Source organism: Pieris brassicae, chromosome 10, assembly GCF_905147105.1.
Source record: "Pieris brassicae chromosome 10, ilPieBrab1.1, whole genome shotgun sequence".
Classification (NCBI taxonomy): domain Eukaryota; kingdom Metazoa; phylum Arthropoda; class Insecta; order Lepidoptera; family Pieridae; genus Pieris; species Pieris brassicae.
In genome coordinates, this window is record NC_059674.1 from 15,696,141 (window position 1) to 15,810,326 (window position 114,186).

The 114,186-nt window shown below is 32.3% G+C and overlaps 6 protein-coding genes across 9 annotated transcripts; 3 read left to right on the plus strand and 3 right to left on the minus strand.

The window, feature by feature from the left end:
* Window positions 1-5,232: 5,232 nt before the first annotated feature.
* LOC123715684 lies at window positions 5,233-18,606 on the minus strand. The gene is made up of 17 exons (XM_045670909.1): window positions 18,332-18,606; window positions 17,647-17,823; window positions 16,775-16,952; window positions 15,613-15,792; window positions 15,105-15,281; window positions 14,203-14,321; window positions 12,554-12,695; window positions 11,750-11,820; window positions 11,021-11,240; window positions 9,143-9,331; window positions 8,540-8,637; window positions 8,225-8,344; window positions 7,049-7,207; window positions 6,494-6,571; window positions 6,309-6,380; window positions 5,891-6,067; window positions 5,233-5,377 (listed from the first exon to the last, which is right to left on the minus strand). The coding sequence occupies exons 1-17, from the start codon at window positions 18,551-18,553 to the stop codon at window positions 5,306-5,308; spliced, it is 2,451 nt and encodes an 816-aa protein (XP_045526865.1). The 5' UTR covers window positions 18,554-18,606; the 3' UTR covers window positions 5,233-5,305.
* Window positions 18,607-19,747: 1,141 nt separating this feature from the next.
* LOC123715259 lies at window positions 19,748-23,931 on the plus strand. The gene is made up of 5 exons (XM_045670209.1): window positions 19,748-20,038; window positions 20,707-20,944; window positions 21,280-21,442; window positions 22,338-22,499; window positions 23,126-23,931. Exons 1-5 carry the CDS (start codon window positions 20,005-20,007, stop codon window positions 23,249-23,251), a joined length of 723 nt encoding a protein of 240 aa, XP_045526165.1. The 5' UTR covers window positions 19,748-20,004; the 3' UTR covers window positions 23,252-23,931.
* A 431-nt stretch (window positions 23,932-24,362) lies between these two features.
* LOC123715246 (sodium/potassium/calcium exchanger Nckx30C) lies at window positions 24,363-77,178 on the minus strand. 4 transcript variants are annotated; one of them, XM_045670184.1, is made up of 8 exons: window positions 76,499-77,178; window positions 73,100-73,123; window positions 52,937-53,090; window positions 44,119-44,315; window positions 41,062-41,200; window positions 37,732-37,984; window positions 30,106-30,240; window positions 24,363-29,280 (listed from the first exon to the last, which is right to left on the minus strand). In XM_045670184.1, exons 1-8 carry the CDS (start codon window positions 77,171-77,173, stop codon window positions 29,172-29,174), a joined length of 1,686 nt encoding a protein of 561 aa, XP_045526140.1. In that variant the 5' UTR covers window positions 77,174-77,178; the 3' UTR covers window positions 24,363-29,171. The 4 variants fall into 4 exon arrangements, with proteins under 4 accessions (XP_045526140.1, XP_045526139.1, XP_045526142.1 ...); XM_045670183.1 differs by having other exon boundaries at window positions 52,928-53,090; XM_045670186.1 differs by lacking the exon at window positions 73,100-73,123 and having other exon boundaries at window positions 52,928-53,090; window positions 76,538-77,178.
* On the plus strand, window positions 68,264-69,785 carry LOC123715247. Its single transcript, XM_045670187.1, has 2 exons — window positions 68,264-68,420; window positions 68,534-69,785. Exons 1-2 carry the CDS (start codon window positions 68,405-68,407, stop codon window positions 69,694-69,696), a joined length of 1,179 nt encoding a protein of 392 aa, XP_045526143.1. The 5' UTR covers window positions 68,264-68,404; the 3' UTR covers window positions 69,697-69,785.
* Window positions 77,179-81,787: 4,609 nt separating the features above from the next.
* LOC123714910 (nicalin) lies at window positions 81,788-92,112 on the plus strand. Its single transcript, XM_045669568.1, has 10 exons — window positions 81,788-82,081; window positions 82,518-82,705; window positions 83,169-83,355; window positions 83,841-83,971; window positions 84,584-84,796; window positions 85,870-86,091; window positions 88,466-88,633; window positions 89,208-89,295; window positions 89,627-89,756; window positions 90,109-92,112. Exons 1-10 carry the CDS (start codon window positions 81,907-81,909, stop codon window positions 90,248-90,250), a joined length of 1,644 nt encoding a protein of 547 aa, XP_045525524.1. The 5' UTR covers window positions 81,788-81,906; the 3' UTR covers window positions 90,251-92,112.
* Window positions 92,108-106,928, minus strand: LOC123714909 (hemocyte protein-glutamine gamma-glutamyltransferase-like). The gene is made up of 15 exons (XM_045669567.1): window positions 106,828-106,928; window positions 105,369-105,453; window positions 104,640-104,770; window positions 103,301-103,419; window positions 100,982-101,114; window positions 100,444-100,627; window positions 100,080-100,297; window positions 98,622-98,828; window positions 97,956-98,175; window positions 96,698-96,856; window positions 96,065-96,188; window positions 95,075-95,183; window positions 94,279-94,439; window positions 93,358-93,549; window positions 92,108-92,722 (listed from the first exon to the last, which is right to left on the minus strand). The coding sequence occupies exons 2-15, from the start codon at window positions 105,437-105,439 to the stop codon at window positions 92,630-92,632; spliced, it is 2,121 nt and encodes a 706-aa protein (XP_045525523.1). The 5' UTR covers window positions 105,440-105,453; window positions 106,828-106,928; the 3' UTR covers window positions 92,108-92,629.
* Between the last annotated feature and the right edge of the window lie 7,258 nt (window positions 106,929-114,186).

Sequence of the window (114,186 nt, forward strand, 5' to 3'; positions counted from 1 at the left end):
TAAAACTTCAGAAATGCAGAGAACCAAAAGATCTAACGAAAGGATTTCTATAAAAAATCCTTAACAAATATAACATCCAACATTAAATAACAATATTTCTCACTTATATTAATTGTACTTATGAGAACTAAATGTATGTGTGTGTGAGTGCTCTTACTATTAGTACTATTAGTTATTTCTTGTAATTTATATTACAAACATTTATTTATTAAGAATAAAAATTAATGACGCATAATTACACCAAAATTTTAAAAAGTGTAGCCCCCGTGTCATTATACAATATCCTCGCCGTATTGCGATTTATCTATTTATAAAAAAGTTATAAACTGTTTAGGTTCATTTTTAGTCTATGCTTAATCATAATAGTCAAATATGACATCGAAATCGTCGGGCATTCTTTGTGTTTCCGATAACAAAGCTAGATTATTATGTAATAAGATAAACGACTTCTGATACACTTTTATTATTGGCACAAGGAATAGCTAAAAGATCTTCATAACTAGTATTTGTCTGTTTACAAAAGACTTTTATATGACCAATTCACTCCCACACTCCACGTGCTCTGTGACCCTGTCTTGACCTCTGACACGAGTAACATTCAAACTCTTTGCCCTGTGCCTTGTGGACCTTGGTCTTCGACATCTCGGTCATCTAGATCAGGACAACTGTAACTGTCAATAGCGATTAACCAGTTTTTGTACTTGCATACAAAAACGTCAGCATTCGTATCGCTGTCGTTATTGGAAGTTAAACAGTACCGATGCAGATCGACATACGGTTGAAGTAACTATGCTCATAAATAAGGCGAATTAAAAACCTTTTTTGAGAATTTTAGGTGGTTTAAAATCTTTTGTCAAGCCTGGTAACACTAAATTTTTTATATTTCTAAGAATATAACCCAAAATAGTTTTTTTTTTAATTTTAAATGAGCGACGTTAGGGATTTCTAATAGATAATCATAATATTTTGTTTTTAGTATGGAGCGATGTCATTTCTAGCTGTATCATAAATTTTTAAATCAATTAGGATTTTCTTTTGTCTCTCTGAAATAATTAATTCTTCGGTAGAATCGGTACCAAGACATACTTGCTGTACCCATTGAGCCACGTCGGGTTACCATTATATATATAATAACCATAAATTGCATTATTTTGTATTAAGTGTTCTGTTTTTTATGATTATATCGAATACTTTATCTGTTAGTGACTGTGTATGTTATTAGTATGCCTTATAAAAAGTTAATTAATTGTATTAATTGAGGCTTACTTTCAATAAATTCAATTTGCGGTATCGAAGTGGGAGATTGGGCGAAACTCCAAGTTTCGGTAGATTGTTTATTTAAATAAAGCCTTTAGCTGCCAACTGGGTTGGAACTAAAATATAATTAAGTAAGCACATATATACTATTTGTGTAATATATCTATATATATCTCTTTTAAAATATTTTTTTATATCGATTAACGAAGTTTTAGTTAACGACATGCATTAACCATAGACAATATTATGTGCTTTTACTAGTAGTCTGTGTAGAATATTTGTCATAAACGCGCCAAATAGTTTGCGCGTAACCAAACAAATACGTTCAGAAATACATATAATACATTATGTAGCATCAGATATGGACACGATTATATAATACCCACTAAACAGTGGGTATATACCTTGTAAGGAGGTCACTCCAAAGTAATCTTGGCCCACTGAAATGTGGGCTGGTGACGGCAACTTGTAGTTGGAAATGTGATGTGCATTTTTTTATCAATAATTTTTTTTCTTATTCAGATGTACCTAGAACGTCAATTTACTCTGAACTGTAAAAGCTTCTTAGGACAAAACCAAGATGCACTTACAAAATATAAATAATACTTAGATCAATTGAACGGTCGTCCTAAACCTTTCCTTTGATGGATTTCATTTATCGGTAAATTATAACATCATTATATACGTAGTTTGACAATAAATATTCGAATAAGTTCAAGTAGGTGATTGTCGTAAGTATATATATATACCTATCACTAAAAAGGCTTCTTCTCTGATAGGAAAATATAATATTTTATTATTACTTAGTTAACTTAAACTTAACTTAGGTATCAAGTTATTTGACGCCAATTAGTATATGGGGTCCTCGCAGAGAGATACGATCTCCAACTGTTCAATAGTAGAGCCTCCCTCCAAGGCCGGCAACGCACTAGAAATGGGTGTTCATTGTCTGCAATGATGCGGCGTCGCGTAGGCTCGTTTGCACCGTATAAAAAATATGCAATAATTTAGTATGCCATAGTAATTTAGACTTTAAACTCAGTTCATTGTTCCGGTTCCTTAAGCAATTAAGATTCAAATAAGTTCACGATAGACCCAAATGGTACTAGAAGGGACTAATTCCTTTTTTAAAACAGTCGATAATTCTACAGCTTGCCAGCCTTGCATTGTAATGGACTGTGAAATGTGTAGTTAAATTTATATGTATTACATGTCAGCAAATTCTGTATAGTATATGTAGCGGATGTAGGAGCAAGCTTCAACAGCAACTAAATATATGAGACAGTCAGATGTAAGAATATTACAGCCCTACGGCTCCCTGAGCCCTACATAAGTACCTGACCAGTATGTCTGCACCGAGAGACCTAAGATAATAGATTATCTCAAAGCTATCGGACAGGCTCCACGATAATTAAGGGCTTGAAGAAGTCTTCGCCACTTTGAGAGGAAGCGAGAAATCATATATTCAAATCAGATTTTTGGTTGTAAAACATCGATCTTAAATACTACATACACCTATTCATACACACATAATATTATATTTGCTGATGGTGCGCGATACATTACGGGAAACATTACGGGTGTTATTTTGTCCATATGCATCCAAGTATCGTAAATCAATACGTATTCATATAAAATCCGCGATAAAGCTTTCAGGGGAAATGACGAGGTCTGATTGCAGTATGATTCATTTGTGGGTGTCCCCCCAGCCCTGTAATTTTCAGTTTGAAACGGTCTAGACGCGGTTGTACTTCGAACTTAAAAAAATCTTTTTGTTTGTAATTACACCCTCACAAGTCGTAATAAAAAACAGTTTTGAGCGAACGTTGCACCATTTGTTGTGGCAGGTACTCTTCCTTCAGAAATATACTTCTAAAGGTAGCGAAGAGATGGCGCTGCAATAAAACTTTTATGGTATTAGCGGCCTCTACTTAATTATGATAGTTTCAAGGTTTGATTTGTTCTCGCGTATAACGTATTCGTGGAAGCTTTCCAAACTTACTTCTAGAACATGCCAACGTTATTCATCGATCCCGATTGGTATATTTAAAGTGATTAGAAGCAGAACTAGACTGAGTCTACAATCCAGATTTAGGTTATGTCGATTATTTATTTATATGACTAACTTAGGTCTCCTTAAGTGATTTAGAACTATTCCATTTCAGTGTTGATTTATTCAATGCCTTAAGTACAAAGACACTTATTGAAAATAAAGTTTTCTGTTAGTAACACAAGGCTATTCAGAAATAAAGCGGATCAAACTATGACTTGCGTATGTCTAAACTTATTGGATTCTGTCTTCAAGTCTCGTTTCTGAATTCACCCTTACACTTGCAACATAGATAAGTATTTAATCTGTGGAACAGATGCAAATACCCGTTTGCCTTATGCATTAGGGGGACTTATAACCAATGGCTATGTAAAGCGCTGTTGCCCGTGCGACCGTGCCTATCGTAAATCTTAATATCATATGCTGTGTGTCCATTATGCAATGTGGCTAGCAATTTATTCCGTTATTTCATAAATTTAAAATAATTAATAAAAGTTGAATTGAATAATCAGTTAAGTAGTTACTTTATATTGTGTACATAGAAAATAAAGAATCAAAATATATTTCAGCAACATGACAACAGCTAACAACCGCTGCGGAAACTATAAAAACTTAATTCAAACAAGCGCCATTTTGCGATAACTTCGACCGCGAATCGATAGCGTGTGCTGAATTTAAACTGTCCCTGGCATTTTTGTCAGATCTAATGAACTATTAAAGTGTAATTTTGCTGCGCGATGGCTCCGCGCATGTATTGATCGGGTTATAGGCAACTTCTGCCAAGTCACGGATTGGCAAGCCTTTTATGGGCCGTAGGCGCGGGATGTGCCAGAAGTGCGTATTGGCAAACTGTTGGTCACGGGTCGTTAAGGCAAATTCAATGTTTAAGTAGCGTTTGAAACACATAGGAATCACCTAATTACTAGTAACACTGATTACGTAATTGAATATAGTGTATGAACATATCATATAAAAATAAATCAATAGCACTACAGCCTTTTTAGGTCTGAGCCACAGATTCTGTATCTCTTTCATGATCATTTGTTAATCGAATAGGCAAGTAGGTGATCAGCCTCAGCTATCAGATCAGATCAGCGATCGTGCCTGACGCACGCCGTCGACTTTTTGGCTCTAAGGCAAGCCGGTTTCCTCACAATATTTTCCTTCACCGTTCGAGCTAATGTTAAATGCGCACATAGAAAGAAAATCCATTGGTGAACAGCCGGGGATCGAATCTAGGACCTCAGGGATGTGAGTCGCATGCTGAAGCCACTAGGCCAATACTGTCGAACATATCATATTATGACGGTAAATATGTAACACAAGACAAAATTCATCGGTATACTCAAGGTATTTTGGATAATTAATGCTAAGGGAATTATAGTAAAATAATCGATACGCTGAAAATCTTTTATAATTATTGGCGGATTACGTAAAATTTAAGGAGTTTTGCTGACAAGCGAAATTTATATATTTCTTCTAATTACACTGTTTAAACTAAATATTTAGTACTTTCTTAAGTTAAAACAGTACAATACAGTTTATATATGGATCCATATCGTCGTGACCGCCGCAATAAAAAAATCAGATATATTAGAGACTTTTATTGCCTCAAATGTGGTACTAATATACCATACATTAGAGGGAAATACACTTTAACTGGATCGTGACCGGTTGACACTCGACTACATGTGCCTGACCACCAATATAAAATTGTATATGTTAATGTAATATGCTAACCGCTGACCAGACGTGTCGGTTAAAACGCGATATCTCTGGGTGATTTATTAATTTTAAAGACTTAATACTGGGACGCATTTTGTTTCGATTTGATTTTATTTTAAATAGGGTGTCTATAAAGAGTTTAAATAAAACATAACCAGTCAAATATAGCTAAATAAAATACTGTTTAAACATTCATTTATTTTTGTGTGATCAATTGTATAAAATAATAAATTATTGATTCATCATATTAATCTTAAAATAATATATGTTTTATTACGGTCCAGGCAGCTCGTTATATCTCACAGGATAAGTTAATTGGTTTCCACGATCCCAAGAATAAAGCTCCTGGAATATAAAACATGACATTAAATAAGGTATAACAAGTTTTAAAATAGCGCCATCTCTGATATATTTTTGATAAACAATATTAAGAAAAGCGCCACCTAGCAAAGTATATAGAAATTAATTTAATATGGAAATGAATGAGTGACCTCTATTAATTCTTAATCTAACTTATAGTTTTCAATAGCGCTATCTAGTGAGCAACAAAAATATCAAATTGTAGTCTGAATAAAATTTTGGCGATTTGATGGTTTCGATAAATTTACCCAGATGACGCAAAACACGAATGTTTGGATTTGTGTACATTCTAATTACCAAAAACATCTCTTGCTTGGATAGTTTTGTTTAAAAAAATATAAATAGCAATTACAATTGAAAATACAATGTAAGTAATCATTTATAATAATTACATGACTTAATTAAGACATATATGTGTATTGGTCCATCATTACATCCAACTGTTGAGTACGCAACTTGCGAATATAAAAAATCATCTCTCTACTCATTTAATATTACCTTATGCGTATGATCATATCCCAGCTGTGTGGTCTTCCGAAACGGGTTAGTGAACTGCAGAGTGACTTCCAGAGGTTTATTCTGGTACAAGTCAATCGCAACTGTCACTTTGCTCTCTCTATCCGTCGCCGAATCTAATGCATACAACACTCCACATACAATGAACATTTCGCCAACCTGTAATAATATAAAAACTATATAAATAAAACTATATAATAAGAATATAAAGACACTTATATAATCAAGAATTATTTGGAGCATTTAATAAATTTAAATCACTAAATTGTCAATTTAAGTCACTAAATTAATGTTGCTTTAATTATCTATGGTTAAAGTTATTTGTGGTAATAGACTAGTAGAGGATAACGGATTGCCTTTAAAGTATTTATTATACAAGAATATTATAGCCTAGACTTACCTGTTTATGATTCAATGATATATTCCATAAGTAGTCGATATTTAGATCATCTTTATTCGGATCGAAGCTTAGCTTAAAAATAAATAAATAGTATGTATCTATTAATGGAATTTAATTTTTATATAATTCTATTAAGTTTATGAAAAGAAAGGTAAAAAAATATATATTTTAATATGAATAGATACCTTAGCTACAGCTGTATTGTTAGATTTTTCAATTGAGTAAATTGCCCATAGACCATTGTCATCTGCGCTAAAGTCAACCTAAAACGAAACATAAAAATACATATCGCCTCCATTAGGAAACTTCGATTATAATTTTTTTTTTAGATCTAAGCTGAACAGTAATCCACAATATAATTCGTAACTTGTCAGATTCTTGTCTTGAGCGCTGTCAAGTATATCAATGTTTGACAGATCTTATCTAATTATATTAACTAGATTTAATTTTGATTGGCGTTCGAGAAAACGGGCCTGTATTTGTATCCCAAGCCACATCAAACACTGTCAAATATGTCAAGTTAACAAATAAGTTTCGTATAAAAGGAATGGTCTGATATATCTTCAAATTGTATTGTCGTTATAGTATACAGGGCTTAAAGAGAAAGGACGCCCAAACTTTAGATATACTGAGTTCGATTATTGGCGAAATCAATATGCCTGTGTAGGCACAGTAAATTAATTAGTAAATTGCCTTCTTAGAATGGTCAATGATAAAGACAGTATATCTGGGGTTTTTACCTGATTGTGCTGCGATGAATAGAGTCTCCCTTCAGCATAAGGCAGGTGGACGGACTTGATCCTGCTCTGAGTGAGGTCATACCTGATGATGTCCCCTGGATGGCCAGATTCATTGGCCTGGTAGAAGAACGATCCACTGTATACTATGTGCCCGTTACCCTGGACAATTAAACTGAAAATGAGATTGTGGATGTGGGTGCAGACACATGGAACACGGGTATTTTGATATTGGAATTGGAAATCACTACACTAATGTAAAATTACTAGAGATGCGGTGGCCTAGTGGATTCAGCGTGCGACTGTCATCCCTGAGATCGTAGGTTCCATCCCCGGCTGTGCACCAATGGACTTTCTATATACGCGCATTAAACATACGCTCGAACGGTGAAGGAAAATATTGTGAGGAAATCGGCTTGCCTTAGACCCAAAACGTCGAAAGCGTGCGTCAGGCACTGAAGGCTGATCACCTACTTGCCTATTACATTGACAAATGATCACGTCTGAGGTTCATACCTAAAAAGGTTGTAACGCCATTGATTTATTTTTATCATCCAAAAGTATGTAATAAAAGTGTTTATGTTAAATATGTACATGTCACTGCCAACCAGCTTAATTAGCCGTTAAATTAACAGTCTAGCCGTTTAACTAACTTACAACATTTAATACACTGGATGGCTAATGCTTAGGCCATTCTTACGATACAGTCATTATTTGGCATAAATATAAAATATGAAACTTGACATTAAAAAATGTTTCTTTTTAAACTAAATCTCATTATTATTGTCACTACACTCTTCTATTGTACAAGTTATTTTTCATGAAACTTTGAAAAACACCATCAAAGTTGTGGCTTGACGACGCCATATTGACAGTTAGAAAAGTTTTGTTTCGAGTTTGAGAGTGGCAAAAAGTGGAATAATATTGAAATTAATAGTCAACAAGTAATGAAACGTCATCGATCCAAGTCATTTGCCTAGCTGTTTTATCAAATGGCTGAATATAATTCAGGCCGCTAGTTAAACGGCTAACCTGTTAATTTAACGGCTAATTAAGCTAGTTGGCTGCGACATACATACAAAAATATTATATAAAAGAAATATTAACGCATTATAACAATTGTATTTATGTAATTAAACTTAACAAACAAATATACAGTGTATAAATATTTTCACTTACAAAGAACGGTTTTTGTAATTTGTGAAATTCGTCAACATGATCCTTCTTGAAGCTCGCTTTGGTGCGATACTCTCGCAATCTTTCCACGTCATTCTCTTGAGTTGTCCAAAGTTTCTCTTTCTGAAATTATATGGCGATATTATAAAATTATATAAGCCAGATATAATTTAAATTTATGAATCTTCTTTTTAGCATTGATCTTGCTTCATAAGCTATTTTTATAAGATATAATGTGAATTAAATATACGCAATTAACTATCACCATTATTTAATTCAATTATAGCAGTTTTTTTTTGTAATTGTTCGATTTCATACCTGACTTTCGGTGGCATTAGAATCTCTTAACCATGCTCCAAACAATTCATCTTTATAACGGTGATACACGGGTTTACCAATCGCGTAAAGTTGGCAGTCTGTTAAAAAAGGTTTAGGTATTTTTCAATGTTTTTGTCTGTTGTAAAATAAAATTTTCCCATTTTCCTGTTATTCCCTCTAATCTTAGTAATAACAACATTGTGGCAAACATCACTGATTTATGGATATTCAAGACACTTTCTACTTAATAAAGCGAACCAAAATAAAAAACATTGTTAAAAGAAAACAAATTTTAACCGGGTTAAAGCTATTTGTATTATTATAAACTTATATAGTTATTTTACATAATTTTAAATTTTTCCGACGGTTCGCGTGCTTTACAGCGTACGTGGTCACGGTGACGCGACGATAAAATAATTATAAGTTTATAATAATACAAATACCTTTAATCTGGTGAAAAAATAGTTTTCTTTCAATGTGTAAAATCTATGTTAACAAAAGTCAATACTAAGAAACATTATTATTTTTACAATTTTGAGTAGGATTATTAATTCTACTAAAAAGATAAACAAAGATTTACGATTTATTTAAATAAATCCTTACTTGTATTGCGCCGTGGCTTATATCCAGCAGTTCCATTCATACTAGATATCATCAGCAGAGCACGATCACAATGAGGGCAAGAAGGACACTTTTGGACCTGGCACAGCTCCTCGTATGATGTTAGCGTTGGGGGACGAGAGCCGTATTCCATTGGCTGCTGGACTTGGCTTTGCTGGTTTGGTCCTGGGACTGGCAAAAGATAGCAGATTAAAAAAAAACTGTATTCTAAGTGAATTTCAAGAATAATGAATACAAACTTAAACCTCAAACATGCGCATTTTTTTCTCAGTCTGTAACATCGAATATTATTCTTAGATTTTAAACCTTATGTTCATTACCATACCTACAACTTTATAAAACTATATGATCACTATAAAATAATTTTTCACTTAGTTTTAATAAACACATGACATTTCTAGACGTTTATTTATACTTCAAAAATGAAAATAGTATTTTATCTGTCATAATTTTAAATCAGTTGTGAAAAATAACCGTCAAAATGAGCCGCACAGGTTTATCTATGGTAAGTTTTATTTAATTTTTATGTTTTTACCCCTAAATATGCTTGTTCTAACTTATTTTTATATATATATATATATGCTGATGTCGCTATGAGATTTACCATGTTTTTGTCGTGTTTTTTTACTAACGTATAATTACTATACAATGCCGCAGTTGCATTAATTTACCTTTCGTTGGTGGTGTATAGAATAATATACATTGGTAACTTCACGGGATCAATATTTTCCGATTATATATATATATATATATATATTAGACCACCGCAAGCAATAGGTTGTCTCTGAATTATTATAAGATTATTTTGTTGTACAAGAAAGAGTTATTTTATAAAAAAATATTACTTCCACCAAGTTATTTTTATTTAAAATCATGTTATTTACAATAATCTTTTGGTTAAAATCTACCAGGAACATTTTAACTCTCCCTAAACATAGCGATGTATAGCATAATATACATTCCTGAAAATGTGATTATCACTGTACGTGCAGTAATGTATAGAATATTATACATTTTGTTTTTCATGTTTTTTATACCCCAAAGATGCCTATATACATTTTTTTATTTAGTTCAAAAAGCAATCTTGCCACGATAAGGGTTAACTATAACTGTGAATTATGACGTTATCATTGTTATTTACAGACATTATCACTGTTATTTACAGACATCAAATTAAAAGATTAATAAGACAAGTTAAAAGTACCCATAACCGTCGAGAGATAACATTTGGTTATGCACTTTACTCATAATCTTTATTATTTTAGATTTTCTCTCGATCGATCGCCTTGTTAGCGATAAGGCCGCCTGTTGTATCCCTTTTAATTGTTTATGTATTGTGTTATTTGTGTATTATTTTTAATTCAACAAAGTGTGAATAAATAAATAAATTAATGACAATACTACTTTTGGATATTTTTTTAATTTTTTTTTTATATTTACATACACTTACTAAAATTTAAAAAAATATCGGAGTATAGGACAGATTGTCAACCTGTCCTATGCTGATACAGAAAATATTCTTTTTGTGCAAAAATAGTTTAATATAAATTTTTCTTATGTAGATATCATAAAGGAAAATACAGTTTGTATGTTAAAAGGAAGATACTGGCTGCCCATAACACAGGGAATCCTACTGTGGGGGCCACTGCTCTTTACTTTACCTAAATTTCCTGTATATTGTGTATAATAAAGTTTTTCTGTTCTCTTCTTTTCTTTCTTTTTCTTTTTTTATACTTAACGTCAAGTTGTGTGAATAAATCGCGTTAATTTATATGTTTCACGTAAACCAAAGGTAATATTATTACACTAACCTATATACAAATCTAAGTAGTACCTAGATTTATAATCTTTGGTACTTACATGCCAATCGTATGTGTCCCTTAACAGTTTGATTATTAAGTTCATTCTTGGCTACGCAGCTGTACTGTCGTAGATCATTTTCTCTGATATTAGGTATCTCGAGTCTCATTATCCATCTCCATGCGTCCCCAGTTGGGGATACCTCGGCGTTAAACCTCGTCCCTTCCATGGTTACTCCATCACATTCCCATGCGAATACTGGTTCAGGCCAGGCTTGGACCTGGAATTTTATTTTGCGCGACTATTTTTACTGATTAAAACGCATTTTACGTTAACGTTTCCCATAACTTACGTAGTTGTCTTTACGAATGAAATGATATAAGTATAGGTAACTAAAAATGTGTAAAATAAACACAGGTTTATCTATTAAATTATGTTTTTAAATACAGCATTCGTTTGTTGGTCGTACAATCTTTATACTTAATGTAGTGATAATGTTTGCTTCGAAGATTGGTGTGTTTCGTTCTTTAATCTATACCATGATTGTCTTTTAATCGAAAACTCGTATTTATACTTGTTTTTTTTAACCTAAGATTGGCATATCTCCGGTACCTTGTAAGTTTTAATAGCGAAAGCGAAAGATACGTTTTTGTATGCCATTACGATGTTGGTATTTGAATTTGCGCAGTCGCGGTTAAAAGCAGGATCGCTATTGAGAATTACAGTGTTCCAAAGATGAATTGCTTTTAATGAATGTGAAAAATAAATGAACATCGTTTGTATATCTACCTCGCATTCAATCTTCGCTGTTTTATTATACACATAGAGGATATTATTCGGGACACGAATGTACGGGCTAACTGTAAAATAAAACAAGTTATTGCACTTTTGATAAATAGTATGTAAAATTAGTTTATATATACTATTTACTGCGATAAAGTAGTTAAATCAGAGAGTTAATTGAATCTCTAGACAGTTAATAAAAAACGATATTCAATCAAGCCGCTAAAGTTCAGTCAGACAAGTATGTGAACGAAACCTTTAACAAGTTTCTTAAACGTTCCTAGGCAACAAGATTAATAGAATAGAGCAAAACACGGAATATCCAAGCTCTTAGTCCGAAAAAACAATTACAAATGAAATAATCATGGCGGAGTCTTGTTTTACATTGTTAATAATAATAATAATAATAATATAATCAACACGCTGGCTTTCGGTCAAACAGATAGTTAAACGTTTTCGACGCTGCTTTATTTAAATCAAAATGCTAGTGACTTGATTGAATATCGACATTTAATTAACTATCTAGAGAGTCAATCAACTCTCTGATTTAACTACTTTACTGCAACATATATGTTATTTGAAACACCGTCTTTTTGTATGCACCTATCCAAGAATTTTGTTAACCGCATTATATATGCAATTCGACTTAAGGTCCTTCAAGTGTACCAATTATTAAAATAAGCACTTGCGAGTCTCTGGTAATGTGAGTCCACATGGGCGGCAGTATTGCTTAACATTAGATGAGTCTGCGGCCCGTTTGCTCAATGCTCGATATGAAACGTCTTTGGTTATAATAAATAAATAACTTACAGTGTATTTCAACGTCCGTAGTTTGGTTGGCTGACGGCTGCATACCATTATTCGCCAGACACACATACTTGCCTGTATGCCATCGGGAGACATTAGGAATGTTCAGTACGTGACCACTCACTGACGCATCTCGCCACGAACCCTGGAGTAATCATTATATTTGGTAAATGGCCAATAATTCCAAGATTAGTGAGCAAAAATTAATCAGTTCAATATTAGTATAGTATTGTTTCCGTTTTTGGCTCAAACGTCAACAACATTTATATAGTATAATTATATAGTTTAGATGTTGATAATCACAAATAAATGCAGTTTATTTAATACAATAAAAGGATGAATTTCCGAAAGTTTTAATATTTTATTACACATATAATAATTCATAGCAAAAATAATTTAAAATATTACATATACCTAAAAATGTACGTGGATAGCATTTATTAAAAATTACATCACTCTGTAACTATTAACTATTAAAAGTTCGCAGGCAATAAATATATTATACTTTAGACTCGTTACACTGTCAAACTTTATAATGACTATAGAACTCTCGATAAAACTCCAATTAAATGAAATTGGCGGGAGGTTCACCTGCTGTTAAGTGATACCGCCACCCATGGACACTCGTGCGTTACCAGCCTTATAAGAATTGGTACGCTATCCTTCCTCTCCTCCTCCTCCTCCTCAAAGGATCCTTAAAGGATCCTAATTCGAATTGGTTCGGAAATATTTCAGTAGGCAGCTGGAACCACTAGGTTCCAAAACTGCTTCCGTTGGAGGATTGTCCACTCGTTGGAGGATTGTCCGCAGTGGTCTCAGCTGCGTCACAATCTTTGTTTTGTGGTGGGGAGTAACCTTTCTTTGCCTTGTGTTGTGGAAAAAATGGTCGGCAGTGACGAGGTTTGGAATGCAGTGGTATCCTTCTGTGAGCATGTTATGCTACAGAAGGAGACAGCAGAACGAGAGAGGGAGCCCTTTAGGACGAATCCTACGGGTATAAGACGGGGAGAAAATAGAAGAAGATATGCCCGTCTCCTACCTCCTATGTAGTGTGTACTGCATCGGAGGTTTGTAAGGGTATCATGCCGTTGAGGTCCCGGTAGAATGTGACAGCGACCCAGGAGCCTCTGTAACGCGGCTTTGTACGAACTACCCGAGGTGGTTTTAGTGGGTATTGTTCACCCAGTCTCTGAATAGCAGAGATTTTGGCGTGGGTCGAGTCCCACATACCCCTGCAACCTTTGAGGGCAGGGGATGCGCAAATGCATTTCCACCTCGGATATCAAAAAAAAAAAAGGTTCCAAAACTGCCTTACGAAACGGTCAGTTGTGGTACGACGGACGTCGAGGTAATACGGATGGTATTTTGTATTCTGCCTTGACGTCCGATAATGAAATTCAGCTGCAGATATTAGCTACCGAACAACTCCTCTGATATATTTTTATATTTCTAATGTAATAATAATAATATTATTCTACAGAATGTAATTATAAAAATACCGCTTTTTATTAGTACGTATATGTGTTATGTAAATCACTGAGATCTTTTAAACGGCTGTGTCAATTTTGATGATTTTTTATAACTTACAAGACTGGTTTATTAGCCAAACTATCCTAATAGATGACATTTGTATTTCATATATTTTTTATTACCTGGATAATAGGTGTACCATCAGCCCTGCGCCATTCAATTGTAGGTTCTGGAAATCCTTTGGGGTTGCAGTCCATCCTCATGGTGTCACCTTCCCGGACTATGAGGCGAGGATTTTCTACTGTAAAATGTTGTTTTAATAAGCCCACATTTCACATCAGGAGCTCTGTTGGTTAAACCACACGCATCTCTAAAGAGTAATCAAGTAGTTACGGACTGGATAGAACAAAATGTGACCTCTCATCGATATAATCACGGAATAGGTAGATATTGTTTATTATTTAATGCAGATTAAGAAAAAAACCAGTCGTGTCTTTTTAACTTAACAAGTTATGGTGCCGGTTTTCCAACGATTTGTTCCTTCACCGTGTGAGAAAAGAATGTAGCGATTCTTAAAATGCCGGTAACGCATTTCCGAGCCTTCTAGGGATGTGCTTGTCCTCCGGTCCGTTTGATAAAAGCGTACTAGATAGGAAAGTCTAGTCTGGTTGATAGCCAGGATTCGAACGACCTTACGCATGAATGTCGCAATCTCAATCAACTAGGCCAACTTCTGACTTTTAAAATCTTAAAATTATATAGAAATCCGCACACAGGTGATATGACAAGTTAGTTAGTTCCTCGCCACATAGAAACTATTCACTTTCCCGGAAAGAGCCTAAGTGCTAATTAAACCAAATAATATTTTTCTTTACAATTTTTATCTCTTTATTAAAACCTGCCTCAGAGTTTATGGTAAGTTTTATTATATATATATATATAACGTTTTTCTTTACAAATTTTCTCTCCATAAAAACCTGCCTCAGAGTTGATGTTAAGTTTTATTTATAACGTAAACGTAACGTAAATAAATATAACGATATCACAAAGTTCAATTTTTTAAACGTATCTTTAAAATACATACATGCAAAAGTTGGCGGTATAAATAGTTGATTTTCCCTAGTATAGTTATAAATAGAGAGTCCTGGTCTCCCAGGAGAGCCATCGCGTCCGTCGTTCCCACGCATGCCTTTGGGGCCTTGGGGTCCTCTTTCCCCCTTTATACCCCTTGGACCCTGGGGTCCTGTTGCTCCTGGTTTGCCTTAAATAGTAATTTTATTAATAAGTTACAAGATAAAACAATGCTACACAAGAGCTATTTTACTTTCGTATGTTTTATAATAGAAATAAAATTTAATCCTGTCCATCTTCATTGTCCCCGTCTAAAATAGAATTCCATATGTTAAGATGAGTTGGAGACGATTATAATATTACAATTTAATATATTTCTAAAACAGTTAAATACAAAAAATCTAAGTTCCTAGTTGTTATCTATATACCACCCCGTCTACATTTCCGAGGTAATCAAAATGTTTTTTGAAATTATTTGAGCTTATCGGTTTTTTATACAAATCCTTTAAAGTTACTCTCACCATCCTTGCCATCTTTTCCATTCTTCCCCGGACTACCATCTCTTCCAGGGATACCATCCCTCCCATCTTTTCCCGCTGCCCCATCGGCCCCATTTCTTCCTGAGAGACCATCTAAACCTGGCTCCCCGGGCACACCATCTCTTCCATCAAGGCCAGGGTTGCCAGGGAACCCACGCTCTCCTGGAAATCAGAATATTGTTTTAACAAAAAATCGTATGGAACGATAAAAAATATAAATATAATGAACCACTATATTACAACGCAACGTAACTTATATGAAGAAAGCCTTACCGAGCTAATAATAAGCAATTGAAAAACATCGATGTATGATAGGACCGAAAAGAATAGACAAAATAAAGAACAGCTAAGAACATGTTACAATAAATACTGACTCATAGAAGTGTGCGTTGAACGAGTTATCTTGCATTACCTAAAATACGTACGAACTATGGCAAAAAGATGTTTACCCACGACGGCGCACATCTGTAAAATAAACTACCCACAAATATAAAAAATATTACTTCTTTCAATTAATTCAAATCGAAGCTAAGTGAATATGTTAGACAAAATTACTGTTAAATTCATTTTTTGTTTTTAATTTTTATTCATGTCTTTGGTTACTTTTACGTTTATTGCATGTACAGCTATCGTTTAATTGTGATTATTTTGGGAACGACTATAATGTAATGTTAATCTAAAGAATTATTCTCATGTAAGTGACATCTTTGTCTTTTTTGAGAAATAAAGTCGTTAAACCTAAACCAATTCTATGCCTATACATATAAAATTTCTTACTACTTGCCACATTGCTGCTGTAGACTTAGATTTTTTTACAAAATTAGTTTAAATTTTTAGACAAGACCTTAGTTATTAATTATAAAAAATATTGCCATTAGTAATGTCATAAAGAAGATTTGTAATCTTCAAAGAGTAAACTCAACTGCTGATTTTAACATTATAATGCTTCATTAACCCTGATTAAAAAAAAAAACGATTTGCCATGTAAAGCCGGGACAATCCGCAGATATATAATATTTTAGTATCTTTGATCAAACGTTTTGACCCCAATTTCAACTGTGATAAATATGCTTCGAAAACTATTAAAACATTAGTTTAGCATTTCATTTATTTCGTTTATTATTCTTATATTTTTATCACATACCTTTCGGTCCAGGTGGTCCGACGGGACCTCGGCCACCTGCTCGACCAGGAGTTCCAGCTGATCCTGGGTCTCCACGGTCTCCTTTTGGTCCTGGTTCTCCATTTGGACCTTTGGGGCCTTGAACTCCTGGTGGACAGTAGTCTTGTGTTGCTTTACAAAACCCTTGGACGACGTTGTACTGAAAATCGAGTTAAAAGTGACTTTTACAATTAAATCTCTATTTTCCACATCATAATAATAAAAAAGACCGCTGGAGTCCACGAACATATGCTCCACCATTATGTGAATGTCAACTCCTTGACACCACGGGCTTAGCGAGAAGACTGAAAAGGACAAAACTTGAAATTTAATTTAAACTTAAATTACTTATTAGTCAAGACTAACTAATCATCTAAACATAACTCAAGAGTTAGGCTAGCTCGTTATGTTCCACGATGTTTTAGTAAAGACACATGTAAAAAAAATTCTTACATCTTCTAAGAATGTGTTATTTTTATTAATATACATGAAACAAATAAGCGTGGACAAAAATAAAATAAATTAATTTAAGTACTTAATTGTGTGCAGTTTTTTTCAACATATCGCATATGCATATTTAAATAAAACACTTCTTACTTAATTCATGTAAAAATAATATATAAGGCGAGTTCAGAAAAAAATTGTTTAGGAAAGTCTTTCATCTGTATTTTTATAAAGAAAAAACATATTACAAAACAACAACCGACAAACTGAACAACTAAAATTTTGATGGAAACAAAATGGATGGAAACGACAGTTATTCGTATAAAACAATACCAAATAACATATTATATGATACATAAATATAAATAAGTATCTGTCTTCAGCATAAAGTAAAAGCAAGCTTCACTTACAGGTACTCTAGAGTAGCTAGTCAACCAGACCCAGGTGTCTCCTCCCGGAGCTGGGCCTTTTGCACCCGTTTTCTTCATCTCAGCAGCGTCCTTTTCCTCTAGCTCCGGTCGCATTTTGGGGTTGAAGAATTCGACGTGCGGCGCTACGGTGTTGTCATCTTGGATTGGCGATGGTTTCTTGGAAAATTCGTAATTCATTAAACAAGTATATTTACGGTTTTAAGTATGTCCCTTTTTATTGCATCGTAAACACAATTTGTCAGAAAGAGACGAAAAATACTTTATAATTTTATAACGGGTCTTAAATCTTACGGCTATATTATTAGAAATTTCAATATGTTCACCATATGACAGAATTTTAAAAGGCTTTTAATTGCTCAAATCAGTCGATAACTAATATATTGTGTATTGGGAGCAGAGTGTAGTTGCACGATTTTTTATATTTATAATTATTTAACAATAGAGACAATTTAATGTCTGGATATTAGTTATTAATTTTCGTTGTAAACAATACATAACCAAAGATTCGTGTTCTGTGTAATGAACCAAAGCGTATTTTGTATAAAAAAGTGATTATAAGCTGTCTTATTGAACAATTACTTCATTCAAAAAGCTCCATACAAATAAGTTATTTCAATTTTACTAGACATATAAATGGAACTTTGTACTATCTAAAATTACTTACGAGCATCGCATCCCTCTTAAACCTATGCGTCTCATCCACATCACTCAGATATGTCCTGATTCTTTCATCTAACTCAAAATCAATTAGACTTTTAATATTAATGTTTATGCCATACCATACATAACTATATGTGTGAAGTAATAGTGAAATGATACCACAAGCACACGCAAATATCGACAGTGTACAACGTTCATCGCTTTTTCTTTTATCTTTAAACTTCATTCTACCGTTGTCATAACGATTGTTATTAACATTTAAACCGTCCGTTGGTTAGTTTGTAACTGAGTTATCAGTAATCTGGACAAATATAGCTCTTCCGGTTTGTACATTGCACAACAAGCTGATAACCAATTGTGCTCCGGGTATTAAATGGTTCTCTATCGGGGATTCGACAGACATGACAGAGTGTCTGATACACGAGTAGTGGGGGTAATTTACTGTGGTATAATGGTAGTTAGATAAAATTGTTGCTTCTGTTGTGAGACACTTTCCAATTTCAAAAGGTATAATGCTCGTTTGTGTCACTTTTTTAATACTATTCATTATTCGAGATTAATTTAATCAATGTAATCTCGAATAATATCGCTTATGATTTGTCTTTGCAAGTATCATATTAAGTGTAATCGAATAGACTTGATGTTATGATTGACAATTTTAAAATAATGATTCATCAGACTAATGTGCTCGAAATAAATAACAGTGGAGTTCTCTACTGGCTGGAGATAGGGAAAGATATAAGTTTTTTGTGCAATGCCTTGGAATAGGCTTTTCCCTATACAGATAGTAATCCCTACACAGGTCATATTAATATAAATACAACACAATATAAATAAAATAAGGTGATATAATATTTTAATTTTTATTCTTGTATTTAACTATACATAACGTATTGTATATTTGATATATATAATATTTTCCTTAACCGCATAGTATGTAATAATAAAAATAAAATTAAAACAAATTTAAAATATTTGGTCCCTTTGGCAGTGTACCTCTTACGCTGGAAGCATTTTCTCGCTGTATTGATCGCAACAATAATTAATCGAGATTATTATTATGTTCGGAAACTGGTTTGCTCATGAACCATTCATGATGCTGGTAGACTGTTACACAAGGGCCTAAGCCAAATGAACACTGTAATAATTATAATTACATCAGTACATTCTAACTTTTGTTACTATATACAATGGAATGTCGATAACTTGAATGTCAAGTGAACGGCAAAAAATGACGAGTTAACGAGTTTTCGACACCAAGAACTTTGAGATACATAAGATTTAACTACTGAATTATCGAGTTACTGATGATTTCGACTTAACGAGGTTCGAGTTATCGAGATTCCACTCGACTGTATGTTAGAAAACCCAACTCAAAATACTCATTTATCAGACAAAGGCGTGCAAAATAAATTACGTACAGAAGTACATACTCGCGCTTCATATCTGTCGATGTCAGTATAAATCATCCAGTCAAGATGTGTGTTCCTGTGAGCTAGGAAATGGGAAGAAACCATCGATAATTTCATACGCTAATCGAGTAGACAACTTCATGGATGTACGCATGCGTCAGAATCTGTGTCAGGGACACAACACGACACGACAGCCAAGGTCAGTCGTGTTTTGCGACTGACACAAGGTGTATGTTGTCAGTATAAGTGGAATTGTGAACAAAACATGAATTTTACTCCACCATACGCGAGATCACCAGGTACGTGTTTTAATATTCCAAAGCTTTCTGTACTGTCTCTAAGTAATGGATGCAATTTATAGGGCTAAGTAGTTGCTTGTAGTCAATATATTTTTACAAAAAGAGTTTAAATTTTAAGTTTACATATCATTAAATATTTCATTATTTTTATAATTTAATTTCAATTGATTGAATATGTCAACTTATTTTCTTTTGGGATAGTCTGTTAGAATTGTCTTTCTTGAATTTGTTAATATATATTTTGTTATTTTAGTTTAACAATTCAACAATATGAAGCTTTGAGGTCGTGATTTGCTTGTTTAGTGTTAGTTGCCAAGTTTTATTAAAAATATAAAAATAATTCTATTCTAGACTATCCTACGGTATTTCTTGGCTTCGGTTTTAAAAATGTTGTTTCATAACTAAACCAACACGATTCGCCGCAACAGCTTACAATATTCACACTATTTATATCACCTAATTGAATTAATTTCAAATGGCTTCTAATTCAGATTGAAGCTATATTTGAGCTAAAAATGTAGTTATTCAGTACTGTCTGGAATAAACACAATTGGGACCTAGATTAGCAAAAGTTAAATCCAAAATAATATAATTTAAAAAATAAAATGGAGTTAATTAAAATGTAATTATTTATAATAATAATGCAAGAAACCAACTGTGCTTTTCAGCATGTAGTATCGAGCCTCTAGACGATTACGAAGCACCCAGAGCACCACTACTTCGACAGGTGTCACTTGATGAGGAGAGACAAGATGACTGCCAGGGACACTGGCGAGGGCCTTATGTGGAGGGAGAGGAGGAAGAAAGAGGAGTAAGGCTGTTCAGAGCGATGCTTCTGCAGCATTTAAGACTGGAGGAACTTAGGCCGCCGCCCTGTTTGTTGGTGCCGGCTAATCCTGATCAAAGGTATATTTTTTACTTTCGTTTTAACTAAAATACTTGATTGATTCAAATACTTGCTAGTTCTTTAAATACAAAAGTAATAATAAGTATCATAAGAAGTAAGTTTGTTTCATTGAGGCGTGTATTCAGGCGTGGGACATTAACAGTATATGGACACTACTTACATGGTTTAGAAAATTGACAATTTTAAATATCTTCAGAAATAATTTTATTAATATTAGTAAACTAAACTGATTTTTTTTCCTTTATTCTTAAAACTTTTTATATAATGTATAATTATTTACAGTACATATGTATATATTAAAGTCAATATAATGAAGAATTTTATCACCATTCAGAGGCTGGTGGATGTATTGGAGAGATTGGCGAGCTCTCGAAAAAGCGGCGAGGAGGTTCAGAGAAACCAAAGCCCGTGCCAGACTTGCAGCTAGAGCAGAACACATATCTTTATTAAGTCTTGACGAAGTTGCCTTTGAAGATATTATGCAAGAGTTATGTCAAGTAAGTGCATCTGAAATTCGCATAAAATTAAGATATAAATCAACCTATGGAATATGGAATTACCTATATGTAATACAATACTAGTATTTTTTGAATCTAAAACTAAAAACCTTATAAAGTATAATATAATAACTAAAATATATTATTCAAAAAGAGTCCCTTTAGGTAAGGTTCCAAAGTTACTGGCAGCGTTCCCCTTTGAATAGCTAGACTAATTCTTTGTCCGAGGTAGGTGCCAGCTCTTCGGTCTCCTGTGATGTCGACTAACGTTTTAGCTATTTTCTTTTACCTATGATCGATATCAAAATTCTACCTGTACAGATAATTTGCGTTCAAATTAAAAAATAGAACAATATTCTACTGTCATTTCATAGTTGTATGTTAGAATTATTGTGTTATTTAAAATACAGGATTCACAGTTTGGATTGTCATAGTTGACTACTTATTATCACACCACAACCACAGCACAAAAAGTAAAATAATACCTCGTTGCGTGCCAAATGTAGGATCTTATATAGTATATACCAACATATACTCAAACAACTATAGTATTATATATATTTTAATTCGTTACTTTTAGTATATATGTTAATATTAGAATGTAAAGCAATACAAATAATTTGTTTCTCTTGAGTAAGGAAGTATCAAACTCAAAATAACTTTATTCATATAGGTAGCCAACTAAACTTATTGAACGTCAACAGAAAAGATGTTAAATTGACTTGAAATATACATTTACTACCAGTTCGCAAGTCAAGGTCGTAGAGCATGCAAGAAGAGTTTGCTAGATAGCAAGAAACTCTCTGCCGCTCTTATTAATCGCGGTCTCGAGTCGATAACCGCTCGAAACGTAGCCTATAAGGATATGATCTTGTCAATTAACTCCTAATTCCAGGCATGCGTTCACGCCGAGCAAAGGGCTCTTCTGGTACTTGCATTTCTATGCGAGGTCTGTGCGCGGGCGGTAAAGGTCGGTGGCTGGTGCAGAGCCGCAGATTGGGCTGCTAGACATGTAGCCCAATGCGCTACACCTTGGGCTATTAGACACGGAGGATGGGTAAGCTATTTTTTTATTATCGCTTAATCATTATAAATATAAAGTCAAAGTACAAAAACACCAAAAATCCACTAAGAGGTTTAACCTTGTAGTATGAAGGATTACGCCACAGTACAAATTCCTATAATTAGAAACTAAAGAGTTAAGGGGATATTTAAAAAGTACAGTCAACAAAAAATCATTTAAACAGAGAGAAAAAAATATTGTTTATACCATATACATTAAAGATCTTATACTTATGGAGCCATGGTTGTGAAGTTATCTAAAAAATACGACATGATTGAAATAATTGGAAGTATAATTCAAAACTTTAACAGCTACGATCAAACTCGAAAACTTATTGATTGAATATTTATAAAAACTGCCTTAACCATATGAATTATTTGAAAATAAATACACAAATAAATATAATAAAAAGCTTAAATTATTTTATACACAATAATATATTATTATTATATGATTCAACAGTTAATAAGCAATGATAAACATGAGAAAACCAAACATTACAGTCAATTTTTGTTTACGTATTTTGACGTTAAGCGAGAGACGCGTGAGAGAAGCGTCATTGTTCCCATAGCATTATTATAGCTAAACCATATTATGTTTCTTTATGAATGTTATTTTAGAGTAACGTGGTGGAACGGGCAAGTGGGACGAGGCGAGATGACACAATATTGGCAGGGGCAGCAATTGCAGCATTGCTGGCTTTTCTTTTATTTTGTAAAACACGTCTTCGTTTAACAATTCTATAATTCCTTGGTACTGCGAGGTTGGATTTGCAAAATCATGGTCAAGATTTTTAAATATCAGATTAAGAGATGAAACTGCCTCTTACTTAATAACTGGTGGTTTGTGGAGGTGACAAATACAACCAGGTACTGAAATTTGCCCTTAATAATTACTTGTTAAAATTGCAAAATATTCTCAAAAATTATCCTTGATATCGGTCCTGTTATATGAACTAAAAAATAGGTACTGTTGAGAGTTTTTATATTAAAGTTACTATAAGTTCTATATATAACATAAAATGTCTTCTAACTCGACGTTTTGTCAGCAGTTTATCTTTGAGAGACTGTTGCAAAGCACTCGAAATAGCGAGTGATGTAAATGTGATTCGCGCTTTCACGCGTAAAATAAATTTTAATTAAATGTTTAGTACTTATGTAAATGAAACACAATTTTGAATAGCATAAAATTGGCACTCAAATCGTAACGGAAAATGTTGGTATATTCTCAATCTTCAATTTGTTCCTAATGATATTTAGGGTCAGAAAATAAAGGTTCCACAATCAACAAAATAATACTAAACAATGTCATGACATGTGCCTATGTTAGTGTTGTAAAATCATAAGCAAAAGTGTCACCAAATAAATTGAATTTATTGAAAAGTTATGTCACTTATAATTTTAATTCAATGTATAACGATAAAATTCTATTCATATTTCAAAATTTTATATATGCAATTACTTTAATATATAATTTTTGTATACTTATAATTCAAGTATAAAAATAAATATTTTAACGATATAAGGAGTTTTATTAATATTATTAGTACCGTTTTTGATTATTTATTTATTTATCTGGTACCATTTGAATTAATTCTGAAGTGCACACTAGACATAAGGTAGATAAAATTAGCTTTCATTAGCAAAACTTAGCATAGTAATACAAATCACAAGCAAACCTAAATAAGAGCAACAGGATGTCTTATAGCCACTAATATTTTCCAGAAAACTCTAGGTTAAAATAAAAGCCTAAAGGAAAATCAAAAAAGTGCAAAACATAAAACCCTTGGGAAATATACAAAATATCATTTTAGAAGGTTGCTAGAATGAAACCAGTTTGACTATTTTATTATTTTTATTGTAATTTTTCATTATACCGCCACACGACGCTCACTGCAATGCTCTTGCGTACACAAACAATTTTATTAAAAATACTAAGTACAAACCAATTTTACTACGATTCAGGATGATTAAACATATTTTAATTACTATCAATCAATAACAATTAATAGAAGCTTTGATAAGGATAACGATTAAGAATTTTAATTCAATAATTGGTGAATAATATGAGCGTGTTAAGTCCCGAAGTACCAATTACAGCGCAATGAATTTCATAATATGTTTTTTGGCTGTATCAACGTTTGGCGCTTATACACCCTCATTTTATTACCAATGTGAAATAATTTGAATACTCATTTAATGATTATAGGTTAATTGAATGTAACTACATGTTATTAAAAAAATCTTGTAAATTGGTCTTGACTAACGTGTTAGTTTATATAAATTCAATGGTTCATTAGAAAATGGTACAGTTATTCTTCAATGTGTCAAATCTTCAGGTTTTTTAGCAGAACTGTAAAGTCGTTTTTGGCTTGCTCTAGCTAATAATGAAGTCGAAATACACCAATATTTTTATGTTTATTTTTGTATCATTTTCTAACCCATCACAATATACAACGTTACATTTAAAATATAATACTGTTAAAATATTCCAAATTCACTAACGTACCAAAACAAGTCCATCAAGAGCCCAGTAGACCACAACAGTCCTGTTGAAAACCTATTTCTTATCTACTTTTAAAATCAATAACATTTTTTTAGTTTTTACTTAAGTTATAATATCACTATTAACGATCTACGCTGTCATCCCGACTTCGAGGCAAAAGACAAGTCGAACGGAGCTACAAACTTATCAGAGAATGCAGCAAAACTATGCTGATCAGCTGTTTGATTATCATTGGTCAACAGTGTAGTCTCACTCATAGATACGTCATGGGACAAGCAGGTCCAATCATAATCAAACGCTATGTTATTTTTTTGTTTTACATCCTCATAACCATTTCTAGTATAGATCTTGATTGGTCTATCTGAAGCGAGATCAAGTCGAAGTACGATGAAAATACTTCACCCTTCTGACCCGGAGTTTAGCTCAGAGCTAATTAGGTAGTGAACACTGGCTCATAATCAGTGATTAATATTAAACATCGAAATTTTAAAGGGAGAGGTTTCAGTCTTGTATAGCGTTATCTCTGTCAGACATTGCTTACATGATAAATCAAATTACGCGTACCAGAGACAACTACTATGGACTAAGATGGATTCGATAAGTTTGTAGACTTTTAGCTGTTTCAAAAATTCTAGTTATTAAAAATATAATAATAGATCAGAATCTACAAATTGTACTACGTGTATTCAGTACAATAACTGATTACGTGAATTAACTCGAATCGAGATGCGGCAGCTCAGAAAAAAATCTAGCCGTATAATTTCTTTCGACACACATTTAAAGCTTATTTGAATGTACTATGTCAATTAGGCAAGTAATCAAGATACGAGACAGTGAACTGTGTCGAGAAAAATTAAACGGTAAATAACCGTTTCCATTTCGTATTTTTATATAAAAATCATCACTCTAGTAACAATTCTACTTGAATATCAATATTGTACCTCAATTTCTGTAAGGTAGATAACATGTTTAAATTTAATTTAGCTTTAAGCCTAGTCTTACACTACGTAAAAGGGTTAATTTGTTATTCGTAATAGGTATCAAATGGCTACATACTGTCAAATTGTAAAGATTCTAGTTGTAACAAATCTGAGACATAATGGGCACTAGCTTTGCCCGTGCTTGCGGAGTGAGCGTGTATTCTTCAAATTAATCGTTGTAATTTCAAACACCGCCATTTGCTTTAACAATTGGCCATATTTGAATTTTAAATCAGCTGTAAAATATAACACTCGCCCCACTATTCAAAATTGAACAAATGCAGTATGAACGTTGGCTAACAGTGATGCGTTTACTATGGCGATGTACCGTGATTAATGGCTTGAACCCTTTAGTTTCTGATCTTATGTTAACTAGAAATAAGGTTTTAATGGAAGGATATTATTTTACAGATTCTAATCAATATTTATATAAAGAGATAGATAAAATTCGCTAGAATATATTTAGAGTAGCTTACAATCGTGTCGCATTGGAATTAGGCTTTGTATTTAACGTACACGCGTAGGTGCCGACCAGTATACATAATAAGACAAGAATTAAATTTAGCACTCTACAACACTATGTTGTTTTTATAATATTATCAACGTCATATGAAATGTTTGGAGAGAAAAAGTTATTCAAATCTTAATATAATATATAGAAATGGCCACGACGAGGTCGTACAGTTGATTCGATAATAACATCTCTCAAGACTAAACGAATGGTAATTAATGTACAACTGTTTGACCGGAAGTGGCACCGCTAAGCGTACTACAGAAGGCTAATATTAAATCCAATATTCCTATGTATTTTGTGAAAAAGACGAGCCTCAAATTATTCACTTACTAATATGTCATTAAGCGCATATCCTTATCACAGAATATCATTGTATCTGATTGTCCCGGTACTTAGATATGTTAATACTTATTCGATTTGTTCGCTTCTTACCTGAAAAAACTTTCGTTTCTTAAATTATATAAACAAACTCTTTAAATTACTGAAAGCGAGTCATGGCGGCCAATCTCATTGTTCATATTAGGGATATCGGGCCAAAGTGGGGTTATTTCTACATCTTTAATCTTTTACTGTAACGCTTTCTGATCGGATAAATGATAACACAGATACTTAGTCATAATTTTACACAGTTAACGCGTATTTTGATAGTTGTTTTATTATTGTAAAGAGATCAGACGCAAGACCGTTTCGCTTTTATACTTTTAGAAATAAGTAATTTTTCGATATAAGTTTTTTTTAAATGCATTTTTGTGCGCTTTTACCAATTGGTTTATATAATCATGTAAAGGAAAGTTCATACGCAATGCGTGTTGAGCGATTTTGAATTGTTAAAGCTTAACAATACAAACATTACTAACTACGCTATACTATTTATTGCTATTTCAAGGCGGGTTGTCAATATAAAATTTGATGGGAAGTCAACAACTGATCGATAAAATGTACCGTTAAAATCTGTTATTTCATCAACAATTAAGACGTCGCCCTAAAGGCTGGCTTAGGGCTTTAATACTATTAGCCCTACTGAGCTACTGCCCATATTCCAAAACTATTTCAAGTTTTGACAACTGTCAAAATCATTAAAGACAACAAAACTAGTTATCATCGATTCAGGAATACAGGCCCTTGAGATTGAAATCTACGGACGGTTTACAAGATGTTTCTAGATTTTGAAGATCGCAAGCCAATAATAAACCGTATTTGCTAATAACACTAAGCGGAGCAAAGAATTTTTTAAGTTATATGGTTTGCAATATGCAGGCACGTTCTGATATTTTGTGATATTAATAATTTATTGAGTCGTTCAATTTGCCCCGCCCTTCTCTACAAAACAGTGTATTTACAAACTATTTCCGTGCATTCAAAACAATGTTTCACCTACTTTGTATAATATTAAATCCAAAACAGTGAAAATGTATGACATAAATGTATGTATACATTTCAACATTAAAACATCAAACAGTTGATTTACAAAGGTACAAAATCTTTACAAAAATAAATAAACATAATATCGTAAAGTGTAAACTTTATTTTGGAACTAATTTAAAGCTAACTTATTAAGCACGCAATACATCTTCTAGTCTACATATTACATCTAACTTTTTCTAATAAAAATAATTGCGTAAAGATCTATAATTCTTGGAATCATATGGAGTATACAGACACAGTCTTAGTACTGTAATTCAGATTTGATAAGACTTGACCTGATAGCAATGTAATGTGTCAGCTTTTTGACTGACTTAAAAAAAGGAAGTTATCAGTTTCTCCTCTAATATATATGGTGGGAGTTTAAAATTTCAGTTTAAGTTTCATCAATATCAGCTCATTAGTATAACGAGGATTTTTTAACCAGTTCGGATTCGGTTAAATTTAAACCTTTTTTTAGAGACTTGTTGTAGTCAAATTTATTTTTATTAGAAACAGAAGATTACCATATTCCGAGAGGCACCGTAAGGAAAGTCTGTTGAATAAATTAAATTAACTAAACTGTTGAGAATAAATCCGTTTACACCACTTATATCAGTTAAAATTTTAAATTTCAATAAAAAAAAAATAACTGGATATCTTTATTATTGATTTAATATTTTTTGGTTACCTTTCAGAATACGTCAAAACCCCAATGATATCGAACCAATTATTCTAACATGTTAGATTCTCGTTGAGCATTTTAATTTCAAATATTCAACTAAATACAAAAGTACATTTTTAAAAAGGCGATTTTGTACCGTTTAAGCAGAAAAAAAACTATAGATGCACACAACTCTAGAACTTAGAATCCTATACGTTTCGTAGGCGTAGTTCGTAGTTTCGTAGCAAAGATGGTATGTGCTACTGATCAGTTGACTATTGGTATGACATCATTATTAGCAAGCCTCGTAGACAAACACAAACGGAGCTACGTAGTGTCTACGTAGCTACGATTATCGTAACACTTCGAGTACGAAACGGTATAGACATCTATATTTGATCAAGAGGCAATTATTTAGTTGATATCGATCTTTCTATCTCATTGAAAGCCTCGTTGTTTGAAAAATCCTGCATAATACGATTTCAATGTCAACTAAATGTTTGCCAAACCCAAATATGTTAAAACCAAAACACTCTGAAAAACTGTTACACTACCTATCGTTCTAATTACATTTGTCATAAGTCCGCCATTTATACAACTATTTACTCGCTCGGACAATGAAGGTACCCGTACTCCAGACCCAGGCTCACTGCGACGAAGACAAAATACAGTAGGAACATTGTGAAGCCCAGCCCTCTATTCATTTTCCACCTGGAAGAGCGAAACATATATATTAACTTTTATAATCTCTTATTTAGTCAAAAAATACAAATATGAAAATATATCAATGCAAACGCTGTTGGCGTAAAGGTCTACTATACGTAATGATAATCTTATATATTTTTGAACTATCAGACTATTTAAATACAACTTATTTAAGGAATATGCACAGGTGTTCTTCCTCATTACGATTGTTAAAGAGTTTGTCGATTTATAATAAGCAATATTCGCGTAAAACAAAATCAACTTTAGATATATTCACCGTGGCAAAAGTGATTTTGTTGAATCACTACTATGCCACAATCGATGTTCGATCGATGTTAATATAGCAAACACTTTTGATAATTTCTAATCATATTTATATTGTTACAAAAACGGGCTGAAATTAAATTAATCCTTAAAGATTGTTTTGTTTAAAAGTTATAAAAGATATGTATGTCTATTGTATCCGAGCTCGTAAAAATATCATATTGTTAGGGGACTGACGCCATCTTGGAGCAGAAAACTATATAAGGCGAAGCAAAACCGGCGTTGACTCACTTTTTTTTGAGACTTCGTGCGGAACGGACGTGTTACTACCCTGTCCTCAGTAAATTTTAAAAGTGTAAGGTAGGTAGGGGTAACGAGTTCTTTTGATTGTTTTTTTTTTGTAAATTAAATTTAGTGTGTATCTATTTTTTTTAAATTGAATCCGCTTTTGATAATTACTAATATATTATCAAATAATTGTTATTTTTTAAGTTCATTAATGAAAAGTTGAAATGTATATATAGTAGGAATAATGTATTTTTCTTATTTAAAATGAATTGAATTTACCTGAAGCACGCGATGCTCAGGATCACGAATAGCAGCATAGCAAACAATAGCACAATGCTACACACCATGCCTTTGGAGTTAACCTGGACTGGCGCACCGTATATCAGTCCATACAACAGCCACGGGAGGGGTAACCTGGAATAAAGATAATAATTTTTAAATTTTTTTTTAAAAAAAAATTTAAATCAAGAGATTGTTGCATGGAGTCCACTTACAATCGGCCTCTGCGAAACCATAAATAAAACCGTGTTGATGATTTGACAAGGTTATGAGGTGTAATGTCACGTATCTCCGTTTGTTTTAGTAAACCTAACTAACAAAGATGTATCAATTACTGTCAAAGGGAACACTCAATCTATCAATGGATTTTACATTCCTTAACAAATTAATTAATAACTATAGTTATAAATAATAAGTATTATGCTATCGTACGTAAACAAAACTAGTGTTGTTTCAATTTACATAAGCTAAGATAATGCCCATTGTTATTCTGTACTACTTTTTACACTTAAGTAGTTTCACTAACGGAAATCTCTGATGAGATAGTTAAATCCAATTCCTTGAGATGAGAACAATAATCTTATTATCACCATGCTTGTTGTGATTTTTTCTGTGTTTAAGATACTCTTAGTATTGATTTTAGGCAGCTGTGTAAAGTTACATAAATTTAAAAAAAAGATGTATTAGATTATATATATAGGTAGATTTAGATAGATTTTTTTAAAGATATACAAATCTTGATATGAAGGCGTACGTAATTAATAAAAAATAACGATCGTGGAAAAGCGATATATTGTTTCGAAACGCTTGATTTGTAGTTTCTCATTTCACTTTTATGTATTCAATGAAAAATAAACCTATGTGTATAAATAATGTGTCTTAAAATATATATTCTGCGTTAGCGGTCTCTTATTATCGATATGATCTTTCTACATTGTACTATAAAGCAATAATAATACTTAGTTAAATAACTGCAATAGAAAAATGATTATTTGTTATATTTGTTTAAAATTAGGAAAAATGGCCAAGCGCACGCAAACTGTTTCCTCTGGCATTTTCTTGACCCCGCATTTGGGCCAAGGCTCCTAAATTGCGTAGATGAATATCAAAAGGCTGTGAGGGGATCATTTACGACTATCGCTAAGGTCACGCCATGTTACTTAACTTTGAACTTTCGTGTAACATTCGAAAACAGGCCAAAGAAAGGCTCAGCTTTGGCAATTATATCTTGTAAGTTACTTAAGGACTTGTACTTGTAAGAACAAAATATTATAGGGTTAAATTTAGGTACTTTTAATACATATATGTTACCAAACTTTTACTTAAAAAGTTCTTAAATAAATTCCATTTAAAATTGGATCGAGCAAAAACAACGGTGAGACAATACTTTTAGACCGAGAGATAGTGAAAATAGTGGGTCATTTGTACCAGTATGGCGGTTCTTCAGGGATCTTATTACACAATGAAAAAAGAAAAACGATGGTCGTAGCGCTGGTACCGGCGGCTCAATCGCGTGCGCGTTAGTCGAACTCTTCGGATTAATAAGGGTGTCACACGAATTGTTCCACAAAAATTCTAGTATTTTCCGATAGTCCATAAAAAAATAAGTGGCGGCAATGACATGCCATACTTCTCCGTTGTGACGCGAATGCGTTATATAAAAACAAAATTTAACTATTTGTACCAGGCAAATTTTTGCACAGTTAATCACCGAAAATCAGCAAAAATAATTGCCAAACGATTTGTATTATATTTGTATTTTTGGAAAGTTGTTGATAAAATGTGACGGTAATTATATTTGCCACACTTCTAGTAGGGGGAAAAAGTGCTGCTATTCTTGAAAAACATATTTGGATTTTCTGTATGCCCAACTAACAATTGCTTGTACCGTGAAGACATTGTGAGGCATGTCACATAAATTAATAACGTGAGTTACGCACAGAGGGCACCACCAACTTGGCAAGAAAAAAATCAATGAAACAGATTCAGATGCTAAGAGTTGACATAAAGACTCCTGTCAGTTCTGTCAGTTCTTAGGGTTGAGTTTCTACTCTTACCCATAAAGTGTTTTGACATTACAGAGTTACTATGATTAAATTATGTAAGTATTTGTTATATTATAAATCACTACATACTATTTATTGTACTTAAACGTAAAAGTAGGTGAAATATAAGTCACAATTGGCGGCCATTAGACATTTCTCTGCCCCACTTTCCCTGATTTATGTCCAACAAAAGGAGCTTTTAGGGACGTATTGATTCCTTTATATAGGTTATGTTAAAGTGTGTATTTATTAACTTCTGCTTTTAATTGTTTTACGACATACGTAAACGATTATTATTGTTAAGTTAATAACGTACTTTTAAAAATTACAATGATTGATCCACTTAAATGATAAGATATATAAGAGCGATCACAAAAAAGTTACGTTTTTGTTATCGCTAGTCTACGTTATTTTGTTTTATTAAAACGATTGGCCAATTACAATAGATATCAGTGTTGTAAGAATAATGGTATAATATAGCTTATAATAAATAAGTTAGCAGATGTGCGTCCAATACACATAGAACCGCAATTATAATTTAAGCTTAGTGCTTTTCACTGCCTTAGGTAATGTGGTCTGTGGGAACTGTGGGAACCATACATCTAAATTGCTTTCCAATAGAGATTAACTGCTTAGAAATAAAATAAGCAATTTCAATTGAGTATTGTATCTTCTATATTAAAAGTTTACATTAAAAAAAAAACATTTATGCAGAAAATAGTGGTGAGAAATATATTGAAAAATGTGATAATTTGGCTAGTATTTGAGAATATCTGAAAATATGTTCGTAGCAAACTAAAAGTAGTTTGTATCTATGGTACCTTGGGTGATATGTCGGTCATGGCTAAATCTATCTTTGCTTTTTAGAATGATCAGCTAAGAAACATCAAACATTAAGTTTCTGTGCATTACATCTTCTATAAATATATCAACGCAATAGAATAAGTACTTTTAAGTTAAGTTATTTAAACATAAAAAATATGATAAAACTGGCCTCGCTTGTATGGTGTTAGATATGGACTTAGTTAAGGAACGCATGGAAAAGTTATTAACAAACTTTATAAATAAAATCAAATGCAATGGCCATTTCCACGTTAAGTTAAGACATACTTTGACAAAACAACAAAGGCCTGAACACTGTAGGGTTGTCAATTTTTTTTATTAAACTATTACGAACGAATTAAACATTTTACTAGATAGGTTGGGGATTTAACAGGATATTTATGGAGAAGATATTTTTTGTAAAACTAAAACTCCTTTAAAATGCTTATTTTTTGACAAGATAATTCGATTAATTAATATCTATTTTGTTTTAACGTAGCCTAATTAAATAATGAACACTATTAAATTAGGTTGTGAACAAACCCAACAATAATTATTTAGGCCAGAACCATTTATATCAATGGCAACCCTAGTGGCAAGAACAGTAGGTTCTATAGAGGCTTTGGAAGCGAGCCAAAGGTTATATAAAAATAAGCGGAGAATATTATAATTGTCTTTTCCATTTTAAAATTTGCTCATATTTCTTTTTAATGTTTTTTATCTCTGTAAAAAGGATGCAGTGCTTATGCCAAAACGCTATATTAACCAAGCTTTACCGTTGATAACCTAAAATGTATTTCACTGTCTTATAGTCAAAATAGCTATTATTCGGTACTTGTAGTAAACCATGATAATACTACTTATTTCCCACTACATTTACATGATTAATTATTAATGATAATATTTATAAGTGAAGGTAGAAACCCATACCTCACTGAAGCGAATTCCATATTATATTTTATTAGGAGGCAAACGGCCAGGTTATCACCTGGTGTTAAGTGATATGCCGCCGCCCATGGATGATCAAACTGCCAGCAGGCTCGCAGGTGCGGTGCGGTTATATTTTGGTATATTTAATACATGGACTTTTCATATAATAATGGTATAACAATTCTTTTAGCCCATTATAAAAGCCTATAGTAAAATACAATGAATGAAAGTTATTCTATCCAAATTCTAAGTAGACCAAGTCAGCGGTATAAGTCGACACTTTAACTTATCTATCACTTAATAAGAGAAACGGAATCGTGTCAAAATTGAATTTTCTCATATAAGTAGACTTGAAATTGGCTAGAGAAGAGTTTTCTAATCTCCGTGAGCAGCCAAAGAGCGGTGGAAAGCGCTGAGTGTGCAAATGTCAAGGGGACATGATCAAGTGCGACGGTTCAAGGTTCTTTGTTCCATGTTAAGGTTTTTACGTCAAAGGGCAAGTGTCTGGTACATTAGGGAAACAAATGCCATTTTATGACGCGTGACTTAATGTAAGATTTTAAAGGAATTTACCCTATATTTACGAAAGCAGCATGAAAACTCATTATTTTTTTTATTATAATATAAAATACAAAATCTAACGAAGCTATAAACATGACTAAATAAGCAGAGTTGAGCTGAAATAGGCCTGCGTACTCCAGAACACAGTAGAAAATTACAGAAAAGTAAGCTTCATATTTCTTAATCAAGTTGTTAACATGTCAATATTTAATATATTATGAATTGTACTTTTTAATAGTACAATTGTTCTTGGTTACTTAGGCATCGAAAATCATCATCAATTTCCATTGTTAACTATGAAAAAAAACGCTTAAGAACGAGTTAAACCTGTTATTATGTATAATATTTTATGTAAAAATATGAATTTTGTAAATTCTATAAAAACGCAGATGTGCACCTCCCTCGTACCTACCCTACACTTGTTGTTTCGCGAGAAATCGAACCTAGGAGTGAGTTTGTAATTCCCGTTGACTAATAAGTTTTATTACAGATATACAACAAAAACAAGCAATTACGAATGCATAGTTTTTATAGTGAAGTCAAGGACGAACAGTGTTCATTACACTTTATTCACAACGAAATACATTTAACCACGGCAATACATTATGACCATTACCGCAGACCTGCTGTTCCTAGATAAACTGCCACATAAATCCTCACACGTGTTCCAAATATAATATACCCAAAATAGACCGTATACAGTTCAGATTAAAGTCAGAAATCCCAACCGCTGTGACAGGAATAAAACATACGATTCCGATGCAATTCTATCACTTTCCGCAACGCTATACAATTTAATTTACGTTTTTCATTAAATTGTGATTGACGAATTGGGTTTATATTTCCAGAAAGCGTATTTCTATAAATCTTATGTACCTAAACACGTGATATGAAAAATTCATAAGAGTAGCAATAAATTTATGTTACTTCGGCAATGGGGGCGTAATTAAAGCCTAACGGAAGGAATATACTTTGAATATTAATCGCGAATTAAACTAAACAAAATGTATGAAAAATCTATTTTAGTCGTACATTAAAATATTGTCGATACATATGTTAATTGTACTGCACAGTGAACTCCTCTTAAACGGCTGGACGTTTTTTTCAATGATTTTTTTTATATGCGTTTGGGTGTCGCCCTGAGTGTTTTAGATTCACAAATCAGCCCGGGAGATAGCGCAGCAGTCGGTTCTAGGTTTCTTGGTTTATCTATACAGCAAATAAACAGCTTAAATATATATAAGTCGTTTGTGCATGTGTTCGTAATTCAACTCCTAAACGGCTGGACAAATTTTTATATTTTTCTTTATGTATTCAAGTAGAGTCGATGATTTACATTATAAGATATTATTTTTTGTGTGTAAGTCGTGTGTACACATAAGGAAAATGTCTGTCGGATCCACTATATTAATAAAGATATAACTTTATAACCGTAGTAATTACGACAGGTATAAATGTCATAAAACATTTTCATTCATAGATTAAGATTTTACTGTGACCTCAATTGCAGTCCTAAAAGTAGCATTCTCTCAAGACTTTTGCATTCAAAATTCTTCTCAGTCTTTTCTGCCTCATAAATCTCTATGGATTAAAAAATACGTTAAAAGATATTTAACGTTTAAATAATCCAAACGGAATAAAAAATGCTCTCCAGACAATCCCTTGTGGATGCACTTTTATTTTTGTCTGTACATCGTCTGTAGACATCCGATCGATATTGCAAGCGCAACGTGGACCTTAATTTGTTGGCATAAGGCCTAAATTCCTACGTTTAAACTTTGACGGTGTCCAAAAGAATCTGAACGTTCGGTCGTTGGCTTAAAGTCGATTATTCATTGATAATTTGAAGAGGGGTTGTGTACAAAATTGCTTATCTGTAAACATTTAAGTATATTGTACAAGTTTTACAAAGTTGAAATTAATCCCCACTAAATCGGATATTGCTAAAATGATGTCCGAAGGCTGGTTGGTTGACAACTTCTATTAGCTTTTGAAGCTTTTCTATAGATTGTAATTTATAATTTATTTAACAAAAAGCTTTTGATTTCGTTTTAATTAGCTATTGAGGTAATTATTTATCTAAATATGATTTTTTTATTGCATATTATATTGAATCGCGTCTTTTTCTTAGACTTTCTTAACTTTCCAGATTCATTGTATGGGCAGCAATCTATGCAAAGACCGGAAGTCTGATCCGGCTTTACAAACAATAACATTCTTCAGCGTCTGTCAATCAAAATCCAAACCATTATCGCTGAATCTTTAACGTAAGTGTACAAGCACCGCCTTCATTGTTAAATAAAAAATATAATGAATTGATGAAGCGATACTCGCAGTTAGAGGGTCGGTAAAATTATTGCCTTTACAATAACGTGATTGTTACACTAGACACAATGAACGTAATTAGTTAGGTATTTAAGTTAAAGATGGGCAAAATTCAAGGCAAGGGGCTGGTTCAAGAAAGTAGACCGGCATCACACCCACTAAAGTACTTTTTAGACTAGCGCAAGATTCCCGGCAAATTAAGTTGTTAACAGCCAACCTTTAGCAATAAAGTGGCACCAGAAGAAGAAGTGTAAGAATATATATTTTAAAGTAAGTGTAAACGTGTACTGATGAGAATTCTGTATCAGTTGATAGATAAATTCACATTTGACACTGATGTTTTTCCGAGCTAATGCTCAAAATGCTTGCATTAATAAAGCTGTATAAAAACCAAATATTCACCTCGTATTCGTAAACGGATACACAATTCAATTGTAGAACAGCTAGAAGCTAGATGTATTAAAATAATTTTCACATATGTTCTCAGGCGTGTGCCTGACACATAACCAGGCACACCCGTCTAACACTAACTCTCCCACTATCACATATGCACACACCATCATACACCCATACAACTTTACTTTCCTTATTTAAAACGTTAAATTTGTTTGCCTACCCATATACGTATCTACTTTTTGTACATACGTATATGGTTACCACTCAATATGACTTTGCTGTGAATGGAAGACTAGTTATCCATATGAAAGGTCCTTACCTAGTTTGGAAACCAGTCTCCCAATACATTCTCAACTGTAATCTTATTTATTGTTGTAAATTTTATATGGGAGAAAATTTTTTTTATTATTATTTAGTTAAAGAATGTATCGTCTTTAATTCATATCAACGTGACGCTAAAGGATAATTTCCCGATTCTCCGTTTATTTAAGTATTATTATAGAATATTATACTTTAATATTTTATATGAAATAGCTTGTATACTCACCCCACAGTGACATCGAAGATATTGCTTCCAACTGAGCTCGACACAGCCATATCCCCGAAGCCCTTCCTGGCGACTATCACCGAAGTGATCAGGTCAGGCACAGAAGTCCCCGCAGCGAGGAGCGTGAGCCCCATCACCTCGGGAGGCACGTAGGCCGTCGCCCCCGCAATGTTCGCCCACCACACCATGAGGTAGGAGAAAAATGCTATCCATACTATCGACCCTATAAATGTTATAGGGAATAGCTTCTTCCCTGAAAAGAAAATTGTTTTATAAATTTAATTGAGGGTAAATAGTTAATACAAAATTAATCACGGTTCATTGGATAATAGCAAGATAGAAAGAACACGTGTTTGATTGATAATGCTCACACAAAAAAGAGAAATACAAAACCACCTTAACGAAATACGGGCTGTCACTAGCAACACAGATTTTCAGTGGGTCCCATAAGGTCTTAGTATCACCCGTTATAAAATACACGCTGAACAGCTATGTAAACAGTTGAAGTAAGTGTAAGTAAGACATTATAAACTAAAAAAGCCGGTAAGATCGTTTCTTGAAATGCTGAAAATTTACGGAATTACATGTTTGTGTAATGTTTAAAGGACCAATGGCTCGTCTAATCCTATGAGTTATTGGCGGTATCATAGACACAATAACGTTGTAAATTGTCATAGTAACCCAATAAAAGTAATGAAGGTACCCTGGTATTTTTTCAAGTAGCAAGTTCTCAGTCATCTTCATAATACGTGAAAAATAAACTTGTTTTTTTCAATAAATAAACAAAATTATCGTTCCAAAGCCTATTATGACAGTCGCGAAACTTTAATTTTTATTATTTAAAATAGTAAAGTGTCCATAACGTGTGTTTAAGGAAGTGTTGCCTTATTAATGGATAGTTAATATTATTACCCGACATTACGATTAATACTAGTAATAGTATTTATCGTGCAGGAACTTATTTGTAAAATAAATTTATCATTATCATTAGTATAATATTTAGTAAAAGATATCAAAAATCGTCATAGGTTGCAGGCTGTAAACACAGTAATTGGAGGCTAAATCCAATTCGTAGCGCGTAATGGAAGCTTGTCAGTGCCTAATCGCCTCTGAATGCTCCAATGCTAATTGCATTAGACTCCGATCGAATCTCAGCTATAACACCATTATGGAATACATTGCGACAGTTTGATATGGCTTATGTGTTTGCGAGATGTATCTTCGATCCAGGGATTGTGTTGTGCGTTTGTTGAGAATTGAGAATGAGCTAATTCAAAATCAAAATATGATTTATTCATATAGGTAACTTTATGTGCTTAATCAGTAAGAATGGAAAGGTCTAAATTTACATTTACTGACCGTGAAACAGGCAATAAACACTTCGTTACTGTTACTGTGGCAACATTATCATGATATAACAATTGACAATCTGTTTAGTTAGCTATAAAGGATTATGATCAATCTAGAGCAAATGGTTATTAATTGTATCGATATAATGTGTGGACAGAATAGTTTAGCACTTATTACTGCAATTACGTTCAACATAATGGTTTAAACGATTTTATATTTATTGGATTGATATGGCATAATTTACTTTAGTTACAGTTGGTATTAGGTAACTTTTTTTATATTTTTTTATACATGTGTCTTCTCTACGACATCATGGAACATTACGATCTCGTAATTTAAGTCTAACCTAATTTAATAAAAAGGACAATAACAGTCCAATAACAGTCTCTATTAAAGGAAAGACATTCTGTTCGTGTGTTCATTCTTTTCTTTCACGGTTTAGCACATTATATTAAAGTAAACTAACACTAATTCAGTAGTAAAAAATATGGTTGACATTTCTATTTTCATATTAGGTCCTTACATATGAAATTGGCGTTTGGTATGGGAGGAACAAAAAGTCGAATATTTTTAAATATAATATATTTAATTAATCAAAGTATGAACAATTGTTTTCTATGCACTTTTGCCATCTCATAGGTAGTTCATTGATCCCTTTACTAAAAAAAACAGTCGGACGGGAATCAATAAAATTGTGAAGGCGATTTGGACTGCCCCATCAGAGTTAATTTTTATCCCTTGTAAGAAGTTGTCCAAATTTCGAAAAAAATGGTAATATATTGGAACAAGGTCCGGGGAGTATGGAGGATGTCTTATTGGAATGTCAATTGAGGCTCTTCTAATTTGGTAGCCGTCTGTTGTGCCGTGCGTGGTCTAGCGTTGTCATGAAGTAGCAGTGGCGTGGAGCGATTGACCAGCCTAGGTTGTTTAGCCGCTAGCTTTTCCATCATGGTTTGCATTTGCTGACAATAGACATCAGCCGTAATAGTCTGGCCAGATTTGAGAAAACTGCAATGAACAATACCGGTACTAGTCCACCAAATGCTTACAAGTAACTTTTTTGGGGTTAATTTTCGCTTGGGGCAGGATTTTGCTGGCTGGCCAGGATCCAACCATTGTGCTGAGTGCTTCCGGTTATCGTAAAGAATCCATTTTTCATCACAGGTAATGATTTGGTTTAAAATACCTTCATTATTGTGCCGGTTCAGTAATGTAACGAAGCAGTCGACGCGCGTTTGCCGGTTTGCTTCAGTCAATTCGTGAGTTACCCACCTTTCAAGCTTTTTAACCTTCTCAATTTGCTTCAAGTGAATTAAAACAGTTTTATCTCTAACACCACAGCCTGCAGCTAACTCGGTTTGCGATCGATACGCTTTCACAATAGCCTTCAATACTTCATTATCAACTTGGGTCTCAGGCCGTCCACGGGGCTTGTTCTGCAGGTCGAAATTTCCGGAACGAAAGCGTTGGAACCAAAAACGTACACATCATTCACCCTTCGAGTCGTTTCCGCAGCACTAGTGCCACGGCGGAACTCGTACTCGTAAATAATGCGATACTTTAAGTTTTTCATCTTGTAAAATGAGTGACGCAAACAGAAAAAAAACAGAAGAAAAAAAACAAATGAATGACGGTCATCGAAGCACAAATATATGAGTAAATAGCTGCACAAATTTGAATTTGAAATTCCTAAGCAAAGAGGAGGTATTTGAAGTCAAAGTGGCTAGCACGACAAAACGACAATTTCATATGTAAGGACCTAATATTATCAAGCAAAATAAAGTTTTCTTCATAATTTAAAAACTTTTCTTCTGGCAATCTAACATGTGGTTTGGTGGTTGGGTTCTATTGGAAGTTTCTTAAAGTTAGCCGCTCACCATATAATCTAATAGACAATTAAGTTAACCTAAATGCGTTTGAATTCAGGGTTGAGCGTAATTATAAATTTAGCCCTGAATTATACGGTTAGGATATATTTACCTCTCGGCGTCCTTGTGTCCGGGAGGGTGATCCATAATGGGAAGACAATTGGCGCGACCAACAAATACGTCAGTCGTTTCCGGAAACCCGACGGCCACGACATGTCTAGCGGTGTCGTGTCATCTTCTAAGTCTCCTATCTGTAAAATAAAAACAATTAAAATAAAAAAAGACAAAAATACTGTTTTTAGCCTTGGAGCCGAAACTACCCTGATTCCGGATGAATTTATTGATTCTTCAAAGATAAAACATCCTTCCACTTTTTGAACGACGTCTTTGAACTTACAGTTTAAATATTAATTATAAAAACAGTATTTAAATCTTGTTTTCGTTAAAAACGAATCAGAGTAATTCGTGAAATCCATATCTAATCAATCACGGAGCCCATTGACATACAAGTTGGCAGATTCTTATGATCACTATGTTTATCAAAACGAGATTATTTATAACTAAGAAAGTTTAGTACAAAATTAGTAGAAATGAATTCAAAATAAAATAAAATCATAATAGATATAGAAGAAGTGAAGTGAAAGAAACCATTTTGGCCTTCCTAATGAATCGTTCAATTCAGGCAATCGAACTCTATTTCTTGACATAGGCCTTACTCCTTAGCACCACTGATCTCCCATGTTCTCCTTATTACAGGCAATTAGTCATTGCTAAGATATTTAAATAAACATAGAACACACGATTTATAAAAAAATATTTTATAATATAATACTTGAGAGGGGCGAACGCAACACACATTAAATAAAACGGGATATAAAGGCGGAGATCATATCTTTCAGGCAATTACGTGATTCCTCACAATCAATGTAAGTCTTCTGGGTTATTTCCTGTTTCCGTGCTCTCAGCTTTATTGTTGTACTAGTTGTGTTCAGTATTCCGCTCGCATTAATTCGGCCGTAGCACGACGTTCCATAGCCTAAACCTTTTCTCGGTATGTAGACTTTTAAATACAAAAAAATAATATGTTATTGTCAGATATTGATGTCTTCTATAAAACTGTAGTATTTCACTTTGCTCTATTATCAATACTTTCCGCACCGTATACGATATCGGATTCTTTTCGGTCTGTTTCACACCGTAGACTATCGTAATTTCATACAAAACCCGTATCTATTTTGATAATATCCTATGGCCTAAGTTCAGGGATAACGTAGGATTCTATTGGTGAAAGAATTTTTCAAATCCGTGCAGATGTTTCGTGAGCCTATTCAATCCAAAAAACAAACATTATAATATTCCTCTTTATAATACTATTGTAGATTAAGGTATACAAATATATTCCATCAGCCAAAAAGTTATATTCATAGACTATCTTTTTGAAATTTTGAATTAAGAATTACATCATAACCTGAATAAGCTTATGCTATTTCAGTAGCATTCGCAAAAGCGATATAATTTTATATTGCATAAACTTGAGCGGAAAATTAACGCAGTTTTATGCAAAATCTGTGATAAACTGTGTCATACATTCGGTGTGTGACCTTGCACTAGTCTTGCCGAGCGCTTTAACTGCAGATATAACTGAGCAACAACTTAAAATTTATTTGCTATTTACAAGTTCTATGTCTTGGAAACTTTATCTTAAGATCTTGTAAATGATGGCCGTGGTTGGATGGTTAGATAAGCCAAATATTATGTGGGAATAAAATGTTTAATAATTTAAATGGCACTTGTCTGCGAGAGAGAAAAACCGTAGCGAATGCCGACAGTAGTATGTACGATGTTAGGTTTATTTTAATTTAAATAAGCATCTGAAGAAATACATGAATTATTGATACAATCAAATATACAGTTAGTTTTACTTTATTTATTGAATTCGTTAATTCTTCTAGAAGTAATATACGTATACTACCTGAGGTCGCAGGTTCAAACCCCGGCGGTGCACTAATGGATTTCTAATCTTTGTGCGCATTCAACAGTCGCTTGAACATTGTAAGGAAACTGGCATGTTTTAGAACCAAAAAGCCGACGGCGTGTCAGGCACAAAAGATTGATCACCTACTAGCTTATAGAAAAAAAAATGCCCATGAAACAGATGCAGATAGAAATCTAAGGACCAGACCAAATAGCGAGTAGTGCCACTGGTTTTTTTTTAATCCTACCCTTTAATGGTGAACTACACGAATATTCTACTAAAACGTAAGGTAAAAATGTACGTAGAAAACTAAAACTCGTGAAAATATATGGATGAAGAATCTGGGCGTAAAGAAGAACATTTGAAGTAGACAACTGTCGCATACACAGATATTTCTTGTATGTATATCATAGAACCTCGAAAGACATTAGAAGCAAGTCAAATATGAATCCAGGCCAAGAGATCGTTTGTAGGATGCTTAGTTGTATACTGTGTATAGCGAAACATTTTAATTTTGTTCACTGCATTCTTAAAGCCGCTTTGTGGGTAATATTCTTTAATAACTCTTTACGAACTCTTTTAGAGCAGTTCCTTATAGAATTTTTTAAAATGAATTAAGTGTTTTATTTACATATTTATAAATATTTCCAACACGTTGTGTTTTTAACTAGAGAACCGAGTGACATCGCTTTCTTTATCAAATAATATTAGTTGCATATGATATTTTACCTTTGAATCAACGTTTGATTTGTATTTATTTTTTATTAAATTAGTTTGTAGTGTTATCAAATTGTCTGTTGATAATAAAAGTAATTGAAGCAAAGAATGGACCTTGCTTTCTTTATGTTGGCTTGTTGTTTCTTATTTCATTAAACAAATAAACTTTAGTACTTTGATTAAATTAAAATACCTTCTGTGATAAATTCGATATCAATTTAGAAATTTACGATTAAATCTGCTATGGCCAAGCGTAATATTATAAGTTTATAAATTGTATTAAAATTTATTATTATTAATAAAAAAGAGTGTTCTAGTATACTCGTAAATGTATTTCGGTTTTAATTTACAAATTTGAATTTACGGTGTATACTTACTACATAACCAAATCTTTCGTAGGAAGGCTTCAATCACTAAATATAAATACTCATACACACGGTTAAGCATAGAAACAGATACAAAAATAATAATCCATACCTCTTCTATAGCATCTAACTGTACATCCGCAAGGCCTCCATTGGGCAGGTCCAGCGGGGTTTCTTTCGCTTGAGCGGTTGCTGCTGCGTTCTTCGCCGCCGCCGCCCCAGCACCGCCCGCCGTGGGCCTCGTCGCTTCCAGAAGCACTTTCAGCGACGCTATTGCATGTAGCTGGGTGGCTTTCTCATCTACTTTACCTGTACGAATCAATTTTGTTAAAGACATTGATGATACTCTGTCCAACGACTTTGATGGACATGTAGAAGTATATATTATTATTATTATTGTTTTCTTTGCCTGTGTAGGTTTAGTAATTAATTTGGCTTTATAAAAATATTTTTTCATGACAATATACAAATGGGTTACATACATATTCAGTAAACATTAAGAACTCAATTTAGTCGATTTGTATTTAATGCGCGGTTCATATAAAAAGTCTCTATCTCATCTACACAAGTTCTACAAGTATTAAATACGTTAAAAATCTTTAAACATGTCATGTACACGATGTTTAAGTATACAAAATACCTGTAGAAATCAAATAAAAATATTAATAAAAATATATGTGGAACTGATTTGTATTAAATTTCATTGTGCTTAAAAGCTGTTTTGCTGAAAGCTAAACGTGTTAAAAATGATAATATTGTAAGAGATTTTGAAGCGAGTGCATGTTGTTGAGCTGAGATTTATATTTAAAAAATCGCTATTTATTTGTAAAACATGGTTTTAATTGAGTAATATATAGAGCGTACCTTTTTCCGAACCGACCCGAACAAGTATGTCGCGAAACTATAGTTTAGCCACATACTTGTTCAAAGCGTTACAACAACACCGATAAAAGCGTTTATTAACCGTCAAATGAAAAACATTTTTCTTTCCATAAAAATATGAAACATCAAAGAATTTGTTTGTCCAAAGAAGTAGGTCAAAGGAAACGATATCGGACGTTATGCCTTATCTTGGTGCGTAGGCGAAATACTTTACACAATTCAGCCGAACGACACAGTATTCCCAGAACCGTATTCGATAACATCAGGGTTTCGTATAAACTATTACGAATAATATAATAATAATAAACTATATTAAAATAATTTAACACTTAATAGTTCTGACGCTAGTCCCCAAACTGTGCACCTATTTTGAGGGTGACGAGAGTACAGCTCTGTCGTGGAACATAGTTCATAAAACAAAAGGAATATAAGAAAAAGTAATCTTAACTTAAAACTAATTTACGAACACATCAATATCTTGAATATGTAAATCCGTGTGTGTGCGTGAGAGCGTATGTGAAGAAGTAGATATTAATATTAAAAAACCGTGCTTAAATACGTATATCTATCAATAGAAAATATAATATATAATATCATCTAATATATTCTATCTCTTTCTTAATATATAAAATTCTCGTGTCACAATGTTCGTTTCCATACTCCTCCGAAATTTATTTTTAATGCTACATTATACAAAAATACATACAAAAATTTCCATTTACCCTCTTCGATCAGCCCCTATTTTTTATTTGTTAGTTAAGAACTTATAACTTTGAGGTTTAATTAGAGAAATATTCACAGAAAAACTAAAAAAAATATTATTCTGGAAAACCGAACAGTCGCTGGGGTAGCACATCAAAATGTTCCATGTCGGTATGTACTAAAAAGGAAGGCTAGGTGTTAAGGAGAAACGAAGGGCGGCAGCTAGTATAATATATTATGGTTATATTTGCATATATAAATGTAAAAGCATAAAATCGTGAAAAGTCATATACCGGAGTAAAAAAACATTTAAACCAAATATTACCAGAACAAACATGGCAATGGATAGCTGTAATTCAGCCATAAATACCGATAATATAGCTATGACATTACGTTATTAGATCAATAAATTTAGATAAGAAATCGCTTTAATTAAAAACATATCTCTGATAAAACCTTAGTTCTTTCTTAATACCCGCTCAAGATCACTTGATAGTTGATAAAGTAAAGAATAACTATTATAAGCTTCATCATTTCAACGCTTTGCTAAGGTTTTTGGCTAGCGGCCAGTACTTTGTACTTGTAGACCGTAACCTCTACGAAAGAGGAGTGCTACGAATATGTTATTAGCGCTCGTAGCACGTTGAGATATCGTAATGTAATTTGGCAGTTTGTAGAAAGGTCAATCTAGGAACTCTGTAACTAGTCTTTTAGTATTATGTTGACATTTAAGTAACGGCAACTACGTGCTTTACGACCATTACTCAAAACGAGGAGAATCGTGTTGCCAATTTTACAATGTATGTCATCATTACTCAAGAATGGTCATATATATTAAGTCTCAATTCGACATTCAACAATGTAAAATATATATAATTGAACACATTTTAATCTCAACTTAATTTTTTTAAAGCGATTCTCGGAAAGTTAGACGAAATTAATCAATAAATTCAATCAATAACTATATATATTTATGATAAATATTTTTTGAGCATTAATCCATTATTATTTAAAATGACATTCAGTGTACAGTTTCTGATCATCGACATTTATAAATTGATGTTAAGGCCTTTGTGAAACTTCGCCGCTGTCTGAGCGAGCGATAGCCACAGAGATCAGTTCAATAAGATCTTATCTTGTAACGTATACCCGGTTAAATTCGATTTACTACATCGATACTCGTTGATTGAATAAAATTCTAGAATATTCTCTTGGTATTATGGTATTTACTCTATTAGAATTATACTCAGGTGGCAAAAGCAACCCTGTGTTTATTTTATTTATTTATGTTTATAATAATAATGTTGATTTCAGGCTTTTGTATGTTTTAAGTTATAGTTTCGGTGGTAATCAAACTCAGGACTTATGATGATGACTTTATAGTCCAATTTATATTGGAACCATAAGTGTATATAGAGATAAAACAAAGACGAGTTCTGAATTGACCTCTGCGAATACATGACTTTGTCAGTTTGTTAAGACTAGCATTTCAAACTGACAAAGTCATAAAAGACCGTATAACATCAGTGTTCTGGTCTATTTATGAAGTTCTTATCAGTAACAGAAAGGCTTTTCAGACTATAACAATTATACGAATAAATATAATTACCAAAACTGCATAGATTTGTATGAACTTTAATCAGTCACTATCGTTCGCGTCGCTTTTAGAATTTACTTTCTTCACAAATAATAATTTGTAATAATAAATAAGTAAACATTTTCATCGAAAATAAATTCTAGAAGTTTTGCCAATTTCACTGTTGAATTTCGTAAATCTATGCTTAAAAATATTCTTTGGCAACACTACTTACGAACTTGCGACCTATATTTCCACGGTCAAGTGGCGTGATGAATAAACATTCAAGTTTAAAGACAGTAATTATTTTAATATAGTTCGTTGGGTCTATAGAGGCTAAGTTTCTGTGGCAGGCTTGACTTTAGCCCCACTATTATTTAAGTGTTTTCATCTTTATTTTTCTTAACAAAGAATATCTTAAGACATCATTTTAATTCATATTCCCATAGTTATTAGAATTTTAATTTCACATAAACATATACAATTACGGTGACTTTTTTAACAATATAGTGTTTAATTCATGATGAAATTGTGTACATCAGATATGTGTGCTGTTTATTAGTAGATATAACATTATGTACGTTGTGTTTATTATGTATTTTGTGTGTATACTAATAGCATCATTGTGATGTAATACTTCATTTAAATTACAGAAATAAAAATAAACATTACGGAAATGTCATAACTAGTGGATATAGAAACTGGGTGTTAAAAATAACAGAAATGATGACCTGAAATTTTGTTAAATTATTTAAGCCCATATTACCAGAGCATGTTACAGCACACACTTGTAATTCTGCGAAGCGCAGCTCATCTTTGTGAAGTGCTCTCGGACAAAGGTCATGAGTTCTGTTGGTGATTTTAACACATGTTAAAAAATAAAAGCTTAAAATTGCATAATTAGAATAACAGTCTTGCTAAGCCCTTTATTATAAACTAACAGTTATATAAGCGATTCAGTAAACATTAATTTGGGTTACCTCTGAAGCTTACAAAAGTTTATACGGCTACATTTCTTAGATTATTCGTTAAAATCAGTTAAAACGTTCATACGATAGTGTATCTAATCAGTTATAGTAGTACTAGAATATGGCCTATGGTATATCAATTGTAATGACGTTGACTCCTTTCTACTGATTAGTCAATAATATTTGTCGAGTTCATGCAATTACGCGCCGCAACGCTCCAGTAAGTTCATAAGAAAGGGACCGTTGTAATGCCTAAAGCAAACCTTTAGACATTTAAAGATTCCATTGTAATTTAAATGTCAAATAATATGTTATTATATATCTTTTGTAGAGATAATGAATAATTTCTTATTGACTTCTCGGAAACACCGTTTATACGGTTTATACTTCCCGGAAACAATCAGCAACTCCAACGCACTCATTTCAATACAAACGTACAATGAAATTATTGGACAATTCAGAAATCTGCTTTGGAAAGTTGTGCGTTAGGGAATTTGCAAGTGGACGTTGAATTTTAGATTCCATTAGATATCCTGATTGTATTGTCTTCATAGTACACAGAAAATTGACTCTAATAGTAAAATTATCTCTCACGTAAACAAACAATTTTTTGTGACATCTGTGTTACATACGCTATAAACAAAAGTTTGGGGATTGATTTCCCGATTAACTAAAACAATTCCTATGGGCAAACTAATAAAGTTGTTCAGTTCAGTGTTCAGAAGAGTTGTTCGGATTAATACTTGCAGCTTAGTTTCATCATCGGACGTCGGCTGTTCCACGACTGAGCGTTTTTCAAGGCAATTTTTGCCGTGCACCACCGCTATGTGGAACCATTCGGACTACTTCAGTGGCTGCCCACTGACGAAGTCCGAATCAGGTCGACTTAGAGTCCTCCAAGAAAAGAGCGTACCAATTCTTAAAAGACTGGCAGCGCAGTCGCGAGCCCTTTGGGGTTGAGTGTCCATGTATCACTTAACATCGGGTGAGCCCGTTTCTATAAAAAAAAGCTAATGAATTAATGTTATTTTTATGTACATTTATGTGTGCCTACCTTAAATAGACATTTATCTAGTAGCTAAGAATCATCTTTTCGACCACGGCTAACATCCAACTTTCCATAGCTGTTAATTTTCACGGAGAAATATTTATTTAAAAGTAATTTTTATTCTACTGCTTCTAAAATTTTCCTTTTTAATTGTGAGCGTTGTTTTATGAAACATTGTACCTAGATTGAAATGTCGGCTAAGAATTTTTCTCTAGAACTGGCTGGTTGCCATCCTTTCTCTATTAAAGTTCTATTCGCTGTAGAATTTCTGCATTATGTACTTTTTATTGTTAATGATATTATAAATATTTTATTAGAGCATAAATTTTAGTAATCTAAGTTACAAAGTTTACATGCTGTACGGAGCATTAAAAACTATATCACTTCGGTATATTTTTTTTCGAATACTCCAGTTTGATCGGATAATGGAGTTAATTTATTTTCAATTTCATGTCAAATAAAATCCATTCGTTCGAAATAATTTAGTACCTTGATGTTAGTGGCCTATTCATAACTTATATAATGACTACATTAAAATTATTTTAATGTATTCAATCAGAAAAAAACAACCAAGGAGTTCAGGCACCACGGAGCTGGATATTCGGTAGTGCATTGATTAATTTTAAAGAAATCATTGTTACGTGCCTATCCCATACCTAATCCGCTGTTTTGTTTGGTAATTGTTTTGTCTGCTCCTCAAAAATTTCTGTTATTTTGACTGTATTTTTATTTTATCTTGTGTATATTTTAATTGTATTTGCAACATTTATGTTTACCTTATTTGTCATACATTTTAAATAAAATAGTTTGTTATATATACCGTAGATATAGTATTATGTATGATGTGGTAAACTTGAATAAATAAATAAATAATTTAAGTTAAATACCTGCAAACATGTAACGTTCACAGGTCTATTTGTAAGATACATATATCAATGTCAACTTTATTTATAGTGCAAACTTATCACAATATAATTGTATATAACAACGGTATTAGTAATACCTCATCCACATAAATGTGTTGTGAATTTAAGATCTCACAAGTAGGTACCTTAATAAAAATACGTAAATGGGGAATTAGTTCCGTGTAATGCTGTGTATTAGTCAGATTTCTACATATCGAGAGATTTTGCGTTGTAAATCAATAAATGACTAAAAACAGGTTCATTGACCCAAGAGTTATTTCATTTCGTATTAAAATATTGTAACCATATCTGGACTATGTAAATAGTGAAAGTTAGGCTTATCCCAACACAATGGAGCCATTGTATTCTATCACAAAGTTGTCCGCTACTTCGTATCTGATATAATAAACATTAATTAATTTTGCTGATTTAGAATATTGTAGGATGTATTTTACTGCTCAGTTTAAAATAAATAACACGAGTGTGTGTTCAAACACTAAACGAGGGCATACATATAACTCTAACACAATTATTTATTTAAAGTAATCCAATTGTTTACATGCTTATCACTGGAGTTCTCTAGTATATATTGCAAAACTATTTCTGAAATAGGATAAAAAATTGTGATAAATTATGTGTGAAAAATTGTTTTGCTAGGATTACTTTAGACTGAACTCATTTTGTAAACATTTTATGTACAAACACGATTGATATGCTATTCGTTATGTACAATACAACATTTCCAGATCTTCCTTCCTTTGTTTATACTCACGAGGAATACAAGCAAGAAATTCTACAAAATATAGGCTTAAACAGACATAAAGCATATGTTTCCTGATCCTGGGACAAAGCGTGAACTCGCTTTACATATTTATATGGGTTAAAAGTATATATACATAATTACAGCTATCTGAACACTATACAAGTAAAATGAGTTCATTATAACTTCCTTAAACATAAACAAGAAATTACTAATTCAAGCTATCAATGTCAGTAACTACTTTATTACCAGTCAACATGTTAAAAATGTTGAACCAAACCAAAGCAGTTTAAGCAGCTATAACAGTTTACATAAAAAGGTCAAAATAAAAATAGTTTTAACTCGAGTCACTTAGAATAATTGGTATGATGTATAAAGATCGACTAAATTCAACGTGACAGAAATAATGAATGTTAAAGAACCACGGAAAGTACATTATATCTTTAGTATTATCATATTAGGTTTATCAAACTCCGCTTTAATTATTACTTAACATTTTTTTTCTTAAAAAGTGTAAATGTAAATGTTTGTATGATGTAGCTGGTAACAATCTTGAATCGTAGACATTTCTTCGCAACGTTTCATGTATTCACAGCTTTCTTCTATTGATGAGCTGGCAAACGCAGGAATCAGTAAAAAAAAGTACACAAGGATATTAAACTTTAGTACTTTAAATTACTAAATCCCGAATAAGCTTTAGGAAAATCAATTCAAATATTCAAAATCAATAATGGTATTCTATTTATACATTCCTTATACAAAACGGAAACCCACGCCATTGTGTTTGAAAGTTTTAATTAATTTGTCCTCATTTTCCTTTTTATCTAAGCAGAGTTTTGATTTTTAAAATGTTTTATAAAACTTTGTATGATAGTCGAATTAGTATTACAATTATTATGATAAACGCAGGTGTAGTCTTTTCTTCAGAAATTTGGTTCTCGTCAAAAAAAAAGGAAACGTTTTTGCTACCCTGATTGGTTTTGGAGGATAATTACATTGATTGATTGATATACAGTAAATTTTGACTCTATTTTAACGAGAACTAATTGTGAGTGCTCAATACTTTGCTATATAGTATATTATTATATGTATTGCCACAGAGCTGTAGTATGTATATACTTAGATAAAGATATTTTATGTGAGTGTATGTGAACAGTATAAAATAAGCGACGATCAAATCTGACAATTGAAGTCTAACAATAGAAACATTTTACTCGGGCGATATTTTTGAATGGCAATCAAAAGAAGCTCTTAAACCGTTTTCTTTGAATGCCAAAGTGTTACAGTCTTCGAGCTATTCAAACGTCCTTATTCTCCCCTGAATACTTTGGAATTGCTTTTTTATAGAAATACTTAATATAGTATAGTAATTTATTAACTTTCAGAATATTGTACTACTTTAATACCAGCATTATTGGAGTAGGTGGCTAATGACATTATTATAAAAGTAAAAATTGCATTTAAAATGTAAAAAAAGGTTACCTGCTCGTTTTAATTAGTAACTGAGTACGATTGTCTATTTATATAACTATTTTAAGAGCGTAAAGTAATGTTAGTCACATACAAAAAAGCACATACACTGCATTTGTTACAAAGCTAATCGAAAAAGCGAAATATTCTTAATTATTTCAATAGATATTCCGTTTTGTTACTTACAATTCTTGTGTTAAACCTTTCTTTAATTGGCCAGTAACATTTTATCTGAATATAGTTTGCTACAGTTTCTCCATTAAGTTAATAGCTTTCATAGAAAGACATATAAATACTGTGCGTTTTACACTTTTTTCAATTTTGATTACATTCCATTTATTTATAACATTTGATTGTATATATGGTTCTATCTTTTTTTGCAATTGAAGAATCGTAAGTAACATAGTAGCATAAAAATATAAAATATCTATTTTTGCATTGTATAACATCGGCAAAATTCCATTAAAAACTTCATGCAGAACGAAAGAATAATATGTAATCACAAAATAAATTTCGTAATAATTTTCTTTTTTTTTTGTCCTTGTTATAATTTGCATAAACAGACCCTTATAATTAGAAAAATAGTGAAAAAGCGAAGCGCGGTGCGTACCTAACTCACCATCGTGCATCGGATCGATGGTATGTATCATGAGCTGGAGGAGGCCATGCCGGAACTTGGCTGCTGGCGGTGGCGCTTTGCTTGTTCCAGGGGTGGCAGCAGTCGCTGTGTTTGTACCAACTGATGTCTCACTCGATGTCGTTGCATTCCCGTGCTGTGGAGCAATTTTTGTTTATCTGTACTGGGTTTGGTTTATCTTTTTTTTGCTGCTTGAAATGCGATTTGTTAAGCTTTCTATAAAAAAAAAAAAAATATTATGGAACATAAGATACAAATAGCACTTATTTCATGTCATTAAATTTGAATACGTAGACATCCCTACTCATCGGCAAAGAAGACAGAGGATGTAGGCCGAGAGAAAAGGCCGGCGTAAAAAACTTTCGGTACTCTTTTAAAATAGCAAATCATCATCATTAAGTTGGTTTTAGTAAAAGAAAGACATTTACAAGATAACTTTATTTCGCGTGCAAAGATGTAAACTAGGGTTATGTTTCAAGTAACCTGTGTAAGTTTTATTAAATATTCGATATACTAGTTCAACTACAGCATCCATCCGAGAAGTCTTGTATATACCACGTATATGCAGATTGCTGATATTTTAATTACATATTTTTAATAATTTTTATGCATAAAATTAGCGGCTGTACTTTTATTACTACCAAAAAGCAGGTTAAAGCTAGCACGATATATGAATTATTAAGAAGAAAGAAAGAAGAAAAAATGGCGCTACAACCTTAACAAACTTTAGGTCTGGGCCTCAGATTTCTGTATCTGTTACATGATCATTTGTTCAAGCAGGTGATCAGCCTTCTGTGCATGATGCACGCCGTCAACTTTTCGGGTCTAAGCCGGTTTCCTCACGATGTTTCACTGTTGAAGCTAATGTTAAATGCGCACATAGAAAGGAAATCCATTGGTGCACAGCCGGAGTCGAACCTACGACCTCACGGATGAGAGTCGCGCGCTGAAGTCACTAGGCCAACACTGCTCATATGAATTGTTAAGACTCCATTTGGTATTTCTTGGAGGAGCGAAGCGGTTCCTAAAATTGTAACAAACAACTAAATATAGTATTTAATTGTTTGTATAATCATTTAATCAACATAAACAATGATATTATTCATTTTAGTCGGAAGTTAAAGGCTTTTTTATTATAAAGTTTAATGACAACTCTCGTAAATGTATAGTTAAATTTTGATTACACCTTACAACTCAACATTCGTGTTGCTTTATTTAGCGCTGTGACCCTCATAAGTATCCATTACGAGAGAGGTAGGCCAGGACCATAGCAAGTGGAGATCTGTGGTCACTCTCTACACCGGAATAAGACGTATCCCGTATTTAAACGTAATAACTTTTGACTTTTGAATCGTTCGATATTTCTAATTAATTAATAGCGATAGCTGATTTTTGACTTTGACTTTGAGCTTTTAATTAATCTAAGATTTACTCAACTGAGAATAATTCAAACAAACTATAACAACGAGATATTCTGTGAGTGAGATTTTATTTTTCTTATTTATTTAGAATTCAGGACAGGAAGTAGTGCTTGAGCGAAATGTCAGAGCTAGAGAGTTGCCACTGCAGATACTAAAGTTTTCAAGTATATGGCAACATTGTCAGTGCAATTATTTTAAAATGTTACTTAAGTAAAAAACGATGTTTTAAAAAATAAAGGTCAGTGGTATCTTGCTGTAGTCATTTGAGAATATTCGTGAATTGAATAAGCCTTAAGATTAAGTATTAATTTTACTATATTAATCTTTTGTGCTATAAAAATCACAAAATAAAATTAAAAAATATTTTTTGAATTTGAAAATGAGGAATGCAATTATGAAATTTGGAATCGTAAATTCCTTTGTTCAGGTCTGATTTGTATTAAAAAGCCGCACATATTAATTGCCCGTTCCGTCGGAGAGCAATCTTCTCGATAGCCAATAACACTTGCTGAAATTAATCAATTTTCGGCCGATTTAAATCGAAATGTTTTATCATATCGTACGAGTAGCGATTTAACCAGACAATTAAAAGTCTTCTTTGTCATGTGGATTTTTAGTGGTCCTAGTTTATTTCACAATCATTTACAGTAATGTAATCATACATAGGCAAACTTGAATTAACATGTTTATAAATAGCATTTTTCAAACTATAATTTAATAATTTTTTTCCTCAAAGGCTGGCATGGCAAAGCAGTCGCGAGCCCTCTGGCATTGAGAGTGTCCATAGGCGGTGGTACCACTTAACATCAGATGAGCCTCCTGCCCGTTAGCCCCCTGTTTTATAAAAAAAATGCTTCCTTCTTCATTAAGGGAATGTAATTGAGATGTGATACGATTGTAAAGTTAAAAAGCAAAGCTGTATGGCTTAGTTCATAGGTTGTAGAGTAACGTCCATAAAGACTACTTCGTATCTATTACTACGGCACAAGTAATCTGTGGTTTACCACAACTGGTAATCCTATTTTAAAGAAAATGTAAAATAATAACTTTAAATGCGATTTACTCGTAAGAGTATTAGTGAATAGCCATTTACAACAAATAAAGTGTCTTTTGTCTTATGCTTACAAATATATGGTCAACACACGCAATAAACGAAGAACTACAAGGACGGAATAAACCTAAATAAGATGTATCGAGAGTCAGAAGATACGTCGAAAATATATTGGATTAATATACGGGACTAGCGCTGTCTCGTTTTTAATGTCAACCATAGCAGGGACTCAAGTGGAAATAGTATAGAAATAAACCTATCTCTCCTTCCTCTGTTGAAAATTTGTAGATCTTCATATGGCAAGCTCAATAAGGCCTTGCTCATGACATATGTTATGAAATTTTAAACTAGTATTATTAAAGAAACTATGATATTACATCTTATGAATTAGTAACGGAATTAATCTAACTCTATTAATTTTGCTACTCGATATCTAATCTTTACGAAATATTTAAAATATTTTTGTGTAGAAGACGGAAGGAATTAAAACCAATTTATTACCTGATTAAAATGATACAAGCGTAATCTTCCTACAGGGGATGCCAAGAAGTCGTTCGTTTCTTTTGTTATATATAGTATCGTCACAAATTCACGGATTAACATATATTTGGAATTTTGCCTGCGTAAGAATTTACACAATAAAAATCTTTTTAAAGGTTATTTTTGAATTTAACTCTATATTATTTAAAACTTATTAATCACGCTGTTTTAATATTTCTAATTTAATATTATATATTACATAAACAACAACGTCCGTCGTTTTAAGGCAATTTTTGCCGCGCACCACCGCTATGTGGAACCAGCCAAGCAGGCCACTGAAGTATTTCTGAACCAATTCGACCTGGTCCTTCAAGAAAAGAGCGACCCAGTTCATGATAGGCCGGCAACGCACTTGCGAGCCTTTTGGCAATGTGGGTATCCATGGGCGGCGGCATCATTTAACATCAGATGAGCCTCCTGTATCATTAATAAAAGACAATTCTCTTTTCGAAAGTTTCTATAAAATTATGACAGTAATTAGGCATCGATAAAAAAAATTAAAATATATATAACGCGTGTTCGCTGTATCCATATCCAACTAACGTTGCACAGTCATTTCAATTACGGACTCGTCAGTGTAAAAGCAATTACTGCGATACACGCGAGATGGAGCAACGTTGACATTTGTAGATGTATTTTTATTTAATATTATTTACCATTATTACAGTATTGGCATTTTAAAGTAATTTTACTATGCATTTTAACGATTTATGAAATCAAATATAAGTTATATCCTCAATAAAAAAAATTTAAATTTATTGCCAGTTCTCAAATCAAGAGCATCGAAAGGACTATTTTCCCCACCTTAAGATTTATTTATTAATTTTTAACAAAATAATCTACCATTACAGAGTACCCTAATGCGGTAACTGATTTTATATGGCACACCTGTACTATATTATAAATACTTTAGCAATATATGTGAAACTTTAGTAATATATGGTAACATCTACTTTAGTAAATAAGAATGAATCTGTGGTACAAATAAATTTTAGTCAAACTTACAATAACTTGGGCGGGAAATGTCTGCGCTATGTTTCAAACATAGATAATTAATCTTTATTTTATACGTGTCTGTAACAGACGCCTCTGGTACGCACCGTAGTTTTTCGTTCACAGTATTTTCGTATGTTTGAATATTTTTTTATATCATATAAAATATAAAAATGGGAAGCAATTCATACTTTAAAGATTTCGTTCCATATTAAATGTAAAATACGACGTTTAACCTTGTATAAATAAGTAATACTGTACATTTTTGTGTAAACATTTAGAATAGAATTTAATTTATCAGAATAGTCACTACTGCTTCTCCCGATACAGGCTGTTGTAGGTTTCTAATACAAATATTGAAGTAGTTGTTAAAAAAATATTTATCAATAAAATACTAAACGAGAAGTTGATGGTATGTTTATCATGGAAATTAGACGAATTAATATGTGATTGACTTTTATAAACATTTACAAATCCCGTGCAAAAGCCAGCTAATACTACAACCGGTTTGTAAATTTTTCACGCCTTATTGGTCTGAATTTAACGTAATTTTAAACTTTTGAATAATAATTCGATGGTCCAATACTTTTTGGCGAAGAAATCGGCCACTACTCGGTAAAAATACTTCGAAAAACCGTCAGGTAAACCATATTTGAATTCGATTGAAATTTCCGTTGTTTAGTGCTTGTCGACACAATCACAATACAACACACATATTTTGTACCAGAATCTGCCACATAACCATTCAATCAACATAAAACGTGATGATCATATTTATAACTTCATGTACATTTATCTAGTTACATAAACCGATTAAATAGTTAAGTAGCACAATTGCTTGTTATTTTTACAAGCGCCATGACGTAATCGTTGCATAAAATTGCTCACTTCATTCACGGCCGCTGCTTCCGTTCAAATATATTTCCCCGGGCGAAATTGTTTCCTATGTTTTGTTCTACGTTTATAGAACAATTTAAATGTAAATACGAATGGAATGTATTATTTTTTTCTCTATGATACCTTATGGCCAGTTTTAGGGTTTTATATAAGATTAAATTTTTACTGTCTATACTTTTATAGTCCTGTAGGTAAATCATGACTTAGAAGATATTTGTGAAGACGTTTTATATAACAGAAATATTTCAATGATAAGAGGCGAATATAGAAATATATAAAATGTTCCACAAAAGAGATCAATTTTCATTAACAAAGATGATTTTATTAAGATTTGGAACCCTATTGTACTTATCAAGGTTTCCGATTTTGCTGATCCAAGGCCCACTTTTAATCCGGCTTTACTGTTTATTAAAATTGTCCAAGAAGAAGGAATATTGTTATAATGAAATTTATCGTTTCCAGTTACAGTTATTGTTTTGAAACACTGAAGGATAATCCATCATGCTCATAAACAGAATTAACCTTATTTGCTGTTTGTTCTATCTCAAAACATAAAGTAATTGCGTCTAATAGCTAAGAATTTCTATAAAAAAATTAAGATGTCAGAGAACTGAATAAGCTTGCAAAGTCGCAGACTCAAAACATTTGACTATGCAGATTAGAGTTTTAAAATTTCGCTCGTTTCTGCTCGGAACTTCATAAGATTATGCTAAGCATTAGTATAGGTGAATAAATGAATTTTCTTTAAGGTCTTGTATAAAATTTTACCTGTCAAGAACATCGTATAAATGAAACTGTAGATTTTTTGTGGCAAAGAAACAGAAAAAATTTGATAGACTTTGGCCCCCAATTCTATCAAAGGCATATTATTTTCAAGTCTGAACACATCCTAGTACCCTCAGGGACCTATTACCTTCATCGTATAAGCTTGTGTTAATTTCGCAAGCAAATTAATTAGAACATAGCAGGGTTTTGAAGTCTCTACGCTCGAGAGATGCGCGCTTAGCCACTAGGCTAACACTGTTCTTGAGAAAACGGTCATGCTTTGCCACATAAACACAATAGCATGCGACAAGTAAGAAGAGCAGTTTCTTGTTTTTCATATTTTATATAGAACAGGAAGCAAACGGGCAGAAGGCACATCTGATATTAAGTAATCCGCCCCCTCTGAATACCAAAGAACTAGCCTTTTTAAGAATTGTTACGCTCTTTTATACCGGAGACGTCATCTACAGAAATGTGTGTGAATTCTTATTTTAATTTATGTATCTTTTTAGTAATAACATCTAATCTAATCTGGAATGATCCCTGGCCGCAATGGTAGAGGAGTAGATCGAGAAAAAATTGAGCTTGTAAAAGATAACAGATACTTATTACATAACTCTGCTACGTAATGTCCTAAAGATATCCTAATTTTTATATAGAGCATTCGTACCACGTAATTCGAAGTTAGATGGATCAGCGCAATAAGTAAGAACGATCGAATCAGGTTTCATCGTGAGATAGATTTAACAATTAAATTTCCGCATAAAAGAAATTCCGCACAGGATAATTCTATATAGGAGAATTCGGTGTCAGCGAATATATTTTATATTTCTCAGAGAGATTCAATTACATCACAACTACCACATTATATGTGTTTCATAATCGCAGAATACGAAATCCCAACCGTATCACCTCAACGTCCGTCGTTTCACAACTGACCGTTTTTAAGGCAGTTTTTTGGGGTCCTTCAAGAAACTACCATACCAATTCATAAAAGGCCGGCAACGCACTTGTGTGAAAATGTGAGAATATATTAGCCTCCCGCCCCTGTTGCATAAAAAACATTTTTAAAGTGGTTGAGTATGAATTTAATAACTAGTAATACAATAATTCATCAAAATACTTATGTTAAAATATCTTACCGACTCAGAACAATGCCTCTTCCAAACTGCATCATCAAAAATGTGGTTTTGATAAGAGTGCAACAATACAGATAGCAAAACCATTAAAAATAATACGACAATTATTATATTTAATATCTACTGAATGATTCATTATTAATTAAATCCCAAGCACTCTTGTACCCTTAATCAATACCTGTACAATGTTACTTAACGGAATCAAGCGCTTAATTAAAACTTTCAATGTTTTCAAGATAATTATCGATTTAACCTTCGGGAAATAGTAATACCTAACTTTTGCTTTGATAGTTTTGTGTATTTTTGTGGTAGAATTTTAGTTATAAACATTTTACAAGTTGCTTTCTTCTAATGATTTTAAAATGCTGAAACACATATTATATTTATACATAAGCATATTATTACATATTCATATCATATCATAACGAGTAGTGTTTTCAAAGGTCTCTATTTGATGCGTTAATCTGCAAGGATTTCAAGTTTTTGATTTACGTTAATAAGTTAATAAAAACTACCTGAAGATAAAATATATGTAAATATATAGTGGTTATATATAAATCCTTTATTACTTTCTTCTGACTGAAAGAAAATTTGGCCATATTATCATTTATAACCGATTTTTAATGTTAATCATGTTGTGTATGTTATCAAGTATAGTGTATAAGTCAAAGTCGTATTCCACTTGAAATTTTCATTGCCATGTGGGCCTATATAATTGAAATTGTATAAACGTATATATCCATTTGTTTATGTAGTATAATAGTCTTAAAGTTACTTAAACATTACTAAATTTAACTTATACTTAATTAGCGCTCGCCCGCACTCTAGGGATAGCTAATTTCTATAATTTCTTTCTATATCATGCTGCTAATCTATTGTCTATGTTTTAATGAGTAATAACTGTTAAAATGGCGTCAAGGCATGTATGAATGTAATGAATACTATATCAGAAAGATTTAGTTAGGCATGGCATACGAAAAGATATTGTCTAATTGTATGTGTACACTCGTCATTATATCTGTTTCTTAGACACATTTCTTCGCCTCTGTTGCGCGCTTTTTTATAATAATATAAATGTATATGTGACAAGTTTGTATTCTTAAATAAATTCGTCTAAAATCTATAATACATCCACATTGACCAATCAATTAGACTAACACTCTTCATGACAGTCATTCGTCTTTTTCTGGCAAATGGAGTTTATGTTGTGATTGAAGGAGACATAATATAGTTGAAACAGTTTGTACTGATCGTTTTTATAAATAAAGAGGTAATTGCACTACCGTCTGAAAAGGTTCTTTGTGGTTTTGCCATCGACAATCGATCTAAGACCCGTTTCCCCACCGTATTTTCTAAGGCAACGGTTAAAACGGCAAGATTTTTTAAAATTCGATTTTTATCAAAATTCAAAATCTTTGTATATCATAAAACTTAGTACGCTGAGTAAATAACTCTGAGGACCCATCTTAGGGGCGTGTGATGTGCTGAGGTGTTTTTAGTGGGTGGGGTTTTGCTGCACCTTTAAATAGCAGAGGGTTTTGAGTGTAGATCCAGCCCCACAGACCCCGCGTCAAGCTCTACATCCATAGCCCGGGCCTGCGTAAGCGCATTGTCACCTCATAAAAAAACGGCAAATGTAAATGAAGCTAGCACTTTTGTTTTCTTTCGAAATAAAGTATTTATTTTTTTCTAACATAATGCCTATGCTATGATGGTTAAAATGCAGAATTTTAGTACAAAGACAGAATCATAGCTGTGTAACGTTGTGTAGACGAGTATTGCGACTGCGAAAGAGTTGCTGCATCCGGCATAGGACAAGGCACGCTTCACGAGTCTAACGGCCTATCTCCAGCAACGGAGAGACTCCCAAAGGAGAATAATGTTCTAGTACGTAGCAATTCTAAAGCACGACAAGACTTGTGTTAAAACGAAAGTACTTTCACATTAGACTTTTTGCGTTTTCATATGAACTTTGTTCACTTACTTTAAAAATCATATTAGAATATTTTTGTTTAACTTTTAACTTAGCTGAAAGTTCTCTTTGTTTCGTATAAAAAATTATGTAATAAACAAAATTAAATCATTTTTGCTATCGCTACCGCCGATACAAACGCAATTCAATGTTAACGAAGGTCAGATATATTTACAAACATTATTAATTACAATATTTTTAATATAACAACTTATATATTTGTAACAGTACATCATATTGATAACTATTGTTAGGTGAAAAAGAACACATAGCAGATTACAAAAATGTAAAATTGAACTTTCTGAAATAGTAAATTAGGGTAATATCATTTATTCATTCCGGCAGAATGCAAGAGCGCCGGAGCTTGAACGCGCCATTGTAGGTACACCCGAGGTGGTTCTAGTGGGTACTGCTCACACAGTCTCAGAATAGCACAGATTCTTGTGTAAGTCGAGTCCCACATACCTCTGCTACTTTAAAGTACGTGCGCAAATGTATTTCGGATATCAACAAAAAAGGGTACAAGGTTGAACCATTGCCGTAAGGTTCATTACCTCGTTCTATGTTTATTCTCTATGCAAGTTAGTGTGAAATTTAGTATTTAATTGTGTGATATTCGAATAAATTATCAGTATTATGCGCAAGCATCATGAAGCCTTTGGTTGGTGGTTTGACTGCCACGGCACAATAATTGCAGTGAGTTTATTCGCTTACATTCTTCTAATCCTAGTCTATTGTTTATTATACACCGAATCGTAAATTTGCTGTATTTAAAGCATTTAAATGGGCTTTACAATAAATTTTGAGCCCAGAAGACAATATTAGAAAATTAAAACGAATGTGTAATTGGTAAAGTTCTCATGAAAATAAAGTTTTCATTGTTCATGAGAATAAAGTTCTTTCAACATTATTCCCTGATTGCAAATAAGCATTATAAGGTTAGAATAGAAGTCGATAAACCAAGTCAATATCATATGTTGTTTCTGCAAATAAATGAAATGAACTCCTATTAATAATTTATAAAAAGAATATAAAGTAATTCTTTTTTTTATTTAATTCTTATTTATTAGAAGTAAAAAAATATTGTAATAAAAATAATAGTGCGCTTTATTTTTGAATTTTAATTATGAAATGTTGCCATTTATACCACTGTATTCTTGGTCATTTATCAAGGGTTTTTCTTAATACTCTTAATATTTAAACTGGGTCTAAATTAATTAAACGTTAACCATCAAGAAAACGAAATCCATATTATTGATCATATACAACGTTTGCAATGATTCTAATTGTTTATTTCTTCTACCAGCCCTATAATAGGCTATTAAATAGCCATAGGTATTTATTTATTAAAGAAAAATGGTACAAATAGGCGGCATCAAGAGGTTTATTACAAATGATACGAAATGCCACGTCGTTTCAAAATGTCGCTTGTTTGTAATAAAAGCCAGAGCGAACGGGTGACGAAATTGAAAAATAAATCTTAAAGCGATAAGATAAATCTCTCTGAAATTCGGGATTGAATTTTTGCTAGTAACATAAAATCACGTAACATAAAGATTTTATGCAAAAATGCTGACAATAATTAATTGAAATATCTTTGAAAAATGCGCTAGAAAAAGTGGGTTATTGTGAATATATCTAACTTGTTATACTTGACCTGGCCTCAGTGGAGTGCTTCTAAAATAGCTTGAGGAAATGCGCCGCCCCAACAATCTGATAGTTTGCGTGATAACTTATAGTCTCTTGTATATAATGAAAGTTCATACTTCTAACTACGTACGACGTCTACTTTTAATGTAACAATTGCTCAGCCTTAAGGTCATAGTACATATTCTAATTCGTATCTCAAGTAATTAATTCCTCGTACATTTTCTCATAAACGTGAATGTAGTAAGGTAATTCGTTAATCGAAACCTTTAGTTTGTTTAGTAAAAGTGTACATACATTTTTAGTAATTCTAATAAACATTAATATATTTTGGTTACAACACTTCACCTACATAATAATAACTAAAAAACGATAAGTAGAAAAATAAATACATTTTAATAGTTTGGTCCCTGTGGCAAGGAGGACCTTTAATGCTTACAATAATGGATGATACATTGAAATTGGGGTAATATACCTAAAGAATTAGTAAGGAAAGCAATTTTAGGTCAGGTTTTAGATTTCACTGATCATTGGTCTTGGTCACTGAGAGCAGATCGTGCCACAGTTACATGAATTGATGTCTATTTTAAACGAAGTCTGCTTTCATTGGTAAAACTTGCAGATAAAAAGTACATAAATAATTATTTAATAAAATATTAATTATAAATTATTTTTTCCGGCGTGCGCAAAAATTCTGGATTTAATTGCGGGTTACTTCAGTAAAAAGTTACATATTAATCAAACCCCAAAGACATTCTTTGGATTTGAAGTCGTATGGTAACTTGCAAAGCAAACAGTACTACATTGAATCTTTGGTAGATGTGATAGTACTGAAAAAAATCTCTTGTGTATTAGATAATTGGCTTGCAAAAACGGAATTTTAATATTCAAGTTTCGGTTCTATGACCATAATAGCCAGCTTTGCCGACGTTTTATGATTTTGTTGGCATAAAAATTTCATACGTAGTCCGTTCTATTGATTTTTTTCTTGTTAATTAAGCTCCAGTAAATAGTAAGCAACATTATATCAAGGAAAAAAATTATAAATGAATAAAACAGTAATATTATGGAGTTTACTGTAATACAACAAAACGTTTAAAATATCGAATCTTTCATGGACAAACATTGAAAAAAAATTACAGGAAAAAATAGGCCGCATACTGAGTTCCGTACGACAAAGGTATTTATCCGAGGTTCGCAGCCATTTAAATTCCACCTCAACTAGTTTCTAAAAATATATAGAACAAGAGATATCACGGTGACCCATTTCGCAAACTTTTGGCCCGAAGCATCTCATTTCAATTGTAGGCCGTTGTATTTGCAAGGGGAATGTACTCTTATTGAAAGGAGATATAATACAATTTCGTTTAGCAAGCCACGGCCCGATCTCGAAGAGTACTTGTAGACATTTTCCATGTATTGCAAACCCTCACAACATTTCTAATTCAATTTCTGCAGCGACAATGCTGTCATCTGCTTCTTTTTATTGTACTTGAACCCTCACTGAATTATGGAAAGTATTTTTCGTAAATATTGGGGATTCTTAAGTGTGGCAATACTAAGTGAGTTTAAGCGTTTAAGAAGAGCGGATATTTTATGATTTCTATCATTGTCAATAGCATTGCTTTAACTATTTTTTTTAATTACTGTATAGATAGTAGGGCTGGGTAAATTCACTTTATATTGAAAATCTACGGCTCACAGCAATTGTGATTGGTATTTTTCATAAGAGAGAATATCTCATTGAGTTAAAATAAAGGTTCTAAAGGAAGTATGTCTAAGTCTTTTTAGTTGGTACTCCATTATTCCTGTTATTTTGTATTTTATTGAAACTTTCGTCCTATCGTGTGTTGTATAACGAAGTGCCATACATATATAAAATTATACATACCTTGTATGGTTTCTACTCGTAATAGAAATAACATTTAACTTATTTATTTATAACGTATCTAAATAAAACTACTATAAACAAATCAGTAGCAAATAGCTGTATTTATTACCATAATTCGAGGCCGAAATTCTGCAAACATTCGAATGATAAGTCACATTAATATCCGCCCAAAAATAACAGCTAACGAAAAGCAGACAGGTAGTGTTCTTTGTATAGCGTCGCGTCAGTTGTTTACATAAACCTGTCGGGCGTTTACATAATTCCAGCGAACTCGGCAAACGTACGATTTCATACATTTTTAATCCAACACGATTCTTGAACATAAACACTTCATTTGTTATCTTTGAAATATGTTCAACATAAACGATTTAACTATATATCCTTAGGTAAGTAGTTCGTAGTTATTTTTTATTATTTAACACGATTTTGTGCACAAATATTTTCGTCAAATGTATGACATTTTTTCAGAATTTCATCCTAATATTAAACTCAGATTGATTTTATCGTGGCGTATGAAACTTATCGTAGAGATGCTGATTCATGAATGTTCAATCGTTTAACCTACATTTAATTTTGATTTATAGTTTTAAACTTTAAATTACGATTTTAAGATTGCTTCAATATATCATGGTTAAATATGACATATTGGTCTGTGGCCTGGTTGGTGCAAACACATATATATATAAGTTTTGGATTCAAAGTACTCGTAGAAACAATATTTGAGTCTAGCTGTAAGTCATTCTTCAATAAATAGAACGCAAATAGACGCAGAAAGGTTTGCCCCGTCTTTTAAAAAAAATGGCGCAATGTTTTTCGCCAGTTCTCACACTTTACTGAAACAGGTACTAATATTTATTTTGAAGATCATTTTTTTAATACTAACGTTCATAAGTGTTCATAGTAGAACCGGTAATTAATTAATAAATTTTGATTTTATTAACACTGAATATTAAGAAAAACCCTTTTTGGACGGATAGAAGCTATGTATTATTATTAAAAACTTATAATTATTTACATAATTCTAAATTTTAATAACGTTCCGACTGTTTGCGTGCTTTTCAGCGTGTGTGGTCACGGTGACTGAAGACAAAAGGTGTTAAATGTCAAAAGTATCACAGCTGCAGAGAAAGTTGTTTTATCTGTATTTATTGCCCCGAAGTTGATATCGACTAAAAGATAATGGGTTTTTGCAAAAATTTAAAATTTAGAAATATGTAAATAATTTTATAATAAAAATACATAGCTTCAATCCGTTCAAAAGGTGTTTTTCTTAATGTGTAACAGCTATGTTAACAACATACAATACTAAACACTGCATATGTTTTTACACTCAATTGTAACAACTTATCGATATTACCAAATAACTTTTATATATTATATAACTAATATATATATAATACTTTATTCAGAAAGTCATGTTTGCATTTAACATATTTTTAATATTTCATTTAAAAGATTAATTATTTTTTGACATTTTAAAATCTTGTTTAAATAAACGTATGTTCAACCATTTATCTCTTTGAGAAATTATCACTCGGATTGCGTGATGAATCTCTCATGTTTTTGTGCTGAGTCGTATGAGTGTTGATTAATTGCCAATTCATGTTAAAAATATTTTCTTTCGAATCATATTTACTTTGATGAGTTGAGTAGGTATGTATGTAGTGTGGTCTCAGTTTCCGCAGTTATACGCCTATTTGGTCCGTTGTGCGTTTAGTCCTGGCTTATTAAACACGTTTAGTTCCTTCCAGAAACTTAGAAGTTTCCTGGACATTTCACAGGCCTCACGAAGCGACCTCACTGCTCCGAGGATTTCTGTTTGTTGGGAAGCCACTTCCCGTTCCAGACTGTGTGAATGATGATTGCTCTGCGCTGAAACAGCCCCTCGTCACGGGACTGTCTGCCGCGGCAGGGCAAAGAGATGTATATGAAGACAGTGGCCCGCCCTATCGTTGAGTAGGTCACAAATAACGAATAGATCCATTATTTTATTTGTATTATTAGAAAATTTCATAGTAGGCTTCAATCCAGAACAATTGTCTGGCAATCGAACCAGAATGGTTATGTCTTACTAAGCAACTTAGAGTCGTTAGTCGGTAGTTCGTCGTTCTTGTTTAGTAAATAAGTTAAAGAATTATTTTTATATGCATTTGCCTCCTGACAAGACTGACTTACATTTATACAAACACAGTGGTTTTCAAACGTAATAAATATACTTTTATTTAGATTGTATTATTCTATTAAATAAATAAAATGAAGAATAAAAATTAAAATATTCAAGTTTCTAAACGCATTAATAAGTCTAAAATTAGGCTCAGAAAAGTAACCAACCAGCCCAACTTTAAAAACACATCTATGAAACATACGCACCCTGCGTATTTCTGTCCAATTGGTAATTTACGGGACTCGAAAATTGCATTTTTACTCTGTTAATTTAGTGTAGCATTCAGTTGGATTTTCGAAACCTTTTTGCCTTCGGGTAAACATGAGCATCACATTTCATTGACCCAAAAAAGAACATGGAAAAAGTGAATTAACAAAATTTCTCTCGTAAAAAGCGTAAAGCGATTGAGTCGAGCCGACATTTCCTGGCGTTTCTCACAAAGAAAATGCTATCTACCCAAAGGCACATCTTCAAGCTAATACGTACTTTATTTTAAGGCATTAGGCTTGTTTATTGTATAAAACGTTAAATTTGCATATTGTATCTCCTTTTGGAACATCAAAGACGTGCATAGTCTTTGCAGTATATGTGAAAAGGTTTTGGTAATTAATTAGGCAATGCATGTAACGAAAAATAATTAGCATTTTTGCTTAGTGAAATCGTTGGTGATAGCTGAACTGCTAATTCAATAGGATTGTAGGATGTTTTACATGTGTATAAAAACTATTTCTTTTTTTACTTACACGTAAAATGTTAATGGCAACGTTGATTATGAAAAAAAGTTTAATTTAATGTGATAGAAATGACACCACTACTCAATCAATATAAACATCTCATTTGTATACTTGTATAATCCAATTAGAAATTTTAATCATTCTTATAAAACGTATTTTAATGACATTTGTGATAAATAATATTATATTGTTAAACTTTACCATCTGTGTTGGACAATAATTTGAAGTAAAACTGAATGGATTTCGATTTAAGTAAGTTTTAGATATATTATTAATTTGACTAAAAATACCAAGCAGTACTTTTTATGATTTGATGATTACTAAGATTTATTTGTCATTTTATTACAAGATTCTATTATTCACAGCCAAGGAAACAATACCGGACATCCCTGGAATTAATCTTTCAAATTATGTACGTGATCCATATTCATACAACCCTGTCGTATACATACATAAAAAGTTAGTACCTTATGCAAATACTATTGAAAACCCAACATTGACCACTACATCAGACAAATGCTTACAATTTAACCATGAAGAACATGAATCTATATTTAGAACAAAGCTGGTAAATCCCAATAAAGATCCACTCGTCGAACAAACCATTAAATTCGCCAAGGACCTGATTCCTTTAACGATACCTCCAAGCACTGATGCCTTCCCCGATCCTCTTTATTTAATTAAAACAAAAAAATGTCAAAAAAGAAAGAAAACTGAATGCAATTGCGAGAAAGAAACTAATGCAACATACCAAAAAACAAAAGACGTAACAGATCTTTCCAAATCTCGTAATTTATGTAGCGGCCGAGAATCACTCAGCCGTTCATCAAATAACAACACTTTAGATGACATACAAGAAAACAGATCTTTAAATTGCTCATCATCTGACTTATCAGAAAAAAGAAATGTAAAAAGGGAAAAATTCTTACATAAATGTAAACAAAACGATGTCCAAATGATTGCTTCAGAATCATTTGAAGCCTTAGCAGAAAATTTAAATTCCACCGGCGATGCTAAGATAAAAATACATCTTATGAATGAGAAAGACAAAAGCTTGCTTTGTGAAAGTATAAAAACGCCAGTGATTAAAGCCATACGAGAATGCATACAAGAGATACATAATACAGATGCAACGAACTTTGGTTGGCAAAATATGATCGAGAATACATCGCAAAAAGTTGAAATAATTTTAGAGAAATTAGAAAAGATAGAGAAAAAGTTGGAATCATTTTATGACAGAACTAAGATCCCTAAAATGTCGAAATTGGAGGAGTTGGAACAAGATGTTATAACACGGGATAGCACATCTGAAGAGGAATTGGTACAAATACATCTAGCAAGAAAGACGAAAAGCAAGCTGGTTAGAACTTTAAGCCCAAATCAAGAAGAAACAGAAGACGGTAGTAGTAGAAAGATGGATCGTGGAGAGTTACCTAGTTGTTTTCAGTCTTCGTCTCAATTAAATATTAGACCTGAAAATCCTAGCCGCCTTCCAGCACGATTTTGTTGGACTGACATTGGTAAATAGTTTTTAACTATATTAAATTTGAAGTATTTTGATGATATTTAGATTAACATGACAATGTAACTATTATATGAAATACGTATATTATTCAAATTTGTTTCATTTTATTAAAAAAGGCCTAATATTTTATCTATTTTATTGATAAAGATGTTCAGTGAGTCACGAACAACGACAAACTAATTCTTATATTTTTATTCAAACAAAAAAGTTAAACAATGTATCTTTTACTATAAACAGTATTTATGAAACTGAAACGGTTCTATCATATCTATATACTTGTTTTCACAAAACCTTTGTGAATGTTTGGCATCGCACGGCCATCCATCAATAGATATTATTTCAAAGCATTCCAGATATTCTATAAATTCTATTCACAGATCTATCAATTTTAAGAAGACTATAATGAATGTTATAAATAACGAATATTTTCAGATATATTAAAGGCTGATAATCTCCTTGAAAACATTAGATTGAAGCAGATTTTAAATGTTTTTCACTACTTTTGTAAGTAAACATAGATGTGTACTACATATATACTTTTGTAAGAAAATATAGATGTGTATACTGTGTATGGTACATCATTCCATACCAAAACCAATGGAGACAAACTTTTAATTTACTAAGATGTCATTGAAAAAGTCACGCCTAGTTTCATGTTTCACCCTGGTCCTGAGAAATAAACCTTTCTATGAGAACCTCTTTGAAAGAAGATAACTTTTGTCTCAAGCCAAGCCGAGCGACTCTTGTACTAATTATATTATTTTCACAACTTTGAAACATATTTTTAAACAATACATATCTTTCCTGCACATTAAGCACTTACATTAACAAGCTCTTTGTTTTATCCCTTTCATTTCAGCAGTGGTGGAAAGAGACCGTTTGGTATGCTACCCAAATGGACTACACAATGTGAAAACTTACCAGTCATCCCTTTCATACGATGTGATTAATTTTCCCTCGCTAAATCCACTAAGTAATTTGGAGCGCTCCCGGTTTGGGACTATGATTGATTCCCTAATCAAATTCGTAGATAGGGTAAAATTGATTTTAAATAAAATAAAAGTCCCGATTAAAATAAACAACGTCGTAGAGAGAGAACCAACATCTTATTTAATTAAATACATGTATTCGAACTTATTTGAAGCATCTTTAAAGCTCTATTCTCATTCCTTTATTAAGAAATACGTTATTAGATAAAATATGTGCTATTTTGTGGCTATTGAGAGCTCAATAGTAACGTAAAATATTTTATTTAAGAAAATTAATTATGGTTTACCCAGTTTTTGATGGGTTTGCACTCTGTACTGTCTCTGTATGACTTAGTACTGTATGGTGATAAAATAGAAATATATAATTAGTGCCATTCCTAGTTTATTATATTTTATGTACAACTTTATATTATATGCATTATTTTCACAAAATACAACTAAAAAATCTGATATCGAATACTTTTACAACTAGCGTGTTTTTGAGGACCTTCTTTATGAGGGGAGTTGGCTGCGTCCCTTAACATACAGCACGAAATCTCATTACGAACAACACGCCTAAGTTCCTTTTTAGACCAATTATATGAAATATTAAATAACCTGTTTATTGGTTGCGGCATTCATTTTAATCAAATCGAAACCGCGATAACAAAAATTGGGTATGCCGAGCCCATAACGCTCACTGAACTATGACTTATTATTAAAGAAATAACTGATGGAAACTATACTGTATATAACTTAAGTTATGTAAAACCGTAGAGCAGGTTATTATGTATAAAAATATAATCAATACAACCTTTTTAGTTCTGGGTGTTTTTTTATCTGTTTCATGATCATTTTTTAATTTAATAGGCAAGTAGTTGATCACCCTTCTGTGACTGATACACGCTGTTTTGGGTCTAAAGCAAGCCGATTTCCTCACGATGTTTTCCTTCACCGTTCGAGATAGTCCATTGGTACACAGCTGGGGATCGAACCTATCGACCTCAGGGAGGAGAGTCGCACGCTGAAGCTACTAGGCTAACACTGTGTATTATGTAAACTCGTACTATACTATGTGATTGTGTGATTTTATAAATAACTTTCCTAGTATTTTTTGGTATTAAAAGTACTCTTCTTTGAAACAAAGATTTATAATGATTTCTCGATAAAGAGAGAATTTGAGGGTTGCTTTAGTGTTCTCTATATGTATATTATACATTTTAACATTGCTAAACAACCTCACTCCTTGAGATTCAATAATAATAATTTTCTTATCAAGAATAGATTTTTACTGTAAAAATACTTTTTCCAGTTTTTTTTTATATTTGTGCAAGTCAAGTTCATTATCATACCTTAAGTGTATAGCTCTTAATATCTTATAAAGCGAATGAAAAAAACCAAGTGAACTATGTTCGAATTTAAAAATTATATTTAAATCCGTACTCTAACGTGTTAAGCTAACTGGGTTGGAAAATGTTTCAGCGAAAATCGCTTAACGAAGTCCAAACTTACTGTGTTTGTTCTAGAATTCCCTAGTTATTGGTAACTTTAATAGGTAGCAGAGGAATCAAACTTATTATAGAAGTGTTCAAAAACAACTTGATTTAGATGTTTTATCTCGCTACAAACATGTCAGAGCGCAAAATTGCCGTGCCTTTGATATATTACCTCATATGAATCTTAAAATGGCAATACGCCAAATCGTATAACTTCAAACTGCTAAATATGGGGAAATATTAAGGTACATAAATACAGTACATATATTTAGCATTTGTATATTATGAAACAGTACCGGTTTTTACTCAAACAATTGTGTTACCACAATTTCGAAAAAAAAGCGGTAAAAAATCAATATAATTTATTTCATTTTCAAGTTACTTTCTAAAGTCACAGAGGAAGTTAAAATTTACTTAAATTAATTGGGTCTTTCGTTTGTATAGATACTAATCGTGCTGAATATGTAAATCATAACATTTCTAAAAAATAATCAGTAATACTTAACAATAGATAATCCTACCTCATGATAGCTTCCGTTTTTGAAGCATTCCGTAAGCCTAGTACGTGCTACATTATAATAGTTTTGATATGGGATATAAATTTATGCTATTTTGTGCCGTGCGTTTTATACTTTGGGTGTTACTACTGTGATTGCTTTGCCCTCCCCTATTGACGCGTAAACACCGCGCAGGTGTTCTTAATTGCAAAAATTAATGGACAAGCATATCATGCAGTTTTGGTAGTCGAATATGTAACATATACAAAGCAAATTTGTTTCTACCAGTTGTACTATATAGTTTCAATTCTCGATAATAATGTAGATTGAAAAAATCATACAATATGCACTTACCATTTTACAAATGTAAGCAAGCCGAAGCTTTTGTAGAAGCTGAAGAAGAAAAATAGAAAAGAAAAGATGCTTAGAAGAGGCAACAACTCACCAAAGTTTGAGCGGCGGACTGGTGCTGGAAAAATAGGCTTCAGTCAGTTAAGCCATTATAGTGTCAAGGAAAAACAAAATCTTTGAACCACAGAGAAAAGATAGAGCGAAGGCCTGGGTTGAATGACGATAATACAAGTTTAAGCGCGAACTAACCCTCCCATCTGTCAAATGATCATCGAGTTTTGAGACATGAAGGCTTAATTCGGACATAATCTTGCCTTTGAATGTCAGCTGTGAAACACAAAGCCTATATCTAAAAGTGTCATTGTCGTATTAAATAAATGAGGATGTCATTAATCTTGAATGATTTCATCGATATTTTACAAGGCCTTAGCGATCATCATTATACCATATAGTCTTGGTCGCTGTGAAAGATAAGAAGAAATTATTGACAGGTTTATAAAACTAAACCAAGAGAAAAGAAATAATACAAAGTATTAGATGGAAAGTAATTTTGCGAAACCATCCACGTTGTTTTAAAGTTAAATTATTTTGGAGGTGGCCTTTGTAAAAAAATAAAGTTAAATTCAACTTAAATAATGTATTAGTATATCTTGAAATAATTCTGTTTAATACTTTTGAACTAAAATACTATTTTGTCTCTTTTGTAAAATAAAAACGGTGTTTACGTTGCAATGAAAAGACTTTATAAGGCAAAAGGCTGTTTGAGTTATTTTAATACGGCAAGTTCGTATTTAATGTATAATCGAATTGTAAGCTAACCTATTTTTCAGTATAAAAAGCCACTAAATTTTATTCGCATTATTCACTGCAATAAAGTGGGAATTTAAGTTAAGAATCAGAGCATAGTTCAAGAACAAAGGGACCAAAATTCGAGAACACTCGAAATCTTTATAAATTACTGCGGACGTCCAATAGATTTTACTTCGCGATATCGCAGTCGTTGTACAAGCTTATTTTTTTTACGATACAATCAATTCTATGATCCTTTTATATTAATATTTATGTACCTAACATGGATGAAACTTTCGTGTTATAAATATTACATTAAAAAAGTCGAAATACGTCTGCATTTGTACAGAAAAATATTTAAAAATTAATTCTGGTTAATTTTAATGTATATTTTACGTATTCACAACATAAAACAATACATCATTAATTTATGTCTGAAGCCTATTTGTATATGTATATGTGTATATATAAACAATAAATGTAACACATTGTAGCTTCATTAAAAACTTCCGTATTGGCAACACGTCTTCTGTGAACTAAAAAATATAGACAAAAATTATCCTGTCATGTAAAATCTGGCTATCTTCCAAACGGTCCTTCGTACTTTCAATAACATTGGCCAAATGTTGAATTTATGCCCATTTGCAAGCTCGGCCACACTTAATAGCTGGTTGAGGCCAGAATCGATAACGAATTTATGTTTCAACTTTGACAAGGCGATGAGATTTGTTCTATACCGAAGTCACTTCTGTTTTCTTGATAGTTTTTGAATTGGCTGTGCACCATAGTGCCTAGGAAGTTATTTAAAGACAGAACAATGTTTTAAAGTATTCTCACACATACGATACTGGCTATTTTTTTTAATTTTGGAAATAAATATAGCGTAACTCGGGGATATTATGTTATATTCCAATAACAACTGATTGTTAGTTATTGACACCAAGTAAAGATATAGATATCTACGTTTTTATAATAAAAAAACCATTTAGATCTTGTAGATAGAAACTCCCTATATGACAAAGATATTCCAAATAAATAAGTCTGAGCACAATTAATTACGAATTACTTCGACTAGCGATTCTCTAGTTCTGTATGACCTGTATCTCTTATTGTTTCTATTCAGAACAGCGGATTTTATTCTATATTAATATATCTGCCTCTTTACAGATAAAGTTGTCTTCGTGACATTTCAAATGTGTTTTTTATTCTCGCAAATGCAACGCAGCTTTTCATTAATTGCGCGATGATGAACCTACAAGCGCGATTCAAATGTTATTTACATTTTAAGTTTTCATTATGTTTAATGATGTTCTTTCTAGTAGTGCATATTTTTATTGTTTTCGATTTTATATTTACTTGAGATTGAATTTATCAATGTGACTAGTATGAATTAAGGGTTACAAGTAAACTACGTATATTATTCAAATTGAGACGATCTTTCATATCAATATATGATTTATATGGATGTGGTAGAATATAGCTTTTTGGGAAACTGTCTAAGTTTTATCGACATACTACTTAATAAATAATGAATTGAGATAATCAACTGGACGATAGGTTTTAAGATAGGTTAGCTATTTAATTACTTTTATTTATATAAGCTTTTGAAATAGGTTTTTTAAAGTGTCTACTTAAATGAAAATAGTTATGTAAACATTATTGAATCAATCGGCACCTTTTTGATTTAAAAATAACGTACCTTATTAAGCAAAATATTTTTGAAAATCTCGTCACCAAGTTAATCCGTGTTAAGCCATTCTATACATCATTTTAATAGCTTGGCTATTACGCCCAGGCTTAAGCCATTACCCTATTACGCTACGTAACCAACGCTACGGCGTAGGCTCGTAGAACCACGTAGACCTGATGATTCTTAGTGACCTTAATGTGCAAAATTTATATATTTAAAGCTTTTTAAACGTTTATGTGTGTGTGAGTTTAAAACCCTAGCTAGAATAATTTCGTTCAATATGACTAAATATATGGATGGATAGTTTAAAAAAATGTAATTTTATATAATTCATAGCCTAATTCAAGTTATAGTGTGTACAATATTGCACATATGCCGTACAATAATAAATGGGAGTATTTGTCTAGTTCTAAACCACTAGCACTTTGTGTATTAATATCGATGATTGTAATTTTTATACACTTATATGGGCGTCCCCCAACCATAAAAGGTACTATTTGAACCTGTTCAAAAAAAGGTAATGTCTCGTCCTTATATTTCCCGTCCTTATAGTCCCGATAACTTTAATTAAAAAAAACCCACGTGATCACGTTAACGTTATGTAAGAGGCAAGACAGGGCGTAGTAGTAGCCATAACAACGCATAACAAACACCCCTTATAATATAAACACCTTTATGGTAATTTGTTACTCTATTATTTATGATTATATTTCGAAGATCAGATATGTTAGAAGTTTTATATCGTCAATAGATTAATATTGTAGGGCTGCGTGAGATTAAAGACAATCGTTGAATTATATATGTTAATAGCTATAATACTAAATAACAATGATTACACGACATCGATCTAAATAGCCACTAAACATGAAAGGCTTCTTCAGGCTCTAATCTATCCCTAATTTGGATTACGACAGTACAGTAAAAGCGCATGAACATATAATTGTATAAAACGTTCATGACAACTATTATTGGACCAATTGGGAGGTGCATGCGGGGTTGTGCGGGCGAGCTCACCGTGGGCATCAGCTGATCTGTACTCCTGACTCTCGTCACCTTGTTCTTATATATCAGCTTCTTCAGCGCCTTCTCCACCGGCTGGTTCCATCGCATGAATAACACGTACGCTCCATACAACGAGAAAAGCACCAACGCTTCTTGCCAGTAGATTTCATTATCACGGAAACAGTATATCAACACGAGGAGGCTGATCGAATAGAAGGTGCAGTCGCGGAACAACGGCCACCAAGTTAGGGTAAGTGTAGTGCGCGAAAAGAGCGCACAAGCACCGATTACAAAGAGAATATTAAAGACCGCGGATCCAACAATCGTCCCGATTCCGACATCGTCAAAAGAAACGAACACTCCAATGATAGAGGTGAAAAGTTCAGGCGCGGAGCCTCCGGCTGCCATGAACGTAGCACCGGCAACATCGTCGCGGATCGCGAGCCTCTCAATTATCACGTCTAACGCTGGCACGAAAAACTCGTCGCATACTATAGCCAGAGCAACGAACATATAGCCCATGCCAATCATGTGGAAGATGACAGCTCCTGAACGTCGCTGCTCTTCGGTGAAGAGGTCAGTGGGAAAAAGAGGAGCTTTCTCCTCATCAGGAAATGAGGTGGTGGTGAGGTTAGTCTCATTTGCCCGCGCCGCCGCTAGCAGCGCCAGCAGCAGCGCGCCTCCCATGCCGCGCGGACGGCCGCTCCGACCACACTAAAGCAACTTCGTACGCGATTTCAGTCAATAGGGAGGAGATTCGATACAGGAATCGAGTTTAGTATCGATGTTTAAAGAGTAGCTAGCGTGGATGATAAGAATAGAATATTAATTTGATGAAATCTTAGCCTCAGACCAATTCAAATTAGATTTAACCTTATAAATTAAAATATATCGACTTAGTAGTATATTAATGCCCGTTAAATTGAAATGAAATTAAATGTATATGAAACTTTATTATTCTAGATAAAATAAATGCTTACAAAAAGTAGATCTTTATTTGTGTTAGTTGGACACTAACTGTGCAATAAACATACTAATTTCCCCACTATTCGTATTCAATGCTAAACATCCTACTATCGAAGCGAAAATTTGTCTATGGTTCCAAAGACAACAATCGATTATAAAAACATCGACACATCGATTGGTCCCCTCTCTAGTCCGCACCCAGGCACCGCTCGATAGACCTGCACTGCGCCGCGCCGTCGCTGCCCGTTCGCTTCAGAACTGCATGCCTATTATATCAGCTTTCTTCTATTTATACCTGTACTTCTTAGACTGTGCATCTATATATATTCATAGAATATTTTTTTTGTAGCCTCTTTAATTTATGCCAGCTTTTATGTCTAAATAAACCCAGGGGATTTAAACCTTTTTTCATTAGCAGTTCATTCAAATGCTTAAATATTTTCCGTTATTATTAAGAACTTAAATAATTTCATTTGTATGAGTTGTATAGTTATATTTTTGTAATTGTTTAGTCGTTTTTTTTTCTTTAACAAATTTATCTTATCGTTAGAACGTTAATTTTAGATATTTTATTAATTATGCTACATAGCACATTTGAGAAATTTTAAGTATATTGCCGGCCATTTTGTATTAGAATTGAGTATAATGTAAATGATTGGGAAGTGAAAAGCTCGAATTTATTATTATTTACATAACTTTGATTTTCATTCGTCAGCTAGTGACCAAATAGTACATAAATTGTATAGCTTTTTAGATTGCAGATATTTATTTAAATTCGAAGTTAGTAATAATAAATATTTTATGTATTATCTTTATTGACAGAGTTGAACTTGCGGAAACCACAAGCAGTATTAGCTAAGAAGCTATTCCATGCAAGTAAAATATAGTACTTAACAAAACGCTATTATACTGTTGTGCTTAAAATACGATTACTTAGATAATTTATAAAAATTTTAACGGATATTTTATATATTTGTATGCAATGCACAGACTAACATAACACTATTTATTTTGCTCAAGATCTAAAACGGTTTGATGGATTATAACCTCAGGGTTGTCGTTTGCCTTTCGTTTATGATAGAAATTATTACGGTTATAAAATTTATTGCTCACATAAGAGCTTTATTGGGTATTATGTCATATTTGAATAATCAATATGTTTTTATTCCACAATCGTGTCCTGTTGTGTGTGTTTTAACTTAGTTCTTAGTTAAAGCCCGGGTTTTCCTTCCGCACGAGATTATTATTTATCGGGTTCGAAAGCAATTACCATTGCATTAATACATAAATGTATTTCCTCTATGTACTGTGATAAAGCAATCCTTCCTGATCCTAATATTTTTTACACGATGCTCTCTTAATTACGTTAATGAAAACCACACTTTTCTCGAACAAGTTTCTTCCTGCAGATACATAACACCGTGCTGAAGGACGGTATAGCTAAAAGTACTCCATGATTTATTTAGTACTTTCTACTAAACATTTTTAGTATAACGACAATTCGTATTAGTAATTCGGAAAAGGATGCTGATATATAGATCAATGTTGGCGTAGTAACGTATAACTCTCATCTCCGAGGTCGCGGGGTGCTTCAACCCCAGTTGTGCAGCAATGGTCTTTCATTCTATGTGCGCATTTAAGACTTGATCGTACGCTGGCGGAAAACATCGTAAAGAATGATCCAAAATATCGGCGGCGTGTGTCAGACACAGAAGATTGATCACTTACAACTTACAAGCCTATTGGAAAAAGAAATGATTACAGATACAGAAATCTGAGGCCTAAAAGGTTGTAGCGCCATTTTCATACTGATATAGTTAGTATAAGCATCTCGTTTTTCTATACAATTAACGGGTAGTGCTGTTTGCATTGTTTTGAGCGGTTTTAATGAGATACGCGCGGTTTGCCTCACAGCTGCTCTATAGGTGAATACGTAATTAAAATTTTATAAATTCAGGTGAATAGTATATTTATATATAATAAAAGTCGAAAAATATTTACAGAATTTATATTCTAGTTAAAAAGGGTCCAGCGAGAATGTTAAAAGACGAAACGAGAGGTAATTTCGTTCGATTCTAGGTAATTGATCAAATGAAGACGAATTGTATCGCATGTGTGTGATACAAGTGAGTGATTTCTGTTTTTATATATGTAATTAGCACTTACAGAGCATCCAGCGAGGAAAATATGACTTTTTTGCTCTTACTAGATATGAATGAAAATAAAATGATTTTAACTTACGCAGACTTTAAACTGTCTGTCGTATAAATAAGAGCATATAGAACCTGTTATTTCTAAATATAACACAAGTTGTTTTGTATTATATCTTATATGTTGGTATAAAGGACTTGGTATATATATATATATTGCTTAATAATTTAATTTGACATTTTGCTTTTGAAAAAATGGATAATCTTGTTTAAGACCGAATCTAATAATTTGGCGTTAACCAATGTACAATAAAGTATAAGATTAAGAACTAGGAATCTGCAACCTTTTGCCGTAGTTTTAATATGGATTACGATTGTAATATTGAGATTAAGTGTTACACACAGCGTTACATATATTGAAAAAATTATATTGAAATTGAATTTCGCCAGTAGGAATTATTACACTACTTGACAATCAAGTACCTATCTAATCATAATTGGATATTGGTATAGATAAGTTTTAAATTTATTACTGTTATGAGTTATCATAAGGTTTTTTGTTTTTGTATTTATATCTATAAATAAAGTGCTACGATGCCTCTAATTTGAATAAGTCTGTTCCATTTCATTTGACTACGAGTAGATACGTTAGGTACTTAAGCGCGCATTGTCATTTGGTAATAATTTTCTATAGCTAAACTGCAATTAGGTGCCGTACCACGGAGCATAGTTAGAGCACTATTTCCAAGGCCATTTGATCTTCAAGTATAACTTCCCAAAAGAGAGTTTATAGTCTATAGATAATGCACCTTTACACCGAAGTTCGCGCCAACAATCAAAATGCAAATGTCAAAATGAACATTTTACAATTTTCCACAGATCAAGTAGAGACAAACGATCTTTGCATACATAGACTATGATTACAGATATAATGCTTTAGTGTTAACTGTTATGCAACATTTACCGCAGAGTATAAATGCAGATTTGAAATCCAAATTCCGTGAAATAGCAATGTTATATTTAAGGTGAACTTGATGGAAAGTTTATTATTGTGACCTGTACTAGAATAATTTATTAAAAACTGTAATTCCGTATTCGACGGATACTTTCCCGTGTATTATTGGAGACTCACTTAAATTATATTGACTGAAATCTTGTTAACAAAAATAATGCATATAAACCGTCGTCATATACAGCGCTTAATCGCTTTGACACACTTTCTATATTATACACGTTTTATCGATATACCTGAAAAACTTAATGACATTCTAGACTTGATTCTGACGGAGAGGCATGTCATGATTTTCAAGCCATTACGCCTAAAACGAGCTGGGTGTTCCATGTAAAATGAGCTGTATCTGGATATCCATAGTTGCTCCCCTTAGACTTTTAAAGCGATTTAAGTTTAGTTTTTATAATAAAATAATAAATCATATCGGAAGGGATTGTCCTTGAAAAGTCAAAACCACAGTTTGCGTTGGAGTCCATGTAATTTGACCATTATATTTCAACTTGCGATTAAGGCATCTGGCCTTGAGGACTATACCAAAACCTTCAGGTATTTCTAACGTTTCAACAAATTCCTGCATCGGCCAATCAGCTGGGACACCTCTGACGACGTGTTTCGACGTTTGACATCAATTATTTGTCAAATATATTTTGTAATGGCGTGTTATTTACCAATTTGTATGAAAAGTTTAAAAAATGTATCTCATGAACCGTAAGTTTGCGCAACCTAAAACTTTGCAAAACTCTTTCATTTAGTGAGTACTATCTACAAAAAAATATGGGCATTTAAATCGACGATACATATTGGAAAGTTTAGCCTAAGTCAGCTTAGATTTATTAAACTACGCGAAAATTGGAAAATACTAAATAATGAAATCCAAAACACATGTATACCCGCAACCGACGGACCCTACCTAATATGTTAACGACAAGTGAATCTGTACGGGATTGACATTAAGTCATACTTGGTCGTGCGACTATTTTTATTTACTAATTATTTAACAAATTTATTAATGGGCTATAGCCTTCACCTTACAAACCATTTCTTTCACAGACCCCTGAAAAAACAAACCTTTTATGTAGCTCTAAAATTACTTTATCTATGCGAAAAGACATAGAATAATAATTTTATATATACTCTAGGCAGGTAGAGACTAAAGAGTAGAGACAAAAGTGCCATTGACCGAGTTAAAATATCACGACTTACGAGTAAGGTTTCGTGTAATTGGATTGTTGTATTAAAAATTGGTTTTATGAATTAATTTCATTACAAAGACACCAGCTCTAGTCTTCAAAATGTGGCTCGATCAAGCAGATGGATTTGATGAGATATTTAAGGGATATTTGCCTTATTATTTACTAGTAATGTTTCCGATTTTAATAATAATGTCTCCGGTAAATCCTGTTGCGGCTTCTCATGAATTTTCCGTGTATAGAATGCAACAATACGATCTTCACACAGTGCCCCATGGTAAGAAAATTTATTTAAACGTAATTGTAACATTTTTAATATACCCTTATATTGAAGGTTATGTCATATAATGAATACTAATTGAGCGGTGCTTTTTCTGCCCAATAATTTAATTTAGAACTTTTAGAAAAATATATAGACATGTTTTTGCAAACCTTATCTTTACAATTTACTCAGATAATTTAGGACAAGTTTGCACTAGATAACATTATCAAATGCTTTATTAAGATGAAGAAATGTATATTTTATAGTTGAAGGCTTAGTCTACTCAGTAAACTAAACTATTATTTTATAAATTCTGTAGAAATTTCATTACAGTTTATTTAAGGAGATGTTCAAATATAAATTATACAATTTATCTAAATCTAATTAATATTATTTAGTATCTAAGATAAATTTACTTGCTTTAATTAAATTAGAAGCACTATTTTTCAAGGATGTCGTAGTGCAAGTTTCAACCTGGAAGGCCGATCCCTTACTTCATGGAGCACTTCTCGTCATTGTGTGGTTGCAAGAATCGAAGACATCACAATTGAACAGTTTATTGACATCAGAAGTAAAGCTGGTGCTCTCTTGCTTGTGCTTCCTAAAAATGATACTGTTTTGACTGATGATGAGAGAGAGGTTAGTATTTGTTATAGATTTATGATACTGAAAATATAAGGTCCAAACTTATTAAAAATATTCCTCTAACATTGGTCTACAATGTTATTTTGCTCTTTTTATATTCATAACTTATATAAGATTCAGAATTTTAGAGCTAAATATGGTTCTAATAAATTAATGTTGTATTTTCTACTTAGTCTCAACTCTAACCAAAGGTATATGAAATTATATTCAACTGTTGTCTCTAGAGAATGTAAGATTCAAAGTTGTCTTTGACTTTGCTCTAACTATAGCTGTCCTATCTCAAAACATAATTTTAATTTAACAGATAGGTGTCATACTCAGTGCTAATTCCTAACTTAAATTTTATTTTTATTAACAAGACAACTTTTGAATATGTTTTTACTAATAAAAATGTATTAATATTTAACTCATACCTAAAGTTAATCTGCTAATTTCATTATATTATTTAACTTTTCAGCACATTTATCTACTAGAAGCAGTTATGGCTCAACAAGAGATTAACTTGCCAGTCTACTTTGCCAAGTGGACTTCGGACTTTGAGTATATAATCAAAGACCTACAACATAGCTTTATAACTGATGAAAAATCTGGAACTGCACTCGAAGCTATGTTTAATACTGTATCGTCTAATGGATATCAGATAGGTAAATGACATAAACTTTTTAACTAATTCTGAAACATAAATCTGAAATATTACATTAAAAAAAATATGATTTTGACAAAATACTAATAAATACTAAATACTTCCACAGTCATAATTTTACATCTGTTTTAACATAGTTTTAAACCATTTTTGATTTAATGTTTATAACCATAAAGGCATATAAGACAGCTCCATAAATCAATTAATATCAGTTATTATATGTAATTTATTTAGCCTTTTATAATATTAAAGTTTGGGAAAGGATTATCTTTGTTCGCTGCAGCAGTAATCTTACACTCATAATATGTACTTAATTTCCAAATATAATACTTTTGGAATATCAATGTATGTTGCTACCACTGAGTCTCTCATGAAACTGCTTGCTACTTCATTTTTTATTTATTTTGGACTTAATATGTATAGTGTGACTTTTCAAACACGAGATTCGTTTTATATTTTTAGAAAAAAATTATAATATCATTTTAGTTGTGTCAACATCAGCTGTACAGAAATTAGACTCAAAGCCAACAACACTGCATGGAAAGTTAGTTGGTCGAGCTCTCTCTTCACAAACTATAGTGATTGCCGCCCATTATGATGCCTCAAGTGTTGTTCCAGTGAGTAATTACTATAGAATATACAACTTTTTGGTGTTGGTGAAACTATGTAATTAAGACATATAATTGTGGTCTTCCGTTGCAAAAGTTCCTAAACTACAGATTAAACAATATTTTAAGGAACAATTCTATTGTTATCAGTTTTTTTGCATTATTGGGAAAAGGCCGCAAGAAATGTTATTAAAGTTTTTCCTATAAACTAAAAATAAACTATGGTACTAGTAACTTATTTGGTACTCAGCAACACTATAATTTTAGCTTGATAAAATATAGGATAAATATTTGCTGTAGAAAAAGAAAATAAATATTGATTGATACAACAGTTACTTTAATGACTTCAAATTCAATACAGTAAGCTAGATCAAAAACTATATGTACATCTCATTTCCAAATAAAATTGTTTTATCTTGCAAATAACAATATTTTATTCATAAGAAAACTTACTTTTAATATGTATATATGGTGAAAAATATTACTTAGTTACATACAATTGAAGGCAATATTTTTCTATAGATTATAATGTTGCAACTGTCAAATTGAGAAATGACGTTTGACGGAACGCATAGCACGTCAAATATTTTTTTTATGTGCTTATATTAAAACATATTTCAGGAGTTATCCTTTGGCGCTGATTCCAACGCATCGGGTGTCGTCGCACTACTGGAATTAGCTCGGGTTTTTTCACGTCTATACGGTAGTCCTGCAGTGCGCGGTGGTCCCTCTATTCTCTTTGTGTTGGTGTCAACTGGACATTCTCTCAATTATTTTACGACTAAGAAATGGCTTGAAGAGCACTTGGACTCAGCTGATCCGTCATTGCTGCAGGTAATTCCTCATATAAAATAAAAAAAATTATGTGTACGCAGTCTGCATTTTTGTATGCGAATTATTAGGATACAATACTATTTACGACTACTGCTTGTTTACTAAATATACTTTTACACAAGACTTCATTAATTAATTTGTTTCTTCTAAGTAATACTATTCTTTTTTGCGGCTGAGGCGCAAACTAACCGCTGTGGTCTCTGGCAGAATGACCAGCGCTGTGGAACAGTCTGCTCCTCAGCATAATGCTGAACCAGGGCCAATTACAGCCACAGCACACACGCATTACATACCTTGTTCTTTAAAAAAAATTCGTTCTTTATCTTTATCTAATATATATATATTTATGTTTTATCATTATTATTATTTTGTGTGTGTGTGTTTTGTTAGTAATAAATATTAAATATTATGTCTAAGTATAACTTTTTTTATGGATTGGGAGATAAATGACCCGTGACCAATAATGACAATTGCATAGTTGAATATATTAAAATGTTAAATTGCACATTTGTATTTTTTGGTCAAGTTTGTCTTTTACTTTTAATGTTTAAGTTATTTTCTCTTTGTCATTGTAATATTTCCCTTTAATTGTTGTGCACACTTGATATTGATGCACATGCATGTATCGTGTTGTTGTATGTCATGTGTTTTCTGTAAGTGTTTGTATGTGTTTCGTTAGTGTGCCTTTTAAAATAAAATAAAATTTTTGTCAGAAGGCTCGCAAGTGCGTTGCCGGCCTAAATTCCACAAAAACCACACATTTGATTAAAATCTCTTTTCAATTATTCTAAAACAAGGATTTCGATATTTTATGCTTTTAGTGATGTTTTATATGAAACGTTAAGTGTATTTCCGAATTTGAATAGATTTCTAAATTTTAATAAAATAAACTTTGTGTTTGAAATTCTCTTAGTAATAAAAAATAACCACCAATTCTACACGCTCCCTTCTAGAATGTGTAGATACACATATCTTATCGAGTGACTCGATTTTGATGAAATTTCCCTTTCAGGAAAGAAATTTTTATGAGTCCATATATAAAGTAAAAAATATATTTTTTTAATTATTTCCAGGATGTTTCATTTGTAATGTGCCTCGACTCAATATCTTCCGGCCCACTAACAATGCACGTGTCCAAACCGCCTAAACCCGGCACCGCGGCACATTCGATCAAGTCTCGTCTATCAGCGCCCTTCGTTCACAAGAAGATCAATCTGGCGGACGAATTACTCGCCTGGCATCACGAACGATTCAGTATTAGACGGATGACCGCGTTTACATTAAGTTCTCTGCAGGTATGTTATGGCTTTAGTTAACGTAGCTTTTACACATTGAAAGAAAACACTTTTTTAACCCGGTTAAAGCTATTTATATTATTACACAGTCACCGTGACCATGCACGCTGTAAAGCACGCGAAACGTCGGAAAAATTTCAAATTATGTAAATAATTATAGATAAGTTTATAATAATACAAACAGCTTGAATCCGGTTAAAAAGGTGTTTTCTTTCAATGTTATGGTTTTATCTAGTGTTATGACTATGTAAAGTGTAGTCGTTAAAAAGTTTTGAGATGTTCCTTCCAGTCCTTACTTATGGGACCTTGTCTTAATTTATTACGACATGTCTTAACGGATCCGGATGATCCAATTACGATAGCAAATGATAAAGCCGTCCGCGGCAAATAATAATCAAAACAGATTAGAGTAATAAACAGCGAAATTCTTTTAAAAACGTGTGTGTATTAAGAAAGCTCTTTTTAAACGATTTGAAGCTATGTATTATTATTATAAACTTATAATTATTTACATAATTGACATTCAATACCTTTTGTCTGCAGTCACCGTGACCACGCACGCTGTAAAGCACGCGAAACGTCGGAAAAATTTCAAATTATGATAATTATAGATAAGTTTATAATAATACAAACAGCTTTAATCCGGTTAAAAAGGTGTTTACTTTCAATGTTATGGTTTTATCTAGTGTTATGACTATGTAAAGTGTAGTCGTTAAAAAGTTTTGAGATGTTCCTTCCAGTCCTTACTTATGGGGCCTTGTCTTCAGTTATTACGACATGTCTTAACGGATCCGGATGATCCAATTACGATAGCAAATGATAAAGCCGTCCGCGGCAAATAATAATCAAAACAGATTAGAGTAATAAACAGCGAGATTCCTTTAAAAAACGTGTGTGTATTAAGAAAGCTCTTTTTAAACGGTTTGAAGCTATGTATTATTATTATAAACTTATAATTATTTACGTACACAACATCTACAAAGTGTCAATATCATGCTGCTGCTTCAAATCCAAAATGGTGTGAACTTGAGAAATGATTATTAATGAATCGAATAAGACATGTTAAAATAAAAATTGTTCCGTGTATTTGAAATTCAATACCTTTTGTCTTCAGTCACGTGACCACGCACGCTGTAAAGCACGCGAAACGTCGGAAACATTTAAATTTAAAATTATGTAAATAACTATAAGTTTATAATAATAATACATAGCTTCAAACCGTTTAAAAAGTATTTTCTCAACGTGTAAAAGTTATGTTAACAAAAGACAATACGTGTGTGTACTTATGTACACGCGTTATGTTCCTCTTCTTTCGTATCCGTAACAAGATAAAATCTTTTAAAATATTTTATCTTTCGCCTTAGTCTACGTTTGTAGAAAAACGACACTCGCAGAAGAAAAAAAATGCTCTCATAACTTTTCCCTGACGCGCTAAAAGAAATATAACTTTATATAAAAGCTATTACGTAATTACCTAACCTAACAACATCTTATAGTGCTCATCAATATTACAAATCTTTTATGTTTTAATTGAAAACATTGACTTGGCCATTGGATAAAGATACAATGTATCATAGTTACGTTTGCAGTTGGTGTCTAGAATAACGGTCTGAAACTGTAATATTTTAGTTTTGTCTTGATTTTACTCTAAGCACTAATTGTATTCGTAATTTGAAGCTTATTGTCTGCTAGAAGTGCCTCAAGTTTTAATGATTGGTATGTCAGTGAGTGAGTGTCAAAATTAGGAAATTTGACTAGTTATAACCCTTAAACTACCGGTTCAAATTAAGTGAAATTTAAAATATACCGCGTTTATACCTTAATCTAATTTTATTTACAACAAAGTTACAGTGGCTCGAAATTCGTCACTAAAGCTTGGTTGTTAACCAGCAGTTGCAATTCGTGTTTTGAGTGTAAAGTAGCAAATCAAAGGTAAAATACGTTATAGAAATTATGCCAAAGTCCCGGGAGCTTGAGGACTGTCAAATTATTTTTATTTGTTTGTTTAGAAGTTACAAAATAATATCGTAGCTAATTATACAGTCGGTTGTCTCCACACTAGGAACGTCCCTGTACTGTGAACAAATACTCTTCCGTGGTCATATACGTACGGTTACACGTACATACAGTTATAGACGAATGTATAAAATAATAAATGATTTATATATAAAAATGGAATACTAAAACTTTGAGACGAAGGCGTACTTTAGTATTTAAATGGAGTTTATTTTGTATGGTATTGTTAGGCTTCTAAATACGTGTATGTATATCTGTTCAGATATATCTGGTAGACTAAAACTATTCATGTCCACATAAAATCCAAAATTGGTTTAGTAATATAATTTAGTTTTTATTAATTTCGGTTCTTTTCCAGAGCCACAAGGAGACACGTAAGTCGTCCCTTCTAGACTCATACCGAGAAACATCTTTGGACACATTAGTAGAAAATATACGGACTACGGCGCGTGCGCTGGCCTCTCACGTGTATGACGTCACGAATGAAACTAGTGGGGAGGACTCAGCCATGTTTGATGAGGCTTTGGTATGTTTTTACACAAATATAAAAATAAGTATGTCACAAATATATGAAAAATTAGCGCAGGAGCAGTGTTGGCCTCGTGGCTTCAGCGCGCGACTATCATCCCTGAGGTCGTAGATTCGATTCCTGCCTGTGCACGAGACTTTTTTCTATGTGCGCATTTAGCGCACGGTGAAGGAAAACATCGTGAGGAAACCGGCTTGCCTTAGACCCAAAAAGTCGACGGTGTGTGTCAGGCACAGAAGGCTGATCACCTACATGCCTATTAGATTGACGAATGACCATCTGTATCTGTAACATATTTGTGTATGTGTTTCATGAGAAATACAATAGAAATCTGAGGCCCAGACCTAAAACTTTATTTATATATTATTTTTTTATATAAAAATATATTAATCATTCGCATTTATGATTTTAAAAATAACCAATTTCTCTGCAGAATACATGACAGATACCACAATATAAAAAAAAAATATCCACGGGTTCGATTCCCGGCCAAACAATATTTTTCGAATTGGCCTTCAAAATAATTTTTATTAACCAACATTAAAAAAAAACAATTTTTATATATTTTCAGAACGTGGATGAAGCTTCAGTGCGCAGTTGGTACAAGTATTTATCATCACAGGCGCGTGCGCCACATATGCTTACTGCTAGTACTGGAGGTCAGTAAATATGAAAAATATTGCTTAATTATTTGATTCAATCTAAATAGAAGTCGCATTACGAACTGAGGCTTCGGGTCATAAATCATATTTATCTGTCTGTCTCGCTCGCACTTACAGGTCTTATGGTGATATGTAGTGAAGTTACGATCGATATGCTAAATTATATGAAGTATTTATAGAAATAATCTTGATTTTTTTCTGATGATTAAAAAATAAATGTCCACATTTAATTTCTTCAAAACATAACATAACTGTTATAACAAATAAACCTAATATTTATATTTTTTTTAAATAATTTATAAAGATAACTTATATGTTACAATCACAGGTGTGAACGCTGCATTGGAGAGAGCAATGTCTCGTTACATGGAGGTCACAAGTTCGATTCACGTTGTAGATAAAAGGGAACCCGAGTACACATTGTACGGACCAACCAAAGCTGTATTATATGTTTATAGGTAAGTTTTAACAACAAATATTTAAATATGAATGTTACAAAGAAATTTTGTATGTTCATATGAGAATAGATTTTATTTATTTTTTACCAATAGAATTATATTTCCATAAACTCTGATTCTTAATAGGCCGGCAACTCCCTCGCGGGCTCTCTAACATTGAGTATGCCTTCTGACTGTTTGCCCCCTGTTGCACAAAAAACAAAAACCTGCTTCTTAAAATTAATGGTCCGATTTTTTTCAAAATAATATTGACTTGAAAATTATCAGAACCCGAAAAAATCAAACAAACGTTTTTTAACCTCAAATATATAGATATATAATATTTCAATAAGAACATAATTTTCTTTTTCAGTGTAAAACCAGCCGTGTTCGATCTCATTCTCACTTTGGCGATAATCGCCTATCTATCTCTAGTCTATTTTGCTATACAAATATTTCCGCGTTTCTATACCGAATACGCAAAAATTGTTACTGGTAAGGAGAAAGTGTACTAAGTCTTCAGGCCTCTTTAGTTCAGTAATGGCACCACAAGCGCGCTTAAAGTAAAACGAGCAGTGTGATTAAACAATAGAAAACATTTCAGTATAAAATTTGACAGTTAACATTCATAAAAACAATGTCTTATTACTCTTGTTTAACTAAAGTACTCGAGTCTTTTAACGGCGTAAATAAAATGTGTCAGAAAGAGACAAAATACTACTTAAGTATAACATTCTGTAAACTCAGATATTTAAATTAATAAAACATAAACTTATAAGGTTTTATTATAAATAGAAACAATACTGTATTCATATACGCGCGACCAATTGAACTAAGGGGATGTATTTTTTTTAACACCATAGACAAATAATAGAGTAAATCTATTTATTTGCCACCAATGATAATGGTGGCAAACAAGCCTTGTCCTGCTCATACAAATGAATATTACATGCATTGTCTCATTTTTGCAAATTTCTATGATTCTCTATTGTTCGTCTTTGGTCTACTGTCAATGCTATCAACAAAGATTTGTGATTCAACCAAAAACGTTTTAAAACGAGTTCGATATTTAAACATCATTTGACTAATACTAGAAAACACGAACTAAACATATAAAGACATTGACTTGAAATCCTCTTTAATTTATTATAACCTATCAAAGCCACTTAAACGGATGTTGTAACTGAATAAATATTATTATGAAATAAGTATTATCATACTTTTTACTTTATTTATTGGTTTTTGCCGTCTTAAAATTATTCAAAATTTCCTAACACGATTTTTTACAGCGTACATAACCATTTTTCTATCAAAAATGTTAGTTTTTATAAATTAAATAATATTGTTTCATATTTTGGATGGTGATAACGTAAAATAAGTAACAGATATATTTATAAAATTTACAGTTAAAACCATAAATTTATTCGATTTCAATAATTTAAAAGTTAATAAACCGCGCTGCAATCCTAAGCGAATAAATATTTTATTAGTTTTTAAGTAAAACTAATTTGGTCGCAATGTGTTTTATTTGCCGTCCTAATGTTCCTTTGATATCAGTGAGAATGGATTATAATAAATATTATTACCTATATATAAAAATATCAGGGCCGTTTTAAAATTGCATTTATTTTGCTTGTATAAATTATAAATAAAATTGTTCATATTATAGTTATAAACCTCAAACAGCTTAAATAATTTAAAGATATATCACCTCAACGCAGTTTATACTAGATTTTGATACCTTGTAGGAAATATAGTTTTATTATGTTTTGTTCTAGTACAATCTGTCTGTTGTTTGCCCTTGTGACATAACTATTTGAGGTTTATAGTTTATGGATACGAACGAAATAATACGTTCTATATTTAAAAATATTTTATTTAAAAAAGAAAAATTTTACGCCGGGTTCTGTATCTAACCGTATCTAGCAGTCATTGAAGCTATGCAAAAGATTAAGTATATGCGCCTTTGTATACAAAAACTTATAGCAATAACGAAATGTGTATAAAAAAGCGGACGTATAACAAATTTGTAAAATTATTTTAAAATTGGTTATGGTATTAATATTTTTAGAATAAGTTAACATATTTGTACCAAGTGAAGGCTAGTCGCCACTTACCAGTTGAATGCTTATAAAGTACATTATTTACCGTTATGTAAGTTATTGCTCAGTTTTATAATACTTCAATACATTATTGTTATATTAAGTCCATCATTATTTGTATTAATCTACTTTGGCATTACAAGTGGGTATATTGTAAAATTTCAATTAAATTTCGTGTTACCAGCATTTATTGGTTTTGGATGATGTGAATTGAACAAAATGTCATGTGTAAACGGTGTAGTGATTAGGAATAAATAAACACTGTTTTTAATAAATATTGTTTTATTTATAAAAGAGTAGAAAAATAAAGCTACCATATCGCCATTCAATGGCATCATACTTATTCTATGAGTATATTTTAAATATCTTTCATTTGTATATAATTCCAGGACTTGAAAAAGAGTACAGAATTCGCGGTATTACTATACTTTTAAGTTTATATAAAGTTAAAAATAATTATGACACATTCATTGCCTATTTAAGGTTTCAAGTATGCACTTACAATGTTATTTACCTTATCTGTCGATTCAAAACGGTTAAAGACATTCTGAATAATTCAAATTTAGAATTTGCGCGCCACGTGATATACAATCACAAGGTTACACATGTCAAATTGACAATTGACGTTGTGTGAAACCAGCGTAGATAGTTAACCGCTAATTAGTTAAAATAATCGAAATTTTGTGACAGATATATAAAGCATAATCTACATTATGTAAATACTTATAGCGTAAAAATATTAATAGTAACGTTTTTATATATTTCAAGTTAAAAGAATCTTTATATAATAATTCATCCTTCATACACCTCTCCTGTTGCCGCTCCATTGATGTCCTTAAGCTCTGTCGATTTGAATGTAGCGACGAAGTTTATTTTTCCAAGTTTCTACAACAATTGTTTATATTATAACTAATACAAAAGCGCGTTTATTTTTACATCTGGGCTGAAGAAAAATACATTTGATAATACAGAGTGCACTGTTGAAGTACAAAAATCGACCTGAAGTTGTTCAAATATATTTCAAAATTCAATTCACATAGAGTTATTTCATTTTTGGTGATATTTATTTGCAATAATATTTATCGTCATGGGCGTTCAAATGTTCATCTGTATTATTAGAAGATGAACGAATTGTGCTTGCGTAAGTTTTTATATCAGGCGATTATATAAATGGTTGGCGGTAAACTCAAGAATTTAGCCATTCACCAACAGTCTTTAGTATTTTATTACGGAGCAGTAAGAGCAGCATAATAGTGAAATATATTTTTATTAAACAGGAGTTACCAATAATTGACTGAAAATGAAAAAGTGAGCTTCTCAAAATCGGTAAGTACTACAGAAGTAATTAAAGTACAGTTCTCATTTCATACCCTTTTCTCATATTTTATTAGTGGCCAAAGTTACCAGAATGAATAAATATTTTCACTATCATTAAAATACTATCGATTTCGAATTAAATATAATTTTTTATACAAACCCTGGGTCGACCAGAATAATATAGTATATTAATATGTACTCACATTAGGTTGTACAGGCAATTCGGTTGTCAATGTTTCTTTAGGTTGTACGTCAGCTGCGTTGACTCTGAAGGTCCGACCTGCGATGCCTGATGACGTCAAACGGAACTCACCACCCGTTAAAGGTCGGTCCAGGGGATTGACAAACGACAGCACTATCGTTGTTGGCTGGTTGATAATAAGGTCTTCGTTGAACTGAAATATTTTAATTAATTAGCACTATTATAAAATAGGTATCGTTCTATTTACAAAATAATGTAAGTATAAATAAAAAAATATTTTTTTTTTAAATGCATTACTTCGGAAACCTTTGAAGTAAAACATTCCTCTGTCAAAGTTCCCAGCTCTCCGAAAAGAAACTTGATAGTTAATTCCATAATAAAATATTTTTGATTTATTTACAATTTTGAAACACGTGTCAGTGTTACGCTTGCGAACGGTTGCATTCGACTGAATGAGTCTGTATAATGTGTAACTATATTTTAGGTCTCAGTATCATCTCCAACTCTGCAAAAGGTGTGTTCAGAAGCCAGCCCTTTAACCGTTAATCGTAAACATCACTAGCATTTTGTTATTGGGGCATCGTTACAAGGATTGTTCTAGATTGCGGAATAATTTCGGATATTTCCTGAAGCAGATCTTATTATTTAGTAAGGGTGTGTTTGTGAAAATCCAATACAATTTTGCCATACGGTAGTGATACTTTGCAATGAGACATAATTCTGAATGTTACCCAGTAAGTGAATCTAAGACCTTATTTGCATTCGTCATAAATTTCTTTAAAAAACATACCTAACCTAAATTTACAAACGAGCATGTTTTTTTTAGCTTGTACCGTTAGAATATTTTAAACCTCACATCCCTTTATAACAACTAATCTGATTTATTCTGATCCTTTTACGCTAGTTTCCAAATAATACGTACTTTTATGTTGATATTGGGTTTGAGGATTTGGAAGTCGTCATCATCAGCCCAGGACTGTTTGGTCTCGTCTACGATGGCCATGGCCGATATCTTCATGTTACAGTATTCAACCAATTTCGGCAAATAGTCCTCAGCCTGGACCAAGATGCTCACTTGCTCGTCTGAAAAATGTTTTGGTAGTTAGAATATTGAAACTCTATTAACGATTATGCTTAGAGTTTTGTCGAGGAAGGGTGGTGAACAAATCCTAAAACCTAAAGAGAGTATTCTCGACAAGTCTTACCAATAAGTGGCCGACCCGAAATAGTGATTAATTATGTATAACTAAAAGAGAATGAGAAATAGCAACAAAAACAATATTTGTTTAATTTTCTGTTTATTTCTTAAATATAATCGCATGTTATCAAAGATAAATTCAAATACGAAATCATTTATTCATTGAGTTAACGCATTGTACACTTCTGAACATCAACAAAGAAATATGTATTAAATGTTTCTAATTTACTGCCAATTCTCAAATCGAGGGCGTAGAACGAACGCCACTGTTTAATCGCCAAGTTGTTTGTTTTACAATTTTTAAATGTTTGTAAGGAGCTTCAACCATTACACCATATTCCACTTCACATCTTAAAGTAATTGATAATAATAAAAAACAAAGATTTGTCCTCTATCAGCAGTAGGCATGGTGAAATAGAAGCACGCACTTACATTCTCGTGGGAACAACCGCATACACGAATTCAAGTCGAACCAGTCACAATATTTTCGGTAAAAGAGTATAAACCATATAGAACCTACTTTTGCCCGGTCCAACGAAAAGCTTTCCTTCGACCTTCTTGACTACATCAGACTTGACACCGTTGTAGTACACACTGCTTGCTGTTAGCGCAGCCTTTATATTGCGACCCTGTAATATAAAAAATAACTAAGGCATCGTTTCGTCGACTATCGTCAACATCAAATCGTTACAAATTATATACAATAAACAACTTTGCGTAGGATTAATGCTTATATTTGATAACAACATTTTTAAACGCACACTTATTATTCGGTCAATTGTTTTACACAATATTATAACTACAATAGTTCAGTTTTCTCTATTATGCAAACGGGTGTTAGGTTAGTAAGATGCATAAAGTTGTTGACAATTGTTTATTAAACAACTAAGACTCTGTTCACAAGGCACAGTCCAGCACGTTTTTTGCAGTATACGTCTTAATATAAAAATAGTGACGCATACAGTGTACATAGAACCATTCACATGTCGTTTGTACTGCAAAAAATAGTATTCCGTTTATACGTTTAAAGGAATATTCGCCTGACTTTTCAAGCAAATCTAAAGAACTTTAACGGTTTTGGTTTGCAGTTGCATATAGTATAGCTCTCTCTCTTTCACACGGCACGCTGTTAATAAGTAAGTTTTTTGTCGAATAGCTCAACCGACCGAAGGTAAAGGTTTGATGACGGGACCATCAAATTCATTAGAACCACATTTTACGCAGACCTTAGCGTTATATATAGTTGGATAGTATGGCATAGTGAGGCAAATAAATACAATTTTAAATATATTCCCTACGAAACGAGGAACGAACTACCAACTTTGAATAGGATTTCAATGTTCGTTTTGTGTGAAGTCCAGACACAGCAGTGTGTTGTCTTTTAATAATTAATTTTAACTGTAAATATCTAAAGGTATATAGGTTCGACTTAGTTCGAATAAATTTATTGAAAACTACACATGAATAAAAAAAAATACTGTGTGCTTATAATTAAATGTATGTAGCTTACCTCAGTTTCAGAAGTATTTTCAATATCAATTGTAACTCTGAAAGCTTGTCCGATGGGCACTGTATCTATGTCTCTTAGTTTAAAGACGATGTCATTGGAAAGACTTGCTGCCACAGCATAGTACCTGATTAAAGATAACCATTAAAGACACAAGGAAATTATCACTCAGGGTATATGGATTGCTGCATAACAATTGCTTCAGGACGACTCTGTAGGAAATAAGAAATCCAGGTAATGTGTCTAAAAATTCATGAAGTTATCTTCATGTAAAAGACTGTTATTAAATGCTTTATAATAAACTACAAGTCAGTACCGATCTCAGTTAATCCATAACCAAAGTACGCAAGATATAGCGTTCCTGAAGTAAGGAGTCCAAATAAACAATTGATTATTGTAAAAATTAATCTTTTTTATTGTATATAAATTTATATTGACTCTCACACAGAATGATTTCCAAACCGAATGAGAGAGAGACTTGCGCAGTAAGCCCTATTTCATGACTCTCATACTACCTTGTGTCCAATACAACATTAGTATCAAAGAGCAGGATTGTTCATCGAGACATATGTTCATCGAGAGCCAACATTAAAATCTTTAATGGATTGGTTAGTGGATTTTTTCACATGAACTCACCTCTTAGCCCTCTCAGAGTATCTTACTCCATTCATAAGCGCCAATCGCTCGCTGGCTGTACCTTCTCTATGTTTGTATTCACCTGTGATGTCTTGTCTATCAGCATCACCAAGAGGGTCGAACACGTATGGCTTCTTTGTTAAAACCATTCGACCAATGCTAAAAGTAAAATTTACATATAAGTCTGTTTTATTAAAATCGTCAGATTTGTATCGTGCAGCCCGGACATACAACGACCAATATTTAATCCTTAACTTGTTTAAACTATGGCGGAATATGGTTAAAAGGAGTATTAAGAATATCCACAGCATATCACCTGCATCATAAGCATACCCCACATACACGCCTTCACGCCATCGCACAACACAGTCGCATTATGTATCTCTAAGAGATAAGATTTTATTTAAGAGATTCAATTTATTGAATAATTTTTATTGTTTGCTCCCTTTTGTAAATTTTTGAACCTTTTTGTAAATAAATATTACATTTTTAGTGCACTTAATTGTTTAATATTATATCTAAATAATTTTTGTTAGCTGAAGGATTGCGAAATAAATAAATACCGGAAATCTCTCTGTTATCAGAATTTTTATAGGTTTTTTTTAGTACACAGCATTCTTTTAATAAAATACCCAAGAGTTTAATAATTATTTGGTCTTTGACCGCCTTTCTGGCGAATGAACTCTGGCTAAACGTGGTGTATAACCAGTCCTAGTTGTATTTATATTCGATAAATGACTTTAAATTTAATGGGTAACGCTGATCGAAAAAATATACTCGTCTTGTAATAAGTATCAAAATAAAATGGCCGCAATAATGTGTCTGTGTTTTGTTCCTATTTATCTTTTATCTGTCACTTGCTATATTGTTAATATTCAAACCATGTCACGAAATGCAAGTCAACAGAATTATTGTAGTTCCTAAGAAGCATCATGCAAGACTTAGTGATTAATAAAAATTCCAGAAAGATTGATTTGACTTGTAAACGTAAATTTAGATGCATTTAATTAACATAACTTTTTTGATATTCATAAGAATTCAAAACCTCCATGAATATTATATGTAGGGATACCCATACGAATACAATTATTACGATAACGCCAAACCTTGGAACGCGCTAATGAAGTTATTCCGGCCGCTAAGGATATATAGAACTTTACGTTTCCGAGTTATTTATGCGACTGGTCGAGGATTGTCTTTTTAGGTTGCAGGAAGCGCACATCATCCTTCCACCAAAACCATTTAGACTTTGACTTACTGATAGTTATTTGTATCGACCATTGAGAAGCCGCTTTCCGCCTCTGGGTCTCGTCTCCACCTCATTAGGTCAGCATTGACTGAAGCAAGCATAAACTCGACATCATGGGCCACACCGATAACTCCTTGCTTGATAGCTTCCAATGGTGCTGGACCGCACTGGTACATGCCAGAAGAAGTTTCTTGTGGAGTTGCATCTACGGCCTGCCAGCCGCCGTAACCTACGATAAGGAAAAAATCAAATCAAACCATCTTTTGTTATCACCTTTAAGAAGACTTATAGCTTTTCTTATTTATCTTCTCGTGTCAACAGTAATTAATCCGTCCTAATACTCACTCTTTCAATAAAACTTTAGTTGAACTTGATTAAAAGAAAAAGAAAATTAATAAAAAAGTCACTGTATTTATTTTTAAATAAAATAAATAAATCATTTATTTTCAAAGAAAGTTGTATATTTATATCGATTAATTATTAAAATCCGCACGATCAGCCATATAAAAATAGGCATGCAAATGTCATATTAATTGTCATAATGTCATATAATAAATTAAGTTATTTATAATTGTTGTCAAACTAATACTCTCTGAATCATTAAAGGCACATTGCTTTTTAAAAATTGGTACATTATATGAATAAGAGTATGTTATAAATGCAATATTGATGTACCTGGAGGAAGATCAGGTCTCGCCATCCATACGTCATTCCATACGTGGTAGTTCCAGATTGAATCCGCTCCTTGTGGGTTATTAGGGTCATAGTCCAACTCTTCCATAGTCTCCGTGTAGTATTTATCTACAGTGAGGGAGCTGTTCGCGTCGTGAGCTGACACCAAGTTGGAGACCACGCGGGACGGGATTCCAAGGGCACGGCAGACTGTCAAATTATTAAAGTAACTTTATATACTATGTAAGGATACATTGATATTTATTATTGGATATATTTTTCCTTGATAGTATCGTATTGGGTTAGTACTGTCAAGATATACTATGTATTGTTTTAAATAAATAAATATTGTCGAGAAGAAATAGGTGTGTCCATCTGTATGAACGCGATAAACTCAAAAATTACTGAAATAATTTTTGCTACGCTTCACCAATAGATAGTGTGGTTTTATACTAAATAATTAGACAGAAAGTCCATTGGTGCATAGCCCAGGATCGAACCTATGGACTCAATCTACAACCTACGGTTGAGAGTCGCTGCAGCGTTGGGCCAACACTGCTCTTTTATAGACTAAAGACCACTTAACGACTAAGAAAACCTTTAAACCAATAAATTTAATCATAAAAATAACACAAACCGATTTCTTCGTAAATATTAACATAAGAATTCAATAAAAATGAATTGGCCATTAAGTAACAGATAATCTACATATATGTCGCCTGTGAATGTTTGTCTATGGTTATTATCCCTTAAATTCCACAAAACATCCTTTATTAATATTTATAAAGACTACGTGCGGTTTAGGATAATATCGATTACGTGACTTGCTTGAAATATCTAGACTTTGATTTAAATCGCCGTAAAGATTTTTTATTCATTTCTTGCTGTCTTTTTATATTGAGTGAATAAGGGAAAGGTTTTTTTGAGGATAAGATTTTTTTAAATGGTCACATTTTCGGTAACGACATCGGGAAAAACTTTGACTTGTGTTACATATTGCAAGTTTTTTTTTTAAATTAAAACTTCGGTACGCGTTCTATAAGTAAGTGTAAGTCACCCGGCAAGCCCAAGCAAGGGAACTTTGGAGGGGATTGGAGAAGGATTATGCCCTACTCAATACTAAAAACTAGACTTAAAAATTTGTATCATAATTATTTGACTGTACATTTTTTGTAAAAAAAACCTTAATTATTACTATTAGTATTACTAAGTTTGTCATCAAATTCCGTAAGTAAACTTTCATCTACCGAGGTAAATAATAAATTGTATTGTTTACAGCTGTTTGGTACTTTAAGTATTTTGTTTTAAATACTTATATACCTACTGTATAGCTTCAAAACTACAATCAATTTGCGGGTAGAAAAACAGACGATTGATTTAATTGTAGACATACAAGATGTATGGATACAGGCTTATTTTGCATTATGTATCAATCTTAGTTAAGTTTTTTATCTTGTATACCTGTGGTAACAACGCCAGCGAACACCCAGCACTGTCCATACGGCACTTCCTGTTGAGTTTCCAAGTACTGGGCCAATATATCAACAGAGCCAGTCCACTCAGACGGAGCTGTTCCATCTTCATACTGGCCATCCCAACGTCCCACAAGGACTCCAGCATCATCGTTCGAATTAACAATACGGGATATAACTCGAGCCACCTTAACTGGATCGCCGCGTCTTGAAAAAAATATATTATCTACTAAAACAACATAAGATATCATATAAACAACATTAATTGTAAGCATAGATAGTAGAGTAGAGTATATTTTTTTACTTAATTTACTACTGCGGTTGAGTTAATGACTTATTGTAAAAATACTCACTGGTGGAACGGCATCTCCGCTCTGTCAAGCATAAACATACATGCCGGCAAAACCACAGCATCGAATTGGCCGTATAACCATGGCTTGCCACGTGTGGTCTTAATGGGACCAACCCAGACTTTGCCTACGTCATTTAAGACGTACTCCTGAAGAAGAGCGGTATCTTCCATGAAAGTTTGGTCATCTGTAATAGGTATGATTTTTGGTTAAACCGTTTCGATCAAGCTGCTACAGTATATATGAGATGTCTAAGTTGGATTTTGGCCCATGGAGGCATAGAAGAAATTAATTACCAAAATCGTGACTGCCTGAGGTGCGTATCTGATCATTGTCTAAGCGAATTGTTGTGTATTATCTAAAATATACGACCCAAAAATGTTTTAAAAGTTAACTTTGACTTAACCTCCATAAATAGTTTAGCCGGGCCAATGCCATGAGTGTTTTGGTAGGAGTACTTGTGTATTTTAACTGTGTTGTTGCGATATAGTTAATCTATAAGATTATAATAATTGCAGTCCACGATTTTTTTTTAAATTACCTGGTATCCATGGGTTGAAAAGTATGTATAAGTCCTGGTCAAAGTCATAAATCTCCCGGACGGGTGCGCTCTTCATTCTAGTGACAACTCGTAATGCCCAGGAACCAATTGGTAATGTTACTGGTGTTGATATCTGTAGAGACCATTTTGTATTGAGAATATTGATATGCACAATATACAAACAAATCGCCCAAGTTACAAATTGAGACTACTAGTGTATAACTGATAATAATTAAGTTATCAGTTATGATAGTTTTATGGCAAGCGATTCATTAACCACAAAAAATTCTGTTGAAAACGCGATAGTTATTTATCTAATAACAATCTCTTTTTAAAACAGCATTAACTCAATCCCACAGATAGAGATGAAATCATACTTTATTTACGATTCAAAGGACTGATTTAGTTTTTTTATGAATAAAGGGTTAAGGTCTACAAACGTATTTTTGAAATGTCTTAACCGTTCTTCCTACAATATGACACGGAAATTCCGTTATTTTTGATATAAAAGAATGCAAAAGTAATAAAAAAAACCAGGATAATAATACAAAAAAATATCGCAATTAAATCTAAAAATACATCCAAAAAAATTAATTGCTGTTTTTCTAGTGTTTCCTGTTAAAGCATGTATATAATTGTATTTTTAGTCGGATTTGATTACCAACCAAACTTGTTGAGTTTTCAAAGCCGAACTCGTCATAACAACTTACAAAGTTGATATAGACATAAGTATGTACTATAATGAACGAATCAATATTTATTGATTTTAACAAACACCAACCGGTTTTTCGTATCTTATATAAGACGTGTCGGAGTCTATAATCATAATATTTATTATTCAAATCGTAAATAGTTATTAAATAATTCGATGGTATTTCCTCTTTTGTAAAGCAAGACGGAGTTGCACCTCTTTCAACAAGTATCTACTGCAATAGATGCCGATTAAGAAGAATCTCTTGCCAATTCTTCACCTAATTTTATGCCCTTTGAGAAATGGCAGTACACATAGATAATAAATGTTTGACGTTTTTAAGTGTACACAAGCGATCTCAATTAATATATACTTTCTAGGCTTTATCAATTTATTGATAACAAATTCTTGCGAATTCTGCAAAATTACGTGTCTAATAAAATTTAAATAAATAATATATCGAACTATTGATAAGGCCGACAACGAACTTGCGAGCCCTTCATTGATAGTGTACATGGGCGGTATCACTTAATATTCGCTGGCTCCGTGTTCTATTACAAGAAATTGAGTATTATGTTGATCGTTCTTCTATTCAGAACGACATAATAGATGGAATTTGATATAGTTTAATTGTAGTCAGGATTAAGGTGTCCCGTGGAGGTAGGTTTTACAACGGAGTCGCGAGATTTGTCGCCCCAGAAAAGAAATATTATAATAATCAATATGAAAATGCTTTAGATAGCCATTTGGTTATGCTAATAATATCCTAAAAAGGACGTAGATACATTATTTTGAGTCTATAATTATGCAAAAGGCTTTGCTATTACAATCATGGCGCTTAAATACTAAGCCCAAATCGTTAATATTATGCCAAAATTTTTAAGCCAGTTGATTAGAATATAAATGTGTCATTAAGATTTGACATTTATATGTAAATATAATATTAAAATACAATGTGTTATTAAGAAGTCCAAAAACATGACTAAGTTTCACAAATAAGTAGCCGACCTATTCTTTAATCTATTATGGTTACAGAGGTTTTCATATGCCAATAATAATTGAATAAACAACCTAAAGTTAATGAAACGAAATTCATCTTTTTCCTTGTATTTCTACAATTATGAAATATTACTTTGTTTTAATTTAATACGTAATATATGTTAGTATTATAATTTTCTTCATAATAATAATAAATCAAAAGGAAACTTATGTTTTATTTTAATAATCATTGAATAAGTCTTCAATTAAATCCATTATAAATGACCAACTGTAATTTTCAAACTAATTACTTACATATACTAAGGGATACATAACAAACCAATGGCGCTACAACCAGTTGGGTGTGGGCCTCAGGTATCTGTTCCGTGATCATTTCTAATAGGCAAGTAGGTGATCAGACTCCCGACACACACCGTCGACTTTTTGGGTCTTAGGCCAGTTTCCTCACGATATTTTTCTCCACCGTACGAGCGAGTGTTAAATGCGCGCATAGAGAATAAGTCTATTGGTGCGCCGGGGATCAAACCCCAGAGATGAGAGTCGCACATTGAAACCATTAGGCCAACGCCATCTTAGATATAAGGGTGCTTTTTGTTTCCAATAAGACAAGACAGAGTATTATGACTAACCTCAAAAGATAGAGTGTTTTCCTGAACGTCCAGTAACTTAGCGGTCCATGTGTATTTGTCTGGAACAGCGTCACGTTTCAAGAACATGGATCCCATAGTATCATGAAGTGGTTTGTCACCTGTAAAGTATGGTATAACCTTAAAAACTATTAGTAAAAGAATTACCTATGATGTCTATAAAATAGTAGATTAGAATGAAGTATTCTTCGTAACAGTAATACTCTCAATAACGACGCACTTATATTCGTTTTTGATTGTAATCTTTCAGGCGTATGCATGTATTTATTCCTATGGTCTAATGAGAAATATATTTTTTATTGCTCCATAATATTATCTTACTCCGTAAATACTACATATTTATATAAAATTTATTTGACGATAAATCTGCGAGTGACAAACATTTGACTATTTCTCACTAAAATTTGTGAAAACCACACATCGTTCAGTTAAATCAACTTGAGAATCTTTATGTCAATAAGTCGAAGTGATAGTGGTTTTAGCTCGCGTTAGGTTAAACTTAAGAAAAAGATAAGAAACATGAAATTTAAGGAAGATGTTTAAAAAACTTTTCATCCGCCATAAAATTATTTTATATCAGTTTACATGCGATAGCGCTTCTCCAGATGTATTCAAAAATGTATGAAAGAAATCCTTAATCAAGTTTTGGCAACAAAAAAAGAATTTTAGAATTTGTCCAATATCTAGAGACTATATCAAACATAAAACCTATTTTTCTCAATCGCCTAAACGATGATTAAGCGACTTTCAATCCAGACGTTCAAAATGAAATGTACTTAACATTTGCTTCTACGGTGAAGGAAAACATAGGGCCAAAGTTCTACGACATGTGTCAGGCAAAGGCTGGTGACCTACTTGCCTAAAAAAAAGAAAACTTGAGAGGTGTCAAGGGACACCCGGATGGAACGAAGTTCCTTTCGATTAAATAGTGAAGGAATCGTAATATTTTTTTATTAATCACAAATATAATGTAATATAAACCTAATCAGTAGACTCAATTTTAGTCATAAATTGCTTGTGGTAACTGAAGTAGGAAACATATGTTTGGGAATCTTTAAATTAAATAAATATTTTATTTAAATGTCTTGAAAAACTGCATCAATGGTAGTATTATATACTTGCTTGCTTTCTATGAAAGTCGTTACAGCTTTTGTACTTAATTTTTTCCGTCTAGCCCCCTTTCGCAACGCGCGGAAAGGAACTTCGTTTCAAAATATTAAAAAAAAACGCGCATAAGATCTGCGGTCAAGACCTATATCCGAAGTTCTATAATTGAATATTTTTTTATAGAAGTGTTTACTAAATACTTTATTGTACTTACCAAGAGTAAAAACGAATTGAATAAGATCGTCGTTTTCATCATAGGGTCTCGTGAATCTGATGACTCCATTAAAGGGTTGACCTCTCCGCACAATTGTGCTCGTGGGGCTTTCATCGTTTACTGCCTCAAATCTAGGTAGGAAATTCACAATATTATTCGTTATTTATGATAAAGAATATTCTTTTACGAAAGATCTGAAAATCTTGTTCCTCATAGAGTGAATTAAAACCGAAGTCATTTTACGATTATAATAGTAACTGTTTATAAATTTTCACAAATATTAACACACGTACCTTTGGCCTCGAAGCGACTCGAAAAGTAAATGCATTATAATATAAATAAATGCATTTAATACCTATTTTCTTATATTAAACCCCAACAGTGAATATTGCTACATAGTTTTATTTTATTTATGCTCTCACACATTGCTTGTTAGAATGAGGACGAACTAATTCCTATGAAAATATGTTACAAATAGGATATACACGTGTGAAAATGACATGAGAACTTAAGCGGGCCCAGCGCTAACCAGATCCATGCATCTCCCTCGACCTTCGTATTCGACTGGAGACTTTCGTATCAGAAGTCACATGGATCCGCCAAACATCGACGAATATAGAATAGAAATACAACAAAAAAACATATACAGGAATATAACCTGGCAAAAGATAACAATAATTACATTTTAAATGCCTTCGTAAATAACTTTACTTTTAATGTAATACCTACTTGACAGTATTATGTGGTTGTGCGTTCTCCCTTGGATAGAAATGGACAACATCCACTTGAAGCGGCTCCATTTTTTTTATTTTATCTGCGATAACACAAATTGTCATGCGTTAGTAATGATACATCTATAAAATACAGTCGCTGAATTATTTTTTTTAACACAAAAACAACACTAATTGCTACACACCCTTTGATTGGCAAACACAAAATGCTTTATATTTAATAACTATTGATAACTAACAGAATTCATACAAACTATATTGGTATATGTGTATCACATACAGTTAAAAAGTATATGATTATAAGCCTCCAGATTCAAATAATAGGACTGATCCAAAGTAGTTAGTGCGACAAAATTATACTGAACAACACTTTAGCGGTTCAAATATTAATCTGTATATATTCATCTATGCTCTATTAATAACACAATACGTCATATAACGTTGCATTTGAATGAATCAATTACAATGATTGAAATAACCATAAACGTATTCAATGAATTGATTCGTAGAATTATAACAATGATTTGTGTAAAATATTTTGTAATGTATATCTCGATTAATTGTTTTTAAAGTTACAAGTAAGTAATAATAGATGAATCAAAGTGGGTTTAGGTTATCGCTTTAACTAAGTATATTTTATTATTATTCATATGTACAGTATGAGCAATATTCTTAACATAGTAATTAAAATTGATAAATAAAAAATTAATATTATTTTAAAAAGTTTTGTCCCTGTGGTAGTTTAATTTTGCAAGCATTTCCTTGCTGTATTGCAATACTTACTTGTAGAAAGAGAAAAGCACCAGCTCTGGGGTCACTATCTACCAGGTCTTAAATCTTTAATTTGGCCCAATATTTTCTACTCAAAAGGGAACATGTTTACTCTTATATTTGAGCCCTTTATATTCTCAAGGTTTTTAATTGCAAAAATTTATACGCGAATAGTATATGTATGTCCTCTATAGAATTAATCTTAATATTAGGTTTAAGAAAATATGTTTTTCCAAACCATGCCAGGGCTAGATAATTACAGACAATAAATTATTTTCAGCTAAGTATATAATGAATTTATAGTAGAATTTACACACAAAATAAATAGGATCTTAATATTACCTAAATTATAATTTAAAATAGCCTTTCAAATTTCTTTTTAATTGTTGTTTCTTAAGTTTTGCTTAAATATAGTAAAGGAATTTATTTATTAACACTTCGTTGCAAGCATACAATAATATACTAAAATCAAAAATGTATTAACAAAATAACATAAGATAATCGATGTTAATTCGATGAAGAGTTTACACTGTGAAGGTTATCTGATATACAACAAAGTTCTAACAAATATATAGAGTACATTGACCCCGGATATATATATATATATATATTAGAACAATTAATAATTTATTGATAGTTATTATTTTTATTTAGCAAACCGAAAATTGTTGTAATTATATACTTACTTTTAAAATTATTTATCACTTATTCACAACTCACGTATCGCTAACACGTAATGTCTTAATTAAATCGATGGCACTGAATTCGATGCGCGCGCGCAACTGACTCGAAGAGCCGAAAAGCGTCAGATATATCAAGAGAAACAAGTCATAGTTGAACTTTGCAGGGTGGATATGTTCTCTGAAATATTGAGGACAGCTACTAATCTCTTTGTGTACTTTTGTTGTGTGCATAGTGGAGAATAATATTTTGGTAGAACAATTACAATAACAGTAAAATTGTGTAGTATCAAAATGCCGATAAAATGAATAAAGTTATACCGCTTTCAAAATAATTATAATAACCTTATTCCGAACAATCGTTCTAAGGGTGCATTTAACATTCTCCCTTATGGTCGCTATGAAACCGTCCCTTAGACGCAAGATGGCCACCACCTTTATTCATTCAAATGACTTTTAAGATTTATTTTACTTTTATTTCAGTTGTTACATTGTTGTAAACTACTATTGTTATTAATTTTTAAATTATCCTCAGTAAGTACTCATTTGTTTTATTTTACAAATAACACAATATATTTATTTTAAACTACATTTTCCAAACTCTATGTTCACCCTACAATGACGTACGGCGCGGGCGCTTACAGTGTCATCCTATTAATAAATATTTATATGGAAACAGACAGTAATTCCCAAAGGTCGAATTTTGAACACGTCACATTATGTCATTGAATTGACGCCTAACTGGTCTGTCCACGGACTACGTCATTATTCAATTGCATGATGGAGATTTAGGGAATTGAATTTGTATGAATTAGTCATAGAAAGTTGTTAAGCAATTCTAAACCTTAATTTCCGTAATCTGCCTGGGCATTGACAAATTTTTCTTCGACTGCAATCCTGCAAAAATCAACCAGTGCCAGTGTTTTAAATAATACAAAGGAAGAATATGTCTTAAGTATTAATATAGTCATAAATAATAGTTAAGTAAAAAAAAAATATTTCTTAATTATTCATAAGACCGCTTCGTTGCTCTGTCGCAAGATCTAGTTTAATGTGGAGAAAGTTGACGTAATCTACTTCTGGGAATTACGGATAACTTTCAATAACACCTCCCTTTTACATATATATTTTTAGCTGAAATTAGTAATGTATTTATATCTATTCTACTATTAATGTATTTATTACTATACAACGCGGCATAGTTGAAAAATTGATTAAATATATAATGTTGTGTCGAGAGTATCCATATGCGGCGGTATCACTTCACGTAAGCCAGACCAGAGAATTATAAGTCATGTACCAGAAACCTAAAGTAGGTTAGGTTAGAACCTTGGGTAGAATGCCTGGCGAACCCCGAGGGCCCATCTTAAGGGCGTGTGAAGGGCTGAGGTGTTTTTAGTGGGTCGGGTCTCGCTACCCCTCTGAATAGCAGAGGGATTTGAGTGTAGACCCAGCCCCACAGTCCCCGCGTCAAGCTCGACATCCTTGGCGCGGGCCTGCGCAAGCGCATTTTCACCTCATACAAAAAAAAAAAGGTTAGGTTAGAAAAAAGTCTCAAAAACAGCTTATTTCACTTTCATTCTGGTCTTAATAAGCTATAGTATAGCCATCTCACATTTAACATTTAACAACTAATGTATCTAGAATATAAAATAAGGAATATAAAATGAGGATGATATTAGGTGACCCCATTAATTCGGTTTGACATTGTACTAAAACTTTGTTACGATACATTAACCGCAAATTGTTAATTGATCGTCAACAATACTTGTTACAGTATAAATAAAAATTCAATTTTCAAATAACTCTTTTAGTCTGAAGTTTTATACTTTATGTATTTATTGAAGTTTACCACATAATACATCATACTATATTACAAAATATGTGACAATTTGAGTAGCTAAACTGTTGTATAAAATACAATAAAAATACTAGTATTTTTTTGACAAAAAACATTCCAAACATTTTTATATGTGCAAACAACATTTTTTTTTAATAAATATCACACTCTGTAATCAGTATATTATCAAATATCCATTTAATGCAACAATAGCCAAGATTCATCCCATCACAATACCAAAGTTATTTCCTAATTGTCATTACTATAAGACAGCAATTTATTGATGACTATATTTAGATATTTCCAAATTATTTAAATGACAGGTTATGTATCTAAAAAATCATTAGTTACAAATGCATTTTCGTGATTATGTTTTTGTAAACTTTATGTTGATTACGGTTAGAGAATAGTGTCTATACGACCTCATTTGGATTCCGAGTGTGTTTTTAAAAACCGGCCCAAGGCCCAAGAACTACGTGTTTATACACCGGTCTTCTTTATAACGAAAAATAAATAAAAGAAATGAGGATTTGAGTTAGACAGCTTTATGTATAGGGTCCTATTACATAATGAAGGCTTACGCTACATCTAGATTTTTTATTAAATTTTTCAATACATATCGATCAAGGAAATCACGAGCCTTAACAGAATATTTCAATAAATATTATTTTAAGAAATACATAATTCTAACATATTCATTAAAAAGTTAAATAATTTAAAACTTTTACGTTTAAAAATATTTAAAAAAAATTACTTTCGCTAGCACAAATATTGACTGTAAAATCCACATACACACACAGTACATTTTAGGCTTTAACATAATATTTATATTTTAAATGTGCTTATTAGTAAAAACATTTACCTATATATATTCATTAAAGAGCTGAATAATTCAAAACCTAGACGAAATTACTTGGCACTAGCTCAAACATTGACTTCTTTGAAACTATTTTAATGCTATCGCAAATTCTTATACGATGCTCGCTTGTCTAACTTTGTTCTTATGCTGCCATAAAGTTATATCACCTCTATTTTCATATAACTAATGTAAAACTGAAAATATGGCGTTTATTATTCCATGTCATTTGTATTAAAGAATATTTTTTCGTTTTTATAGGTTACAACGTAACCTAACCTAACCTTATGAAATATTGGAAAATGGGTATTTTTAAAGTCAAATACGCTATTTATTATTTATTCGATTTTAAATTACGGATTATCTTAGTAATTTAAATAAACATATGCGAAATTGTAGATGTATAAAAACTAGTCTGACAGCATCAATTGAATTAATAACTTTAAAATAAAAGAGATTTGTTTGACAAAAAGTTATAAGAATATAAATAATTCAATAATCAGAACAAACTAGAGTAAAAAGATGAAAGATTTTTTCCCGCTAAATTTTAAAAATCGAATAGGTACTAGACACAAATGTTTATTAAAATTTCCAGCCAGTATTCTAATTACCACAGATAGTATGATTTCTGATAGTGACCAAAAAGTAACTTATAGAATAGAAAAACGTATTTGATTCTTAAGTGTATTCATGCTAGTTCCGCAAATAGATAACAATCATAATAAATACCGATTTTGTACAACTTTTAAAAAATCATGGAGTAGCGGACGTTATATTTAAATCACGATGGAAGTAGCTTTACAGATCCTGTCCATAAAAATACGAAAACAAAAAATTGTCGAACCGATCAAGCATCTTGCGGTAATTTTTATTTACACTAACTTTTGTCTACGACTGCGTCTGTACGAAAATAAGTTTAAAAGATTAATTCTTAATTAATCCCGTTACGCTTAATTGAACGTTACCATGGTTACCATTCCAACAATGTTGGAAAGGAAATTATTGTCTTTATGTTAACAATATACACGGTGCCAACTTTTTAAAGCTGTATATATTGTAACAGATAAATGCTCTTAAAACTACGTGACCCAATTCAATAATTTTGTATTTTTTTAAATTATAAACATAATTGTCTTCATTATATTTTTCTTATATAATGATTAACACATAGGTATTCCCAGGTACCCTAAAGTCACATAAATCCTGTTCGACTGGTTTGGTTATCGGGGTTAAGTCAAAGATGGCTGCGTGATTTCGTTCATTGCAATCAAGAATATGCATACAAATTATCTATTTTGGACATTATTATTCATGAAAATATTTAAGAATTCTCTTTATTGATATTAAGAAAAGTGTTATAGACACTACTTTTTAATTTCTAACTGTAAGCACATTAAAAGAACTATATTTAAGGAAATCTATTATTTGGCTATATCCCGACAAAGTAAAAAACACAAGAACAAAAAATGATTTTGTAAAAAGTTGTTTAGAATAAAAACTACACAGATAAGTAGGTAATGTTGACTATAAACGAAAAAAAAATTCCATATAAATACGTAATGTAAGGGAGTAAGAAATAAAAACTTTATAATACACAATATACAAGATTTATAGGTAAAGTAAAGTTCACTGGCCCCCACACTAGGATTCCCTGTGTTGTGGGCAGCCAGTCTCTCCTTTTATCATATACACTGAATTTACCTTTATGATTTCTACATAACATAAATCTAAATTTTAAACTATTTTTGCATAATAAGAATATTTTCTGATTTTTAGTAAGTGTATATAATGTGAGTTTTGAAATGTTACTGATTATTTTGTTTTTAAGGAAGTGGTTAAAGATTAAAGAACATTGGAAGGTGCGATAGCTTTGGGCGAAGAAAGTCATTTTTAGGTTGCTTATATATAGGTTTGTTTGAGGTGGTGTGTCGGGTGTTCGTAGATCAAGAAAAACCCCAATACACCGTTGTCCTTCATCTAATTTGGAACTTATGGTCTCAACCTGTCCAGCGGTTGCATCTTCTGTAGATCTATTATGTCTAAATATGTGTATTGCCGGCCTTTGAAGGAGCCGTACACTCTAACATGTATTGTTGGTGGTCGTAAGACCCCTACCGGAAGTCGATTCTACAGTTCGCAAAAGAAAGTGCTTTGTGAAATGGACTGTAGAAGACTTCCATCTATCAAGGTGATATTGATAAAAAGCGAAACAATTCTTCAGAACTCTCATCATAGTACACTTTGTAGAAAACGCAAAGACACGTAATGTATCTGCGTAGAGAGAGAGAATCAAGCCGATCGGTAATACGAGAGCCCAGAGCTGTAAGCAGTATTCCATATGAGGTCGTGCTTGAGCCTTGTAGTTCTGCATACGTTGTTGCTCAGTCAAATATTGCAATAATAAAAACGACTGCAGACCATGTCATAATTTATCCGCAGATATTTTAAACGTAGCCATAAAAGTTGCGAACCGGCTTATTATGCAAGATAAGGACAACTTACTGATTATGTAATGACGCTTATTTTAGCTAATTTTAATATTAATTCGATTCGATTTGATTGGATACTATAGGCGTTCATTATAAATAGTCTTTTAACATCTGGGTCATATATGAAATCCCAACTTGGTACAAAAGTTTTGTCCAACATGGGTTATTTTTTTATGACTTGATTGTAGTAATTGTGTTTGGTTCGTGAATATCAGTGTGTTAATATTAAATTTGATTGCCCATTGTCCTTTGATAGGTTAGGTTACTTAGTAAATTATTGCCTGTGGTCGCGCTAACAATTTCTTTTAGTTACAAAAATGCTTTCACCCATAAAAAGCATCACTGCTGGACTTCCAGTTAACCTTTCAGATCTAGGTTCTGATTTAAACAACATAAATTATTCAATTTAATTTTACTTAATATTCGTTGGTGGACTCAATGTCCGCACTCAGACTCATAGTTGGTCCGTTGTCCGTGAAGTCTTGGCTAATTTAGCCAGCCTAGCTCCTTCCAGAAGCACAGAAGTCTCCTGGGCACTTCACAGGCTTCTCGGTGGATATCTGTACGTTGTTTAGCCACAGCCTCGCTTTCCAGGACTACGAATTTTACTTGGTATAACATACATTTTGTAAAAATCGTGCATTAAGCTTGCCTCGCCCCCAAGGTTAGAAATTTAATGATGATTAATCTGATGATATAGAGTCTAGACGGATATCACGACGCATGCGCAGAGTGCAGTGAGTAACTTATTAATTCATAATTTACCGATTAGTAATTTGAAATATGTGGTATTACAATAATTATAAAATTATGGGAATTAATTGTGAGAAATCGCCCGATTAGTCTTGAGTAACGAACAGTCCTGAATTTATTCACAGGCTTTTTCGGTCGAAAAAATCATTTATTTGTTTGGTTATGTTCTATTACGTTTATGTTTTCTATTCAGTAACGCATTAGTATGTATTTTTGCGTCTATATACTATATAGGTTCATTGCATTAGAAAATTTATTACTTATACCAAACATTTCTTGTAATTTATTGTATCTTTCTTCTTATTTTGGCTACTAGTATGTGTTTTGTCGTCGTTCTACCGATCTATAAACTTTGTATTGTCTACTTAAATGTTTTGTTCTCTGTCATGTCACGTTTTGTTTTGCTTTATATCCTTTTTTTATCAGTGAAACTTTTTGTGGATATATCCAATGCTTTAATTCTTATGTTTATATATCTTTTCTGACTTCTACTTTTAGAAATGTATCTGTTTGTTTCCCAATTGAATAAATAAATAAAATTTGACTAATAACGAAGGTGTTACATAAAAGTCTATGTCACTCAGAGATGGACGCATTTTGGCTACTACGACGGTATATATTTATCTGTGTGCTTATGTAACAAAAAAATTAACCTTTGAGGTAGAGTGAAGAGGGTACCCTCTTCTAATATCATACTACCATACTTTTTCCACCTCACCAAAATGTGAGCAAATATTTTAAGAAGCGGGAAGAATTTGACTTTATTTAGCCATATTAGAAATTTACGGTACTACTTTAGTACTACGTACGGGTGTAATGAACTTTAACTTTAACTCTTTTGTTGTATATAACAATGTAATCTGTTTTGGTATTGTATACTGTCTGAGTGTTTTCTTTTATATTATGGATATGTGTTACTGTAAGATTACTTATAAAGAAATAAACCATTTTTACTATTCCCAAATACCGGTAACAATATAACAGGAATAATAGGTTATGAAAAATGCATCTATTATACATTCTGTCATAGAACATATGTTTTATTGCACTCCCCACGAGGCTCTATACACTTCAAAATCAGATGCGGAAATGATTCTGGACATCGCATAACATGTTTCTACTATATGTATGAAATCAATTAGTATGTGGCATGTAACATCTAACATTGAAGAAACAAATCGCGCAAACGGGCGTGAATATATTATATTTAGCCATGACTTTGTTTGTTCTAGATCTTGGACTAGCGTGAGTGAGTCGCGTAGTTTTCTAGGGCACAAAATAGACTAAACAACTAAAAATTAAAAGGTGCAAAGCCTGTAATTGTTAACTTTGACTGTATCTATGGTCTGTGGTTTCTAATTAGTTAAAACGTTACAAAAAATAATAGTTTTATTTCACCACGTCGAATGTACGAGACGATTACAAAA

Excerpts from the sequence above, each read along its gene's own strand:
- LOC123714910 (XM_045669568.1), top strand. The coding sequence starts at position 81,907 with ATGTGGCTCGATCAAGCAGATGGATTTGATGAGATATTTAAGGGATAT. Across the intron at positions 84,797-85,869 it reads CTGATCCGTCATTGCTGCAG|GATGTTTCATTTGTAATGTG; the intron begins GTAATTCCTCAT and ends AATTATTTCCAG. Across the intron at positions 89,296-89,626 it reads GCTTACTGCTAGTACTGGAG|GTGTGAACGCTGCATTGGAG; the intron begins GTCAGTAAATAT and ends TTACAATCACAG.
- LOC123715684 (XM_045670909.1), bottom strand. The coding sequence starts at position 18,553 with ATGAAGTTTAAAGATAAAAGAAAAAGCGATGAACGTTGTACACTGTCG. Across the intron at positions 17,824-18,331 it reads TTAAGAGGGATGCGATGCTC|AAACCATCGCCAATCCAAGA; the intron begins GTAAGTAATTTT and ends GAATTTTCCAAG. Across the intron at positions 12,696-14,202 it reads ATGGTACACCTATTATCCAG|GGTTCGTGGCGAGATGCGTC; the intron begins GTAATAAAAAAT and ends TGATTACTCCAG.
- LOC123715246 (XM_045670183.1), bottom strand. The coding sequence starts at position 77,173 with ATGGGAGGCGCGCTGCTGCTGGCGCTGCTAGCGGCGGCGCGGGCAAAT. Across the intron at positions 37,985-41,061 it reads GGACACAAGGACGCCGAGAG|GGAAGAAGCTATTCCCTATA; the intron begins GTAAATATATCC and ends TTTTCTTTTCAG. Across the intron at positions 30,241-37,731 it reads ATCTTCGATGTCACTGTGGG|GTTACCCCTCCCGTGGCTGT; the intron begins GTGAGTATACAA and ends TCTTTATTCCAG.
- LOC123715259 (XM_045670209.1), top strand. The coding sequence starts at position 20,005 with ATGAATTTTACTCCACCATACGCGAGATCACCAG. Across the intron at positions 21,443-22,337 it reads TTATGCAAGAGTTATGTCAA|GCATGCGTTCACGCCGAGCA; the intron begins GTAAGTGCATCT and ends TCCTAATTCCAG. Across the intron at positions 22,500-23,125 it reads CTATTAGACACGGAGGATGG|AGTAACGTGGTGGAACGGGC; the intron begins GTAAGCTATTTT and ends ATGTTATTTTAG.
- LOC123714909 (XM_045669567.1), bottom strand. The coding sequence starts at position 105,439 with ATGGAGCCGCTTCAAGTGGATGTTGTCCATTTCTATCCAAGGGAGAAC. Across the intron at positions 98,829-100,079 it reads CGCTGGCGTTGTTACCACAG|TCTGCCGTGCCCTTGGAATC; the intron begins GTATACAAGATA and ends ATAATTTGACAG. Across the intron at positions 96,189-96,697 it reads TACTCTGAGAGGGCTAAGAG|GTACTATGCTGTGGCAGCAA; the intron begins GTGAGTTCATGT and ends ATCTTTAATCAG.